This window comes from Haemaphysalis longicornis, unplaced genomic scaffold (genome assembly GCF_048455015.1).
Source record: "Haemaphysalis longicornis isolate Haplotype H1 unplaced genomic scaffold, Haemaphysalis longicornis Haplotype H1 scaffold_4, whole genome shotgun sequence".
NCBI classification, from domain to species: Eukaryota; Metazoa; Arthropoda; class Arachnida; order Ixodida; family Ixodidae; genus Haemaphysalis; species Haemaphysalis longicornis.
The window spans coordinates 41836513-41980298 of NW_027526361.1; the positions used below are offsets into that span (position 1 = coordinate 41836513).

At 46.5% G+C, this 143786-nt stretch overlaps 4 protein-coding genes across 6 annotated transcripts in view; 2 read left to right on the top strand and 2 right to left on the bottom strand.

Annotated features, from left to right (window-relative positions):
- Positions 1-1376: 1376 nt before the first annotated feature.
- LOC144178577 (mitochondrial import receptor subunit TOM70-like) lies at positions 1377-11766 on the top strand. The gene is made up of 11 exons (XM_077706516.1): positions 1377-1649; positions 1894-2067; positions 2149-2275; positions 3974-4083; positions 4166-4305; positions 5484-5691; positions 5928-6101; positions 6483-6668; positions 8413-8510; positions 8818-8940; positions 10719-11766. The coding sequence occupies exons 1-11, from the start codon at positions 1407-1409 to the stop codon at positions 10876-10878; spliced, it is 1743 nt and encodes a 580-aa protein (XP_077562642.1). The 5' UTR covers positions 1377-1406; the 3' UTR covers positions 10879-11766.
- Positions 11767-17983: 6217 nt separating this feature from the next.
- Esyt2 (extended synaptotagmin-like protein 2) lies at positions 17984-64321 on the bottom strand. The gene is made up of 16 exons (XM_077706520.1): positions 64254-64321; positions 63368-63438; positions 63186-63275; positions 59209-59257; positions 52773-52862; positions 50727-50816; positions 44373-44432; positions 41064-41225; positions 37959-38131; positions 34836-34965; positions 34296-34408; positions 29666-29761; positions 26781-26876; positions 25366-25500; positions 24433-24591; positions 17984-23844 (listed from the first exon to the last, which is right to left on the bottom strand). The coding sequence occupies exons 3-16, from the start codon at positions 63224-63226 to the stop codon at positions 23820-23822; spliced, it is 1419 nt and encodes a 472-aa protein (XP_077562646.1). The 5' UTR covers positions 63227-63275; positions 63368-63438; positions 64254-64321; the 3' UTR covers positions 17984-23819.
- A 1294-nt stretch (positions 64322-65615) lies between these two features.
- Positions 65616-120238, bottom strand: LOC144178578 (ubiquitin carboxyl-terminal hydrolase 25-like). 3 transcript variants are annotated; one of them, XM_077706519.1, is made up of 23 exons: positions 119819-120238; positions 115550-115741; positions 110488-110643; positions 108182-108351; positions 104690-104954; positions 97085-97221; positions 96485-96561; positions 92416-92564; positions 91520-91647; positions 91145-91240; positions 89752-89889; positions 88217-88383; positions 85250-85320; positions 83988-84216; positions 83733-83908; positions 77404-77604; positions 76463-76702; positions 74226-74525; positions 73208-73403; positions 71276-71413; positions 68933-69009; positions 67958-68024; positions 65616-65709 (listed from the first exon to the last, which is right to left on the bottom strand). In XM_077706519.1, the coding sequence occupies exons 1-22, from the start codon at positions 119858-119860 to the stop codon at positions 68001-68003; spliced, it is 3369 nt and encodes a 1122-aa protein (XP_077562645.1). In that variant the 5' UTR covers positions 119861-120238; the 3' UTR covers positions 65616-65709; positions 67958-68000. The 3 variants fall into 3 exon arrangements, with proteins under 3 accessions (XP_077562645.1, XP_077562644.1, XP_077562643.1); XM_077706518.1 differs by having other exon boundaries at positions 115550-115744; XM_077706517.1 differs by having other exon boundaries at positions 115550-115747.
- A 15183-nt stretch (positions 120239-135421) lies between these two features.
- LOC144179732 (uncharacterized) overlaps positions 135422-143786 on the top strand; it is a 14771-nt gene continuing 6406 nt past the window's right edge. The window contains exons 1-6 of the mRNA XM_077708175.1: positions 135422-135475; positions 135825-136234; positions 136720-136987; positions 141074-141347; positions 142330-142520; positions 142702-142867. Coding sequence (XP_077564301.1) covers positions 135422-135475; positions 135825-136234; positions 136720-136987; positions 141074-141347; positions 142330-142520; positions 142702-142867 — 1363 coding nt within the window. The remainder of the gene's footprint in view (positions 135476-135824; positions 136235-136719; positions 136988-141073; positions 141348-142329; positions 142521-142701; positions 142868-143786) is intronic.

Sequence of the window (143786 nt, forward strand, 5' to 3'; positions counted from 1 at the left end):
TACCCAGCATGTGTTGTTTTGAAGCCACCATATCCTTCTTCTCTCCGAATGGGGCTCCTTCTCCTATGAGACAACTGTCATCACTGTCACAAAGGTTCAAGTGAGTTTACCGGCTTAACTGCCACACAGCTGCAGTGGCAGCCAATCTGAGGCCTCAGGGGAGCCTCGGCAGCCAATCTTTATCGGAGTCCCGTACAATCTAAAGCCCTTTAGCACAACCAAGCGCTGGCTGCCTCCACATTTGTATGTTAACGATTACTATAGGATACGCGATAATGAAACATGGAACATATACAGGTGAAGGGAGTTATCTAAAAAGTTCAGTGCAGCTGGTCCCGCATCTCTATACCACACCCAGTCTTTGAATTTGCCAATCCTCCTGGCATCGATTGGCAAAGAGATGCGTAGCTCGGGGGCTTGGATAAAGAGGGAGGAGGACGCACTAGTGGTGCGTGCGCTGCTCAAGTCTCAGTGGGTCCTGTCTTGCCCACCGCAGGTAACCTTTCGGGATGGGATGGTCGCCATGTAGAAACTTGCTTAGGATTTACCATTGGCCAGCTACCAATGGGCCTATGACGAAGCGTTATGTGACGAATGGTCTTCACAGGCTACACAGGCCTACAAAAAAACATGGCGCATTTGCTCTAGTGGAGCAAGGCTGGAGAAACAGCTGAGCTGGTGGCCCCTCTCCCTTAGTCGGAGGCCCGGCTGTTCCACATGGATTTCCGAACTTGCCACTGAAAGTAGTCCATGACTGGCAGGCCCGGATAGTTTTGTCCACAGGCTTTCACATCTTTCCAAAAGTGGACCGCGTTAGCACGCGCTAGAATTCGCGGCAACCGGCTTCGCGAACTCGGAGTCTGTAGCGCGAACTTGGCGTCTGTGGTCCCCACTTCAGGTGCGAACGCATGCGAACTGGCGAGTAGAGAGCACGCGAGCGATCACGCCACGAGCGCTGGCAGAGGGCATGGAGGAAGAAAAATGGCAGAGGGTTCTCAAAGGTCGAGCTGGCCGAATCCGGGCGCTCCTCACGAGGCGCACGCTAGCCGTGCGCTCGTTTTTTTTTCTGGGTATTTCTTTCTGGTAACGCTATAAAACGGAACTAAAAGCTTTAACAGCTCTGCTGCTAAAGTACACGGCACCGGCTGTACGATGTAACAGCCATCGGAGGCGATGCAAGAGCACGTGGCCCACCGCTGCTGGTGTTTTCGTTGCCAGTCCTGATGGTAAAGTATAAATCTCTTCATATATTTTATAAAAAACAGCAAAAATTGGTACATTACATTCTTTGTCATTTTTTTTTTCATTGGTTCATTTCTTGCTGCGCCACCAAGTACTCATGGCTGTCTTTATCGGGAAGTTTCACTCCCGCTTGGCAACCATTTGAAGGTCCGTTCCAAATCAACATGGCTCCCAGCGCGATGGCCCGGAGTGCCGGCAGCGAGGCTGCTTCAGAAACGGGCCTCAGCAAGTGGCATTATGCATTGATTGCAGCTACGCCTGTCGCTGCCGGCTTAGCCTTCTGGTACTACAAGAACTACCGCGATAAAAGTAAAAAGCCACCGGGACCCACAGCCGGCGACGAAAAAGACATCAAGGCTGTGGAGAAATCTCACGCGAACCACGCACGCAATGCTGCCGATGTCAGGGTGAGTGTCCGATCAAAACAACGCTACGGGTGCTCATTACCTCGCCTGATGTCTACAAGGGCCGCTGTGTTTTACCGATGAACAGCGTCATGGGTCTATGTGCCGGTATGGGGCGGGAGACAGCTTACACGATGCTCGTGCTTGTAGCAGTCGAGCCATATCAGTTCAGAATGGTTGTTTACGCTTTTTGCGCTGCTTTTGCACTTCGCCTCGATAATTTCCCTCGGGCGTGATGTACGTGCAGGACCCCTTGGAAAAGGCCAAGGCCTTCAAGAACCAGGGAAACAAGTACTTCAAGGAGGGCAAATTCGATAAAGCTATCGAGTGCTACTCGGAAGCTATCGCGATCTGTCCGAAAGAAAGCACCAACGAACTGGCAACTTTCTACCAAAATCGTGCCGCAGCGTTCGAAAACTTGGTAAGCTGGCGTCTCGAGATTTCGTTGACACCTTTCCCGTACACTTTGCTGATATGTTAACGTCGCCACTGTGACACGCAGAAAAATTACACCGAGGTTATCGCCGACTGCACCAAGGCGATAGAGCTGAACAACACCTACATCAAAGCACTTCACCGAAGAGCAAAGGCGTACGAAGTTGTTGAGGAGCATAAAAAATGCCTGGAAGGTGGGTAATACAATTTCCTGTGAACTCCTTGCTGAAAAACGGTGCATCAAGTTTCGGCCCCTGCGTTGTGTAAGAACATAGTGAGGGCACCTGGGGTGTTACCCCCTAACTGCTACTTGTTGTCGGGGATTTCTTTTGGAGAATTCAGGAGCGCAAAATGCTTGGGGGATGTTACTGACTCTGCAGTTTAGTTTACATAACTTGTTACTTTAACACAACAATGAGGAAAAAGACCCTTGCATTGTGTGATATGGAATAGTAATCGTGTAGCCTTAAACGGGCCATAAAATACAAGTTTGTTGTATTAAAAGAAATTGGTGTTTTATAGTATCCACAGTGCTTGTTTGCCAGCAAACAATGCTATATTCACTGAGAAATTAAATACGTTAAGCCAAAATTTTGATTACCGCTGCATCGTATTTTTCATGACATCAGTGCTGACTTATTTTGGACAGGTGCCTAAAACGAAAGTTAGACGGAGATTGCCGCCTTGTGTAACACATGCCTTTGGTTACCTTGATTACCATCCACCTTCCTAGATGGCAGAGTGATACCACTCAAGGACCGCTGTCCACACTTGATTTGCTTGTGACTGGTATTGCACCTGCCCTACTTTTGTTACGTTTGATAGTAACCATTTCGTGAATCATTGGATATAACTCGGCTAAGTGGTAGTGTCGCTTACACCAGTTAGCCACTCGTATCACAGCCCGCGCCCGATGGCTGTGTTAGCAAGTGTCGGCAGGTATAGCGCCTTAAGCACTGCTCCTGTGTTTGTGTTTGTAACTTCCATTGTTTACCAAACTACCCTTACTGCTATAAAAAGAGTATGCACTGAATTCAGTTGCAAATAGCTTGTTCTGCAATCTTATAACGCCAGTTTAGTTTGTGTTAGATTTTGTCAGCCTCAGCCAATTGCAACAAGTAGCCTATGATACATCGTTATGTTCAGTGCAGGAAAGCAGCTGGTGAGTCGAAACTGAAAACCAGTGAAAACAGGCTTTTAGGAAGATGGCAAAGATCGAGTAAAATCCAGTTTAGTTCGCTCTGGGTTCTTCGTGGCATGCTCTGAAATGTCATGAAAAATGTAAAAGGGCAACAGCAGAGAGAAATGCCAGTTTGAATTATTGAAGCGAAGCTTTTTCTGCCTCACTGATGGCATTTGATGTCGCACCGAAATGCACTGCAGGAAAACCAACTTTACACAATGAGTTTCAGAAAACGATGATGATGATAACCGAAGGCACATTAATTAAGCATCTCGAGAAAGAAGTGGTTCCCTTGGTCATAATCGAATCTGGGTTCCTCGCATTATGAAACCGATGTCTGTCCGATTGCACCATTCCGACACAGTCTAAGCAGTTTGGATTTTGAACTTCAACTTCGACTCAGGTTGCATGGGAGGAAGCTTCATGTTTTAACCATCTATTTCTTAAGAAAGAAACAAAGGCTCTGACTTTTTATTTTCTAGCAAATAAGGCATTGTTGGCTGTTGAGCAAAAGCCGAGAGAGCTTCAAAACGTGTCATCTCTTAGTTAAAACAAGATTGCAACAAAAAGCTATTCAGCCTTTAGTGTCCCTTCTAACACCTAGTTCTGCATTCTAATCAGATTACTGAAAGTCTGGTTTATAACTCCCGTACAATGCGCACGCATTCGTTCCACTTGTGTCTGATATAATGTGCCATATTTTTCACAGATATCACAGCTGTGTGTATATTGGAGGGTTTCCAGAACCAAAACTCCCTTCTTGTGACCGACCGTGTGCTAAAGAAGCTAGGAAAGGCAACTGCAAAAGAAGTCATCAAGGTGAGATTTTAAACCAATTTCACGTGTTGCCAAAGGCTAGTTTTCGCCAGTGTTGTACTGAAACCAGAATGCCCTCTTTCAGACACGAAAGACAGTGCTGCCATCGAGGCACTTCATTAAGAATTACTTTGTGTCATTCTGTGAAGACCCCATCATCCAAGCTGTTGAAGCCTGTCGTGAAGGCCGACCTTTCCCCAAAGATGGAGGCACAGACAAGCCAAGGCAAGTCTTGCATGCTAGGGAATGTGCCTTTTTTGTTTTGTCACTTGAATATAAAAAAGTGGCTCAAGTGTGGACTGCTCCTAGTTTTATACCTAGCAACTGCACAAATTGTGCATGGTGAAATGGGGAATTATGAGAGCTGTGGTAAATGCAAATATTAGTGACATTCTTTTATGGGTTCCCACAAGGCATTCAAGCACGAAAAAATTAGGCAGCGTGCAGAACTTTAGCACTTGCATATGAATGTTTGTGTGCTAATCCTATGTTTCGACAAGTTTTATTATGGTCAGTATTTATGTGGGATGATTTATTTTACCCCATCGCCAAGTTTAAATAGAAAAATGTGATACTAGTGCAAAAGCCTTGTCTGCAGGTTAGTTTTAGGTTAACCTGCCAACCAGGTCAACCAGGTTAGGCCGACCAGGTCAACATTATTTGCCATTGGTTGTATAAGTCCCAACTGATTCATTAAAGAAAAATAAAGGAACATTTTAATTACTACCCTTTGGCCACATTAGGAAAATCTCTTGTTTGTAATCTAAGGTTTGTAATCTCTTAAGGGGGTTACCTAGCAAGAAAATACCTTAATTTCCTATATTTCATACATCGTCGCAAATTGTGCGCCTAATGGCTGCACATTTGTTCATATCAGCATGTGCCATCTGTCCAATCTTTTTTCATGCTGCCAAATGCAAATCTGGCACGCCTCATACGCAAGTTTCACCAAAACTGCGTGTGTTTGGTTAGGCATAAAAAAAAATAGTAAAAGGCCACACTGTCCAGCTGCTCTAGCTACAAAGTGTTTTTTTTTTTTTTGTATGCAGTGCCCACCAACATTAAAATTACAAATAAAGCACATTGTAGTCCTCTGCTTAAAAGCCGATAAAACACGCACATTTTCACCGTTTCTCATGTAAAGAACACAATAGCCATGTTACATTAAGGTTTATAAAGTTTACTGTGTATACAGTGAGCTTCAGTGTGTTTTACTGCGTATACAGTGAAATTCCTTTTATATTGCTGTAAGTCTATGAAGCGCATGATGGAGCCTGAGTGCCTTGTGACTGAGGGTAACATGCAGGCTCCTTGAAGATTCCTTGGATGAAGCACTGAAAGCCGCTACTTGCCGTGCGATTCGTTGCATAATCTGCTCATCAATGTGCTCTGCTGACTTTCAGGAGCGGCTATGCGCTGGCCGTGGAGTGCCTGGCTCGCGAGCAGTACGAGAACGTGGTGCAGCACTGCAGCGAGGAGGTGGACGCCAAGGGGGAGGCGTGGGCGGAGGCCCTCCTGCTGCGAGGCACCTTCAACCTACTGCAGGGGCGCTCACAGGCCACACTCGACGACCTCAACCAGCTGCTCACCATGGACGGCGTGGATGTCAAGGTGTGCCTGGGAGGGGGTGGCCGCATGTTGAACTAGCGTGGGGCTCCAAGTGGTTGCCTCGTGCTCAGCTGCTGACACGATTACCAGAATACTGACTTGCATTAACTGTTTTGCAGTATGACTGGTGAGAACTTAGAGGAGTGCTTTGCTGTGCTTCTGAAAAGAAAACCGTTGCAATCAGGGCTAGTCCAGCAGATTCTCCTGCATCTGAGCGGAGCGTTGGGGCCCTGGTGCAGGTGAAGGTGAACGCCCTGATCAAGCTGGGGACATTGAAGGTCCACGCTGAGCAACTGGAGGAAGCACTTCAGGACTTTGAGCAGGCCACCCGGCTGGAGCCGGGCAATGCGGACATCTACCTGCACAGGGGACAGGTGCACATGCTGCTCGACCGGCTGGAGGACACGCTCAAGGTACGCACCCTCCCTTTGTCGCAAGCCGAGTGTGGTGGTTAACTGCATTCTGCGACGACTTACAGGGCACGCAGTTGTTTTTAGCAGTGTGCACAGTGTACATACGGCAGGATTATGTGGCATGCTTGCATTCAAAATTCACTGCATAATTGTGGTGTGCGACTGTGGTCAAGTCAAACCACAAGTTCTACTTAATTATAGTCACGTACCATGATTATGCGGTGAATGCAGTCTTGTTCCAAGACTGCACTCACTGTGTTGGGGCAGGCATGGTAGGTGCCCTGCGAGGGATGACCGTGGTGAGTAATCTTCACGGTCGCCTCACCCAAGCGTGTGGAAGAAGATGTGCTGCGAGCTCTGGTGTTGTTGCCCCGATTGCAGGACATGGAGCGGAGCGTGCTGCTGCGGCCCGACTTCCCGTCGGCGGCGGCCCAGCGCTGCTTTGTCCAGTACCGGTGCGGGATGCGCGTGGGGGACACGCGCCAGCAGCAGGAGGCCCTGGAGAACTTCAAGGAGGTGCAGAGGCAGTTCCCCAAATGCCCTGAATGCTACTTCCTTCTTGCTCAGGTGAGGGGCACCCCCTTCCGGTGGGGGCCAGCCACCCGCTGCTTTCTTCTTCGCTTTGGGCCGCACTGGAGAGTACACGCGGTAGAGGCGATCGACCGGTTCTTCTCGCCGAGATGCCGCAGTCACCTGGGCTACATCTGCATCATCTTGATTCCTTAGTTAAGCCAGTTATGGGTAAAGTGGAAAGGAGTACTTAGATTCAAAGAATGTACACGTTAAAATGTTGAGTTTTTACGGCGACAGATATAAATAGAGGGGGGCACCTGTTTACGATATAAATAGAAGTGGGGGCACCTGCTTCCCAGCATGCCAGGGGCTTGTTACAGCTGTCTAAGGGGATCAGAATGGTCGACATAAGCTCACGAAGTACTCACCACAAGACACTGTGGTGCAAAGCAACTGCCTTCAAAGAAATTCCTGTAGGGAGATGGGACACATCAAGGCAGCTCGCAGGCTCTCTAGGTTAACGCAATGCAATGGTCAAAGCAGTAGGTCGCCACATTAGGCAGTGCAGTGGGAAACCTAGTGGCTCTCCTCAAACTATTGATAGGGTCGTTCATTTTCGGGTAAAACACGATTGTACCCAATTTTCGCACCCCGAACATGTTCAGGAGAATTGGGTTAAACCCGATTTCTCCCTGAATGGACCTTTTGAAGTATTGATCTGCACAATCATGCACTTACGGTATGCCATTTTCAACCAGTGCTTGCTAGAAGCAAGCCCCACAAACCAAGCTTTTGAACTCATTGGGTTCTGGCATGACTGCCACTCGTTGCCCCAGGCTGGGAAACGTTGACATTGTTGTGCCTAGCTAACGGAAGCTGTGATGTCGAAAGAACACTCTCCCGGCTGAGATACTACATTCAACGATCGGACAGGGCTCGAATGAAGACCGACATGTTGCGCATGCAGATAATAGAAGTATATCTAAAAATTAATGACCATCTTTTTGTGAATAAAATGTTTTATAAAGTTCTTTGAAGTTATCAATGCTGTGTACTGTCATCATTACTGATTCATTTCCAAAGAAACACCAAATTTTGGAGAGTATTTGCTAGAAAACCCTAATGTCTCCCCGATTACCAGCTTGCAACAAACACCAATTTTAACGCATTAAAATTAAGAAGCTCATGATACCTTCTGATAGAAACAAAACTTAGTGTATTATATCTGTAGATTTAACCCAAAAAAATCCGAATTTCTGAATGGTTTTATAAAAAAAACTTGATTTCTCCCCGATTATTAGTTTAAAAAATAGCACGCAATTTTTACCCCCCCCCCCCCCCGCCCCCCCGATTCTAATAAAATATAAAACCCGAAAATTAACAACCGAAAACGAATGAATTGATGAGGTTTGGATGGGTTGCCAGAGTGGCTTGATAGCTGTCGCTGCGCTTGAATTACTGTAACAGGTTGCTGTAACTCTCTAGAGAGATTTCTCTCTTTTTTTTTTAACATTGTCTTGTCTTCAGCCAAAGTGGGGGAAGGTGTTTCGAATCAAGAAAGTTTGGTAACTTTGTCACTGAGTGTGTTATATTTGTGAGCACACCTTCATCAGATGTGGTGGCTTTTTTCTGTGGTTCCGATTAAATGCTGATTCAGGTCAAGGATCGAATTATTATTATTTTTTTAAGATGCATGTCTGAGTGTCGGAGGCTGCTGTCCATGTTTTAGTGACTTAGTGTACTGCTGCGCTCATCTGTGTCTGATGTGTTTGTTCGTTATTTTATCCCGCATGCACAGCTTCTCTCAGAGACGCAAGAATTTGAAAAGGCCGAGGAGTACTTCCGCAAGGCCGAAGCTGCGGACCCTACGGACCCCAATGTCTTCGTCCACCTTGGGTATGGACTTGTTGTAGATGCAACCCTCCTCACAATTGTAGTTTTTTTTCCCCTGCCTGCCTAACCAAGTAGATCAGACAGAGCTATAGCCGAGACATAGAAAAGTGGTGCTAAGTTCAGATTTCAGAACTTCACAAGGCAGTGTAAACTCCGCTGTTTATGTGCATTTCTTACTCTTTACTGTGATCGCATGAGTACTTGTATTTCGCTTTGTTGATGTATTGTTGAAACTGTCTATAGTATTATGCAAACAATTCATCATATGGAGGTGCTCTTGCTAAAAGACTCGTGCCACTTTCACCTTCAGCATTCTACAGCTGCAGTGGAAGCAGGACTTCGAGAAGGCAGTGGAGTACATGAACAAAGCCATCAAGATGGACGACAAGTGCCAGTTTGCCTACGAGACACTTGGCTCCATTCAAGTCCAGAGGTGAGCACTCAGAGGCACACGCAGCATAGCGATCTCTTGCAAGGATGGGCCACCTGGTCATCTTTAAGATGGTCACAGCGGACCTCAAAGGGGCCATGCAGAAAAAAATGCAAGTTTCTTTCATTCGAGAGATTGCCTGTTAGAATAACACTGACACCGCTTTTAACGCGAACTTCACTCAAATAACCTAATATAATTAGGAACAAAGAGAATGGCCATATGACCCACTAGCTCGTTTCCCGCACTAGAACCTATGCCGTAATATGCACAGCTGTTTGATTGGCTGAGGCTGGCAAGAGCAAGCGCATATTGAACAGGGATTATAAGGTTGCAGAACGAGCTATTTGTGTTTAAATTTGAGGCATGTTCTATTTATAGCAGTAAGAATGGTGGGGTGAACAATTGAAGTTTCAAATGAGCACATAAACATCGAAGCAGTTAGTGTGGCACTTTGCCGGCTGACACTGCATTGCACAGCCGTTGGACGCGTTGGACTTCTCTGACACAACACTGCCCAACTGACATAAGCGGCACGGTCACTTACATGACCATGTTTGTCCGAGTCACAGCTTATGTTTTAGGAAACGATTAGTATCAACCCTAATAAAAATACGGCAGGTATAGAAGTCCAACCAGAAGCAAAGTGCGAACACTGGCACTTCAGCGGTATTGCAGCAGCATCTATAAAAGCGGGTGATAAATACGATAAATCAAATGGCCGTCTGTGAGACGGTAGCGGCCCTGGTCAGCGGACTATCTTTAGTTTAAAGTACCTGCCATGGATGTATCATCGCTGACATCACAAAGCTCACGATTTAGCGGAAGAATTGAAATTTTGTTATAATGTTTAGTTTCTCAGTGAATAAAGCACCTTTACTGTCGGACAAGTGCTGAGGGTACCAGAAAACACCAAATCTTTGGAATCAAACAAACTTGTATTTTGCCTGCTTGGAAGTACTGCATTGAATAGCTTGGCTAGTCGGTTACAAAGCTAGTGTGCTGCACTACAAAGTGCGAGGCAGCATTTCAGTCTGCTGTGAGCGTGTTCAGACTCAATAATGGTTCCAAGTGGTGGCCTAGACATGCAGTGTTGGAATGAATCTAGGGTTTTGTATGGTTGTGAATGTCATCGGTTGACATGTGACTCGTAATACCCAGCACAAAACAGAAGTGTTCGAATCTCTGCTACAAGTTCTGCATATAGTTCGAAGTGTCGTGTTTGCAGTACAAAGCAACTGCAGCTTTATGCACATGTGAGCCCAGTCAAATTTATTCTGAAGGTGCTTTTAGTCTAGTGATAGCACAACCCTTTGTGAAGGCACGACCAATGCATAATACCTGCGATAACTTATAAGACGGAAACTTCAGGTATCGCTGAGGGCCTTACAAGGAAACTTCAGTCAATCCAAAAAGCAATGGAAAGGAAGGTGACAAGTGGAACACTTCAGCGTAGGAAGACAGTGTCACGGAATGGGGAACTCGCTCATCTGCAAAACATCCTAGTTCAGATTACAGGAAAAGGGAGTTAAAAACGTTTGCGAATTTTGAACGCTTACGACTATATAAACCACTTGGCTTTCGAAGCCTCTGGGTTACGCTGCGACGACAGCCGCTACGACGAAACGCCGTGTGGCTCTACTTGGGTACAGCGAGCGAGGTGGGACGACAAGGCGAGCCCCTAAACTGCTCTGCACTTAAAATGAATTGGAGGGACAATAATGGTGCTCTGGAGTGTACATTGACGAGCTGACGGTGATGTGTCGACTGCCTGCCTGCAGGGGCTACCTGAAGGAAGGCCTGGAGCTCTTCGAGAAGGCCATAGTCCTCGCCCAGACCGAGGCTGAGCTGGCCCACCTGCTGGCCTTGCGGGATGCCGCAGCCGCTCAGGGCGAGGTGGCCAAGCGCCTAGGGTTCGCTGTCACGCCTGGACTTCCCTAGATCTCCCTAGGCACGAGGGACGAGGAGAAAGTGGCACTCCCTGCTCCCCTCTCACGAAGAACCCGGTTGCCCCACTCACTGTCCCACCTCTTCCGTCACAGACTGTATCGACACCTGTGCACAGCCGGACGGGTAGGCCACCGCAGTTCAACTGGGAGGGGTGTGTGGACTGTGCAATGAATGATCCTGCTGTCGGGAACGACGGGCCTAGGCAGTGGGCGCTTGTTGGGGCAACAATGTGTTCGCCTTTTCTCTTCTTTTTCCGTGTTCACTCGATTGTAGTTGGGGACCAGTGATCACCCGCAGGGAGCTAGGCTTAACAAGCGTTTTTGGAAGTGGGGGAGGATTCTATGGCCAACACAGAAATGTGCGAGAAAGGTATGTGGAAACCGAGTATGCAGAATTTACCAGTTTGGAGAGTACTTATGGGAGCACCGCTCCATCGACATTGGGATGCACAGTTGTGGAAGACACGGGCATGGGCACTGATGGTTGGAAGAACTGTAAAGGTTTAGACAAAAAAAAAAAGAGCTTGTCTGCGTTGTGTGTGCCTTCATTTTGTTTGTCTTCATGCAGGTTATTGCTTATTCGGTGTAGCAGAATGGTGCATGCTGCACTGCTCGAGTTTCTTGTAGATAAAAAGGCGCTAGATACGTAGAGTGCCAGGACATTAGGAAGGTAGACAACCTGGGTGAGAAAATTGAAGACAGTGTTGGACCCTATGAACAAAGGTTAAAACTGCTTCAAACTACGTTCACCTTCTCCCTGTTTTTTTGTTGTTGTTTGTTTCTTTCCCTTTCCTTTAGTTACACGATGTCAGTTTTGTTGATACATTCTGTAATACCTCTAGTCCGTGAAACAAAATAAACAATTGTGTTTTGACACCTTTCCCTGCATTTTCCCCATTTCTGGTATAATGTGTAATTATTGCTAGCAACAATGGGAGATTGGCTGGTTGTAAACTTTAATGGTGGCAGACTTCACACTGTAAAGAGAGCAAGTCAGTTTCCTGAACCTGAATAGGTCCGGGCACTGTGACTGTGCATATAGCTTGGTTCTTTTTCTTGGGCCGAATCAGGATTTTGCTTTTGATGTGCTCCTAATAAAACTTCCAGTGCCGTGATGCAATATATTTTTTTCTCGCAAGCAAACTTGGAAATGCACATTTTCAGGAACCTTAGTGCAACAAGCTATATTGGATGATCTTCTTACGACTTGTAAGAATGTGCTGCCAGGATTTGTCTGTACTCTACTTATAAGCGCACATGTAAAAATGCTCTATTTTCAGGCTTGTAAACCTCTGCAGGCTTCCTTACCAGTGCTGCCCCTTTGACATTCCCTCTGTCCTCAAAAATAATAAAAAAATTGCTTGTGGGACAAAATTGTGTTGTGTCCCCTACCAACCTCAAATGATGTCTGCGTCACAGCACCGAGTGCGTGAAGGACCTCGAGAGCTCGGTGGAAACTAGACATTGTTGATAGCACGCAATGCCAAATGCGAAATAACGTTTACATTTGGCGCTGCAGTCAAGCTCCACCTTTTTTTTTTTTTTTCAAATGTGGCAATTTGATCGTTCAAACACACAGGCAGAGCTCCTAAAATCAGTTCAATGCAGTGAACTCGATTCAACCCTGGCAAGGCTGCTTACATTTGTTTACATTAGGTGCAAAATTATAGCCAAAACCTGAACTTGTTTTTTTTTTTTTTGGAATGTGAAAAAATAAAATTTCAAATAATTTAAAGGTACTTGTATATCTGTACTCAATTTGGGAAATGTATGTCCTGTATATTCGAATATTCAGGTCTACTATAAATATGCTTGCATCAACTGCTAGACATGTAGAAAACTGTTGAACGCGAAAGTCAGCAAAAAGCCGAGAGTAACTCATTGTAAATGTGGAAACAGGTTAGCGTTCTAGACTATTTTTTTTTGCTTGCACTTGTTAAATATCAAAAGCACCTATGCTTGCAAAGGTTGCACATGCTGAAATATGCAATACCTATCCATATTAAGTGTTTGATATCCAAAGCCAGTTCTTTATAGAAAATTGATTATATCTGGTTAGAAAATTTTACTTTAGCAGTAAAATCGAATTGCCAGAAGTGTAATGTAAAGATGCTGGCATCTGTGAATATATGGGTGCTTTAAATGGGAAAGGGGTCTTCCAACCTATTAAGCGAGTGGAGACTGGTCCAAAGTGGCCCCTTGGTGAACTTGGAGGGGGGTGGGGATAGTACATAATGCAGTTGTGGTACTGTTACGTTCGGAGGCGATCGCTAGAATTTGCCAAATATTAATGCAACAAGCCACACTGGATGATCTCCTCACCACTTGTACTAATGCGTTGCCCAAAATGTCTGTACTCTACCTACGAGCGTGCATTTAAAAATGCTTTATTTTCAGGATTGTAAACTTGTGCTGTAGTGCTACTTTCAGGTTAACACCTGTCATAGTGCTGCTAAACCTACAGTATGTGTCATGCCCTCCTTTGCCCCCCCTTTGATTGATTGATTGTGGGGTTTAAAACATGCCGACGCAATGCAGGCGACGAGGTGTGCTGCAGTGGAGGGCTACGGATTAATTTTGACCACTAGGGGATCTTTAACGTGCGCTGAAATCTCGAATACACGGGCATTTTTACTTTTCGCCTCCATCAGGAAAGCGGCCGCCACGGCCGGGAATTGAACCTGCGTCCTCGTCTTTGCCCCCCTTTGCCCGTGCTTCAAAGTATCTAGCAACTGGCCATGCACCACACACCCTCTAGATTTGCCACTAAGCAATAGTGTCGCCAAAAGTGCACACCAAGAGACCTCTTGGAAGGGTCAGAGCCTATGTCCACCTTGAAGCAAGATATCCCAGAAAAAAATTACTCAGAGGGGTTAAGAACTGTAATAACACGGATAGGCGGGATAGTTGGTTTGACATCTTAACGGTAACTTTTGCGCACTCGATACAGGGACACGGAAAAAGATGACAGGAAAGATGATACTGCGCTTGTCTTCGTGTCATCTTTTTCTGTGTCCCCGTATCGAGTGTGCAAAAGTTACCGTTAAGGGTTAAGAACTCCCTGAAGGCAAAGTATAACATTGTTTATTAGAGCATCTCTGTTGTTGTTCTTCCTTGCTGCTTGTTGTTTTTAGTGCCTTTTCATGATTTTTAACTCGCATTTCGGCCCCCAAGGACATTGCTTGCACCAAAACAGATCCTAAAAATAATTACAAACTTTAAAATTTCATGTTGCACAATTTTAGCAGTAATGCAGTAGGGCTAAAACTAAAAACAGTTATCCGTCTAAACCTGTCAGCATTCAGGTGACACAACGAGACAGAACCAGAAGCAGAATAACAGCACAGTCACGTTTCTTAGCGGTGGCTTTTGTCACGGCCACCAATCATGCCTGTGATGCCATAAGGGCTGTGCGAGAAATTGGCTGGTGAGTTACCCGTGCTTCATCTGTTTTCCTTAATATCTAGATTAAGTGTTTGAAGCTTGTTCCAAGACTGGTGTCATTTTTACAGAGACCAAGCAATTATTTTAATGAACCGAACTTGTGTTTTGTCTCCATGCCCCCTTTACAACCACCAAACAGTTATGGACTTGAATCAAAGTACTCTGTTTAGGGCAACATCTTTTTAAGTGGTCTGCTTTTCTCCGATTCTGCTTAACATAAATTGGCTGTTTCACTTGTAACGAAGTGATGTAAAAGCAGACACTATTGTAGCAACACCATTCATTTCACCCGTAGTGCACCAGTGCACAAGGTATTTGAGAACAGAATGTTGGCTTTGTGCACAACAGAATATCTCCAGCATAATCAGACATTTGTACCAAACTTTGCGAAATATTTCTCTTGTGGTTTAATTCAGTAACTACTTGATGAAACCGCCATCGGCAGCAATAAGCGATTTGATGCAGCTTCGGAAACGGCTGCATGCACGAATCAGGTGCTCCTTGGAGATGTTGGCCATTGAGTGAGCAATGGCGACCTTCAGCGAGTCTTTTGTAATATGCGGCTCTTTGTTGGCCTCTCTGTCAACGATGCTCCAGACAGGAGAATTCGGAGGCCACAAGTTGGAAGTGACGTGGTCGTAGAAGTTGTCAGCCAGCCACTCTTGGGTGATGCAAGTGGTGTAGGAAGAAGCCCAATCTTGCTGAAAGACATAAGGTCTTCTTTTCGAACACTCACTATCTATGGGTTTACAACGTTGGCAAGCACAATCCACGTACAAGGCAGTATTAACGTGGGGTCTGAGCGGATGACGTCACCCTTTCTGCTGAAGATGGATGACACCATCACAGACAGACAATGGAAGTTTTGTGCGCATCACTGCAGGCACATCACTAGTGCTTGTTCAAAGCCACCTGTCACTACGGCGGTTAACTTTTTGGTTTGGTCAGTTTTTTTCATCTGAAAAAATAAAAAAATAACAGCATTTCAGGCTCCCCAGGTCCTTTCAGCTTGTTCAGCAAGCGCTTGGACCAGGGGCGGTATTCTCGCAACTGTTCCTTTTGAAAACGTCCCTTTTGAGTCCCTTTCATCGTGACGTACTTCCGGTTAAGCAGTGAGCGTTGGCAGTAGGTTTGTTGCGCTTGCGTTACGTCACTTCCGGTTGTTTGCTTTTAGCCAATCAGGGCTCGCCAAAAGGGACACTTTTGAAAGGGACGCAAAAGGGACAAAACTTGAGAATACCGCCCCAGAGCAGACCATTCTCCTGAGTTTTATCAGACATGAATTGACCCCTCTTTATGACAGAGGAATGGTACGTCAAGTCCTTGTGCACAGCCAGCCCGACAGTCGACTCTGCGACATAGAGTTCCTTTGCAATGGCCCGCATTTAACTTCCCTTGGTTGTCCCTCACGACGACTTGCAGCCGCCAGAGAAAATCAGGGGTTCTGACGACGTCTTGACTGCAGACTGGGCTTTTTCCCTTTCTTCACAGATGCCACGTCACCACAACACATCAGCTCAATCTGCACACTGTGAAAGACAAACTTCGCTACGTTCAGAGTCGCTGTGGTGCGCGGCCAGTGCGATGAGGTCTGCATGGCGTTTCATTTCCTGCTTCAGCTTGTACACTGCCATCTTTGAACAAACTGCGCGGTAAGATTTATAAGGAGTCGACGAACAAGAAGCTGTATGTGTAGATATATATGACGAGGCTGCTGGTGTGTATGGCGATAAGGAATAGCGTTCTCAAATATCTCGAGCACCTGGTATGTTCCTGCTTGAATTAGGCAGACACCTTTGCCGATATTGGAAGCGTGGCATGCTTGGCAGTCCATTTTAAGTCTCCACATTTGAAAAATCTGCCTTCCAGAACTTTTCTGGCTCGATAATTTGCATGCTCAAGGCTGTTTCAATAAGAAAAATTCCTTTTCACTACAGCCTGCTTATAACGAACACATCGGGAAACAGGAATCGGTTCGTTAAATTCGTTTTTAACTATATCTGAACATAAAATATACATACACAAATAGCAACAGGAAACGAAGATTTGCTCTTTGCAGTCGGGATTTTGTTAAAACCAGGTTCGCTATACGTGGGATACGCTGTATGCAACATGCACTCCCCTGTACTGCCTCAGTGCACAGACAAGTAAAGAAATCCTGGCTCCCCGTCTTGCTTTTTTTATGTATTAAGGCAGGACATGCTTCTGTGGCACCAAACCCAATTCAAGATAAACCAGACGTCGAACCTACACCCAGTGTTCGTGAAGGGGGAATTACACCCACAATGCCCAATACACTTACTTTGCTCCAACGGCGAGACAATCGTCAAGTACTGCAGGAGGTAAAATAATTCACCACGGTTTCTAGCGTTTGCCTCAACTGCTTCAATGGAATGCTTTTCCACATATTTCAAAGGCAGAGAGGGGAGAGCACTGCTTGTTTGCTATGGAGAGTAGGCAGGTGCAACGGGAAAAAAAAGTACATCCACATAAGATTCGGAGTATGTCACAGATATTTTTTGTGGTCAACCCTAGCCCCAACCCCCAACACCGTGTGCTTGTACTCCAACTGATTCGTTGATTGCTTGGTGATAAACCAGCATACACGAAGCTTATAAAACTTGTTCCAGTACACCACTGCTGCCAGTAGGTGTCATCCTGTGGGTGTGTACCACTTCGCTAGACTAACAGACATCAACTGCTGGCTGTGTGCCAGCTAGGCCTAATGTTTACCTTTGAGGTCTCGCATCAATTGGCACCCACAGTTTGATGTACGAGTACTTTTTCTAGTCTAATGAGATATGTTCATGCTTGACGTCAGGTAATTAGAATTATGAAGTTGAGCCTTACAATGTCTTGAGTTCTGGCTGTGGGCCAGCTAGGCCTAATGTTTAGCTTTGAGGTCTCGCATCAATTGGCACCCAGAGTTTGATGTACGAGTACTTTTTCTAGTCTAATGAGATATGTTCAGGCTTGACGTCAGGTAATTATAATTATGAAGTTGAGCCTTACAATGTCTTGAGTTCTGGCTGTGTGCCAGCTAGGCCTAATGTTTAGCTTTGATGTCTCGCATCAATTGGCACCCACAGTTTGATGTACGAGTACTTTTTCTAGTCTAATGAGATATGTTCAGGCTTGACGTCAGGTAATTATAATTATGAAGTTGAGCCTTACAATGTCTTGAGTTGCAGGTAGTGGTTAACAGCTCACATCAGAGCATGAAGTTAGACTTAGCACCATGCTATCACCTGCCAACGCACCCTCCCTCTGCTGCACATCAACATTTACGCAAACTACTATGCTCCATGTGCAGCAGACACTGCCTGCAGATACACCCTAGCATCAAGGCTGATATGGCCAAGCATCAACCTTGCCATATCAGCCAAGTGGCATCATCAAGTGTGCTTGAGACTAGCTGCTTCAGTGTGCTTTGAATATTACATTGCAGTGTTGCCTCGATGACAATCTGGGCAACCACTCACTTGAGTGTCAGCTTCGTGAATGCTTGCTGGCTCACTTGGAAGGTGTTTTTGCAGTCCATGTGCTTGACAGCTGTGTAAGGGAAAGTCCGACTGCTCTTTTTTTCGACTGAATGTGTCCAGACATGTTACATGTACACTCCTAACATGAGCTGAATGAAAAATGATGAGGGAGAAATTTCATAATCCTGTCTTTATTGGAAAGCCCTGAGGCAGAAGTACAAGTAAAGGCTGATCGAAAAAGAATCTGGCATGCGCAATGTTTGCGACAAAAAAAAAAGAAAGCTGCAGTAGCAACAATGGTTGGTGCTCAGCCATTCCCAAACTTGGCTGCTAAAATTCCCTTGTCGTGATTGTGCAACAGCTTTTCCTTCTTCGTTTTTCTATGCTAAATGTGGCTACTCTCTCGCTGCATGCAAGCAGCATAACAATGGCATTCTAGCTTTGTAACCTGTGGCAATGGGAGGAAACAACGTTAAAACAGACAGGCTTTGTTTGCGTAGGCTGCAGAAACTTGCAGCCCACTCAGGCAACTGGTATGGCACAAAAGGGGCATATAGGCCCAAAACATAGTTAAAACTCTGAAAACATCAACATTTAAAACGCACTTTGGTTAGTGTATACACTTACACTTCAAACAATTAGGTCCACAACAATGGAAAAATTCAGAAGCACCAGAAGTGTTATGCAGGGTGACTGAATTGTGGGTACCTAAATTTTTCAAGTTTCATAAAATGTGCGTCGCTGCACTGTACGTGGGATTTACTGCAGCTTTTTCTAGAGCAGTGCGTACAACACTGCATTATTTCTAACATTTGCAGTAAAACCAGCAAAATAACATCAGGCAATACATAGGAAACCTGGCTGATTTGTTTTTGACAACTAAAGCACCGAAGAGCACCATCAAAAGGTTTCTTTCGTGGCTTTCAGATCTGGGTGCATTCTGAATTGATCCGCAGGTTAAACTGTTAGAAAGACGGCAAAACAACATCAGGAAGTTAGAGCAGCTGCAACAAGCATGCGCTTTGCACGTGACGTACGTAGACACCAGTTCACAACTTGTAGTTCAAAGATTAGACAAAAAGCTCGAGGAAAGCATCCCATCACTCCAGCGCCATTCCACTTGGCAAACATTTTGGGACACTTCACAACACCTGCGATTATAGTGCGTGTTGTGCGACTTCTTGTGCAACTACGCATACGTAACCACGGCCTCAAAAAGCTCATTCGCCTGTTATTCCTGGGGGCGTCTTTCTAAAAGTGCATGCACACCGCAAACCTACAGCAGAACTAGGTTCCCGCGTCACTCCCAAACGTTAACAGACTGTGCATTTCAGGTGTAAGTGCATAAAATAGTCCACCCATTTAAAACTGACGAGGCAGCAAATATTTAGCTGTGGCAGTACCTACATTTGTATAGGAGCGTGGCATGGCTCAAAGCAAAGACTGTCATAACACTACAAAACACAATACACAACCAGCTTCAGGAAAGCACATGATGTCTACAAGGTCATCTACTCTAATGTTAACGATGCGTGTTACAGGCGTGGACTGCACTAGGCTACGAGGGTAGACATGGGACATTACATTTGTGACACTCTCGGTTGACGACTGCCACAGCACATGCACACATTAACACCGTTTAATCAATTCCAGGACAGAAAAATCGGAGCGCTCTGCCAAGACAGTCATTGTACCATCAGTCACATCACAGGTTTTGAAAGGTTCTCACAAAGTTCTCACAAGATGTCTGCAGCCCATAGATCATTCACATGAGGCGGGAGACCTACTGAAGGTGTGCGCAATATTGACCCACTGAATGGGGTGTGTGTCTGTGGATGTGCCACCAAGATGACCATGCCAGGAGAGCACGTCTACAGAGGCGCGGCTGTCTTGTCGATTGGGGGGCGTTTAACGCGCCGAAACAACACCTGGACTATGACCACCAGGGGATCTTCAACGTGTGCCAAAATCTCCAAAAACGGGCATTTCGCTTTTCGCCTCCATCAGGAAAGCATCCACCATGGCCAGAATGAAACCTGAGTCCTTTAGCTTAGCAGACGGCTGTCTTGTCGGATGAAAAAGTGCGATTCACAGCAAACAACTTTTTTTTTTTTATCAAGCACAGTGTATGTGGCCATCTCACAGGAAAAAAAATAGTGAATAGTGGTGGTAAGCTCGTTTCCTAGAAGGTGCCACTTCTCTTTTGTCGACCAGGGAGTGATGAGCACATCCTTTTAGGGACCTTACAGATGCGCGAATTTCTGGGTGGATTGTGCCCACATTGTGAACATGGACTCACGGCGTAAAAAAGGAAAAATATTCGACAGGCAGCAAAATTGTTTTTCTTACATTTAGAATAAAATTTGAAGAATCTACCCAAGGTGTGATTGTATTTGAGCAAAGAATTTCTCAGTCAAGAAAAGGGTTAACAAAACAAACGAATTTTTCAATTCCTTTTTACCTGTGTGGCAAACACACCTTCCACTCTTTTAGAACAGTTCTTAATCATGAGAATAGGGCGATGAGTGTTCAGAGCCAATCCCTAGGCTGTGGCAACACATAGGCGCTCTCTTTTCGGGAAAAACAAAAACAGCAAGAATACAAGAAGGCAGTTTCTTTTAGGTGAGCAAAAGCAGATGTTTCGGTAACATGGTTAAAAATAAACTCCATTTTGTTACGTGCTGTACACACCAGCTGCAAGCAGGCTCCATTAGTAAAAAAGCAAGCACCACATCAACATGAGGATGAAAATGTAAATAAATGACTAGAAAAACAAACATTTGCACGCAAAGAAAAACGGCAAAGGCAGGTTTTTTAAAAAGCAAAATAAAAAAGAGGGTCGTGCGTCAGCAGTGCATTCAGCAAATAAAGCACAAAAGCTCACTGCACAAAGTAATAAAAACTGCTGGCTTCAGTTTACACGTGTTGTTGCGGTGTACAGGTGACAACATCTAAATTTTCTTCGCAAAAACACAGCAACAGAGCACTTCAGTTCAGCAAATCACCGTTTTGCAAATGTGCACACTTGTTTGAGGTTGCCGTGTAGTACACTGTACAACAAACGCTGTGGTGTGGCGCTATGGCAGCACCTCATCAATGCTCCACAAGCAAGACATTTTCAAATTAAAAATTTTGGCAGAGATGTGCGTTCAATTTCACCAAGCAGCTTGTTGAACTGCGAGACTGTTTAACAAGCATGATACTAAAGGGAGGCTATAAGAAAAACAATGCGCACAAGACAAAACGAGCTTCAAACACGTGGAATGCATTAATTTTTTTCTGCAACTCCAGTGTGAGTTTGCAACTCTGACTTTTTTGTAGTTACGTTGTAAATGTATAGATGTTTTTGTAAACGTATAAAAACTACGTTCCCAACCATAGTTCTAACATCCATAGTTTTAAGTACAAGGAAAAAAAGAAAAACCAAAAAGGCCAGAACCAACACTGCGCAGCGCAGTGCAATCAATGTAAGGCTCACTTCAAAAATGAAATTTCAGCGTTTCTAACTACCATCATAATTACAGATAAACCATTTCCAGACGTATTCCTAAGTAGCTGGGCAATTAAAAATATATGCATTCAGGTGATTGCAACCAGCATTCAAATCTCACAATATACAAAGCTTTTTAAAAACACGCCACCAGGGGATAAAAACAGTAAACAGTGACAACAAAAACCACAAAAAGGCACCCACATAAATGTCGTGTGTTCTCTTTTCGAAGTTACAAAAACAGGGCGCACAATTCCGACAGGCATAACCACCTGATTCGGTGGGAGCCATTGCCCACATATGCATGAAGGTTGCATAAAGGTTGCAGAATCAACAATTCTTACATGAAGAATTGAGCTCTAAGCACCAGATGCGTATAGCTGTTATTATCTGATCTTCAACAATAATTTCCGAGGTATTAAGGACAGACCCTGGTCTTTTTTTACTGCGAAGCACTATACCTTTAACCAGTCAAGGAAATTTTCATGTCCGCATCAGCAGAAAACTCTCAGGCTACTACTGGCTACGGAAAAATGTATCCCAGGCTACTACTGGCTACATTCTACAAATAAATTGCTGGCTCCACCAGGGATCGAACCAGGGCCCGGGTAGAGAAGTGGAGCGAGAGCCCGTCGCCTTGCCGACTAAGCTATGCCCAGACGTGGAGAATGAGGAGACTGGGGGTTGTTTGGATTCAGCATCTAGGGAGGGGGAGGGCGCTCTTTGGCGGCGACGCATGAAACAAGATTGAGAGGAAGGCGTGAGAGAGATGACGCCACAGACACGGTGTCGCCCTCCTCCTCACCATTCGAAAGACACTAAAAGTGGTCGCAAGAAACGCCGCGTTCCAAACTGCGCAGTAAGGTGCCGGCACGTGCGACATTAAAGCAAGCAAAAAAAGAACACAACTCCCGCTCGCGCTGTTCAGGCAGGGGGTGCGCAAGCACTGCGAAGGTGGGAAATTCGAATTGCATTGGACAAACCTTTGTTCAATTCATCAAGAGTGGAGTGTGACAGGGAGGCGAAGAGCGTGATGGGTGGTAGCAGCGAGCGGATGCAACGTGTGAATTCAAGTTACGCCGCACGGGCAATCGTTGTGGGTGTCATTTACAGCTTCACAGTCCAACCGTTACCTCCACAGCGTGGATTGGAGCCAGTTTTTTCGCAATCTTTTGACCCATGCACTTGACATTTTCCCTGAGAACAAACATGCAATCAGTTTTTGTCAATGCAGTGCAAGTTTGAAGTTGTGTAATATGGCACGATACACCATCCTTTCCAAATGTTTTATTAACCCTGGCTTTCTGGCTCACTTTACACGTCCATGTTTTACAAGTATCAGAGAAAGAAACTATTTTACAGCTGCAATTTTAGCTTTCCCATTGCAATATGACCGTGTGAAATTTCATGTAGTCACACATTAACGCTTCAGTGAAATACAGTAGAGAATATTTTATACCTGTACAAGCAAGTGTTTTACCTTTATAGCTCTGTTTCTCCATCCAATTGACAAACTTTCAACTTCAGCAAGCATTGTGAAAATCTGACCTGTGATATCCATGATACGGTGAGTGACAGTTGGTCCCAATAAAAAAAAAAAAGTTGGCTTTGCGAGAACAAGAGAAATTTAAAAATGTAGGCTAAAACGTTCATTTTGAGGACTTTGGAGTGTTACATCTGGAAAAACATTTATGGTAAAGACTTCAATGTTATTGCACAAGCATTAAATGGCCCATGGAGTGAAAAATGCAGCACCGGCATTGGTGTCTGTACCAGAGAAACAGCTCCTAAGCTTGGAGTGTGCAGCGTCTTTAAAGCGTTTAATAGCATGGCGCGTTCCGCAGCAAGTGCTAAACTCGGCAGTAGCAAAAGGTAGCCATCCACACAAGCGCGCCACAGATAAAGTAAAGGAGCGAAAGAATGCAGCCAGGTGAGTGAACAGACAGGCAGCGAGATTCGAAAGCAAGCTGATCACGCGTGTAGATCGTCTCAAGCACAAGAGGACGAATCCCTTCAAGAATGCGGGGTAGAAGAAAGTGCTCACGTGCATTCAATTTCGCATCGATATTTCTGCATTCAAAGCCCTTGCTTAGGTGCCCTCGAATCTCTTTTTGGTGAGTTGCTCTTTCTAAAACTTGCGCATTATAAATAAATAGTACAAATAAGTGATTTTTTGGGGGGCGACTTTACTTCAAAGACCAGGGTCTACCCTTAAAAGAGGTCCCCACATTCCAAAGCAGACCAAGTTTCGGAGTGCTACTCCTTGGCAGGCCCAGCTGTGCCCACAAGACGCCACACATTATCTCTTCTCTCAGTCAAAAAAAAAAAAAATTCAGAAAACTTCTCTGCTCAAAAACCCTGGCAGAAATTCAAGCATGTCACATGACAAGGTGTTAGGAACAAACGCAATGAGGATGGCAAAGTTCCCTTCACAACAGCTTCCAAGTGTGCAGGGGAAGCTGCAGACGACATCCCGAGGTCAAAACTGGGATTGCTGCGATTTGGAAAACTTGCAGCTCAGGCATCCGGTTCCAGCTCATACCTGCCAGAGATGCGATGGGAAAGAACAATTTGGCATGCAGTAAGAGGGGCTTCATAAACATGTGCACAAGTAGAGCAGCTTAAACAAAATGTACACATCACCACCCCTAGTTGCAGCATCATTCAAAACAATCCCCGACAGGGGGCTTTCGATGGAAAAATAAATTTCAATGATGATGGTATTTTATGCTGTTGCACAGCTTTGCAGAGTGGCCCCCAAATTCGAGCAGCGGAGTTGACACTTGGTAAAGCAATGGTAAGGGTTGAAATAAAAGACTGTTATGCAGCCCCAAAGAAAGTGTAAAGTTGGGCGTGTTGGTGATGCATTCTTGTAGGCAAAGCGCGAGGCAGACACAGGACGAGATAAGAGATGAGACGCTCGTCCTCGTCCTATCTCTTGTCTCGTCCTGTGTCTGCCTCGCGCTTTGCCTACAAAAGCCCAAAGAAAGGTCAGGCTTGCAAAGTTTCCTGCGTTAAAACATTGAAGAGGCCCTTGCTCCCTTGACCATCATCTAGGCTTCGCCGAAGAAATACTGTGCCAAGCGCGGTGGGAGGACTGAATGCACAGTGGCACTAGCAAAGCACGCACCAGTCCGTGAGTGCTTTGGCGAGGTCCAGGTTGGCCAGGCTGACCTGGGTCCGCCCCAGAGTCTTGCCACGTGAGAACATGGAGGAGCCGCTTTTGGAGTTGACCAGCACTTGCAGTGTGCTGCCTTCCAGGTCTGACATCTGGGCCTCGTACTCCATCCTGGACATGCAGGCAGGCAGAAAAGGCAGAAGGAGGCGGAGATTAAGGCCGCCATTTTGACTGTGTCACTCCTGAATCGAGCTCGTTTTTCGGGCTTTACGACTGGAAAAAATTTTAGGAACCCTTCAAGCATTTTTGAGGTGCCAAAGGAATGTTTAAGGACTTTCCTGTAATCTGTCATGGGCAAAAACAAAAGTTGCCGTTTTTTTGTGTGTGTGTGTTCTTAGAAACCGTTGGCCCTGGTACAACAAGTGCTCTGCACTGCCAGTATCGATGCTCCCTGTATCCAATTCAGGAATACAGGAATTTGCAATCCAACCAGAAGTGCAAGCATATCAGAAAGCTAGGTAAGTACACATATGCTGACTTGAGAAAATCTACAAAAAATGCGACCACACAATGGCATAGCTCACCATGAAGACTAGTGCGCTTCAAACCTCAAAAGAACTGTTCCTTCTTAATGGCAGATGCAGCACTGCAATTTTCCTCCCCCAATGCTGTTCTGTGCGAGGGTATTCAAGCTGCAGTGTCCCTTGCAAAGCTCACTTGGCTTTAATTATTATCCAAACAAGTTTCGACAGAATTTGCTGGGGAATGCAAACTCCAAGACTTCAGATATTTCAAGAGCCTTTGAAGCGGTACGCAAGGATTTCAACACACTGTACAAACTTTGTGGATGGTGTATTCAATGCAGTGTCTTTGAATTGAACGCATTTTTTCACACTCGCAAAAAAGAAGCCTGGCACCCGGGTAGTTGCGCCTGGATTCACTCACGATTCGTCAAAAACTGGGTTGCAGGTGTTCCTGCAAACTTGCGTCTTGCGCTTGTTCTCCTTGCTCCGATCTGGCAGCAGCTGTAGCTTAACGTATGGGTCAGGCAGGTCTTCCCCTTCCTTGTGTGGCAAGTTCCTGAAAACACGCACAGTGGGGAATCGCTCAACGATCACACATCACAGAGAAATTTGACACACACATGTTGCGTCCCTGTCTCAATAAAAAAAAGCAGCTTCAAGTGCATCACGTCGTGTTCAGCCTTCGTTTCACACCGCAGGCAAGTACTGTGACATAAACATTGGTTATTGCAACACATGCACACATAAGTTACCAAGTTTCACGAATCCGCACGAATCTTTCTAAGCCTTCCTTTTTCAGGTGCACGCGCAGGTATGTGCGAGGACTTGACAATCGCCTGCATGTCGACTGTTTTCATCAATTTCCAGAAAACGTGAAAGCTGGTAGGACTTCTTATTCAGCCCGATGATGGTACACAACCGGGTACACAGCATAAGAGAAGAAAAAAAAAAGAAAATGATAGATTAATGAATAAAATAAGCATTTACCGTAAAGTTCCGAGAGGACGCCCTGTCCTGAAACCGCGCCCACTCTCCTTTAAGGGTGAAATATTCAATTTACCAAAAGACCCCAAACATCGCTCACCCCCTAAAATCAATGGCTTTAGCGCCAATGAGTGAACAAAATAAATGCCATTTATCTATTCATGCGTTGATGTGGTCACTTATTTATCCTTTCCGCACTTCCCCCGAACATTTGCCAATCTTGTATATTCTTTCTTGATATCTCCACAGTTTTGGTTGGCGGTGTGGCCCCTTTTTTGTAGATTCTCGCACCTGGCCCGAAAGTTCGCCCACCCCGTATTTATCACTTGACATTGCTATACTTAGGGTGGGCGTTCTTTCGGAACTTTACGGTAATTACTTTCACATCCTCTGAATTTGGTCCACAGTAGACTGAGGCTACGTATCAAGTCCCAAAGAAAGCAAGGTGCAACAAAACAAACAGCTGCAACAGCCTGGAAAAGGAACAAAATAAAGCGTGCACAATTCCCAGGATTTGCGGCAACTAGTATGTAAGCATGCCGTCTGCCCCCTTTTTGACAAAGGATTCCAACTTCTAGCAGAGATAATCATACAGGCTTGTCCTATATCTTTCAAATGGCTTACTCTCTTGCTATTCTTCCCCCACCACCCTTTTTTTTTTTTAATTTTTATGGGCTGCATGTTTTCTCACTGTACTGCTAATGTTTCCTCGGTGTTCATGTGGAACAGGATCAACATAAACCTGAAGCTGAACAGCCACTGCCGTGTTGCCTCTCAATGTTCCCCTTCTGCAGTATTCATTGACTGGTGTCGCCTCCCATGCAGGCTCTGCGATGAGAATGGCATACTCACACTGCCCTGTGAACCACGACAACCATGCGGCTCCTCTGTGCACTGTAGCGGAGAGTAAGCTGCAGTTTCCCAGCTCCGGGGTCCCCGAGCACCTCCCTGCGTAGAGGACACGCAAACGCACACATTTGTACACCTGGGAATAGCGCACACATCTCTCCAATCGTGTGTACACGACTCATACAACTTGACATGCTAACAGAAGGGTGTTCAGAACTGGCAACGCGCTATTTCATCAACACAGGCTTGCGACTGAGAATTTGCAAGAACTTTTCAACCTGTACATTCTTTGGCAGCTAACGTAGGGTTCACCTTTTCGAACCAGCTTTTCATCCGTGCTTTTCGTGTTGCATAGTCTTTTGTGGTTTGACAAATCACTACATGCCTCGCTAAGTGCCTTTCATACTAGCAAGCCAGATGACGGGTATGTATAGGCAGCCCCTTTTTAGCCTACTACCACTGTTGGCATGGCCTGTACGTGTCAATAATGCAAGCACACAGGTAGCCCTGGGCAGATTTAAGGCAAAACAGAAATATGTAAACAAAAATTACAGCACACCTATTATTTATTAAAATTCAGCTGCAATTGGCTTTTTGTGAAAATAATTAAATTTGAGTTAAAGAACGATGTCAAACAGAGTTGAGGTAAAATCATAACTAAAACAAAAAGTAAAGAAATGGACTAGGTCTTGTGCTGCCACGAGTAGAGCTAAGCACGACAAAAACAAAATAAAAAAGACACTTCTGAGTTTAAAAACAGCATCGAAGAGAGGCAAGATAATAGTAGAGCAAAAGCAAAACGTTAAGAAAAAAATTTTGCCGTATGCTGTCACAAGCGGTGCCATACACAACAAAAACAAAACAAGGAAGGTCGACTCGACTGGCACCAAAAACTGCATTTGACCAATTTAAACCACACGAATCCTGTAAACTTTGCCTGGACACCTAAAAAAAAAAAAAAAAAAAAATGCAGGATGAAGTTTATTCAACTAAGAATGTGGCGCACTTGGGGGGTTTCGGCACAAACTTTCCCACTCTTTCAAAGATGGCACTGAGCTGAAATTTTTTAACAGTGAACACTGTCTACGTGAAGGAGAATTTTTGCAACTCTGTGCATGACTGTTTAACAAAAAAAAAAAAAAGAGAGAGAGAGAGAGCTGCACAGCAGCAAAGCCAACTTTATAGCAAAAGCTAGCTTCAAAGCAAAGCGAGCAATATTTACTACTGTACAGCCGGTAAAAGGCTTGTCTATAACACAGCTTTCGTACTCTCAGCCCTGTCCTGCCCCGCCGGAGCGGGATTTGAATAAAACTACTGCGGAATTCTGAAGTCTTAGCCCTTCGCTTTTGCCTCCGACATGTTTGGAACGAGTATGTTTCGGCAGTTTTCGGATGTACCTGGTTGAAGTTGAAATCGCTGTTATAGACAAGCGTTTTACCAGCTGTACATGACAGTGTAATTGACTGGTCCCTGTGCATGTACCCACAACCAACATAAACCTGCTCGTCACCTGCCCCTACTCAGTTGCACAAGAGGCCCTATCAAGGCCACCACAAGGACAGGACAGTGCAACGTTACCGCCTCAAAAACTTTTCATCATGGTCACGGGAGGGCTGACACAAATCTCTAACAGCCCACATGGCAACACAACCGCATATGATGATAGTCAAGCAAGCGATGTCCCTTCCTGTGGCATTGCCACACATGATGGCAGTGTGGTGCAGAGAAGCAGCAGCAAATGCAGAACCAGTTGATACCGTGGCCAAACGAGGAAATCAGCAGAGAAGGCACATAGGTAAGCGGCATGACGAGAGGGCAAGCAGCACGGTAAGGTGACTGCATATGGCAAAACAGTGTGCCATACTGTCATGGGCGAGATCTCACTGGAGTGATATCCAGTGCCATCATCATGCATGCCGGTGTAACCACACAGACACAGTGCACAGATCTCAGGGATTTCGAAACGAACTTGGCAACATTTGCCGGTTATTTTAGGTTCCTTTTGAACATGTTCACTTGCACAAATCTTGCAAGCATACTGAAGATGGAGGCATGCATGATTTGCAAAAAGTTCTTAATGCGCAAAAGGTGTCTTGGCCCCTCAATGCTCATTCGTAGTTTGTGTACTGCGTAATAGGTTAGTGCAGTGGTTCTCAGCCATGAATGCCCCGGGAACCTCTTTTGGGCTTGCAAAAGTGATGGGAGACCCCCCTATGGCGCATATGTTGATCAGTGTCATAATGTCAAACAATTTGTACTTATATCTATAAGTCTTCTAAACACCTGTATGCTGCCTTTTGTGGGTCTGTTTTTTTCTTCTTCTCATAGCTGGCGTAATGTGCAAAAAGCAGATGTTAAAATATGTGCTACGGAAAGAAAATAAACACACATGTAATGCAGCGAAGCCACCTTTTTGCATTGCAAGAAAGTACTAACGAAATCAAGAAAAAAAAATGTCGGGGAAAAAGTTTTGAGGGAGGCGTTGCGGACCCCTGAAATGCTCTCGCATGCCCCCTGGGGTCCGCAGACCCCATTTGAGAACCACTGAGTTAGTGTAACAGGTCGAATGTGCCCACTGCCGTTTGCGATGGACCCTGGCCAGACAAACTGACTCAACCGTAATCAAAACACCATAGCGTCTGCCTGGCTGCTAAATGGGCTACGGCAGTACCAAAAACCCCACGAAACTGTATCCGCTTTGAAGTTTTCAGAGTCCCCGATGACAAAGAAAGATGCAAGGTTTGATAAAAAGAGCCGACAGGCCACATGGACAGGTCTCTCTAATCGACCAACCCAGACGGTTGTGAGCCGCACACCTCAAAGCAGCCTAGCGTAGCGTGTACTGAGAGATTGTGCCTGCACTTTAATTGGCAGGGAGGTGCGTTTACCGCAGCATGGGAAGCCTCCGCTTTCGTGGGATGCCATGCCGACGATTTTTCCAAACCTGCCAAAATACCTTTTTAAGCACCTGCTGCTTGGACTGCCTGCGAGAAAGAGAAGACGGCCAGAGACAGTGCGGGGAACAGGGCACGTGCTGTCCACGGCACGTACCGTCTTAACTGGCCCGATTGCCAGTAAAGACAGTACTTGGAACCAGGGGTGTGCGAACAGCAATTCTTGCTTTTAAAGCGAACACGAAGAAGCGATTAAAGATTTTGTTCAAACAGTTTTGAGCTGAAGGGATTATTTAGTGACTTTCATAAAAAAACTGAAACGTACATCTTCTGAAGAAGTGCTCATCTAAGAGGGTTTGCAAAAAATGTTCTACTGCATTCAACAAACATACGAGATATCTCGCCGCTTTTAGCTTTATTGATTACTTACACTTTAAATGGGCGCGACTTTCACCTCTTGGTGACTCCAACCGCAAACGTTGTAGTAATAATGTTCTGGCAAGCAATGATTAGGGAGTGTAATAATGCTAACATCATCATTCTATTTGTGTTAGAAAAAAAGTATCAACCACTTAAAATTTAGGCTTGACGGACAAAAACAGCTATCGTAACTGCCACTTTTCAAGGCTGAAATTCTAACTTTGGCTCCAACACAAACACTATTAGCTTAGTTGCACTCCTTGGCTTGAGCAGCACAGTTTACTGGTATTTTGCTCAGCTGCATCTTTCCAGCATTTTTTTTTAAAGCTGTCACAAAATTTAAATATCTGAATAAATTCAGCAATAGTTGTTTTATACAAAAAAAATATAGATCTACAATTAGAACAAGAAACTACATATGCCCCCAATTTTCATTACCATAACTGTAATAATAAAGTTTAATAGTTTTTTAGTTTCAGACCAGCTTTATTCTTACAGTTATAAGCTGGGGCACACTGGTATTAGAAGCTTTTTTTTTCCCCAGCCAATTTTGATGAAACGTCATGAGCTTGTTCAGTTGTTCTAGCTGATTTCAAATATCCAATTAGTTTTGATGTAAGGTTATTAGTTTCCAAGGTAATTTAAAATCTTTCTTGATTGTTCCTGAGAACAACAGAAAACGATTCAACAAAAAAATAGCAGCAAGGCATGAATAGATACTAGAGGTTGTGGAAAATGCAATGATGGAAGCAGTTTTTTTTGTTTAGATCAATTCTAACTTCTAGGTTTAAAGTACTCCTGCTACTAAACAAACAATTATAAATAACACAAATTAATTATTGAAAACATGAAATAAAAAATCTGTTCCCATAATTGCACGGTTTACACATTTGGCTTTAGTCTGCAAAAAAAATTACCTTCCTAGCTGCACTACATGCTGAGATGTACCTTTAGAGAATTTCTTATTCCTGCGATAGCGTTCATGGTGAAGTGGGGAATTACGAAAAAATTGATATTTTTTTGTTGAAATCCGGTCTGTATGGCATTTATAAGTACTACCCGGTCTGTTTCAAGTACCAAATTTTCGGAGAAAAATCTGCAAACCAAGAAAAAAGTGATACCTAAAAAAAATGATTTTTTGGGCAATTTTTCGGTACCAAAGACCCACGTGCTTCCCTTCAAAGAAAAAAAAAAAAACCCATAAATGGCAGTTACATGAACATTCTTGTCACTTCTAGGCAAGAAACTTGACAATGCACAGCATAAAAAACCAGCTTAATTTATAAATCCTCAGACAGACCCTCATGGCATGGCAGTATCATCCCCACCTTGCTATAGCAACCATTTTCTCATAGGTCCACTTCCCTGTACTTACAAAGCATGAATCTTATTTTCGAAAAAAACTTGCGCCCCGAATGTCCCTGCATGCGCTAGAATCTTAAGGGGGCAGATGGGCCTTGGAGCTATTTTTTTATTTACCAACCAATTTTAAATAAACTGCACAGAATTATAGAGCTTTTTGTGCTCATTTCAAATCTGCAATTAGCTATTTTTGGTCGTTTTACAAGACCCTGAACTTCCTTTCTCCCACGCTCGGCCAGAAATGGCTCATCGAACACAGTAACAATTTTCCAAAGCCTCCACCTGAAAATTTGTTTCCTACATTGTATGGTGCACACATTTAAGTATCAGAAGAAAAACAATTATAGTCGTACCTGCTGCAAGAAAAGTGCCGTTTTACCATCAACGTCTGTGCAAACTGAGCTGTAGAGCGCACTTCAAAATGCTATTTACAATAAAATACTGTGCCTTTTGATTAGAAAATTTGCAGACTGATAGAAAAATTGCACTGGATGCCGAAAATTCTATTTTTCAGAAAACGATTTTTTGACCATTTTTCAACCCCTAAGGCCCACCTGACTACTTAACTATGAGTTTCACGAAAGTCATTTCATGCCTTATATCACCGCATAAGCAAGAAGAAAAAAAAAAAAGGGAAGTGTGTAAAATAAAAGAAAAATTGGCGCAAGTGAGCAATAATAAACGTGTACGGTCGATAAACTAGCTTTGCCAGAGCTGTGGTTTCAACACCTTCATGTTAACAAGCTTCATATCAATAACTAGGAGCTAAAGAAGAAAACAGTCAAATTTAAGAAAAAAAGAAGCTGGTATCAGTGTGCAGCTAGTCTTCATTAGAGAAAAAATGACCATGTTATCGGAATGTGAAAAGAGAAGCAAGACGGTAGAATCAGTTTAATGCCAAGGAGATAAAAGCGCTCCAGAAAGCACCTTCCTCTTGCTTTTTAGCTGCGCATCACCTGGCGCATTGTGGGAAAGCTTTTCACTGCTAGTGGAAGAAGTTGGTGAATGCTTGCGCCAGTCCATCGCTAGCGCTCGAAGTGCCATACATCCGGTGCCATATTAGACCTAACATATTGCAAAGACTACATTTTCCATGTGCAATTAGCAAAGAATTTCTTGTTTTCAATGAGGCATAATTACATGCCTCAGAGCTCATTTAAAAATGACTGGTTCTTTTGCATCTTCGAACTTCAAGATACTTCGAAAATATTTGAAGTTTTTCAATAATGCTATTCGATTTGAAGTGAACCTGAATATCCAATCACTTGATTCAATATCCAAGAGTTTCGAATATTCGCACACCCCTACTTGGAACCCTTAGAAGAGAGGATACCCTCTTGGAGTTGTAATCCAGACTAGTGGGTTTAGTGTGAAAGCCTTATCAAAGGTAGTTCCTTGTGCTGATGAACTGTCTGCCTTTTTATAACCTCGCATGGAGTGCTGACAGTGCCAATGCCACGCTGGATGCAATAAGTGGAAGCAAAATTTGGCTGCGAGTCTAAAAAGAATAGACAAGCTGCTTTGTTATCCCTTTTAAGTGGGACACACAATAAAATGCTCTCTGAGGACAATTTCTGTCGCCGAACACATACTTTTAGTTGCGAAGTAGAGCAATGCTTGACTAGCTACGTATATGGACAGGAAGTGCTAATCTAGCCAAAATGCCCTTTACGCAAGGACACGCTGCTCACACAGTCAACCAAGGAGGCCACTGACCACCTCTTTTAGATGGGCTTCCATCACCCGTATAAACATTTTAGGTTTATTTCTCACTTATTTATTTCTCATAGGTACATTTGCAGAATGTTTCTGGTCCAGACAGGTGGAAGTATTTGTGATATTTTGTTGTGTGAGAAAAAACCAACATCTTGAGGAGTGTCAAATGGTGTTCGTTGCACCTGGCATGTGGAACTAGTTACTGTCACAACAGCATTGTTTTACATGCTGGCATGCCTGCACTTCTTACCGAAAGGGGGTGAACAGCTTGTTAGAAAAAAAGGGGGGGGGGGGGGGGGGCAAAACATTTCAACTTGAACAGAACCCTTTCATTCCGCATTCACTGCAAACAGAAATTCTTTTTTACTTTCATGCACAGATTTTTGCAGGTATGTTTATAAATAGCTTCTTGTAAATAAGTGTCCATATTACCTGCTTGCCATACCTGAGAAGCAACATGCAGTTTTCTTACTAGTGTTTATTCTCTGCTAATCTACTTGCTTTCAGAGAGTGCTGTGAATGAATCATGCAGGGGAAAGTTCTCTCTACAGCCCTGCTCAGGAAAAGCACACCCATTCTACGCTACACGGCTGCGTACAATAACTGACCATGCATGATGGCTGTGTCTGCCCGAAAGAAGGACCCTGCAGCATCATCTGCCCATTTTCTACGAAAACAGCCAGAGAATTAAAAACAGCCCTTGCTCCACTCCTTCTGATATAGCAAACTATATGGCATCCTAGATTGGGCACAAACCAATTTCCAACAAAAGCATGCATAATACATTACCCGCTATGTTTTTAAAAGTTTTTTCCATTGTATTTTTACTTGCAAATTTTTTTTAGGTCATCATTCATTTTTGTTGCCCTTTCGGTAGCCACAACAACACTTGTCTCACCCACCCGTGGTCCACCCTTTGAAGTGCATGTTCTGCTAGCACGTTTATGTTCTCAAATGTACTCAGGTGATGCCAGGTTTTTTGCATTTGATTTCATTTTCCCAAGAGAACGTGTGAAGAGTGCTACCACAGCTGTGCCCAAAATGCGTGGCAACGTAAGTGCTCCTAGGTAGTGGTAGCACTACCAGGTCTTGGAGAAGGGAGGAGCGGAGGCAGTGTTCAACTCACCTCTGCGGGTCTCTGTTGGTGGCCTCCAGGGGCCCTTCCCCCATGGCCATGCTGTCCAGGATGGGCGACACTGTCGAGTGCACCACTTCATCCAGGGATGGCACCTGCGCCTGCTGTGAGCCAAGACGGGGCAACCAGTCACAACGGGGCCACTTGTTTCAGCCTACACCGGCTACACTGAGTGCAGGCCTGTTACGGTGGGGCCAAGCACATGACGCTACACCAGCTGCACCAGTGCAGCAGTCAGTGTAGGCTATAAAAATTGCCCTCAAGTTTAAGCCACAAACCAAGTGCTCTCACTTTGGCCCTGTGCTCAGCCAACATACCACATTTCTACCCTCCACACAAAACTTTAGATTGCCCACCCATCTCTGTGGAAACTGTCCACTATTGAGGCATTGAAAGCCAGCATTAGATTTTAAATTCCTCGTCAAGTGCTTTTTCAGCAGCCATTTAGCGTAAGCTAGCACTTTCAGATACACAACCAAAGAAGCAGCCTGTCTAAAATGTGAAGTAACGGCCACAGCGGGCGAATTCCACCTTGGGCGAGGACGGTGGGCTACTTGGTTCCTTCAAGGAGGCCCTGTGCGCAGGGGGCAACTCTTCGTGGTCCGAAACTCGCACGCTGCCTCGACTTGGCCTGGGCAGTGGCTCCACAACGGACGACGACCTGTGGGACGGCACCACGCGGGCAACACGCTCAGTTTCAGGCTTCCACTGTAAGACAGCACCGCAGTAAATGCGTGTCTGCCCATACATTTCATCAGACGTTCATCAACCACACACAATCGAACAGATATGAAGGTTTGACACACAAGCATGCTTGCAATAAACACAAGCCCATATGTATGCGCACACAGACAGCAATCAACGTACGTACACCCATAACCACAAAATATATATTGTATATCGTCAACTTAACAGTACCAAAGTTGTCTGCCTGCAGTTACACCTAGTAACCACAAAAAGAACTCTGCGCTATATGCTTAGGCTGTGGCACACGTCCTAGTGCAATCACTTGCGAACTGATAGACCAAAAAGGCCTACAAGTACTACACCACACAATAACATTAACGCAGCATACGCACACACACACACACACACAGAGGAAAAAAGAAACAGACGTTCAGTAATAGCTCTAGCACTCCACGAAAATATTAATTTCACGTTAAAGCAGACCATAGCACCATGAAACATGTGAAGCTAACCAGTGTTTTACCGAGGACAAATCAAGAACACACTTTTCCTGCTAGCTGCAGCTCATTCCTCATACTTTATTTACACATTTCTGTTGCATTCTGTCAGCGAAAAGCTGTCAAATGAGCTGGATTCACCGAGATCGAATAAGCAGGGAGACCTGCAAAAGACATCCACAGGGGTGAGAACGACAACTATGAAAACAATAAAACAGGAACGATCTCAATCAGTGAAAATTTGCACCAATGTGCTGGTATGTCTCAATCAGTGAAAATTTGCACCAATGTGCTGGTATGTGGCTTAAGGGGGGACACTGGTCTTGAGGACAGAAAATTTGCAAGAAATCTATTTTCTGTAACAATTATATTTGCAATCTACACGTTTCAAAGAATGTACCTGCGAAATGTTATAGCTGTACCATAAGTATTTACAAAGCTGCTGCCTTCTGAAGTTGCGTAAATGACTAGTTTCCAAACTTCGTGCCTTGTATTCTCAGGACCAGCTTTTTTCCTGTGAGGTCACAATTGTTGGGTACAATAGCTTGGGATGTACTGGTCAGATTTGTAGCATTTTTGCTGCATTCGAAAGTTTACGAACTGAACAGTGCAATAAAACTACAAAAATATAGAATATCTTTTTGCTAGCACAATTTTTTATGCAGTTTGTTTTACAAAAACTTTGGTAATTGATGACCTGGCATTTAATAAGCTTACAGTAATTGCGGAAACAATGCTAAAACTCCTGCAGCCGTATAGGTTCATTCCCAGGTCCTTCTAGAAAACAATGGGATAAAAAGTATCTGAGTATTTCATAGGTAGATAATGAAAAAATTGCCCGAAATGGAATGGCATAACATGTTGCCAAACTGTGAACTTACACCACATAGATGAAAACTGAACGCACATTTGTGCTCATGATGTTAAAATACATGTAATGGGTAAACCCCCACGCGTACAGGGTAAAAAATAACAGAAATGTCCTAAAGACCAGTGTCCCCCCCAGTGATGGCTTGTGTAAAAAATTAACCCCTCCCCAAAGAAAACGCATCAAAATGCAGCATCGTGCTTACGGCAGTTGCTGAGGGCAGCACCTGGATGACTTAATTCTCAAAAAATTAACATCAGCATGAATGCTTAGTCTCATTCACACCATGTGCGAAGCATGCATTCCTGGTTCACTCAACATTGGATATGCAGCATAAGCTAACACGTTAGTGTGTAACTAATTGCGACATCAGTTTATTATCTCACGGTTAGCACAAGATGCTGAATGAACACTGTGCATCAAAAATTGAGAGGCCAATGAAGCAAAGTTCTCAAACACTTATCTTAGGCTGTACTGTTCAGGGGCGGTATTCCCGTGTTTTGTCCCTTTTGTGTCCCTTTCAAAAGTGTCCCTTTCGAGTGAGCCCTGATTGGCTAAAAGCGAACACCCGGATGTGACGCCATGCAAGCACGGCGGAGCTATGAGCCGTGGCTACTCGGAGCAGACGATTCGGAGCAGACGATTTTTCGTCGCCTTATTGTTGGTTCGCTCGCGGAACAATAAACACATAAAAGATACTCTGATACGGTTTCAGTTCTTTAAAATGCGTTTGCAAGAACAGTTACGGTATTTGAATCAAAGGCCCCTGCTTAACTGGAAGTAGGTCACGATGAAAGGGACGCAAAAGGGACGTTTTCAAAAGGGACAGTTACGAGAATACCGCTCCAGTTCAACTTACATAATCCTTCGGCTAGAGGACATCATGCGCCCATTGCAGCCACATTACACACTACTGCAATGATGCTGCGCTGGTTTGCAATCCCAGGTCTCATTTCTCACCCAGTTTGGAGTTAATACTGGCTCTTACCTGTTCTCTGTTCACGCAGAGTTTAAACAGGCTAAACATGCTCCCACTCTACTGAGATCTGCCTATTAGACCTGCCAGTGTGTCGTGACATCGTGACAATTGACATCACACCTCAATGCTGAGAAGGATGCGGCGCAAATGGAATGCATTTTTAGCACACTTTTCATCAGGAAAAAAAAAAAAATAAAGTAAAGCTGAACAAGAACTACCTGGGAAAAAAAAAAAAAGAAAGAAGAAAAGGCCAGTGGGGGGCCCGTACATTCTAGAATGGCGCAAGGGGAATGGCATTTCTGAACACGCTTGTCATGTGAACAAGTTGCACATAAACTGCCCGGGGGAATAAAAGAAGGGGGAAAACAGTAGATGGCCTGTACGTTCCAGATTTCAGGCTGATGATGTAATTGCACAATAATGACTCCCTCCAGGGTTCCCTCTTTCAGAACGAATACAAGATGCAGGGTCAAACGATAGGGAACAGGTCGTAGCTGGATGGGACCTAGCATGCCGTCAAGACACAGGCTCTTCTTGTCCAGAGGTGTCGAGGGATGGGGAGAGGGAGGAGGAAAGAGGTGCACGTGGGCACGTGCAGTGTGCAGCAGCGCAACACGTAGTACCTGCGCTTGATGCTGGAGAGCAGGCGCAGCTGCAGAGTCATCTGCAGCTTGGCCTGGTGTCCCGTGCCCAGGAGCACCAGGGGCTCGTCCACCTTCAGCCCTTCCTCCTTGAGCAGGCGCGACAGACGGAAGCTCAAGTGGCCCAACACCTGGCCGCACTTGTTGTCCACCACCTGGTGTGGTACAGGGGCAGGATGGGGGGAGGAGGGGGAGGGAGGGGAACAAGAAACTTTAGAGAGTTATAGCAGATCGGGAAAACGGTTCCGGTACGGTACACGGTACCCGTTACCGGACCGTACCGGGAAGGCTCGTTTTAAGAGTTATAGCAGACCGTAACTACCGTCCATGCTACCGTGACTGGGAGCGACTTATGTTGTACGTCGTATGGCAATTTTTCGTGAGTCTGTGGCGTTTCCTGTGCTGAAGTAATAGTTTTCAGTTCTCAAAAGCGCTAAAAACAGTATTAGAAAAAAAAAAAAGCATCCAACGCCCCTACGGAGATTCGAACTGCGACTGCGTGAACATGAAGCGGGCATTTTACCTCTACGACATTTCAATAGATGGCGCCAGCAGGTCAAGCTGGGCTCTCAGTACATACTTTTTTTTTTTTAGTGGGGCTCTCAGTACATACGGCTGGCTGTTTCTCGTTGTATTTGAGAGTCCCTCGCCCTGACACCGCCTGTTCCTCACTCGTCGATTTGTAGACGGGCCCCATGTGGCTGTCAATACAAATTATGTAGCAGTATCGCCTTTATTTAATCTAAAAGAAGCTATCGGATATGCGTCGCTCGACGACACAAGCCACGGCAGTTGGGCCGGGACTGTGTTTCGCTTGCTGCTTGAGCTGTCAGAATCTCGCGGATTTAACTTGTTGCAACCTCATTTTTCTTAGCGATCTCATATTTACAATCCGTTCGATTAGGCGTGAGCCAATCGTACGTCTCCCAAACTCTTCCAAAGCGGCCGCCCGCTTTCGAACGACGGACCGTCTCGGTACCGTGCGGCCAAGTCGCTCCGGTATACGGTAAGGTTCTGCGCATGCGCGGTGGCGTCCAGACGGTAGACGTTACCGTACCGGAACCGTTTTTCCGATCTGCTATAACTCTCTTTTATTTTCCCAGCACCAACAAACCTCAACAGACTGCTCGAACAACAGGTTACAGTAAAAGAGCTTGGGCAGTTTTTTACTACCCCCGTACACTGCTTTCAGTGCAATCAGAATGCAGAAAAAAAAAAGTCTAAAACAGGAGCAGGTTCAACACTGAGGAGATCTTAGTGTTGGAGCAATAACTATGCAATGTTGGTTGTTCTTTCTTTGCTTCCCTTTAAACATGTGACGGTTACAAAAATGTCACTTGCATGTATTTGGGGGATTCATCGCAAGCTGTTATGTTTGCCCTAAAGAAAGACTTGTACCACATCCACTAGGCCCAGTTCAAGCCCTGTGCAACACTCACTGTACTGGTTTTAGCTTGGGTTTGAGTGCTGACTTGCGCTTGGTGTATGAAGACTTGTTTTTAAAACATTCCAATATTCAAACAATTGGGTGGCTCATACCTCACTACAACTTTGTTTGACACAGCGAGTTGGTGCAATCACCGAGAAACCAGCATTTTAAGGTGCAGACTTCAAATCACCGCTTGCTCCACTACTATAACATGACATAAAAAGCACTATGTGACGTACACAGTGAGGGCTATGTGACACACTGGGCACTCACAGCATTCACCTTAAAATCATGTTAACTCTTAGAATGTTTTTACTCCGTAGCGACTTCTTACTCACTTCATCACAGCAAAATAACATTATTTTGAATTCAAATTCTACCGAGTATAAGGTGCAACACACAATACTTTTTTAGCTTAGAGTTGCTTTTTCTCAGCTACCTCCAATTATGTAAATTAAAATTAGTCATATGGTGTCACAAGTCATGTGCACGAAAGTCGCTGGTGGGTCATCAAGCTCCTCCGTTGCATGAAAACTAGTAGAAGTGTTGCTCCACTGAGGCAATACCTCAATGGAGCAAGTCATATGCAGTTTTCATGCTCCTTTTAAGCACTTGCCGCCACCACTGTTGCAAAATGCTCACTTCACACTGTCAAGAGTTTGTGGAGTTTGTAAGCCCATACACCTTGGACCTTACCTGAGGATGCCATTCTGCCCTAACACCACCATTAATATGGTTTCCCCTCTTCCATGGGGTAAGAAACAAAACAGAAGGGGAAGCTTCATTTCCTGGGGTGGCTAAATAACGACACAATCAAAGCTGGCAAAAGCTGATGGGAGAAGAAAGTACACAGATGCCCCAATTGACATTCCACCGGGCCGCTGAAACACAGTGTGGCCATAGAATGAATACGGCCGCTATCTTCTCATTCGCTGTTGCAGCTGCAAAGCTAGCTTCGTAGCCCATGTTAGCATTCATTGTGAGAATATCTGATCGATTGCTCCTATACCTGCCGCAATGAGCGTTTCACTTCCCAAATACATTCTTGCTCCACGACCTCTGCACCTCCTGTAAAGGCAGGGCTGGTACACAACTGGCAAGGAGGTATAAAAAATTAAAGCCGTTCCACTCAACGTGAAAGCTGTCGGAAGTGCAGAGCAGTGATTCGCCATAATGGGCTGTAGCGTCATTATCCACTCACTGCTACCACCCAATGCAATTCAAATTTCCCGCTTCCACTGTGCTCGCGTGCCCGCTGCCTGAAACTCCGCCACTGGGAGTTCTGTTCTTGCTTGCTTTTTCCTCCCGCAAGTGCTGGCGTTGCACTGCCACTTTTTTCCGCTTACTATCGTAAAAACCAGCCCCACGAGCGTTGCTAACTAAATGAACGTGGGCGCTGCTGGTTAATTGCATATATTTTGCCTCAAATGTACCTACAGGTGGCTTTTGGTGCTAAACAACGGTGAGACGTATGACAAGCGCCAGCAGTTTAAGAGTTTCGAACGCTTATGACTATATAAACCTCTTGGCTTTCGAAGCTACTGGGTTACGCTGCGACGCCAGGACGCCGTGTGGATCTAATTGGGTCCAGCGAGTGAGCTACGATGACAAGGCGAGCCGCTAAAGTGCTCTGCACTTAAAGGGGCCGCCACCCTGACCTTGATGTCCAGCTCCTGGACCTCCGGGTTGCTGAGCAGCAGGTAGAAGATCTCCTCCCAGACAGGGTCATTGGTGCTGTGCTTGATGGAGCTCCAGCGCTCCTGCTGGCCTACCACCAGTTGCACCTGGGGGCTGGGCTCGCCGGCCGCTTTGCTCGCATTCTGTTGGTGATGCACACGGGGGCAGAAGAAGACACGGTCACGCCTCATACGACACCCCAATCCCACACTTGATGGCTCCTACAGTCATCACTCGAAAGAACACCAGGGCGGGCCGCACGCTTACAGGGACAAACGAACACTAGAGGGCAGCACCTCTGTCTAGCTCATTCCTTCCAGGCATACACTCATGGCGACATGTCTTCCTTGTTGTTGTGGCTATTGTGGTTATTAGTGTGTTAATTAAAAGCTTGCGTTACCTTCAGATGAAGCCTTATAAGCCGGTTAACGGTTAGCCAAAGCTTGCTGCCAATCTTCGACAGCATGGCAATGCTGTCCAAGGACTTTTTAGAAAAACTGGTCACGGCAAAGTTGTTAAGGCAATGCTTATTTTTCCAAAACTAATGCAATCTCATTACATGCGCTTGCTCGAACCACAAGTAAAGTTCCTGTGACGATAGCTGCACCAAACATGCAGTAACCGGCCGAAATACCCTCTACCGGTGACCCGCATTGCTCAGGAGATTTCTTTTTTTCTCCTTGTAGCTGACTACAAACTTGGGGAGTATTTAAGGGAAGTATTTTTGGTGGTCAAGATCACGGTGCAAAAAAAACAGCCAATACAACCTAGCAAACCATAAAAACATAACAGCAAACAATAATAAGACAGACTGCTACATTTAAATTGTCCAGAAAAAAAAAAATCTTTCGCTCTGAATTGTTCTAAGTCTGCCAAAAAGATTGGTGCATCAGTAAATTCACTGCCTGCTCAAGGTTAGAAGAATGAAGGTCCGCAGACACTCTATCTAGTTCAGGGGTCTATGACTCTGACCTATAATGAGTGAGCTGTGCAAGTATGTCATGCAGGACAAAGAAGATTTATCCGTTACGCAAATTACACTTTCACTGTTATTTTTCATGCAACATTTGATGTCAAATGCTCCCACTGGTCCGAATGCAGTCGAAAACGCCCCTGCATGCACTTCTCCATTCGAGCTGAGAAACTTCAGACATAACGGCATAGAAACAGCACCATCAGCAATAATCCTGAGCTTCCAAACCGATTCATTTCTCCAGACTTGTTGCTATGTGGCCCAGCCTTTAACTAGGTTCACTTTAACTATGCGTTACAGCCCAGCCTGTCAGTCAACCAAACACAAAATAACTACTAACCCTACACATAAAATACGCTGCCAAAAAATAAATGCAGATAGCATGCACAAGCACTCAGTGAGAAGGGTCAGCAACTAAACAGTGTATCTACAGCAATTTAGTTTACAAAGCCCCTTCTGCCACTCTCCACCACACTCCTACTATTTCATGACTTTTTGTAATACAGTGAAACCCCGATAATACGACTTTCAAGGGACCGCAAGGAAGCATCGTATGACGGGGTGTTGTACGATCGGGGTGTGGGTAAATGCTGGCCTACTAGACGGTCTCCCGTGACAGGTGGGCTAACAACTTATTTAAACTACTATATTTAGCGCGTTCTTGCGTGATTTGTGGACCTTTACCTGGAATCCCAAGTTTTATAAAAAAATTTGTGCCCCCCTCCCCTTCACGGCGTCTGAGCTAGCCCGCCAGCCAAGCACCCCACGCTACGAAAAACCCGTGCCGTCCGGCGCAAGCCCCGTGCCTTGTGCAAACGAGATAAGGCCGACGTGGTGAGCAAATTGAGTAGGCAAAAGCGAGTGTGAAACTGCCAAGGCTAAGTGAAACGAACGATAGTACATGGCGGAGATGGAAAAAAAGAACAGCTCCCGTACAGGGTGGCGACGCCCTTTGAACAGTCCCATGCCATCGCTATTATGTCAAAGTGCTCAACACATAGCTGCTTTCGCTTCCAACAAGGACCAGCAACGCTAAATAGATAAGATGATTCAAACTTCACGAGCAAATTGCTTTGCGGCGAAAATTATAGCACGGTCTTGCTACAGTGACTTGCTGCGGCAGCCAGTGAGCGACCCAAAATGGCGGCACCAACGTATACGTGTCTCCACCCTTGCGGCAGACATGGGTGAATTGAGACACCCTAGCAACGAAAGGAGTGGAGTGACAACGTGGCTTTGAAAGACAACGATAAGCAGAGAGCAGGGATATATGTGAGAGAGCGTCGTGAAAAGAAGAAACTTGGATCGAGCGTGCGGAAAAAGCGGGTGTTCGGTCATCACCACAGGGTTGCGTCGTATGTGTTTTTCGCATTCGTCGGCTTCTCGCGGTTGGTGCATTGGAGCACTGCTGCCGCATAAGGCCGTCGAAAGTTAACTCTTGCTCACGAGTACCCACCTGCTTGCTTGCGTCTGTTGAGCAAGTGGTCTGGCGTGCGTGTGGACTTTTGTACCTCACCCAGCGTCAAACGGGGTTTAAAAGTAAAGAAAGGGCGGGACAAGGCGGTGAAGCGCTGTAAAATGCGAGAAAAACGCCGGTATATCGGTGCCAGGGTCCGTCGAATGAAGCGGACCGCCCACACCCCAGCATCATTCTATCGGGGTTTTTAATGCATTGTTTTTATGGGGAGTTTGTTGGGACTGCGTGATCCATCGTAAGAAGCGGGTCGTTGTAAGTCCGGGGACGTATCAGCGGGGTTCCACTGTATGACTATTGGAGGAGTAAATCTCCCTCCACCCAAGTGGCTCCCATCATGTTATGGAGAGTCACGAAATTGTTGCACAAGATATTCCCCACACCGTGTCATGCCCTACCCCAGCTGCAGCCATTCCACCATGCGTGCCGATTCTACCACACCTAAGACTGCCAAGCAGCAAAGCCAACCTTCTGTTAGTATACAGAGTTGGTGAGAATGCCATGCTCAGCCAGCTCATAGCTGCATGTGCGTAAAATAAACTATAAAAATAGACACGTATCAACGGATAAGAGATAGGCCAGCTGAAGGCTGACAGATGCCAATCGACACACGAAAGTAAAAGAAATAAAGGACACTGTTTTTTCACTGGTGCGTTACGCCACTGGCAGCAGACATGACAAAGCACTCAACTTCAGGCACGAAAGGCAGCACAGTCATGTTTCCACTGCAGAACAGCAGCCGCTCCCACACTCACACACACAAGCCCTGCAACGGTGATGACACGAAGCACACATTCTGTATCACGTGGCGACCTTTACTCACTTCCCGGCCTATGCACTTACGCGGATCTTGGCAAACCGATTCCTCGGGTAAGTAGGGTTGGGAGGGATCATATTGACACGCTGCAGAGCCAAGACAGTTAAGCACAAGCACTGCTGTTACGGCCAAAATCTTGGCTGACACATTCAGGCAAACAAAAAGAGAAAAGAAGAACGCACGATTGAACTCAACAGACACAAAGTAAAACGAGAATGCTCCTACAGAAAATGGCAGTAGAACGTCGTTGATACTTCTGCAGTTCACACAATCCTTCAGTTAATATGTGTACATTCGAGAAAATGGACTATGCTTCAGGAAGTTACAGTGGCTTCGTCATTTGTTTTGCAGCTAAGACAATCCTGTATAGCACAATTTCCTCATATGCACATTTGACCTATCAGAAGATTGATTCACTTATTTATGAAGTGCTGCAATGCTCACTTGAATATTGAGGTTGAATGAGAAGTGTTTTGCTACCAATGCACGGGCTAATACATAAGTGGGCTGGGCCTCAGTACGTGTAGCACAAAATTAAGTAGCTGAGTGGCAACCAGGCCACTGCGGTGGCTTTCTCCAAGTGCTCCAGTAGCCTAATTCATGTGGAAGCACCAAAGCACACTTGATTAGCTTCTGTAATTTTCGGCTACAGAACTTTTGGTTTCCTGAATGACATGCCCTTTCTGTTTTCCCTGCATTTTTTTTAAATCCCGTCAACGAGGTTCTACTCCAACACAGGCAACTAAAACAAGTATGATTACAAGAACTTGTTTCAACTTAAAGAACAAGTGTGGCAGTCAAACAGTGCACTTTCACCGATGCTTGCAAAGGCGATGACAAAACAGCTTGAGCATAAGCTCGTCTCCTACTGCGTGGCTGCTACAACTTGCAGTCGAACCTCAACATCTCAATGTCCGCAAATTCAAAATACTAGATATTTCATCATTTTCAATGTCCCGTAGTTTTCCCTGGAAAAATTTCCAGTATAGTTCGACCTCATTGTGCACCCAACCTGATAATTTGAAGCCCTCGCCACTCGTGGCACAAGCGATCGGTGGGCACTGAGAAGTGATTGCAGAAGCTATACATTGCGATGACAGGAAGCTTTAATTCTAGAACTTTTTCCCCCTACTAACCCACTTGATTTACTGTGGAAAATACAGAACGCTGAATATTTCACAGAAAACCAAGTGATAGAGCGGTGCTCTTGTAGTGGCACTGCATTTTGAGTTAATGAGTTTCGAGTCAACGAGGTTCGACGGCAGTGATGAAGGCATTCTGTGCTGTTTCATCTCTATGTACACCATAAAATGAACAAAGAGGTGGTTCTAGTAATTGCGGGCGCATGCAGTGCAAAAGTCAGTCAGTGTTAGTGCAACTGCTGTGTGGGTGCAAAGATGCAGGTCAAAGGTATGAAACCAGCACTCCACGGCTATGAATGCACACAGAGGGTTCAGAGTAAATTTAGGACAAGCCACAAAAATGAAAAATCTGAATTTCAGTAGAGTAAAACACGAGATATTCGTTCGATATGGCTTGCAGCATCTAACGCTCCCGTAAAAAGACTTCATTAATTCAGAGAGAGAAAAAAAAAGGCATCAGGGTGATCACATTTTCAAGGGTTTCTCAAGTCATCGCAAGGCCTGCTGGGTGTAGTGGCATGCACCCTATGCACTGACGAGAAGTCATGATATTCTTGACAAAAAGCTTTTGGAACAGGGGAAGTGGGTAAGCATGTACAGTAACCCCGAACCTGTCTTTTTCTGTGCTACAATGTGACTTCCATTTCATAACTTACAGCTCTCGCCTACACTGAACTTTTGGGCTCTGAGATGGGGTGTGTAGCCCTTACATGAGTAGAGTAAAGCTTCACTTGAAGTGATTCTGTTTTTGTTGTTGTTGTTGTTGTTGCATAGTTAGCGCAGCAAGACCTTGCTGATATGTTTTTCAAGGGCCTGTGAAATATAGGCAAATGTTTGACCTGAACAGTTTGTACAACTAAACAGAAAAGGTTTTAGTGGGGCCAAGTTTTTGGAATGCAACTGCCAGGAAAATGCTGTAAACGTGAAAACATCAATGAGGTGTAACTGTATTTTGTTGCAACTGTATTCGCCTTGCACTAGAGGTGTTAATCCTGCAGTGGACCTAGTGGACTGTTGATGATGATGACACAAGCCGAAGGGCTTATAACAGCACTTTTTAGCAGCAGCTAAACCTGCAACAATCTCTAAATCTCATTAAAGCTCGTACTGCCAATGTATAGCTTGTATTCACTGGCGAGGCATGCACGCAGGCAACCATGTGAGTGTGTCGCCACTGGTTACTTCGGGCTCCGCGGGATGGCGGTACTTGTCCGTCCTAAGCACATGATGTGTGTTGGACGTTCCAAACTCTACCCCACCAAACGCAAAGTAATGCCTCGACTCCAATGTGAGTGCGATTAATAACCTATCTGTTGATGCCACCGTGGAGAATTGGGTTTAAATGGAGAAGACGATGCACAGGGTTATTTATTTTTTTTCTTTGGTGTGCGGGCGCAGTGGCACAAGCCGCGCCATGTCCATGGCCGTTTCCAGTGTTGCCAAGCGAAGAGATTGACAGCTAAACTTTTCAGTGAATACCACCTATAAGCTTAAAGTTTGCAGCAAGGCAGTGCAGTTGGTGGGGATGTCACAAAGCAGTGCTAGACAAGTGCTGCAGGAATAAAAGAAATCTGTACAGCGTACCAACTAGCCCAACAGTTCTTTTGTGATGGAGATGGCACTGCGGAAGTTTGAACGTGGCATTTCGTGCATGATTCCTCGTTGCTGCAGTGTCGCGGAAGAAATAAGAGATAGGCCCTACCTTCTGAAATTCACGTTTCATGATAATAATACTACTTTCTTTCATTTTGGAAAAAAAAAAGAAGGCTGCGTCAATAGCCAATTTCCAGCCGATTTTATATACATAAAATGTAGGGGCATGCAAATATTCAGAAGTTTTGAATTTAAGGGAACAAGAAATTATTCGATTCAGGTTAAAACTGAATAGCAGCGTTCAAGAACTTAAACTCAAGAAATTAAATCCGTGCACATTATTGGCTAAGGGCCAATAACGTGCCCTGAAAATGGGGTCAAATGCAAGCAGTACCAGTCATTACCTGGATAAGAATGTCTATTGCACTGTGCTCCCCAAAACCACATTTCTTGTCAAATGACAAACAATTTTTGTTGTACTTTAGCACTAATCCCCTCTTTCTGTATCAAGGCCATTTAGAGCAAAGGTTACAGGCGTATTATGCACTGGTTTCAACAACTTAGACGCTTTTACCGAAAGCTGTATTGAAATTTAGGCATAAAACCATTTGAACAAAATTTTTATTTACTTCATGTTTGCTTCAAAAGCAAAAAATCACCACTTGCACGGCCACAGTAAAATGCAGTCCTTAATATAAGACATATTTTTGGGAAGCATTATGGTTATATTTTTAACGCACTACATGAAAAGCTACAACTGCTAATATTATAACCGTTCTTTCAATACAGACTGTTCCAATATGAGGAGGTTCCTTTCGTGAGCCGCACGTTAGTTGCCAAAGAAGAGTTCATGTATTTGTAAAATTCTGCTCCGTAAATGTTCTGTGTGTCAAAAAAATTCAATCTCTGGGGTTTCTATTTTGCTTACATGTGCTTCCACAACAACTTTTACGACAAAAGATAGTGTTATATATGAAACCACAATTTTGCAGCAGCATTAGATATGCTCAGGTGTTATTTTCCCCTGATATCGCAGCTGTTGAGGGGAAATGGAGGTTTAAAAAAGTGCATAGTACACAAACGTACACAAGAATCACCAAGCCTGACCCCTGCAGGCCAGTAACAAGAAACATGACAACACACTCATGGAGTGCTTCAAGTTATCTTAGACATTTGAACTGTAAAGAAACTATTACAGGAGCCACGAATGCTGTTTTTGTTGGTGGCTCATACAACCAGGCAGAAAAAAATTTAATGCTTTACTAGTTAACCAAGAACTATTGCTAACTTCAATCTGCTGGTTTAGGGGAGGATACCTAGATATCAAAATTGGAGCCAGCTAATGAATACTAAAGCTAGCCTACCTTACAGAAATTACTATCCGGCTTATGACCCGAGATATGTGTCCACAAAGTAAACCTCAGGCACGGAGCAAGAATAAGATAGGAGGCGAAACTAGGCTTCCTAGCGCGGCCAGATAATGTCACAAGCACTAGTCATACATTAAGCCAGTGGCATCTGCCGCGGGTGAAGAAACTGCGCGGCCGCCGCAATCAGCATTTCACTGCTCAGCCCCGGAATACCGTAAGTGCGGCCGCTATCACTTTGTCCATCAGGTGCCGCTACCCTCTCCTTCGCCGTCGCAGCGATGAAGCTTCGCAGTCCGCCTTGGTTTTCATTGTGACATTATCTGGTCGTTCGCATGCACTTGCCGCAATGGGCCGTTTCGCCTCCCATATATTCTTGCTCCATGACCTCCGGATACATTAGCGTTCTACTTCACATCACGCACCTGGATTCCAGGTGTGCTTAATCTAGGGGTCAAACTTTGAGAACGTGTACCTTTAGCCACGAGCAAGATCCTAATTTCTGTAAAGTAGGCTAGCTTTACTTATCAGGTGGTGCCAATTTCCTAATTTTGTGCACAAGTTCTTTAAAGCCAGCATTTAAAACATCGAGGAATGGGTTTTTGTTAATTAGTGGAGTAGATATGTGATTTCTTGAATTTAACATCTGCCTGGTTGCGCACACCAGCGGCAGGAGCGGCACTCGGGTTTCTCGTAGTTTCCTTATGTCTAAAGTAACTTGAAACCCTATGTACCATAAGTTCCGAAATAATGCCCACCCAAATTTCAGAGATGGTGAAAAATAAGGGGTTGACGATCTTTTGGGTCTGGTGCGAAAAACTACAAATAGTGGCCACACCTCCAAGCAAAACTGCGGAGATATCAAGAAAACATTCCAGATGGGCGAACTGTCGGCTCAAGTGCAGAAAGGACAAATAAGTGGCCGCATTAATACACGAATAGATGATTTGAGTTTAATTTGTTCACTCATCGGCGCTAAAGCCATCGATTTTAGGGGGTGGGCAATGTTTGGGTTCTTTTAGTAAACTGAATATTGCACCCCTAAAGGGGGAAGGGTGATGTTTTGGGGGTGGGTGTTTGCTCGGAACTTTATGGTAAACAATCCAGACAACTCACTCCAACACACCCACACCTGCACACACACACAAACACACGTGTTACACAACTTATTCCTGTTGCACAACCAGTCCCCGAATCAGCATGGCCTGAAGCAGCACTCAGTGCTTGACAGCTTTAATAACTTTTTAGATATTGATAAAACAATTATTATCAAATCAAGTTAACAGGGAATTTTGCCGAGAAAAGAAAATGAAAAATAAGCACGAAATGCTATCCCAATCTGGCTACAAAAACAAATTAGCACAAAAAATGCCACAAGCACTGCAATTGCATTATACACCGACATAAATGCATGCTGCCCTTACACTGCAGCTAGACAGCTCCGACAAAGGTCACGTCAACGTAAGAGTCAAACAAAGGTAGCTCAACCAACGCCGCCTGTATAAACAGTGCCTAACGCGTGAGCGAAAAATGGCCAAACAGCCACTCTCCTGTTGCTCTCTCCTACCCTTTCCCGCTCCGTAGCCTTCCTGCGTGCTTTCATGTCCGCCAGCTAGCGCCGCTTCTCGGAAACTATGCAAAATAGTTGAGTTTGTCTAGCATTCCCCAGGCGGCGCTGCAACGCTTTCGAGGCAAGCTGACAGACACACGCTGTAGAAATGGGTGCAGTGTTCGCGACTCGCGAGCAGTGACGTAAGGCAGGGTTGTCCGCCGGCGCGCGCCACACAGCGGTGGAGTGGCTGAACTAAGTGTCCCTACCCTTCCCATTGGAAAGCAGGCAACGCGTCAGGCAATGTTTATACAGGCGGCGTTGGCTCAACATATTGCATGCTTTTGAGAGACCTAAAGCTGTAAGTATGCTATCTTGCACAGAAATAAACAAACGTATGCTCTTATAAAAGCTTAGCCAGTGGTAAATTAAATGTTAATAAGAAAAATATTAACCTGCCCATGCAATTTTCCCTTATTTTGTGCATGAAGAGAACATGGTGGCAGAGTTTAGGTAGACGTACAAAACCATGTTAACTGTAATCTCTCATTAGAAGGACCCATACTGCAGTTCATAGTATATGTAACATTACCCCAAAATTTGCCCGTTAATGTTCATATCTCATTTGTCACTGAACCCCCAAGACGATACTCAATTTTCCTGATTTCACAGCTATGATCATTGCAAGTTAACACAAAAATAACACAGGGCATTTTAAATTGTACTCACCGGAAGATGCTTTGCTGAATCGAGGAATACAATGAGCACAGCTGCTGACAGGGGTGTTTTAGTTGAGATGGCCCTGACTTCTTCCATTTGCTGGAAAGAGATCAAAGCATGATAATACAATGAACAGAGAAGGCAATGCACTCCCCTACATAAAAGCAAATCTTCAGTTAAGGCTGATATAAAGCCAAACCTTTGTTACAATGTTCTGCTTTTATTAGCAAGGGCTTTCAATTTGTTTAACCGCACAAAAATAGATGGAACAACAGAAATCGCAGCAGTCAACATCCGCACATTAATGCAATAATGTTAGCAATGGTTAGCACTCACTTAGGTAATTAGGCAGGCCTTGATATTATGTTTGGTTGGCTCAAAAAACATCGCAGAAATAAAGCAAGGCCTTCAACTGCCTGTGTAAAGTACCATATAATCTCGAGTGAGGGCTGCGCCCGTGTACGGGCAGCATCCGCCTTCTTCGAACTAATATTTTGCAAAAAAAGGGTTGTCCATGCGTTAGCTCCACTTGCTTTTCAAAGCACCCACCTAAACAGCTGCATTGAGTCGTCACCCGCAATCTCCCAAGGTAACGCGTGAACGCCCCAGATAAGGGCATCGTGCCTGCCCTGCCACGCCACAAGTTCTCTCTCCTCTTTTAAGGCAGCACCACCCCATACGCGGCGTTGACTACTGTATAATACTGAGCAAGCACTCCCCCTCGACGTGGGGATAGTATAAGAAATTTCGAGGAGGGGGCCCTTGTTCGGAACAGCCCCATAATTCAAAATGGCGGCGTGAAAATGGAGAAGAAATTTTACCTTCCTCAGAAAAATAGTCATCGTAGCCAGGAACCAAACCTAGGTTCTCTAATGTGTGGAGTTGCAAAGCTACCCAGCGAGTCCATGTACCACAAAGTGGCCCCTTATTGGGCCCCTAGTTTTGAGAATTATAAATTAGCCTGCCATCTCTTGAAAGGAAGTTTAATTAACAAACGGAAGCTTTACTGCGATATTTAGCACTAACCTAACACACATAAAACTGTTAAACTAATCAAGCTAGCCTGCTGTTCCCTGCTAAAAAAATCCCGGGCCATCTCCACTGATGTGAAACCTGGGGAGGGGCGAAGCATGCAGTGTACAAGTGTATTCGTGGCGCCTTGGCGTTTTTGTCAACGGAGGTGAAACTGCTGGGAGGTAAACGTACAGTGTAGACCGCTTATAACGTATGTCGCAGGAGCCTCAAAAATCTGCACTATAAGCGGTACCACGCACTATAAACAAAACATGCGCGAACCCAACCAGTTTACCATCTACCTTTCAGTCATTCCTTGTTTATCATCACTCAAACGAAGACCTCTTAATAAAAATAGCAGTGCGGTCTTTATTTCTTTATTTCTTTCTTAAGAGGAAGGGCTCGCTATATTCCGAGGTGCTGCAAGCCATGACGGTTGTGGCTATCACGTTCATGCAAATGGAACACGTGAACTAAAGGGTGCCTATTTTTTTTCTGTTCTATGTCAAAATTAGAGAAGATCACGGAGTGCGCACTGCGTGGGATAGCCGAATATGTCTTTTTTCTTTCTCGCAACCCTAAAACGATGCCTAAGCTGCGCCGGTCGATCAGCGGACCCGCCAAAAAACCACCCTATAAGTGGTATTGCACTTCGGGCAACCGCATTATATAAGCGGTAAGCTTATGCGTTGACTTCTATGGGAGGCCTACCGGTGGCCAGGAAAACCCACGTTAAATCCGGTCCCACACTATAAGTAGTTACGTTATAAATGGTCTACACTGTATACAGCTTTGCTTAAAAGTCTCTTGTCTTTGAAGCACAAAGCTCTCTAGCATGAAACGTAAACGAGTGTCCCGGTGTTTTTTTAGTACGCGTTACGAAGCACTCCAGTGTGAGGCGTAAACGAGTTTCCCGGTGTTTTAGTACCGTGACTACATGAGACGAATGATGATTATGACAACGACAGGAGGCGCCAACAGCCCCAGCCCCTAAGGGGCTTCGCCCCCTAAAAAAAGAAGAAGTCCGGTGGGGGAGCTCACCAAAGCCAGGTCATCTGTGTTGCAGGAGAGATTGAGCCAGAAGGTTCGCAGGCGGATCTTGCCTGACTTCGTGTCATCCAGGGTCAGCCACTGTGCATCATCCCCCCCAAACGAAGACCATTTTCATACACGATCAAAACTGGTTCATGCGTGTAAAACTTTTGGCTTGGCAGCCCCTCTGCAGAGTTAGTACTGTCACTGAGAAAAGAAAAGAGGCCTGCATGGTATCCCCAAGCAACATTTTGCCCTCAATCTGAAAGACTTGAAAGACTCACAAGTGCACATCTGTGCACGAAATTTATGTAGGCCTGCTGTCCCATTTGCACATGGCACTCTTTCAATATCCAAATATAACACACACGTCATTTCAGAATAATGCACTTGATGGCCAACAGTGCTTTTGAAGTTCTTAATAAAAAAAAAAGTAACACCTGCCAAGCACAACTCATAGAAAACACCAGAATTATACTGCTCACTCCTAAGTAGCTGCCCTCCCTCTACTTACTTTGTGCCCCTGTAGGAAGGAAGGGAACTGCGTAACAGACCTAGGCAATAAATTTTTGTGATGCTCAAGATAATCTATAGAGTTAAGAAGGAAAAAATACTACATATTAATTAAAATAAATTTATTTGTTTTGTAAATGTGTGGGTACTCAAATTCGATAAGTGCAGTAATCTAATACATTTTGAATGTAGGTAAGACAGAAACTCTCTCTCTCTCTCTCTCTCTCTCTCTCTCTCTCTCTCTCTCTCTCTCTCTCTCTCTCTCTCTCTCTCTCTCTCTCTCTCTCTCTCTCTCTCTCTCTCTCTCTCTCTCTCTCTCTCTCTCTCTCTCTCTCTCTCTCTCACACACACACACACACACACACACAAATCGAAATCATCCCTTATTCACAACCACAAAGTAAGATAACGAGGAGCGCCGACTGTGGCCCAGAAAAAAATCATTTGCGCAAGCCGATAATGTCCCCGCGCCACCGGCCGCCCAGCTTTCCCTTCGCTCTCTTCCTCTGTTGCAACGCCCTCGTCGTTGCGGCTTTGTACGTTGCTCTCCCTTTGCTCGCTCTCCCCAGGGGCTTGTTTCCTTCCGCTGCGACATCTGCCTTCTAACATGTCAAACTGCGCGCGCTATCGAGATGCGCGTGGAATCCAAATCACGGGGCGCTGCCGCAATTAGCGGTAGGGTAATCGCACACCGCCACATGTGTGACAATCGCTTATTCTTTATCACGGAACGTTTAAGCCCGTTCTACATGGCGCGTTTTTTGTCTGCGAATTTGGTGGAACGAACATTCGCATTTGCGAAGTTCACAATGCCTGGAAATGTCGTCTACATGGCCTGCGAATGTCGCGATTTTCTCATTTCAGAGGCAGGTTGTTTGCAAACCGCCCGAGAGCAGATCTTGTTGTGATTTCAAAAAAAAAAAAAAAAAAAAAAAAAAAAAGGTTTTAGTTTACTTTCTGGGTACATTTCTTTAGACTGCATTGCAGTAAATACGAGTTTATTTGCGGTTTCGTACAATCGCCAATTATTTAGGAATATACGCACACATAGCAGAGAAGGCAAACACAGCAAGCCATCCTGGGTTCGCTTTTTGTGTGTGCCTAGCACACCTCGGTTTACCTCGAACAGTTCTTCTGTACTTCGTTCCTGCTGTGATGTCCGCCACTTGCATGGACACCGATCAAGCATTCATAAAAAAGGGCGCACGACATCGCGTTGTGAACGCACGTGTGTGTGTTTTGGTCACTTTTGTGCGCCCACGCTTATGCCGCACTTGGACAAGCAACGCCATCTGGTTGCTAAGCGTGCAACCAGAGATGCCATGACGTTCACCTAGCTGTGTTCTTATTGGCCACAGGTTCGGCTCCTCTACGCCGCACGAGCGGCATTCGCGGGAGACGCTCAACCATTCTAAACATTTGGCACTTTGCCGCAGCAATGAAAAAAGGTCATTTTGCCGCACGAGCGGCGCTGCATCTGCGAATTCGCAGGGAAAATCGCACCATGTAGAACCAGCTTTAGTCAAAAATAATCAAGACGAGCTGAAAAATACCGATTTAACCCAGTAAATCTAAGATGCAATCGTTTGACGACGATTTCTGGAAAAAAAAAAGAAAAAAAAAAAGAAAACAAGAAATGAGCTAGAGCAATATCGCACCCTACAACATGCACACTAGCTTTATTCGGCTTATGGTAACGCGATGAAGTGCGAAAATCGCCTTTCTTTACCTTGCCCGCTATCCTGCCGCACGCTTAACGATTTATGCTTCTTCTGCGCACAAACAACGTCAATGAAGGTCGCCCACAATCTATAGGTGTGCGCCAATGATGCATACATTTCCACACAAGAAATTTACGGCTGCTGCCTTGCAATGAATATGGAAAGGCGCTGTCAGCATGATTAGGTGACAAAGAATTCCGAACGCTATCTTTATTTTAACCGGTGTCATTATTAGGGCCCGATGTTCACTGTCGCTGTGCGTTCGTGTAATTTTGTCAATGCAGCTTGCGGATAACGCCAGATGCATTGCTGACCAATGTGTTCTGATGACCTGGTTTGTGAAAATAGTTTTTCTAGAATGAAGAACCAAGCTGGATGATGACCTATATTCCATCATAAGAAGTGCTCGCGTTTTTTTTTTAAATTTAATTTAATTTAATTAAGAAAAAAAACAAATTAAATTTTCAGCATGTGCTTACATCTACACCTCTCGCTATCTTATTAACGTTGGCATCGACGGGCGTCTGCCACCTGCATGTCGTATCTGTGTGTCGTAATTAACATTTGGACAGCCTGTTAAAGGGACACTGAAGTGATATGTAAACATTGCGGGATTACTTGCGCAAATTGTAGTCCGGAGTCCCCAGGCCATGTTACGACCACTCTGGGCGCGTTTACGCGATTTTATTTAGTAGAAAAATTAATTCGAAAATGCTGTCCTCCTCTCTTTACGCTCGCCCATTTTCTGCGGCGTTTTCGTGTGACGTCGAGAGGAGCCGAGCTCGCAATTGGCTACGCTACTGCACGGCTCCCCGGCCTTCAGACAGAGTCAGTCGGCCCAGCGTTTCGTCCGCCGGCCGCCGACGGGTCGTCGCAATTCGTTCGCTCAGTTGAAACGAAGCCAGGACACGTTTGGGAATGGAAGAATCTGCCTTTCTTTACTTGGTTAGTTTGTACACTGTATCTAGCTCCAAGTCAAGGTCGCTTCACACAAGCGCTGCACAAGCGCACATGCGACGCTTCGCTGACTGGTACGCCAATACGAAAATACAAGGCCTCTTGAAGGCGGGAGAAGAGTCAGCGAAGTCAATATAGGTACTAAGGAAATAAAATCAACTGATATTTTACCGTACAGCGTAAAAATAGGGTGCGGGAAGCACTTTTTTGCGCTGGGCGAACAAGCACAGCGGTCAGCAGCACGACTACGCATCTGCGAAGGCTTTTCCGTCTACGAAATGCAATTGCTAGACGTGAGCTATTTGGAAACTCGGGGGACGCTTACTGCACGAGCGCAATACAACAAATAGTCACCTAAGCTGCTTGAAAGGCCATAACTAAATAAAAGTGTAAACTTGTTGTACAATATATACCTTATATTACCAAGGTCGGCGGAGCTGTTCCGTGGCCGAGTGCTCTGAGGCGCTAGGTATGTTGCCGCAAGTGTTTTGCAAGTCACGAGTTCGAGTCCCCGCGGGTACGTGCTTTTTGTTTTTTGTAAGTTAACTTTTTCGTTTTCTGCCGATGTTTTCTACATTGACTTCACCTTTTTTTGGGCCGCAACGTTCATGGTTTTTTTGTAAGTTAACTTTTTCGTTTTCTGCCGATGTTTTCTACATTGAGTTCACCTTTTTTTGGGCCGCAACGTTCATGGTTTTTTTGTAAGTTAACTTTTTCGTTTTCTGCCGATGTTTTCTACATTGAGTTCACCTTTTTTTGGGCCGCAACGTTCATGGTTCCACGAACTAGTTCACAGAAAGCGCGCAGGCTGGCACTGGCGCGCTAGCGAGTTCTCGTTGGCGTGCTGTTGCCATAAGCACCGACTGCTTGCGGGCAGTGGGCACAGGCCAGAATGAACAGACCCTTGGCCTGTGCGATTTTTGTAAGTTAACTTTTTCGTTTTCTGCCGATGTTTTCTACATTGAGTTCACCTTTTTTGGGCCGCAACGTTCATGGTTCCACGAACTAGTTCACAGAACGCGCGCAGGCTGGCACTGGCGCGCTAGCGAGTTCTCGTTGGCGTGCTGTTGCCATAAGCAGCGACTGCTTGCGGGCAGTGGGCACAGGCCAGAATGAACAGACCCTTGGCCTGGTGCGAACAGGCTTTTTACGGTACAGGCATGAGTGAGGCAAGCTCCAAATATGGGGGAAAAGCGCATGACATTTGGGCGTCTGCGGGTACGCGGAGGGCGTCCATGCACTGCGTAGGCCTCGGCTAGTGAATGCTACGATTCCAAGCCGTCCTGGGAGGCTTATCTTTATGCATTTTTACAGGTGACAACATGGCAGAAGCGCGGTACGATGATTACTGAGTTATTGAGAATGCCCATCCAACAACGCCACCGGTTGTGTTTTACAGAACCGAAACCGAAACCGAAACTTGTTTGGTTGCTCACCTTGGGCATCGTCCAATCACGGTGCGGCTCCTCCTAACGTCACAGCTTTAGTTGGTGCGGCCGCCGCAAACCGCGCATGGTAGTTTTTCTTCTTTCGCGCTTTGTAAAATAATTACCGATTTGTCAACCGGATAAACGATGAAAAGTGTGCTAATTTGAGCCAGTCTACGCAGTGCAAGCAAAAACGGGAGCTTGACAAATTCACTTCAGTGTCCCTTTAAGGGGTCGCAAGTGTTCACATGCTGGACAGGGGGGGAAAGTGCTGTGGAGCCAGCCATGATACGGAAGTATTTCTCGAAGGGTCCGCCAGCGTGCCCAGCCGTGGTTGTTTCGGAAATACTCTCAACTAGTCTGATCTTATGAAAGGAGTAGCTGTTCATGCAATTCAAATAGTTAAGGTGATTTGAAACGTATTGTTGCCTTCTGAAGCACCTAGCGCCAGTCATCATTGTTCAAGCAGCACTCTTGTGTTTTTCGTGCGTTCTATAGCAAGGAGCAAGCTGCTTTCGACTATTTGGATGTAGTTCTCAGAGGAGTGCAGTGCACTATTCAGTAGTGTGGGGCGCACTATGCATAATGCAATGCGCACTGTCGTATGCAGTTCAAAAAACAGAAGAAAAGAAGCTCGGCGCTACACCCCCCCACAACACGAGCAGAGATACTGAAGCAATTCGGCATGCCAGCTGACTGGCTAGCATTCATACCGAGCTTGAGCCAGTAAGCATAGTTTAGAAATGGCGAAAAAGTAGCGGGCACTTTTAAAATTGTTTGTTGTTAGAACTAGTTGGCTTCCGTCAGCTTTTGTAATAAATGTAGAACACAATCAAATTAGTATTCCCCAATTTATGGGACGTACTCCCATTTGTGGCACGCAGTGCGGAATCGGTAGCATTTCTCCAGTGGCCAGATGTCTGTATGCGATTTCTACATTTTGTTTTCCCACCCTGAAAAGCAATCCTTGCGGTATCTTTACTGTACGACAACTTCATTCCGTGAGGTAGTGGTTATCTAGGAGGTGCTGTCAAACAAGCTCATCAACCCGTGCGAAGGAAGCACGCAACGGACGCGAAGCTGCACAAAGCAGGCCCAGAACAAGCGTCGCTGAAGCAGACGACAAAGCTGGCGGAATGGGTCCTGCCGTCGCGCCCGCCTGGCTGAGCGGGCTCCGGCAGATGGGGAACGCCGATTAACAGCGCCTGTTTATCGGCGCTCCTGTTTATCTCACTTGTGTTCACAACTAAATTCAAGGATATACATTCCAACCGGTAGCAATGTTTAATGGATCCAACGGCTGGTTTGAGAAGTTCCTTGAACACCCTCTGCTGACGCTTTGGAGATGTTGCACATTACAGTTCAACCGGCCAACAAGAATTTTGTTAATGCAGACAGCATTAATGGAGTTAAAACGTATCAATCAGAGCACCTGCTTCATTTTGCTCTTCCCCTATGTCATTTGTAATACTGTGGGAAAAGTTCCGGTGCACTGGTCAGGGACAAGCGAGGCTTTAATTCTGATTTGTACCTCCAGTTCAAAGACGTTTTTGACTACAGCTCCTCAGGATGGTGCTGCAATCCGTAGCGCATGCAACAAAGTTCTCAAATTAATGAGGCCGACGCTCATGAGCCGCTGTCATCGTGGTTTTTCTAGACCTACGTACGAATTCACAACCAAATGCCGTGAAAAAAAATCTGAATATGATCCTAATTATTTTGTCAACAGTGCCCACTCATAATTCATTATTTTTACTATTCTGTCATGACGCACGACCACAAGCCACGAAAAAGGCTAAAAAAAAACAAGAAGAAGCAACTGCTTGCCATGTCTGCCTGCCCTTGGCTCTCCAAGTCGCTCACAGCAACAGACACCCTGGAAAAAGAAAAACAGAACAGAAAGGTTACCTTCACCTGAAAGAAGAACTCACACACATTAGTTTCCCACTGGTGCCACTTCGTTTCACACAACACCACTCGCACAAGTCTCGCATCAATTCTTCGGATATATGTAGTACCTAAATTTTAGAGCCAGAGGCATGTCCTCTTCAAAAGACATTGCAGTGATTTGTAAACACTGCGGGATTACTTTCACAAATTGTAGTTCGGAGTTCCTAGGCCACGTTTCGACCAACCTCGCTGCATTTACGTGACTTTATATATTAGAAAAAGCAATTTGAAAGTGCTGTTCTCCTCTCTCCATTCTCCTTGCCGATTTCCTATGACGTTTCGTATGACGTCAAAACGAGATGGCTTGGCTTGACTGCGCTACTGCACGGCTCGTCACCCTCTGACAGAATCAATCGGCCCAGTATTTAGTCGGCCAGCCACCAGCGGGTCATTGCAATTCGTTCGCTCAGTTGAAACTAAGCCACGACACGTTTGTGCCTGGAAGAATGGGCCCTTGGCTTGTTTGTTTGTACACTGTATGAAAGTTTAATTCTAAGTCGCTCCACACAAGTGCACGTGCGACGCTTCGCTGATTGGTACGCTAGTAAAAGAAATTTAAGGCCAATTGAAGGCAAAAGAAAAGTCAGCGAAGTTAATATGGTACTAAGGAATTAAAACCAACCGAAACTTTTATTGTACAGCGTAAAACCAAGGTGCAGAAAGCATTTTTTGCGCTGGGTGAACGATTGCTTTTCTGCCCAAGGAATGCAGTTGCTAGAGGTTAGATGTTTGTGGGAATTTGGGGGACGCTTACTGCATGAGCGTTATTTAAGAAATAGTCATCTAAGCTACTTGGAATGCTAAAACTAAATAAAAATGTAAACAGGCTATACAATATATACACTATATTTTTGTTCCTTACAAAGCTGGTTAGTGGCCAAGCGATCTGGAGCATTCGATGCATTGTTTTGCAATTTTCAAGTTTGAATCCCCGATAGCGGATGTGTTCTTTTTTTCATTTTGAAGTTGATTTATTCGTTTTTGGGTAGGGTTTACTATAGTCAACTCGCATTTTTTTCCACTGTAACGTTCACTGCACCGCAAGCAAGTTTGGAGAACGCGTGCAGACTGACACTGACGTGCTGGCGAGTTCTCATTGGCGTGGTGTTGCCATCAGCACCACTTGCTTGCAGACGCACTGCCGAATCTACCAACCCTTGGCCTGGTGCGAACACGCCTTTTATTATATAGGCACGAGGCAGGCAAGCTCCAAAGATGGGGGGCAAAATGCATTGCATTTGAGAGTCTCCATGGCCGCAGAGGGCGTTCATCCACTGCGTACGCATTGGCTAGCGATTGCAGCGATTCCAAGCCGTGCTGGCAGGCCTATCTGATGCATTTTATAGCAGACGACAAGGCAGAAGCGCAGCATGCCAATTACTGAGATATCGAGAATGCCCAGCCAATAATAACGTCGGATGCCAAGCATGTTGTTGTACAGAACTGAAACAGAACCTGGTTTGAATTTTATCTTGGTACATCATTGGAAGAATGGACAACCCCGCCCCCTCACTTGGGCGCCGGGAGCACGATCCTTTCCTTGTGGAGTTCGTGCGAGCGGCAGACCTGACCGGATGACTCTGACGGCCACCCCACTCCCTTTCCCTTCTTCCCTCTTCCCCAACTAGGCTAAGAAGGCCCCCGTATCATTAATATATAATTAATAAAGTTTCATTCATTCATCTTGGCCATACATACTGTCTTCATGCTGTTGGTGCACGATATCTTCATGCTGTTTATCTTCATGCTGATTATCTTCATGCTGTTGGTGCACAAAAGTGATGGAAGGTATCCAGTGCGGTGCTTTGTTGTGCTCACAGGGGGCAAGCTGAGTCCTCATTTTGATTGTAGTTTTTAGGTATTTGTGTTGAGTTACGCATGCGTAGCGTTGCACAACTCGGTTTATACGTGTGTATACCTTCCCAATAATATTTAGTCGGGAGTCGGCATTTGTGGTGTCCATTACTTACTAGTGTACCGTCCTTTTACGCTGTGCAAGGTGAACGTATTCCGACTCGCCCAAATTTCCACCTGAATTCAATCGTTTCTGGCCCCCAAACTTATTATCTCAGTACTTCTGTTTCATTACCTCTTCTATCATGAAAAAAAGAAAAAAAAAAAACTTTGCATAAATTTCTTTGGGTCACGCAGCCAGTTCCCCCCGTTAAAAAAAGACTTAGGGCTTGTTATGTCGCATGTTATGCTGCACAGTAAAATAAAAACACACACAAAAAAAGACCGACCACTCGCACCTAGGAACATTTTTTACTATCAGGTGCACCTTTGATGCCAGCAGCATATGTTTCACTGACATGCTAATCGCATTCCTACGTGGATGCATTGGCCTGTACTGCTGCATTTTGCTCTTTTGGTTGGTTGAATAACAGCACAGGTACAATACATTCCCCCTTGTTTATTTCTGTTGTGTATGTAGTATTCTATGTAAAACATGCAGATACGTCAGAATTATGCTCGTCCATGTTTTTGCTGTGCCTAACATAAAAAAGAAAGGCCAGTCCAACCTCGTTAATTTAAACTAAAAAATCAAATTATTACGCTAGTCCCAAACGTGAAATTTGCGTGCAGCTGTTAGGAGAAGCATCTGCATGACCAGCATTGTTGACTTGGTAATGAGGAATGCAAGCAGTACAGCAACCCTGATACAGTAACGCAAAGCAATTCAGCTGTGAAATCAACTCAGGCACATGCTTGTATAATGATTAAGAGAACACTGCGAATATCGTGGCTGGTACAGACAATGCGCTGTGCAGCCCGTTGCAAACAGAGTGGAGTACGGTGCAAGGGTGCATTTCACAGCAGCCACCACAGACGGACCTCTGCTCGGCAAATGGACAACGGCACGCTGCTCTGCCGCCATCTTTTCTCCTTGTGCTCTCTTCACTACGACCGTCATTCAGTCACTACGGAGCTCTGCGCTCGCCTTCTTTCATCCTCCCCAGTGCCGATAGACTGTTCACTTCGCTCAGCTACACCGACAACGATGTCCCTCAACCACAGTAACAGGCGCTTATAATTAGGGGGGGACACTGGTCTTAAAAAACAACTTCTAATTTTCAAGTAAACTCTGTGAAACTTGTTAGTCTTGCTGCTTTTTTCTCCACTGATTTCAAATATGCCACTATTTTTTCAGTTGGTTGATCAGTTCCCAAGACAATTAGAGATAATTAGCCATTTTTGGTCAAACAGTAGACAAAGCAGTGTTGGCCATAAAACTGTAATCTTTATATTTTCTAATAGTACTAAGCACCCTGGTGAATGCAATAATCAAAGCAGTTTTTTTATGCATCGCTTGGAACTAATTTTACAGCTAATTAAACTTTGGTGGCACCAGTGGAAAAGAACCATTTTGAGTGACCATTTCAAACACCGAAGTTGAATGAACTGTAAAATTAGTTCCAAGCGATGTTTTTTGACCAACACTGTTTTGTCTATTGTTTGACCAAAAATGGCTAACTATCTCTAATTGTCTTGGGAACTAATTGACGAACTGAAAAAATTGTGGCATATTTGAAATCAGTGGGGAAAAAGCAGCACGACACAAGTTTCACAGAGTTTACTTGAAAATTAAACATGGTTGTTTTAAGACCAGTGTCCCCCCTTAATTAAGCTGCACTTTTGATATTGCTGCTGCTATTGCCGTGCCATAGTTTTATTCCTGGCATTGCAGTCCACCAATATACGGCCACTTCTTTTCCCACTTCAGTGCTTCTATGTCATCTTCATTAGCTACTACTTCAGTATATGTCCAGAATGCAATGCAGCTTGAGTCAGAAACCCACTCGTAGCAGTTCTGTGGTGCAACAAAGAAAAAGAAAAGGTGGACCCCAGCTTGCCTGCCCAGAAAGTCGTCCTTGCTGCTCTGGTCCTCATCCATCCATCACTTCGATATCCAAGGTGGTTCCAGGGATCTGGTAGACAACAGCCTGCAAGCGCAAAGCATGTTGCAACGAATGGAAATCATGACAACAAAATAAAAGTGGAACATGGAACGTCCAGCCTGGCACAGTCAACTTGCCTCGCAGTAGTAGTTCCACTTGGGGTTCACGGTATTGGGAATAACCTGCGTGCGGAACTCCTGGGCACCAACTGAAATCAGACGTCAATGCCAAGCAAGGATAAAATGGTCCGAGTTAAGCTAACCATAAAAAATATTTTAAAAGAAAACCTTCCTTTTTAATTTCAACCAAGAGCACTAAATGTGCAAACATTCATCAACTGTTTGAAGAGGCAGTGACACTAAATTACAAAAAACACAACGTGATAATTGAAATACGTTTTAAACATTTCGTGACCACTGCGCGAAATACTGACAGTGTCCTGTGAATGAGTTATGAAGCGCTGAGGCAAGATGGCCCTATTCCCCATTTCTGACGTCACAGCTCATTCAGGCTCATCATTGCCACATAGCCTCTGCTGTGCCCTATTAACTTCTCCTTCCAGTAACTAGAGATTTCTATTTCAATTCTTTACCCAACCGTTTGTGTAAATTTTTAAGGCACAATGCATTGTACACCATCCCGATGCATACTCCACATTGTGTTGAACAATGCCGTCACACGTGGTAGTCCAAAATTCCGGTCACTATACGTTGGCAGAGGGTAAACTCGGCAAATATGATCTACGACAGCGAGGTAATAAAATATCTAAGATTTTTCGTTTTTCTTTACCTTGTCAGATAGCATCATCACTCGCTATAAGCCTGCGTGAAAAGCAGCAACACTGCCTAACACACACCACAATTCTCCAAGCCATGACAGCTTGCAATCACAACAAAGAGCTCGTAAGAGAATACAGGCTACAAGCGAGAGATAGCAGGGGTAAGAGCTATATTTTCTAAATAGTACCAGCACGACAGCCAAGGGAGAATAGCCTGAAATAAACTCGGAAGACTATTCACGAACTTGTGATGATGGCGTAAGGGTCCGATTTCCCCAAGCCCAGCATGCCGATGTCTGCCTTGATCAAGTCCTTTGCCGCCACAACTTCAATCCGCAGGACACCCTGCATGCACAACAACAAAAAAAAAATCCACACTAACATGAGCCTACATAGAAGCTAATTAGAATGTACCCTAGCTATATTTACCCATTGCTTATTCTAGATTTCACAGCACTCCAATGCCAAACACTTTACGCTGTTAAGAAACAAATTTGCAGTAAAAGTTTGCACAGCCCTTTTTTTACACTACTTTCATTCCCAGCCATGCAAGACCAAATAATTTTTCCCAAAGCATAAGCTCTCCTCGAAGTAAGAGGGCGAGTTCATCTGAGTGCCAGCACTTTAATAGCGCTTTCTTTTTCTTCTTTTTTTGCACGAGTCAGCATAAAATTCAGGCTTCGGTCAAAGTACGACAGCAAGCAAACCAGTTGAAAATTTTATACCAGACTGAATAACAAAAGCAAATCTGCGTTGGTGGCAAGCGGGGTAGCTGGCAGGCCCAAAACGAAATGTGTAAATGCAACTACGAGTGGCCATTTAGGAAGAATCAATGTGATAGCAGAAGAGGGAGAGCTAAATATAATAGCGACAACAGAACTGAACTGTACAACAAACAGTCATACAGTAAGGCCCACAGACGGGGATATCAAAACTGTTTGCGAGATGAGGGGGCAATGAACGGAAGAACATAACACTTGGGAGGCTTCCAACATTTAAAAAAGAAGATCCAAGCCATGGTAACAGGCACTACTGCCGCTTTCCTATTCACCCTCCCACACTGTATGGGCTCCCAAGTGCATCAATATTTACAGGCAAGTGAAAGACAAAAGACAAGGGGGGAGGGAGGCTTTGCATTTCTATCAAGAGTAGAAGCTATGCAGAAGCAGCAGCTCTCGTAGGTTGCTTACACAGGGCAGAGAGTAGCGCAGTGTCTGGGTGGAGACGTGCTCCTGAAGTTTCATGGAGAACTTGTTTGGCAGCACCATCATGGCTGCCACTTGGTCAGAGACCGCCTTCTTCAGCAGGTCACTGGAACGAAGAAAACGAAACATGAGTACTACTAGTAAACATTGCAGGCAAGGCAAGGTGTTATGGGCAGCTGCGTTGTAAAACGAACAAGAAAAACGGAAGATCACTCACTTGAGACCGGGGACCTCCAAAACCTGTCCCAGGTTTGTCAGGGTGAAATCGATAGCCTGTGCCACACACAAGGAAGGACACGAAAAACAATTTAACAAGCACAGTAGAGATCTAGTTGAAGCTAGTGAGTGAGCACCGTCTCCTTCTTCAAAAGAGAACAGGAAACAAGTTCATCTATGCGTTACTCACGGGAGGCCTGAGGAAAAACACGGTGACGCCGCCAACCAATGGGATCTGCTTAGTCAGGGGCCTCATCACCACTCGCATATGGCCGTGTATCTGGAGGGAATAGGAAAAATTTAATATATTTGGAAGTCTAAAAGGCGCTGACCAGATATGTGCACTCAGAAGCATCCCACAAGTAGAAGGCTAATTATTTCGCAGTGCACAAGGCTTCTAAAAATGCACTAAAATCTCATACCACAGCTGCCTTAGTGTGTTTCACCCCCATAAAAAAATAACAACGTGGCTGGGAATTAAGATTGACCCAAACCCAGCCACTCAGCAAGAAGAAGTTTCCCACTATTTTTTAGCTATAAAATCGGTGTCCCAGGTCTTCATTGAAACAATTGTTTTAGTAGTTGGCGCAAAATGATAGATTATAAATAAATAAATAAATAAATCTGCATCTCTTTCACTTCAATTTTCTGATGGTATAGGCAGATGAAAGGAATATTACTATGAATGTCATTCGCCACGCTTAACGAACAGTTTGTAAGGTCACTAAGATTGCAAATCAGTTTTAAATAATGTAATCACTGGTACCGTATTTACTCGCGTAATGATCGCACTTTTTTTTCCAAAAATATGATGCCAAGTTAGGGGTGCGATCATTACGCGAGGTAAATTTTCCAGGAAAAGGTTTCAGCGCAGAAAACGCAAGTTGCAGCTCAGAATGTTTACGATGAGTCTCATGAACATCATAAACATAACAAATAAAAACAATAAAACTCCACTGACCCCCGAATGATGCAAAATGCAGTGTTTTCATTGCGGAACGCGCCGGAATTACCGAATTACGGAACGCGCCGGAACGAGTTTGCTGTTAGGTGAGAACAGGTCAAGCAATAAGTGGCTGCTGCTGTCAGTGTGGGCATCAAGACACGGCTGCCGACACAGCAAGCCGAGCGCGTTTTTTTTTTATGTTTTGTGGGTACATTATCTGCATTTAGTGAGAGTTTCTTCCGCACCAATAATGAACTCAAGCGTGCCGATATCGCTAATATCATCAAGTCCGCGGCAATAACGTAAGCCATGTCCGCTTTGAAAGAGGAGGAAACCAACGTAAGCACGACCATCGCCGTGTAGACTTAGCACACATACGACATATGGCTGCGGCAAGTTCAGGGTGCGATCATTGCGCGGGAAATAAAAAAGTCACATTTTGCCAAAGAACTTCAGGGGTGCGATCATTACGCGAGTGCAATCCTTATGCGAGTAAATACGGTAATTGTGAAACTTTATTTAACCACATTAAGGACATTGAGGATCCCGAGTGCCTTGTGCTGCTTTTGTGTCTCACTCACTTTATCAATAGTAGCCATGTCTCTTAATTAAGTAAAAACATTATTTCGGACTAAAGAGTGGATGAGAAAGCTATGAAAGGCTAGTCCTTTTACTAAAAGGAGGACAAGGTGCTCTAGGAAAGATACGCTCACATTTAAAGTAATTTGTGTTTCAATCAAGGAGAAGGCCAATTCATGGCTGTGGTCACAGCTTTCAGCCCCTGACTGTAGGTTGCATCAGTGGATTTGTAAGAAAATGGCCTTCGTACTAGATTCAGACTTCAGGAGTCCACACACACGGAGGACAATATGAAAAGGTGACAGATTCCATCTGTGTGTTTTGTATACACTATTTATGTAATGTGATATGATATTGAAATTGATATGATTTTAAAGCCTTGCAATAAGGAGGCAAAGACTGTCTCAGGTTCGTTCATGCGCAAAAAAAAAAAAAAAAAAAAATCAGAACCCCAGCCATTTCTACTAACGTGAAACCTAGGGAGGGGCGAAGAATGCAGTGTATAATTGTATTCTCAGCGTCTTGGCGTCTTTGCCAGCGGAGATGAAATTGTTGGAGGGTAGAGGTATACAGCTTTGCTGTAAAAGTCTCTTGTCTTTGAATCATGAAGCTCTCTAGCGCGAGGCGTAAACGAGTGTCCTGGTATTTTTTTAGTACGTGTTACATTGTAGCATGAGACGTAAACGAGTTTCCTGGTGTTTTAGCACTGTGACTACATGAGCCGGCGATTACGACGATGATAGGAGATGCCAACAGCCTCGGCCCCTAGAGGGGCTTCGCCCCCAAGATAGTTAACGCAAAAAATTTTTTTTTTTAAATTACTACAGTTTATGCACTGGTCATAATAAAAACTGAAAGAAATAACAAGTAGGGGTTCTTTAAAGCAGATGTAACATATCAGCCTGCCCAACAGTTCGGTTAGTTTACGACGTCATGCATAGAAGGGAGAGTATACCCGTAATGCTTTACAATGCGGCTATTCCAGACCTGCATGCAAGCTTACCTGAAGGTCGCGAATTCCAGCCTTGAAGCCTTTCACCTTGATGCTAAATTTGCAGTCGCCAGAATAGCTGTCAACAGAGCACAAAACTTTTATTTGCACAGGCTCATAAATATACACACGGCATCAACCTGCCATCAAACTGCCAGTAACAGCTTCCCAGTTAGCTACCACCAACACTTTTTTGTATCACAAATTTGACATATAATCCACATTGAATTGAATTACACAGTGAATTGTGCTACAAATTAAACAAAAAATGAAAACATGGAGAAATAGATGTTTTAAAAAAAATGTTCCCCTCTCTTGCTGACCACCAGCCACTCGCCGCACACACCACCATTATGCGTGTACTGAAGTGAACACATTGTCTTTGGTTTGCACAACTGTGGCGGCTTCTGACAGCATTAGCACAAATTCATCTGCTACATCCTCACTGAGTTTGTACTCCTCTTGTGGGCAAATACCATGATCAAATCCTGGACAAATCTTTGCTTTGAAGTTTTCCTTAAGTTTTACAATGATATGGAGTGATACTGTCGCAGCAGCAACCCCTAGCATGACTTTATGGGGTCACGTGATGTTCATGTTGGTTACAGACATGCTGTAACATACAGACAGCAGCATGTAGACTACACCATTATTTACATAAGCAACCAGGCCAGCTTTGCCTCAGAGTCCACTTTCACTGTAAAGCTGGGTTTGCCACAATGGCCCGCCGCACAGCTGTGTGCGGTAACATGAAAAACTCATCCACCTTGGCAATCATGAACACATCAATAGGGACACGTTAGTTGCACCATCATCTGCATCAGTGGGCATTGATGGTATTGCTCTAACAAGACTGGCCTTCATAATAAAGCCGACTTCGCTGCAATGCATTTCTGGTGCATGCCACGCTCAAAGTGAAATCTCTACGCTCAAAGTGAAAACTGGTTCCTACATGCAGCTTTTGGTGCAAAATGGTTTGAGACTTACAAAAGCTCCAGGTCCATGATGACCTCGCTCCTGGACACATTCTCCTTGTAGACCTTCACACCTCCAATTCTGGGAGGCTGCAGGGTAGCGAGAGAGTGAGGCAGTGATCCGAAGGATGCCAGTGATAACAGCATAGTCACTTCACAAATATTTACAGCACATTAAGTGTTCTTATGGCTACATGGTGGAATGCCGTTACACCTTACTGACGATGACAATGCACCTTGCTCCCACAAAAGGATATGAGGGTCTGCTAACTGGGCGACCATTGACACTGAAGTGTGGCACATCTCAAATAATCAAACAGCATCCGTGAAGTGTTTGACAAAGAAGGAATAAGCTAGCTAGCTTGCAGCTTCTTGATGCAAGTGCATCCAACTGCAGCAAGACGAGGCACAAAGACAGCCGGCCCCCCAGAGGTGAATTTCCAGCACAGTGTCTAAATATCATCACAGCATTCCTTTCTGGGCATCATGAGGAACCTGCAGATTTTTATACTATGGAGTGATAAGAAGTGGTTTACCCAGAGCTAAAAATAATGTAGGCACTGTGGTCAGCACGTGTCTTGGCCTGATCCATACTGCCCCCTCAAGATCTTACCACTGCATCTAATTCTCCGTACCTATGGCATTGTCCCATGTTTGTCAGTGTCGACGATATTCCTTGCGTAGTTATTTGAGATGCTTTGCCAGCTCCATCTCCTTTATTTTAGTAAGAGTGAACTTCACTTGTGTTTGTTTGATTTGATTTTCATTTGACTGCAGGGTTTACACGCCGACGCAACACTGGCGATGAGGTGTGCCGTAGTGGAGGGCTCCGGATTAATTTTGACTGCCTGGGAATCTTAAATGTGTGCCAAAATCTCGGACACGTGGGCGTTTTTGATTTCTGCCTTCGTCAGAAAAGCGGCTGCCACGGCCGGGAATCGAACCCACACCCTCGTGCTCACTTGTGTTTGTTGCTCCTCTATTGAGCTTTGCTCTTATAATCTCCCAGTGCGTATGTGCTTTGCGCACACAGCACTACCCTTTCATTTTATCGCATACCTGTCCAGCACATAATGTTCCTATTGGGGAAGGGTTAACAATACTTAAATGGGACCTTACCACAAAAACAATCTTACAGAAAGTTTTGTACTCAGCAGTGCAACCGTGACACAATGTAGCCTGAAGGCCTATCACAAATGTATTGCCTGCACATAATCTTTCCTGAGCAAAGAACGCAGGAACAGCAACGTACGTTCGAGTGGGCGGTATCATTTATGCTGCCACAATACAATGGAAAGAGGCTGGCCCTCAAGAACAGCTGCGCTTCGGAAAAGGCCATAAGAAACTAGCACAACTAACAGCCCAGCAGTTTATATATCAAAACAAGCAGGGCCAATTCTTGTGAAACTAGAGTGCGTGTGTGATGACAATGACAGTCACGCAAATGCATTTTGTATGTGTGCACATTCATTTCTTTAATTTTACTCAGTGCTCACTCTGCAGCAGACAGCTAAGTTTCGATGCCTACACAACCAACCACTTGTGAACTTCTCGAACATAAGCAAGCAGCACTGCCTCTAAGACACAAAAATGTACGAGAGTGCCTTAGGGCAGGAGGCACAGTGAACACAATTTCCTTTTGCAAGGCATGTCAGTAGGATGTACAGGTTAAGTGTATGCACGTGACCTTTCAAGAATGTCAACAGCTTAACCACAGCGATAAACCCTATTTGGAATGTGCTGTAGTAGATAACAATCAACAGACACTTCTCCATATGCCTCCCGAATACTTCAAATTTAACACGCCACAAGACTAATTTAAATCTTCAATAGAAAACACCCCAACTTCTACAGGAAAGGTACTGCCAAAGATCACACCTTAGGTTCTGATTAAATATAAGGACGCAAAACAAGATACCCTTGTGAATAACTTTTTCTTGACGATAGCAAGAAACAAGCTTTTTTTATCTCCTTCCGTTATACCCAATTTGAACTAATATTTTCGTCCTCCTGCTACGATTAAGCTGAAGCATTTGGACACATGGTGGCACTACTAGACTTACTTGATGAGACACTAGCCTTTGGCTATCGGCCTAAACATTTGTTGCAGTAATTCCCAGAGGCATTAAAAAAAGTTTCGTTATGATGATGACTGAGGGCGACACAAATGGTAAATCGTTTCAGCTGATCAGGCCTCTTCGCTTTCCTCTGCAAGCTTGAAATTTTAAGCGTAAGAAAGAAGAGTCTTGTTTGTCAAGATCACGCATTTCAAAGATGGTTTTTCCAGGGCAGGGTGCCTTGTTATGGCGCAGGTGCGATTCTAATCACTGGGAAAGATTTCCCCGTTGGGCCTCACCGTGTCCCCCAGGTCGATCTGCTCGAACTTGAAGCTGCTCAGGTAGGCAGGCAGGGAAGAGCGCACACTCGGCTCTATGGTCTCCAGGATGAGGTCCTTCACATAGTCGCCCACAAAGGGCCAGAACTGGCACAGGATCTGCGAAGAGGAACAAGGCGTCCCGAACTTGGCCGTGTTTGTTCTGGCTCTCTACTGACCAAACGTCATTCGTGTTCGTAACAAATAATAACACTGCTTACTAACAAAATTTTGCATTGCAAATTTACCAATGTCACAAATTACTTCTGACTATATATAACATCCTTTTCAAACTGAAATATTCTACATGGGTAGAATTTAATTTTACCGCAACCCAACAAAGTGCGTTGTGGCATTACAAACTGCATTGCAACTGGGTTCAAAGCTCTAAAACTGGCCTTAACTAAAGGTACTTATCCAATGGCTATAGCCCTAATAATGCCAAATGGATGCAGCCAGTCCAAAGTGCTCATTATGCAAACGCACTCATGATTTTCTCTCAGGGGAGCAATCTAACATTTCAGCATCAAATTATGTGGCAGAAGCAAGGGGCAGATTTAGTTATTGCATGAGCAACGGATGGCAAAATGTCGAAATTTTCATGGCACTCTTCATTCTCACGCTGCTCTGTAATCAGAAGGGATGATAGAGAGAATGCCAGAGTGAAAATAATGCGTGGAGAGCCTTCGGAATGCTGGCCCTATTGCCATGAAGACAAGAAGTGCAAAGGGCCAGCTGCGCTGCTTTGACAGGTCCAAAACCTACTGCGACCACTTCTGAAGACAAAGTGACGCGTGTGCTTCAGCCGAGCGTCAAGCTTGCAAAAGATAAAGACGAGATGGATTCTAAAGATCTACCAATGTTCCCATGAGGCAATGGAATGATTTTCACACTCTGATGAACTAGGCGTGGCATGACCGCGACACCTACATTAAGCCCCCTTTGGCGGTCAGTTCAATTGTTGGGGGTTGGGGGGCACTCAGTTGACTTCTGCTGATGGCAACCCATGCACCACTGGCTTATTAATTCAAATGTGTTTAGACGTTCAGATATGACAGACTGCAATTTTTGTTTTGTTTGGCCCCAAGTGCACAGGACGCCACTTGAAACCAAATTAAATTAAACGGACTACTGCATAGAAAAGTCCATAATAAGGTCAAACTACGGTAGGGTATCAGCTGTTCAATGTTACGCTGCCACAGGTGACTACTACCATAAATCTAGTGGCATTCATTTGTACATAATCAAATTTCAATGCTTGAGACTAAAAATTAAGATTCTCTAAACCCATCAGTGCTGTTGGGCATGGCAAGAAAAGAAAAAAAAAAGAACTTTACATGTACATTTTGTGGCCACCAGGCCTTGCTAACCTACCAGACAATAGGGCAAAACACATGCATTTCCAGAAAGCAGGGAGGACTTTTCGAAATCCCGAAACCACCTCCGAGCCCCAAGTTATTAATTACATTGATATCCATCACCACTACCAACATTATCGCCTTATCTACGCCTCCCCTCATCCAACCTTCAAAACATTAACGATGCACGCCTTAGGCGATGGCTACAAACTCAGACATACAACACAAGAGTTCTACGCAGTATATCACCAACCATGCACCCCTACAAATGCCCATACTGTAAAACCTCCAACACCACATACCACCTAGTATAGGCTTGCCCCTACCACACCAACCCAACCTCTTCCCCCTCGGAACAGTGGGAGTGCGAGCTGACCAGCTAGATGCTGCCAGAGATGCCGGTTAATCTTGTGTCTCGAGCAAGGGCGGCTGCTACGGCTTTCCGGAAGTTAACAATTGTTTTTTTTTCTTCTTTTTTTTTTTTTTGAGGCTGGGTTTGCTGTCACTTGCAAGTGAGAGCACACCACTTTTTGGAGACCCCAGCCTGCTCACCCACCTGGCATGGTCATTCCCAGCATGGCACACCAGCGATTGCGCACTTCCTCGACCGCACGCACGTCCCTCGGGCTTGCCTGCGGACTGAGCAGGGGCAACAGGTGAGGCAGCAGGGTGTGCGTCATGAGCTGCAAGGCCTCAAAGGCCTCCCGCAGACTGCCTTCCTCAAACAGCTGCGCACAGTGCTCGTTCAACGCCTGCGGCACAGAGGACCAGAAGGGAGGAGCCCCTTCAGCGGCTGCGGAACTGGCCACTGGCTCCCTTGGGAACAAACAGTTTCACACCCTGAAGGAGTATGGTCGCGAAGGTCAAGGAGTGGCTCTCCGCATACTGGAGTTCAGTAGGAGAGCTACGATGAGACGTGTTTTTGGAACTCTGAAATAATTACAACCCAGGGCACTTGTAACAACCGCAGTCACAGCAAACCGTCGGTTATAACAAACAAACAAGCCCTTGACTACCACAGTATGCTCTAAGGCTATGGCATTATGTTTTTAAATACATGTACAGCAAACGCCTGCAAGAGGACATACTGTGCCAAGCGTTCGCAGCTACCACTTCGACCGGCTTTCCGCGCACGCAGAGTAGCATACAGTAAAACCCCGATTACACGACTTTACCGGGACAGTGAAAAAGCGTCGTAAAATGTGGGTGATGTAAAATCGGGACAACAACAATTATGCCTATTAATGCAGTTTCGCGCGACGCATTTGCAAGAAACTCCAACGTAAATTACCAACTAATGCTTTGCTAGGCTTGGAAACCTAAATCACCAAAAAAAAAAAAAAGTAAATGCGAAGAGAATATTGCAGTGCAGGTGTCAATCCCGCTTTAATTAACGAGCCTTGTTAACAAGCCTAACAAATAAGACTACACTGCCGATAAGCGTGTTTGTTCGACCAAGTGGGCCCTGGTCTCTCACCCGTGCCAGCCGCAATGGGTGCTCCACCTCCTCTGTAATGTTATTGTTTCTCCGTGCCTAAGGCTTACACACGAGCTCCGACAACCACAACACGCACCAGCAGAGCGCTCCGCCGACAGTAGGCCAGCACCCGGGGGTCGAAACCCAGGTGCTGGGCATGGGGCTCGGCCGGAGGGGGCTTGGCGAGCAGGGCCTCGTTGAGGGCGCACGCACCACCCAGGAGGTGCACGGCTGGGCGCAGCCGCCCATTCCACAGGTTCTCCAGGCCCAGGGTGAGTGCGGTGGCCAGGCGCCGGAAGCGGCTGTACAGCTGGTGCCAGCCCCGGTACACGGCCTCCGTCTCCACGTCCCCGGCCGCACCCACGGGGGACAGCTCCGACAGCCACCGCAGGGCCTCCTGCTCAGGTGCGCGACAAGAGAGAGGTCAGCTGCTCTTTTGGAGCACTACAAAACGGGATACCAGCCTGCAAGGGCGCACAACCACTCCTCAACATGGCACCCCATTCAGTGACAGCCCTTGCTGAAGCGGGGAGTCGTGGTTCGGCTCCCCAGTACACTAGATAACGCATCACCATTCCTAGTTATCATCATCATTATGTCCACGGAAAAATGAAAGCCCCTCCCAGAGATTTCCAACCCCTCCTGTCCTTGAGATGACCACAACCCCTACTGAAGGGAAGGATTACGAGTCAAGTGCTCAGACATGACAGGAGCGCATCACAATACTTCATTGTCCATTCATTCGTCGCCATTTCTCGCAAAAGAGGTGGGAGAGTACTTCTGGTTAGCGCCACAGCCTCTGATGAGCGTGATAATTCGCATCCTGCCAACTAGTGAACAGCAGGTCATCTCTCACGATGAAACAGATGGCCTGCATGATGTGAGCGGCATGTTTCCGTTTCACCTAACATTCGTCGATAGTTGAGACTCTGCTAAAGTGAACTCTCATTTGGCTTCATAGTGTAAAGCTACAGTCATGGGTTTTCCATGCTGACAACCTAAGTTAAAGTTTGAGTAATTTTTTTTTTCTTTTTAACTGCGGGTACAATTACTTTTGCCCTGCATTTTCTCAGATTATGCCTCTTGCCCAGAAACCAACTTTCCCTCGCTACAATCCTCTTTTCTTTGGCAAGAGCTGCTATACTTGCTTTATTTTTTTTTGTTAAATTTGGCATATCCGAGAATTTCAAAGCAATGTACAGACCTACAGAAGCACCCGTATTCCCCGTCTTCAAGCTGCAATAAGTGCAATGGTATCGTGTTAAATGGCACCCAAAGAGTCCAGAACATCTGGACAAATCCACCCGGGATTTTGTTATTGCCGGGTTCCATCACCCAAGGGCCCCATTCCCTGAACTAAACAACTGCTTTGTCCAAGTGGCACTCCTGCTTGAGTGACACGACGGGTGGAACTCAGACGTGACCGTTTCAAAAATGTCCACTTTGCATCTGTTTCAAGACCTAATGTAGTTGCATTTGCGAGCCCTTTAACCCGCGCCATAGCACGGAACGCCTTGGTTTTCTTGTGTCACATGCATGCTGTCTACTCTAAACCAATCGGAGCTCGCTTGAAAGGGGTTTAAGACGAAAAACAAGTTTGGATCACTAAGAACACTGTTTTGTCCAAATAACAATGATAACAATTTTATTGCAAACATCAAACAAGTAATCAACATATAAAAAAAAAAAGCACATAAAGCAGTGGCGACTCCCCAGCCACTTTCCAACAATTTTTTTATGTTGTCACAGAATCTTGTTTGTGCGATTGGTGGCCACTGACCAAAGCCACCACCAAGAAGCATTACAGGGCGGCTGCAATGGGGCCTCTAGCTCCATTCAATCACATCACTTGAATGCTAATGTGCCGTTAAAACAATGACAACTATATTTCTAGTGCAAGCAAATATTACATCACTCCTGCCCACTGTAGTTCGAAATTTGAAAATTTTTCAATATTCCTTGCGTTTCTCCAGTCAAGTCTTTTGTGGCTGGAATGGAGCTCAGTGAGTTAAAAGGATGTAAAATGGGGCTAAATGGTATTGCTTCATCTTGAATTGTGCTGTGTTTACTACGACAGATTGGACGACAAGGGGATGAGGATTACTGCGCTTAATCCCCTTGTCGTCCAATGTGTTGTAGTAAACCCAGCACAATTAAAGATGACTAAATCAGTTACCAAAAGTTAGCTCTTTCCAAGAGAACAAAGCTGTATTCCGTCTTCATGGCCTCTTGAAGTGGACACTTTGAAATGGGCGTGAAGTGAACAAAACTCCAAATTCCCCCCCAAGGGTGTTATCCCCCACGAATCCTGGTACTAGTAGTCCCCGGTAATACCTGGCGCAGGGGTGCCCCAATGGGGTCCTTGTCCAGCTCGGGCTGAGCAAACTGCTCCAGGAGGACCCTGTGCAAGTGGGGCTGCACTGGGGCACCGTTGAGCAGCAGGAAGAGGCCCATGTGCTGCAGCCGCGGGTCCTCCTCCTCGCCCCCGCCCGCTGGCCGGCGGGGCAGCGGGGACGAAGACGTGCTGTACTGCTGTGCCGCCACCCGTGCCAGCCGTTGAAGTCGCGCCAGCTCCTGCGCATGAGCCCCAGTCAATGACGCGGCCTCCTACTTGAACAACACAGCACGGCATTTCCTTCTTCAACAATATAAGCATAGGACCTAGCGTAGAGCCCTGCAGTGTACACTTCCCCCCGTACACCAAAATAAAATTCTGGAAAGCAGTGTTCAGTGTTACTCAGGGGATTTCTTTACTTCAAATGTGTACGGCCACCGAGTGACGTCATTACAGCAGCCACCACAAGAGGTGCCAGCACTCTCAAGAACTTTTTTGGTCTCCTTTATTCGCCTTTTTGGACTGCTCAAAACTGTTCTGGGCAGGCAAACAAAAGTGACCACTTAATACTGACTAGGGCAGAGAGCTACACCATCAGAAGATTGGCGCTCGCTGTGCGAGCACATGTATGTACTTTGTTGATTCAGTATGTTGAGCAGTTCACTTTGTTGACTGCTGCTTCGCCGCCTGGGTATTTTTTGAGTAGTTAGGGGAGCACAAGTTCGCTCCAATAAACTTGTTTTTTCTTCAAGACAACTGCGTCGTCTTTGGCTACGTGACATTCGTAGAACCTACAAACAAGCCACAAGTGAGAGGCCTCTGGCTTAGCTTCAAAAGCGCACAATCTGAACCCTGGGCTGGTTGTGTAAGGTTGCTGTTATCTAAAAATGGATGGAAATGCACAAAGAGGGAAAAAAGGTCGATCCCCCCTGCTTCAAACCTGGTCCAGGGCCTTGGCCAGAGCTCCCCTCGGTCCCTCGGAGCCCAGTGTGGAGCCGAGCTGAGCCAGCCGGCCCTGGGTCCAGCCCTGAGCCAACTGGGCATGCTCCTGCTGCAGGGAGGGCCACGACTGGCTGGCACTGACCATGCCGCCGCCACCGCCACCGCCAGGGGACTCCTGCTCCACAAACACCAGGCACTCCTGCAGCCAATGGAGCATTGCCAGCACAGGGGTGATGGGAGAAAAAAAAAAACAACCAAAGAGCTAGTTAGAAAAAACAGCGCCAAAAAAGTGATACGACAGGGAGTAAAGACAAACACTGCACTGTCGTATCGTTGTACTGTGTCGTACTGCGCTGTCGTATCGCTTTTTGGCGCTGTTTTTTCTAAGTGGCATCATGCACCAAATAGCCCGTCTCGGTTCACTTGTGCAACCAGCTAGGGCAACCACAAACAGAACAAAGCACCCACCTCCATCCAACACGAGTCCACTTCAAGGTCCAGGGGGGGGGGGAACTTTTTGGGGTACAACAGGGAACTCGACTCGCTCAGGCACTGCTTTACGGCAGCACAAAGTAAAACCATGGTACCCCCCTCCTGCTGGTTCTGTATGTCAATAATTCTTATGCTGAATCAGGGTTGCCCACCAGCCCTGTTTTGGACCAGCCCCGGACCGGCCCCGCTTTTTAAAAATGGGCCGGTTGCCGGTCCGTCATTGGTCGGTTTTTTGGCCATCATGCCACGATTATTTCCCTTTTGGCGTTTTATAAGCGCCAATGCCGCAACTACGACAATAAATGTGTTGACAAGCTGCGCACAGACATGCGAGCAGAGAAAATACACGGGTGAGTGTGCTCCGTGAGATGGAGGGGGACCAAAGGGAAAAAACAACACAACAAAGTGCCACTGCCGCAGTCAGCAAGTTACTTTTCAGCAAGACCCATTTCATAGTTCCTCCACTAGTATTTCTCCATCCTGGTCCACTGCTCAGCAACTTCTCCCCACTCACTATTTCTGTACATTGACAACTGACAACCTGTAGCAACAGGCTCACTTACTCTTTACTCAGCTGACACAACCTTCTATAGAGATAGCAATCAATCGCAAGTGTTTAAGATTGAAGTGGTCTCCCTTTAAACAATATTTGTGACAAAAATAGGTAAAGGTATAGCCAAACAAGCAGAGCACTTATTTATTCTATGACCACATTGAAAGGGGACAAAATAGAAAAGAAAAGAGATGAGTCCAGGGTGCTGAATTTTATTGGCAACAAAGGCATGAGAGCATAAGGGCCCTGTGGACATCGACAGCTATGAACTTTTAGCATAACTCAACAATGCTTCCTGGCTACAAAACAGAGCAGCCGAACACTACCTATTCCATTGTCATAATTTTGCTGTACATTCTTAATTATCATCATCATCATCATAACACTACCGCCCATCTGTGCTTGTACACCATGAATGTTGAAAATAATTTAACTGCTTTCTAGCCATAAAATAGTGTGAAAGCACTAGCTATTGTTTGTGCGCTGCTGTGTATTCTCTGGTAACATTTTCACTATCATCATCATTATAACAAAACCTGCTGTCCACTCCAGGAGTAAGACCTCTGCCACTGACTTCCAATGACTCCCATTTTGCACCAGGTCCAATATATTTTTGTCCACATTCATATCTTTTCACCAGGTCTTTCAGCATCCATTCTGTTACTTCAGTGGTCCATTTGATGCCTGCTCTCCATCTCACATGGCTTAGACTTCACTTTTCTTGAGCTAGAACATTGTCAACAAGAACTATTTTCATGAAGTGCAAGGTTCACTTCTGACACCTAAGCATGACACCTGCCATTCCTCTTTTTATGATACTTGACAATGATCTCATTTGAGGTGCTTCACAAAACTCAAAGTCTCTGTTTAGTAACAGAGATTTCTTTTTCAAAGGCTAACTGCAGCAAGCCTCTATTCTTGTGGAAAGACTGTCTCCTCGTAAAATTCCAATGCAGAAGTACAAACACCATTAAGGGCATTAAAGAACCTGTGTGGGTAGAAACACGACTCCCGAAAGTCTTCACTTTAACTGCCACAACCGAAACGGTGACCCCACTACCAATGGCCCAGAATCCTAACCCCTGGGCTGAAACTGTTTCAGTGGTAGTCACAGATTGCCTGAAGTGTTCACAACGTAGAATGTTTGTATTTGTTGTCAGATTTTGCTTCAAAACAGTTACGCATGCGTGTGAACTGTTTGTTGGCTTCCAAGTCGTCGGCATCACTAATGTGTGATGTAAGACAATGCTTACAACTCACTTCAGAGTGCCTTTAAAACTGGGAGTAGCATGAAAAAATAGTGCGGAGGGCAAAGGAATTCCCCTCATCATAGATTTTATTTAGCTGTGGTATTATATTGTCACGCAAGGCTAGCAGTGATTTTATTATGCCCATCCATACAAAGATCTTTGGCAAAGCGAGACATATGAAACACTGTGATCAAATATTTACAATGTAATAAAGTATCCTCCTCCCCCACCTGCCCCCATTAACTACCTTTTAACTTTGTCACTTGAATAGAATTGGCACTTGATTCTATGGCTATTACAAGCTGCTATTGCATCTCAATGCACTTTCTACGCTGCACTGCAGCAACGATGAGCTAACGCTCTCCCTTTTAAAAGAAGCCCACTAGTAAGAGACAGACCGTGACAAGCGCAAATCGTGACCTTTTCCGTGCCATTGTCCAACCCACTATCCCAAGCTATCACTTGATTGACTGATTGATTGATTGTAGGTTAATGTGCTGACGCAACGCAGGCAATGAGTAGAGGAGGGCTCCGGATTAATTTTGACCACCTGGGGATCTTTAACGTGCACCGCCCAGCTATCTATCACTTGAAGTCAAGGGGTAACCAAGTAATGAAATGGAGGAGGTCATAAAAACATTGATGCCACCCACCTATGTGGGTGCAGGCATTTGCAATCTGTGCAGCTGTATATGCTGACAGTATTGCAGGTGGAAGAGCATGCTCCTACCTCATCATGGGCTCTCTGGGAGGCAATGCATCACACTCAACTGGGCCACAGAGCGAATTATGCACTCCTACGTATGCACTACATCTGCAGTATGTATGCAGTGCGTATGCAGTGCGTATGCAGTATGTATGCAGTGCGTATGCAGTGCGTATGCAGTATGTATGCAGTGCGTATGCAGTGCGTATGCAGTATGTATGCAGTGCGTATGCAGTAAGTATGCAGTACGTATGCAGTACGTATGCAGTACGTATGCAGTACGTATGCAGTATGTATGCAGTATGTATGCACTTCATTCCTCCACATGCAAGGGAGTTGTGCTGTGTCGGCACACTCATTCTTCAGCAAGCCTTGAGTCTTCTGGCAGCCACATGATGTGCAGCACAGACAACATTCAACGAGGGATGGTAGCAGCAGAGTAAGGTGCGAAGGCAGGTCACTTTGCATGGCAGCATGCTTGCCGAACATCAGCAGCTAGGACTTGGCTGAGCGCAACATTCCACACTGCTGCAGGCTGTTTCGGTTGTGCGTAGGCAAAGCAGGCAGCTAGCAAATGCTCTCACATGCTTCATCTCACTCAGTCAAAAAGAGGCAGATTTTTTCTTTAAGCCACAAATTTTTTGTGAAGCTGTTCAATACTACCTCTGCAAAAGCTACCCACTTTTTCACCTTGGCAAAAGAGAGGCCACTCTGTGAGTGTGTGTATGTTTTGCTTAAGTGGCTCTTCAATGGCTAAGGTGATATTTCAGCACATTTTTCATGCTACACTCACTATTCCAGGGCCCTCTGCTTTCATCAAAATGATATATTATGCAACAGGAACCCTATATTCCTGGCAAATTCCTTTTATTGACAGCATCTAGCCCATTTTTGTCTAGCAGTCTATTCAGGAGATGCCTTAGGTGCCCCACATAGGCACTGTCACAGCACCGACCACAAACGAACACTGTATTAAACACATGCAATTTCCTGCCACTGATTAGCGCTTATGTCTGTCACATAGCTACCCTACCCTGCTACGTTTTCTTTCTTTCAAGGTTTTTGCCAACCCATTTCAGTGCTGTACAGAGCCCTAAATTGCTGGCACACCTTGTCCAGGTGCGGCAACGCAAACTGCGCCGTGCGTGCCACTCAAGGAGACGTTCCAGATTGTGCGGCTTTTCGCAACACATTTATTCAAAAAAATTTGCCTCCTGTCGTGCTGCCCCCCGCGTGCAGTACTCCAGCTTCGCGCTCACTGAAAGAGAAGGGAGAAGAAAAGCAAGGTTCACCGCATGAGCCACAGCCGCCACCCCCGGAGTAGTCATGCAGTGTTACGCCCTGCCGGGTGGGTGCAGCAGTACTTGCCGATACGGACAGCCGAAACCATGCGTCAGGGCAGAACCGCCCAAAGCCTGTACGTCGACAACCCCAACAACAGGTAGCAAACGGTGTAGGTTAAAGAAGGGACGACACAAGGAGGTACTTGGGATGTTAAGACAGGGAGTAGAGCCTGGTGGACAAGGTGTTAAGCCAAACAAGGTAGCGTATAGTCCAAATTGGTGTTGGTTGGTCTCAACCTTTGTTTTCCCTACACTGTTTGCTACATGATGAACAGTTACCAACGTTCCCAATACACTACCTTACACTTTTACCTCAACTGCACTGATCTAATGGTCAGGGGTTGAAAGTGTTTCGGTGGTTTTCAAGTTTGAGCTGTTCTTAATGTCGATGCTTTGGATTTGTTGTCACACACTGCTTTAGAACAGCTATGCATGCATATAAAAACCCTTGAGATCAGGCACAAGAAATGAACGAAAATAATTCAGTGCCAAACAAAAAACTTAGGGACCCAAAACACTGCTAAGGGAGGAAAGTGTGCACTTCAAGAACTGAAATAATGCTACAATTACAAAAAAGAAAAAAAAAAAAGAAAGATCTGAACTACAGAGTATATAGTAGTAGTCATAAAAAATTATCAAGCTTCTCGAATTTCTTTAATAAGGTATGTTGTTGGGCTAGTTGGTCAACCCTACTTAAGGGGATGTACAGCGCAAAAAAAGACAATGGACTGAAAGGATGCACAAGGACAAAGCGCTATGTCCTTGTGCATAACGCTTTGTCTTCGTGCATCCTTTTGGTCTCTCTCTCTCTCTCTCTCTCTCTCTCTCTCTCTCTCTCTCTCTCTCTCTCTCTCTCTCTCTCTCTCTCTCTCTCTCTCTCTCTCTCTCTCTCTCTCTCTCTCTCTCTCTCTCTCTCTCTCTCTCTCTCTCTCTCTCTCTCTCTCTCTCTCTCTCTCTCTCTCTCTCTCTCTCTCTCTCTCTTTTTTTGAGCTGTACATCTAAGTTGAATATCTCAAACTGCAGTAATCTGTCTTTGTTTTGTGGCTGTAAATTCGATGTCTTTTCAATGCTGTCATTTTTTTCATTCGTCTACACCTTTTTTAGAAACTTATTGATAAAATTCTACCGTATTCTTCAATGAAGATACAGTAAAGCCTCGTTACAGAGACACTGTTACAAGGGGCAGTTGGTTATGATACACTTGAATGAAAATGGCTAGGTTGGTTTTCCTATGTTTGCCTAGAAACTTCATGTACAAGAGACCTTGGTTACATGTTTTCCAGGTCCCTTGAGTGTCTCTTGTAATGAGTTTTACTGTACATGTAGTTCATCTTGATTCAGCATATTTTTTGTATCTAGTGATACAGAGTCAAGTAGTTTTTGTATCTAGTGATACAGAGTCAAGTAGTTTTTGTACCTCTCAGAAATCAATATAACCAGGTTTTACTGTGCATATCCTACAAGGCTCCTATGTAGGTCTTCCCAATTTCATGACTCTGCACTGCTTTCATGATGGCGTTCTCCACTGAGTGAAATTCCTTTTCTGTAATCCAAGATCCCAAGCAGATATTTGCCGTACCTCGTGGGCTTGTTGATTTTATTGTTAGGGGTTGAATAACCCTTCTGGAACCCTACCTGTGCTCTTGACTGCTTGAAATCTACAATTTCCCCTACCTGGCTTATGGTTCTTTTGGCAAGCATCAAAATACACAAATTACATGCGAGCTGACAAGTCCACAACATTTTCAACGCTTCAGTGTCCCTCTATGCATGGGCCCAAATTATGTAGGTATTTTATTTTGCCAGGCCATGCTCGAAGTGTAAGTTCGCAAGCACGCATCTACCTCCACCAGTGCTCCTCATAGCAAATGCAGCAAGCAGCGGCAGCACAAGCCAAAGCCACAAGCCAAGCAGCTGCAAGCAGCGATGCCTCATGCAGGAGGAGTGGTTGCCAGGCGGCGGAGGCGGCCCCCCCCCGCTCACCTTCTGCGGCCGCAGGGGCGTGACCACAATGTCGTTCCCGCTGGTGGCCGCATCGACGGTGGCCTTGTCCTGGTGGCTGAGGTCCCACTGCTCGAGCTCCTTGCGGAAGGCCTTGTTGTCTGCCTCCACGTGCTGGGCGAGGTCGGCCGGAAGCTCCAGCTCCGAGTCCTTGGCTCCTAGAGGCACACGGGAAACACCCGCTCAACTCTGTGCCCCCAAGCCGCGACAGTCCCCACTCGGGTGCCCGGGGCTCACCCTGGAAGAGGTCTCGGTTGTTGCGGTCCACGTAGAGCAGGCAGTAGGCCGAGGTGCAGTGGTGTCCCCCGACCGAGTCCCGGAGCAGCTCGGCCCATGAGGCCTCGGTGACGGTGACGTCGTTGAACTTGAGCCAGGCCGACCGCCTGGGGCAGTACACAAAGGCCCAGTAGTGGCCCGACACCGCCTGGCCCTCGTGCACCAGCACCGCGTGCAGCCGGTACGGCGTCTAGAAGGGGAAGACACGGCGCAAGCAGGGCTGAGAGCACACCAAGATAGCACATAGAGGTAGCTCTGGCAATGACCACGCAGTGCTCACACGATGCTTGACAATGAGGAGTAAAGCAGCCTAGGAACGAAATGGGGGCTAAGGCCCACTTGCAACTATTTTCCGTTCTTAAGCAGAAACACAATCGCTGATGATTTCCACTGTGACCCAGATTTCCAAGCGGGTGAGAGGATCCATCTCACTTTATTTTTTTAGTTTTTTAGTTTTAGCATTATTTTTTTAGTTGGTCAATTAGTTCCCGAGATAATTAGAGGTAATTAACCATTTTTGGAGGAACAATACACAAAACAGTGTTGGTCATAGAACTGTAATCTTTACATTTTCCAACACTATGAACCCTGGTGAGTGCAATAAGACAATCAGTTTTTTGATGCACCGCTTGGAACTAATTTTACAGCTCATTAAACTTCAGTGTTTGAAATGGGCACTCAAAATCGTTCCTTGCCACTGGTACCACCAAGGTTTAATGAGCTGTAAAATTAGTTCCGAGCGATGCATCAAAAAACTTATTGTCTTATTGCACTCACCAGGGTTCATAGTGTTGGAAAATGTAAAGATTACAGTTTTATGACCAACACAGTTTTGTCTATTGTTCTTCCAAAAATGGGTAATTACCTCTAATTATCTCGGGAACTAATTGACCAACTAAAAAAATAATGCCATATATAAAATCAGTGGGGGAAAAGCAGCAAGCTGAAAAGTTTCACAGAGTTTACATAAAAATTAAAGAAGTTTTTTTAAGAGCAGTGTCCCCCTTAAGAAGGCACCAAAGAAGTTCTGTATCGCTCCCTTTTTGGCTTTGTGCTTTTGTCAGTTTTGCACTGTTTTGAAGATGAATTCCAAAAAGCTAGCACAGTTTTCTGTTCTTCCAAAATTGAGAACACAATACCAGGAGGTTCACCTGGGTTGCAAACACAATGTCAAAGCGTTGAAGGATGCTCGAAGGCAAAGCACGATGAAAGAGAAGTTTTACCTTAAGTAACGATGGCTCATTGTAGATGTCTCGAATGGCTGTATCGATACGATTCATGCTGTCCTGGAGCTCTGCAAAAAAGACAGCAAGAATTGAAAGCCAGTCATTTGTGTCCTAAAAAACACTGTGTGGCCCAGAATTCAAATTGAGAAATCAGCCTACTTCATCAGATTTTACCTATTTTACCTGGAATTGAGGGAAAATGGAGTATGTGGCATGTGGCATGAAAGTGTTTTTTAATCAGTACTGTGTTCCAAAATTACTATTTTATAAAAAATATCCTATTTGCAAAGTTTTGCTTTATTACTGTATTTACTCGAGGAATAAACCCACTCGCGTACTGAACCCTCCCCCCACTTTTCTTCGAGAATCTACTTTCTTGTCAATTTGAATAAAAAATGCAGTGAGAAAATGTTTTTATCTCAGCATGGTTGCCCATGCTGTAGACGATCGCAGTAACTTGAGATCACGCCACAGTACGCGCAGAAATGCTAAAAACGCGTTCGAACAAAATAAATCTCAACACTATCCGGAGACCTGACCACGAATGCCGTAACATACAATTTAAAAATTGTGTGCTTGCAGAGCATGACCTGCTGAACGCCAAAACAATCCTTGCACCATAAAAACATTGCAGCGTGCGAACAAAGCACAAAACATACTGCGCACTCCTTCCCTGCTCTTTGCTAGGTATTTGCTGTTCCGACTAGTTCCGGCGTCGTGCGAACAAAGCACTAAACGTACTCCGCACTCTTCTGCTCCTGTTTCGCGACTTCGCCATTACGCTCCGTGGTTTTGTTGTTCAGCTGCGTTCCAACCTTTTTTTCGTGCTCTTGATGTGCGCCCCGTACGATGGGCCAATACATGGGCTACACAGCCAATTTTAAACTGAAGGTGGTGGAGCAAGCGTTTATGCACGTGGAAACCGCGCGGCTGGGCAGCACTTCAGTGTTGACCCAGTGCATGTACGCTACGGGCAAAAAACTAGAGGTCTTTGGGTGGTGAACAGAGATCGCCGCATGTTTCGTGGGTTCAAAGATGGGAAATTTCCCGCTGTCAGAACAGAAATTTGGAGTGCCTTGACGGCACAGAAGAGTGCTCGCTGTAAGCCGACAACAAAAGTGAAGCCGCAAGCGACTTCAGTGAGGAGGACAGCTCCATAGCGAGTGGGGGCCCACTAGCACATTGGAAATAAAAAAGAAGTTTACCTACGTGTTTTTACGAAAATGGTAAGGCTCTGACAGCACTTCTCTTAGCAAATTTATTGTATAAAATTTCAACTTTTAAAATCTGTTCCAATTTTTTCTCGCAAAATGAACCCTCCCCCCAAATTCATGCCGAATTTTCCAGGAAAAAGGTGGGTTTATTACGTGATAATTACAGTATACCCCAGAAAACAGTAGAAACCCAAACTTATACGCAACTGTTATCACTGACTGAACAACTTCTTCGACTTTCTAGTGGAAACAAGACTGTTTTGGAAATTGCAGGGGGTTGACACCACGTTGCATGACCAACAGAGATGATGCGATTGCCTGTCAGCCTTGGTAGAGACCTCCGCAAAAATGAGTGCAATCCGTCTAATACTTAACCCCTCTATGTTGAGATCTGAAAGCTTGAACACTCTTGCAAACCATGTTTGGCATAAACAGACTTCTGAAAACCGCAGCGCCTGATGCAGAGATGGGTTGTTAGTTTGCTACTGTCGTAGCTACACACATCGCAGTAACGTTGTAAGGCCATAAGTGCACTGATAGCGTGTTTTTGTGTACAGACAACCGTGAAGCATAGCGGTTCTTCAATTACCAGTTCTAGACTAATCATTTTGTCTGGAATGAAATCTGATGATATTTCACATATGGCAAGGAGTATCCCCAGACTACTCGTGGACTATTCACGGCAATTACAGGACTGCCAAAGGGGCCCATTAATGTTCCGCCTGCTATGCACATCCCTTCAACAAGTGCCATGCACAGAAGCTGATTGATTGATTGTGGGGTTTAACGCGCCAACGCAACGCAGGCGATGAGGCGCGCCGTAGTGGAGGGCTCCGGATTAATTTTGACCACCTGGGGATCTTTAACGTGCGAAGAAATCTCGAACACAGGGGCGTTTTTGCTTTTAGCCGCCATCAGAAAAGCGGCCGCCGCGGCCGGGAATCGAACCCGCGACCTCGTGCTCAGCAGCGCAACGCCTTAGCCACTGAGCCACCGCGGCGGGTACCATGCACAGAAGCACCTGTTTTCTCGGCAGCATGAACTTCCTTGCAACACGTACTTGCACGAAGCAGGATCCTTGCTCAATCTCATAGTGGCTGCGTTTCGGCAGCTATTAATGTACCACAAGATACAGGCACCCCTTGTACTGCACCTCCCACAAATTTTGATGAATTTGGGAGGCGGAAAGGCACATTTTGTTCACCAACTTCCAAAGTGAACTCAAATTGCACTGCAGGTATACAAAATAAGGACAGGAAAGCTTGTTAGAGGGCGGCAATGCTGCACAGCACCCTGTGACAAGCGCATGCACGCCACAGTAGTAGCCGCAGTTCATCTACGTCAATGCTTTCTCAATTAGAGAGATTCGCATAGCATTGCATTTGACATAACAGTTCATAAACCTGGATGGAAACAGACAGGTTTCATATTTCTCAGAGTTAAGCGGAAGATAAAAAATAAATGGGAAGCGAGAGGTAAGTTGCACAGACACAAGTGATCAAAAATTCCAGAAGCACGAGGTTAAGGGGCTTGAAAACAATTTTTGAGAACCTCCTAACAAAAGCTGGCATACAATGTACCGCTCATTAACAAGGCTGATGAGATTTGCACGCAGCTAAATGGCACATGTCAAAGTGAAGCTGCTCCCAGCCCGTAACTGGGTGACAAATCCTCCCAAAGCGAGGCACATGTGAAACACGACCAGCAACGCAGCAGACAAGAGAGAACTGTACCACGACGGCTCGCTCACCCTTGACGTCGTGCTCCACCTCGGCCCGCCACCGCCGCAGGCAGTTCTGCAGTATCCTCAGCTCTGGCTCAGCCACATGTCGGGGACAGGGCCCCTCGCTGTGCGGGCTCTCGCCCCGCGAGTGGTCGTCGTCGTGCGGGGAGCCGACCGGTGAACCCTGGCCCAGGCTGCACACGGCACGAGGTTCATTTGTAACGGCCCCCCACAGGAGCAATACGGCTAAACATTAAGCCATATTATGCACTAGGAGTGCTGTACCTATTTGAAGTAAATAGTGAACGAAAGAGCATCTTGCCACATTGCAGTTCCCAATATACCCAATTCCATTCCTCGCTTACCTTGCACGCCTGAGAAAAAAATTAAAGCCGTTCCACTCAACGTGAAAGCTGACGGAAGTGCAGAGAAAGTGATTCGCCATAATGGGCTCTAGCGCCATTATCCGCTCACTGCTACCACCAAAAGCAATCCAAATTTGCCGCCTCCATAGTGCTCACGCGCCCCCTGCCTGAAACAGCGCCAGCGGGAGTTCTGTTCTTTTTGTGCTTGTTTTTCCTCCCGCACGTGCCGGCGTTGCACTGCCACTTTTTTTCGCTTAATACCACAAAAACAAACCCAACGAGCTTTCCAAACTAAATTAACGCGGGTGTTGCCGGTTAATTACGTATATCTTGCGTCAAATGTACCTGCAGTTCCCCCCCTTTTTTTTTTTTGCACTAAACAGCGGGAAGATGTATGACAAGCACCAGCGTTTCACAAGTTTCGAACGGTTATGACTATTTAAACCACTAGGTTTTCGAAGCCTCCACCGGGATGCCCTACGACAGAACGCCGGGCTCTCCTTGGGTCCCTTATCTTGCAGCACTGCTTGATGCCAGCAGTCGTTTGACATCGACCGTTACAGCGAGCTACGACAACAAGGCGAGGCCCTAAAGAGCTCTGCACTTACAAAAAAACAGAAAACTGGAAAGGTGAGCGCTACTTCATTGCACAAACAAACCAACTTGTCTTTCAGGCAGGCTTTGCTGGGTGAACAACCAGGTTTACCAGGTACCAGGGTGGGTTTACCAGGTGAACATCGATGAGCTTTTATCATAATGCTTTTCCTTTGCCCGTAACAGCACGGGTGATCTATCGAACACAGCGCAAGTTCTGTTCTTGTCTTGGACACAACCCAAAAACAACTTTTCTGCATCTCGTACTGTTTTACGAGTTGCTGCTTGAGTACAAAAAAGTGTCTGTAGGCCCCCAAAATTATCATTCTTGGAAATGCGAGGCAACAAAGGCACTGCTAGTCCAGCACTTCTTACAACAACAAACCAGTTTACAAACTTCCGTCCAACTTTGTAAAATCTTGTCAAACTTTGGTCGGACTGAACTGAAAATGGGCACTCCACACCCCATTTTCAGCATAGTCGCACCAAGGTTTGACACAATGCAACCACTTTGGCTGAACTGTGTTGAGACTGATCCAATTGTTGTGGTCGGGTCCCCTGCAAGCAAGCATAACGAACATACTGGAAGGAGAAGTTTCCCACCTCGATGACGGTGAGCCCATTTCAGCTTCCTCGAGGAGGTTCTTCTGCAGGGCTGCTTTGCTCTCAACAAACTCGAGTGTGTACTGCAGAACATCTTGCAGGGGAACCCTCTTGGGTCCAGAGCCATACTGCACATACCTGCCACACAGACAGAAAAAGAAACAGCAGAGGTGCATTAAGGAGCTGAACAGCACTGTGTCACACCCCACACAAAAGTAGAATCATGGCTGTGTACCAGTTGCGCTCTCTGGTCTTTCTAGATGCAAGGATGCATAATGAAACCACATATTCTAGTGCAAACATCAATCAACATTTTCAGCGTAAAGATCTGGAATTTTATTTTACTACCTTGAAATTTGCGTGGGAAAGACAAACTAATTTCATGTCTGTCCTCAGTCAGATAGAATGCACCGAGAACAAAATACTGCAGACAAAAAAGGTGCCCTACTGGCTCAAACTAGGCTCAATCAACCACAGTGCTGAAACCGGTTTCCGCGGGACCCTGCCATTCACACAGAGGCTACTGACCACAAACTTTTGTCTGCCCTCACAGTTACACCATGAAATGTGACAAAAAAGGCAAGTAACTTGACATGCGTTCTTTCAACTGAAAATTGCTCTCCAATGACAGGATTAAAGTGAAGCACGTTGTCTTTTTATGTAGTCCCTTTCGAGACACCACAAACACCACATGTGGCCTTGCCTTATTCAAAAGATAGCCATGGTAGAACAAGAAACGTGTCAAGTTTACCATGAACTGCATTTAAGACAGCTAGATAATCGGGAAAGACAAATATGAGGTGGCAGAGTTTTCTGCACTTGCCGATTGACATGACCAAGTGATGTCACAGGTCCAGATGTATGGATTGGATTGGCTGCTGCTGTTACAAACAAACACAGATTTAACCATCCTGCTAAAGATGCTGTGCCACCTCTATGCCACCCTACGTGGCCGTTGTAGCAGAGAGACACACAAAGGCGCTGCTCATAATATTTCGGCTGTGTGCTGTCAGATTTTAAAAAATATAAACTCGGTGTGGCTCCAAAGCACGTCAGAAGAGCTTCTGGTATGCAACAGGCCCATTTAATTAACAACAGGGTAGTTGTTGAACATAACCTTCCCCATAATAAAAATGCCATTCCTCACCAAACACAACTGCAGTGAGTTATGACTGGCCCAGTCTTTGCAAAGCTGTATGTTTTCATTGAAAGATACGGAGGAACAGGCAGGATAGGGTTTGTTTAGCCGACACACTTTAAGCATGTGCTAGAACTGAGAGCACACTTCAGTGTCGATTGAAGGGTGCATTATCACAAGACTGGTCCATTCTATAAGCTTCTTTAGAAAGACTTGGGAGAAGGGACAAAAGGAAGATGCAGCACAGAACCTTACTTGTCAAGTTTCCTCTTAAGCCTCTCCCGTTCCGATTTGAGCCGACAAACTTCTTCTCTCTTGCTACGGGTAATGTTCTTGTTGTACTCCATATACCTGCGGCGAGAAAGTAGCCAGAACAGATCGCCCACTTGAGCAATGTGACACGCTTACATTCATACCCGAAATGCATGGGCAATCACAAAAGGAGAGACAAAAACTAGTCTAAGCCATTGACAGGCTCGTGCAAGTTTTACTTTGCCCAATTCATGCTTCAGGCATCGGGAATTCACTTGGCGCTGGCGTGGACCAGCCACATGAACATAGACTAACAACTGAAGTTATAGAAAGTCATAGCTTTGTAAATGCAAGATGAGAAATTCAAAATAGGCAAACCTGTCCATATAGAGCAGCTCGGGAAAGTCTAACCGGTGATGGATCTTTTCGGGCTTGTTGAGATGCTGGTTGAAACGAAACCTAGAGAGCTCAAATACCAACACAGGTGGGAGCCTCGTGAACCAGGTCTGCAGCACAAGAGGAAGAAAAGACAACACGTTAGCACAGGAATTTAATTATGTTACTTACAGCAGAAAAATCAACATTTACTGCCCAACTGTTCAGTACACTCATTCATCGCCCCTGCAAGGCATGCTGACTCTTCAAGCAATCATCAATGCAGGGTGAAAACAAAAGAAGTGGCTGAAACACACTGTTCCATTTCTGTCAGCTGACAGTGAGTGTGCGTTAAATCAAATATGATGAATGATCTACCTCGTACAACCCAACAGCTGCGAGAAGACTCCTCTATCTGCTGCATTGATTAAAAATGGCTGCGTATTTATACCCAGCATAAAGGTAAACCCAATTGCAAAGTGTTGCAAAGCATTTTTCTTTCTCCCTGTCAGTCTCAGTCACATGTTACAATCATGAACCCATTTTTTGCTCGTTCTGAAGTAAAAACGCTTCCTGTACTAGTCGTGATACTTGATTTTGATTTATTGATTGATTGTAGGGTTTAACGCGCCGACGCAACGCAGGCGATGAGGCGCGCCGTAGTGGAGGGCTCCGGATTAATTTTGACCACCTGGGGATCTTTAACGTGCGCTGAAATCTCGTACACACGGGCGTTTTTGCTTTTCGCCTCCATCAGAAAAGCGGCCGCCGCGGCCGGGAATCGAACCCGCGACCTCGTGCTCAGCAGCACAACGCCCTAGCCACTGAGCCACCGCGGCGGGTTAGTCGTGATACTTCATTGACACCGTTCACAAAACGTACAGGACTGCCTAGCTCACCTCTCGGCCAAGCCTCCGCGAAGATGGCGTTGACGCACTCTCTGGTTCCAGGTTGGTGGTGGCTGCCTCTAGGCTCTCGTGGATGTCGCTGAAGCCGCTCACCTGAAGTGGGTACTGGCCAAACGCTTCCTCTCGCGAGAAATGTCGACCTGTTCCCCGAAGCCGGAGGAGCAAGCCACTCTCAGTGTGCTCAATGCGGAAGGAATTTCGTTTCCCAGCATTAAGCTTTTCAGCATCATTTATGTACTAGCATTCCCACCCAGCATTGTCACCCACATGTCTTGCACTCTCCACTTAAAAATATGCATCGAAACACAAAGCAGGCGGGCTGGGGAGGGTCCCGCCACCTACAGCATCTTCCTGAATAGCTTTTGTATTACATTCGGGTTACCTGATGATGATGATAATGGTTGGAGTTTTTTGCCGCAAGGCCCCCTGGGGCAAAGAGCGCCAAACAAAAGTATCTAAAAGAAAATAGTGGCTACTAAAGCCAGAATAACAATAAAATCAATTAACGGCAATGGTGATGGCTGGTGTATAGGGCCAGATTTGATTATGCGTGATAGGAAATGAGGTTTAAAAACTTGACGTCTGTCAAGTACTCAAACACACGTTTCACGGAAAACATGGCATCGTCACCCAGAAACAGCGATGGATGTAGGGGAATATGTTGTCTGTAGAGTTCTCTGAAGTGTTTGTGTCGTGTTGTGTGAAGTGCCTTGCATGTGATTAGTATGCGCACTACGGATAGGACATTCGGGTTACCTAATTTCCATGCTGACGAAATCAGTCTGTTTTAAGGGCATGGTCACTGTGCACACAAAAGGATGTTTAGGGCAATGACAACAAAGACGCTGAACAGGTGGGACAGGCACCTGTCCCATCCATCCAGTTTTTTACTTCACTGCCCCAAACCTCCTGTTGTCATGAACCAACTAGCCCAACAACACATCCCTGCGTGCTAGACCTTTGGTAAGAATGCGGCTTGTAGATTTAAATGACCTCTACACTGGTTATTGCCTACCCCTGCACCTAGCCTCTGTCTTCGGGGCAGTGCAGCCACCTCTTCCATTCTTCGCAGAGACTTTCTCCTATCTCTTGATGTCTTTTCTATGTGGGGCCAAGTTTCCTGCTTCGAAGCCACCTCTCCGGTAAAGTTTATTTCTCAATCTGTAGCCCCTCTCCCTCCTCCATCTGTTACCGTACTTGATTCAGACCATAGAGAGAGAAGTGGAAATGCTCCATCCATGGGTACAACTGTTTTAAAATAGCAGGTCAACAACTTCGACAGCAGACTGGAGTAGCAGCTTTTATGGTTCTGAATACAATTCAGAATGGATTCAGAACACGGTTGGCTATTAAAACAGAACGCGTCCAACATCTTGGATTCTGACCTTGACACAACAGTGCTATTGCACAATTGTATGCATCATCAGAGCAGAAGATCCTTTATGGGCCATCCGCAAGCACAGTTCTTAGAGGCCATGCAGGCAAAATGCAAGTTGGTTTTATTCGAAAGATTTGGTGTTTTATAGTGCCTTCAGCACTTGCCCAATGGCAAACTGTGCTTTATTCACTGAGAAATTAAACATTTTAAAACAAAATTTCAATTCTCTTGCTAAATCGTGTCTTTTGCGATGTCGTCAATGACAGATCCAGAGCATGGCCTTAAAACTAAAGAGGGTCTGCTGACCAGGGCTGCTACCATCTCACAGACGGCCGTTTGGATTGCTAGTTCATCGCCCACTTTCACAGATAACGCTGCAATACCGCTGAAGTGCCAGCGTTCGCCGTTCTATACCAGCCGTATTTTCATTAGGGTTGATACTAACCATTTCCTAGAACATAAGCTACGACTCGAAAAACATGGTCATGTAAGTGGCCCTGTCGCTTATGTCAGTTGGTCAGTGTTGTGACAGACAGTCAAACGTGTCCAACGGTTGTGTTAGGCAGTGTCAACCAGCAAAGTACCACACTAACTGCTTTGATGTTTACGTGTCAGTTCATAACTTTCATTGTTCACCCCAGCATTCTTACCAATATAAAAAAAATGAGCCCTAAATTTAAGCGCGGATAGCTTGGTCTGCAACTTTATAACGCCTGTTCAATATAAGTTTGCTTTTGCCGGCCTCAGCCAATCGTACAGCTGTCCATAATACGTCATAGGTTCTAGTGCGAGAAATGAGCTAGTGGGTCGCATGGCCATTCACTTTTTTCTTTATTATGTAGCATTTAACTGACGTTCACATTAAATGTGGTGGCAGTGTTATCCTAACGAGGCAATCTATCGGATGAAAGAAACTTTCAATTTGTCTGCATGGCCCCTTTAAGCCGGCTGTACAAGAAATTGATCACTTCAAGGTCCTTTTTCCAAAACATTGTTTTGCACATTTTGCACATCTTGCAAATCTGCATTCAAAGATGAGTGCACCGGATGAGTGCATGCCACAACTGAAAGTTTGGGCAGATGTGCAAGTACCACAAAGGGCAAACGTAATACTGCATTTTCAATAGTCTACATCACCATTTTAAAGCAAAACTTTATAGGCCTCACTGATGGCATTTGATGTTGCGCCAAAATGCACTGCAGAAAAGCCAACTTCACACGATGGGTTTCCCTAATTGATGATGATGATAAGTGGAGGCACATCAAGCGCCCCAAGGGAAAAAAAAGCTTCCCATGGTCGAAGTCGAATCCGGGTCCCTTGCGCTTTAAAGCTGACGTCTATCCAATTGCGGAATTTCGACATGGTCAAAGCAGCTTCATGTTTTAACAATCCTTCTCTTAAAAAAAGATGACCAATTTTTTCATGCCCCCCCCCCCCCAAAAAAAAAAAAAACGATTGTGTTCGTTCTTTCATTTTCTACAGAAAAAAAAAAACAATGCAGTGGGCGCACCAGAAAAAAACATGACACTGAAAGCTCTAGCTCAGTCGCAAGAATTATAAGCCACATTGTTACATGCACCAGATCAATTCACACCAAATTTATTTTTTTATTGTAGCTGCAATGCAAAAAAAAGTAATTTCTGATCAGCAACTTTTGGTGAGCCAAACAAGTTCTTACCACCAATTAGGGCCTGTCTAAGGGACCACAGCACTGCTCAGCTCTTGTGACCCCCTGAAAAGCTCTTCTACATCAATCTGAAAATTAGGGTCTGAACAACAGCTCATTGCGATGACCTTGCTCTTTCACCCCTTTCTGCGAAGCTGCCCTTGCTTCAGAGCTGAGTAACCAGGCTATTATACCCATACAGCCCCAAATCTGGCTTCAGTGAAAATTTGCACACATATGAGATGTGTTCCCCAATTATGTGCTTCAAAAGCAGCTGGCAAAGATGGAGACATAGGGGGAGCTAGCTTCCCTAGCATGCTTGCATACAGCAAACCCTTTATGTGTCAGTTTTTTTTAAGCTCAAATTCTACTGCCATTCCCCATTCTACTGCCATTCCACCACATTTCCTGTCCTTTGCCTCCTAGATGGAAACGAGGCATTGCGGGCCTCTCGGGAACTTCGAGAAACAGGCTGTTCTGTGCACAGTGCACTCAAGTAAGCTGGTTTGAATATGTGTGCACCGAAAAAAATTTTACACTTAGACGCACCAAGAGTGTGTCCTATTAATTTGTGATGGAGGCATGACCTTGGCCTAACTAGAAGCATCCTGTATGGAGCTGCTAAACTTCAAGGTGCCAAGCCAACTAGCCCAAGCTAGCCTTTTGGCAGGTACACAGGCATGCAGCTCTAGGTTAGGTGGGACATCATTGACGAAGAAAAAAAGAGAAATGGAGAAACCTTTGTTACAAATTTTTTGGGCACGCGTTAGTAAAGCAAGAGATTTTTCGCGCAGTATTAACTATATCACTCAGCACAAGAATGTTGTGGCCCACACTTCCTCCTCCTTTCTTGCCCCAGGACACCTGTCACCAGTGTGAGTTTATGGGAGGCCCTCCTGACACACTCGCAGTTGACAAGCACTGCTGTTGACACTACCCAAAGGGTGCAATGGATAGCTGCAAACACTGCTGGCTGTTGCATAACATTTGAAAATTGCGCAGCATGTCCGCTTACCTTCGTTTTCACCCTCGCTGCGAAAGCAGCCATAGAATAGGTCCAGCATAGGGTTGGTTTGTTCCATGCGGGGGATGCTGCAAACAGACGATGAGCAGGGTTGTGAGAGAACATCCAGAACTTTCACAAATCAATGCAAATAGTGCGATACTTGAATGGCGCTATCAAAATTGACAGAGAGAGAACTTGATTGATTTGATCGTAGGGTTTAACGCGCCGACGCAACGCAGGCGATGAGGCGCGCCGTAGTGGATGGCTCCGGATTAATTTTGACCACCTGGGGATCTTTAACGTGCGCCGAAATCTCGTACACACGGGCGTTTTTGCTTTTCGCCTCCATCAGAAAAGCGGCCGCCGCGGCCGGGAATCGAACCCACGACCTTGTGCTCAGCAGCGCAACGCCTTAGCCACTGAGCCACCGCGGCGGGTCAGAGAGAGAACTTCAAGACGTGCCAGGTCTCTCCACTGAGGGCTTTAAATACCGTACTGTAGCCAAGATCCTGTTGCCTCATGCAATATCAAGTGCTTTTGGGAGTAAAAGTGGGGGGTGAGGATGGACGAGGAGGAGGATGTCGAGAGTGAGGAGTGCTCACTACTCACGATCCAGAGCCGCCGTTGCGGGACAGCTGGAAGGCGTCCTCCAGCCACTCGAGCAGCTTGTGCGTGAACTCCGACACGTCCTGCTGCTGCTGCTGGGATGCATGCTGCGGCTGCTGCTGCTGCTGCAGGCTGGGGCCCTGGGTGGTGGGCACACACATGCTGCAGTGTATCAATCAGCAAACCCCAGGATGCGGTCACTCCCTCACTCCAAGCAGCCACACAAGCCCCGGGGTGTGGTAGCTTATCATGTGTCTCAGCTGCTAAAACAACTTGACACGCACTCAGCTTCCTTGATGACCGATTGCCAAATATGCGCGAGCACAACTCTGCAACTGTTCAAACATTTTCATGGCAAGCGCTGCATTACAACATGTCTTGGAGGCCCAGTGCAGCGAGATGTTCTTTCTGGAGCTGTTGCGACAACTACGAAACTACTAGAGACAAAAGCAATTTGTTCAAAATATGCAAGCATGAGGCCCAAATAACAGGCTATACACAAAGCTGGTTTTTGTGCATTTTTATTGGGGGTGTGAGGATACTCAAATACGAATTGAACAGTACTTCTGCGAAAATTCGATTTGCGATTCGAATATCTACTAAAGTCTACGCCCGTTACAACGGAACCTCTTAATCTGGAAAAAAATTGTCCGCTGTAGCCGAAGTACGCAGCATCCGACTGGCACCTAGAAAAGGCCTAGCGCATGCGGTCAAGTGTGTAAAGACGCACGATAAGCTGAGAAAATAAAACAAGAATATAACAAGAAGCAATTATTAACCAGCTACAAAAATCAGGCGTGGCCATAAGAATTAGCTAGGCTCTTAAATCCCTTCGTGATGAGGCAGAATTCCCTGAAACCGTTCGTCAAACAAATCAGATCGCTGCCTGACGTTCCCCCAAGGCAGCCGCCACATTTTTTATGATTTCAGTCTGGTCATTACAACAGCTGATACAAAATCATCTGATGAAGGACAGCTGTGAAATCGAAACTTATACCAGTTGGACTGCGCATGGACACTGGCAGATTGCACACAATGGATGGGAACCAATCCCCCTACTTGAGGCATTTCTTACCTTTTTCACCCAGCGGAACGGGAACAATACATGCGTGGCAATAATAAAGACCAAACTTCACTGAGCCCAACTTCTTTATTACATAAAAAAAAAAACTGTGACGAGAGCAGACTCGACTCCGGCTGGACCGCTTCGCGTATTCGATAGTGCTGTTGTTCAACCTCACCGTAGTCGCGTTTATCAGCAGCGGCCTTGTCCTTGACACCCACACGGACCGTCTGCTTAGGCAGGCCTGTACTTCTGGTGATGTCTGCCTGTTTTTCCGCATGTTCGACCGCGTTAATTATGCTTAATTTATATGACAGTGAAATAAGCTACCCTGTTGCTCATGACGCTGGTCGCGCACACACAGAAAAAAAAACCCACTGGCACTGGCTTGGCTACGCCAACGACCTGGCTGCTAATAATGTTGCCAGATGTAACAGTTTTCTTGACAAACTAAACAAAGAAAAGGCGTATCGGATGCCAGCCTTGTGGAAGACCGCTATAAACATTCAGTTGAAACAATTTTCACCTAAAATTTAGTCTGTTGTAGCCAATAGTCTGCTCTAGCCGGGTCCCTTATGAGCAGAGTGGACTATATTTAAAATGCATGGGGACCAAACAAACCAACAGAAATGGTCTGTCGTAACCGAAAGTCCATTGTTGCCAGATCCGCTGTAACGAGCGTAGACTGTATTCAAATTTTTGAATATTCAAGTGGATTTTCCTAATGCGCCCGGTTCTCTAAAAGCGAAAGTTATCAGCCCACGCAGACGCACTGCTGGCGCACCATCTGCTCGGCAAGTTTCATCCAAATCGTGCTTTCGACGAGCGCGCCTTGCAGAGACCGCAAATTTTATCTTGCTACACAGAGTAATCTGCGATTGCGTCGATGTGATCTTTTTGTCGAGCAGTCACCACCAACCGTGGCCGCCATTTTGAATTCTTCGACCGGATGTTTGCGTGTTAGGGCAGCTTCCGGAAACGACCGCCGCCACTTTGACAGTGCTTCCGTTAATTTAAAATCAAGAGTGGTTCTAGCTGTTTTTAATGCAGTTGGTGTATGGTAACTGCAAGTTTACTGGTTTTTTTTTACCACAGTGGTTAGCGCGGGCTTGTCCACAGCGACTGTAGTGCGAGCTTTCCTTCCGCTACGTATTATTCACACTTCCCGCTGCCCATGTGCTTCCGAAGAGGTGCCTCATTATGGCCCATGATTGTGGTTGTGCCGTGTCATCGCGTACTATTGCTCATGCCTGAAAAGTGTTAGCTTCTGAGTTACGAGGCACTGTAGAGTTGTTGCCTATGACTGCAGTAAGCAACTCCAGTGCAAGTCCTTTTTTCTTTTAAGGGGGGACGCGGTATTCAGCTTCTATGTTTCCTATTCTATGCGTCTGCAAAGTTTTTCCGCTGAAAAGCGTCGCAAAGTGGCATAAAAAATAGTTTTGCCAGGCGCGGTGACAAACTATCAGCGCAAAAGAACGAAAAAACAGCAATTTTTGGGGCGCTCTATCTCCGCAACGGTGCCACCGGGCGCGGCCATTTTGATATGGTTAGATCGGCCGAGCAACCTTTTTTCCGGTTCCGCTCATCTTATCTTCATTCATTCACAAACGCACAAACAGCAGAAAAGCATGGAGGAAAGTGCAGAAAAGAAACGACGCACAAACGAAGCTAGAAATAGATGCTGAAGTGCTATTGGTCCTCCGGTCGGGGCGCACTACAACGACCCTCCTGATTGGATGTCGCAGGCGCAACGCAAGATGGCGGCCGCCTGAGCTGCGTCGCGTGGGCAGTTTGAGTTCATTTTCGCTGCTTCGCTCAGCCAAGTTTCTGTTCAGTCTGTGGTATTCAACACCGACATTATCGCGATGGGAAGGCCTGAGATCACGAGCCAGATTACGGGAACTTGTGTGGCTCGAAAGGTGGAGGTCATCGAACGCTTCGTAGTGCGCGTGACTCTACCGTCGCCAGACCCCGGAGGGTGACGCGGTGTGCGCGCTTGCGATAGCAGTTCGTGAAGTGAACTTTTAGTTGGATTTGCGATGTTTACACGCTTAGTTATTGCTGTGTTTTGACTGTGGGCTCGCTAGCCTGGAGAAAGAAACGGTCGACGCGTCAAACGCTACGGCGCGCACAGCATAGCCGACGCGCATTGGAGCATCACATGACTGGGCAACCGGTTACGATTGAACACCAGTAGTTGTAATTAATGCCTGCGACGTTAGATTTAATCTTAAAAGCGACCTGACCAGCCATATCAGGGATAATCAAAGTACGATATGTCCCGGTAAGCGTGTGCTGCAATGCACACGAGCCATGTCACCTTTCTTGCGCAACGTTTCCCGTGCACTTGTAATAATCATGCAAACAGGTTTGAGTTAGTAATATAGGAATAAAAATACGCTCTCTGCGCATAAAATTTACGTTACTGTCGCAGCATTTAACAATGATGTTTTTAGGGAAATTATTGATACCATTGTTTAGGGCATACTGGCTGTGCTGCGAGAAATATTGGATGCCTTGAATGTCAAAAGTAGTAAAAAATAATGCTCTTGCATTGAAGTTGGGCGTTATGCAGAATATTCTACCAAGCTTCAAAGTAGCTCATTTTCATCCTTTTGGTATGCAAACTTTTGGCAATGAACACCTGCACGTATGAGTACTAAGTTGCAGTGCCAGCTAGGCAAGATGATAAAACATAAAAAAGAGCCAAAAATGTTCAAATTTAACTCTTTCACGACGGCGCCATAGGCAATCGGAAGCCGGCGTCCGATGATTTTAAATCTCCCGCAAAATCTGAAAACTGCGCTCCACAGACAACTATCACCATCTGGTGTGTTCATTGGCAACTTCTCTTTCAATTTCGGTTTCGTTTGTTTATGTGTCTCGTGTGGTGGCGGTGAGCAAGAGAAATTTGAACCGACGGTAGAGGGGAGGAGGAGGAAAAATGGCGTCGGGTTCGCGTTGCGCTCCGCACAGTCGGACTGCTGTAGCAAGCACTTCGGCAGCTCCTGCTGTCGATTTTTCTGATTCCAGCAGCAGTGAGGGGTCAAGCAATGATGTGGGATCTTCAGATTTCAGCTAGGACGACGAAGCTCCGGTTCAGGTGCCTCGCACTTCAACAAGCGCTCGCAGGTAATTTCGTTGTGGCTCCGTGCTGTATTTATAAACAAAGTGTGCTTCTTATCTGACGACTGCGGTTTTGATTTTGTGTTTAGGGTCTCAAGAACGTACGGCCGGGATATTTTGCCAAATGCACCGCGCCGTATCGCGCTATCACCTTCAAGATAACCTGGCGCTCGTGTCAGATTAGCGCTGCAGGGTTCAGGTGCGACGCTTGTCGAGAGCGCTCGATTTTTTTTTATTGTTTTTTACCACCGAACTGATAAGGATTTTGTGCAAGGACACAATAGAGTATACCGTAATTACCCGATTCTAACACGCACCCGATTTTCCTGACAAAAAAACGAAAAAACTTGCACCTCAGATTGTAACGCGCACGCAACTGTGTGAGCAAGAAAAACGAATGCGAGAGAAACGGGTGATTTATTTTTTGAAGTAATCTCACTCATCTCACTCCTCGTCGCTCTCTGCTGACCACAACATCTCGTCCTCGGTGCCGTCAAGCACGTTTGCGATGCCACACTTCTGAACTAACGTTCAACCATGGTCGATGGGATCGTGGCCCGTGCCTCACATGCCCATCCCGCAAGCTTCTCCAGAGGCGCACGCTTCAGCTGACCGCTCGTTTTGAACACGTGAGAGCCGCTGCTGCCATTGCTGTTATCAAGCGCGCAAGTGGAACGATTTGATGATTTGTGTGAACACCGACAAAAAGCCTAGGAGTAGGCGCCTATGCTTCCTGCATCCGAAAAATCATTGCTAAAACCTTTAGTGCCATCTTGACATGGCGATGGCGATGGGTGGGACGAAATTTTCGCTGTTTCAGTTTCGGTTTCGTATCTGATTCTAACGCGCATACAATTTTTCGACCTATTTTTCCGGAAAAAAGTGTGCGTTAGAATCGGGTAAGTACGGTACTTGGATGCACATTTTACAGAGACTCACTCACCCTTGAGTGCCCTCGCGGCGTGGCACAGCCGTCAGTTGCGCTAGGTTGACGGGCCCTCAAAAATACAAAACTTGGTGTACACTGCTGATTTATATATTGAATCATAGCCAAGGAACGTAGGAACAATTTGTATATCTTAAAATACCTGAAATAATTTTCAGTCTCGGTAAAAGTGCCGATTTGTGTTTTTCGTATACTTTTCTTGGGGGCTTTTTTCTGTTTACTTGACAAATAAACTGTAAGTAATTGTACCTTTAACAAAACTGCTTCTTTGTGTTTGGAAGAGCAATCTATAACCTACAATTTCATGCATAGCAAGGCTACGTGTGTCCAGTAGCTCAAGAGAAAAAAAAAAAAAACGTTTTGTGGAAGCACTTAAAATCGGCCGTTTTTCCGCCGTAACGATAGAGTTAAGTAAAAAAAAAAGGCTTAACTTGCTGCCATGGTGACAACACTGCAAAAGGAGATTGTCCAGTGCGATACAGCCAACCAGCTAACCTACTTTGCATGGAAAGCCCATTGAAACCCATCTCCCCCTCCGTTTGGTCTGCAAACTGGGGTATGTACTCTTCACAGAGGAGCTGAAAATGATGTTTTGTGGAAAGAGAAAGGCTGTAAAAGGCACTCCGATTTCAAGGCATGGCCTTCCAGAAGCCCCATGTTCAAAAGGACACGAAAGGCTACAACCCTGACGACTTTTGATAAGTGAAACCTATGTTGCAACTTCGGAAGCAGTTTTCTCAAAACATTTTTTTTTGTCGCCTGTGTCGCTTGTTTCAGGGATTTCTTCGTGACCGCTGGGTCTATTTTGATTCCGTTTCCTGCATTACATTCCTTGATAAACAGTTCAGGTCATGACATTCTTGGTTTTCAAGATTTGTTTTTTGTGACTTTTTTATTCAAATAATCGTTCACAGTTGAAATGCCTGTTGCACATTGACCTCTAAAAAAAATGAAAACTAAAAAACATTGTATTGTAAAAAAAAATTCTAAAACTGTCACGACCTCATCCATTCATTTGGGAATGCAAAGCACTTTGAACAAGTTTTCTGTCGTGTTTTATAAGTCGCTCATGCTCGGTACAAACGGAACAGAAAGAAAATTTAATACATAAAAAAGTTTTCAAAATATTAGATGCGACGCTCAGAGCATCTCTTGTCGGCGGCCCTGTCCTTCCTGCGTGCGTCCGTTGTTGTCCGCGTGCGTCCGTTGCTGTCGGCAGCCACTCTCCCCCTTTCCTCTCCGATAGCGAACGCTCTCTCGCGAGGGGCATTGGATTGGATTGACTTGGATTGGATTGGATTAAAAGGGATTGTGTTGGATTGTGTTGCGTCATAGCCGCGGCACTCACTCTCTCCACGGTCTCCTCTCCTTCGGGCGAGCTGCACATATAACCGGTGTGCCGCTCTCTGGCGGCCTTTCGGTCGACGGTTGCTCTCCGTTGCGCTTGAACCCCCCTCAGCGTCGCATCACACCAGGGTTCCCACGAGGGAAGGTGGGCGTAATTTTTACTTTGAAATTTTTATGGTGTTATCACATAAGTATTTCCAGTTGCTGTGCCAATTTCCATCAAAATCCACAAAGAAATAAAAAAGTTGATTTTGAAAGCCACGTGCCCTTTTAATTCATATTGTGCTTGCTCTGGATTCCTGGAGTACTGCCGATGCGAGTTGAAAAGTGCATTCTCCGGGTTGAAAAAGAACGTCAAGTCCCCTGAACATGCGAAGTAGCTTCTGCTTTTGCACAAAAACCTATGACAAAGTGACGCCTGTGAAAAAAATTGATATTCGATTTGATATTCGGCTTTTTTACATATTCGATTCGATATTCGTTTTGAAAGTTACTACTCAGCAATCACACACCCCTAATTTTTATGTACCTTGTAGAAGCATTAAAATCTGACCTTGCAAAAACAGTTAACAAAAGGAACAGTGCAGTAGACTCACTCATGCAAATGAGACTAGGACTGAAAGCCTTATGCTGCAAATTTAATTCTCTGTGCACAAGTGGAACGCACATTCAGAAGCGTTGGTTTGTTTTATATCAATGAAAAACGTGTGAAGCACTTCAGTGAGACTCCACCGCACCGCCCTTGCGTCTCATCACCGCAACCGGCTGCTCCTCAATACAGTGCATAGAATGCGCTGCTGCAAGTATTTCGAACGTAACCCGAGGTGTTCTCGCGATTTTGTACACTTAATCTGCTTACAAATTACTGCAGCGATGACAAACTAAAGTAGGTGAGAAAAAGCAGACAACGTCCCGCATTAAGCACAATGTCCTTCCAAAACGCGCACGCACGTTGACATCACAAGTCTGCCACTTTGGTGGAGTGATACACTACACGAGCTATGGGCATTCTTAACTTATGCCCGAGTATAGCCTTCCTGATGTGCGAGGGCAAGGGTACTTTTCACTGGTACGAAGTACACCAGGCAAACATGCTCCCCTTCCCCCTGGTGGAGGAGAGACTGACCTGTGATCCCCCTGCGCCCCCCGTGCTGCCGGCGGTGCCGATGAAGGCGTCCCTGAGGAGCTCCAGGGCCCTGCCTGGGTCCACGTACTTGCGTCGCGAGGCGCACAGCAGTGCAAACAGGGGCCTCAGCTCCAGCATGAGCCCCAGGCCCCGGCACTCCTGCAGGGGCTGGCCGTCCCGCAGGGAGACCCCGTGCGCCTCAAAGGCCAGCACCAGCCGCCGGAACATGGGCAGGTGGAAGAGCGACTGGATTACTGCCGAGAACCTGCACGCCAGGGGGCAGGCAAGTGGGGCTTGGGTGGGACACAGAAGTGGTGCGCTCCTCACAAGATACGGGACACTGTGGCGGAGAACCCGAGCGCGAGAGAGCTCCCCTTCACCTAAGCCTCACTGCGAAAATTTGTCTCTACAGACTACGCTCGACTAAAGTTTCTCTCTGGTCAGGCACTCACAATCCAGGCTCTCCTACTGGAATCACCTTAAATAGCCGAAACTTTTGAATACCAAGGCAAATAATGTGACACTCCATTCGGCTTTGGATGTAAACCTCTATTTGAAAAGTTTGAATATATTCGGGGTATTTCAAAGTTAAAAAATGTGACGGGACAGTTGTTTCAATGAACTTGGATGCCCTGTTAAAAACGAGAAATGGCTCGCTAACAACACATGCAAAATACATTATTTGTAACAAGTTTGAGCTAGCTGGGCATTGGATGTACTATGGCACTGTGAGCCCATGCGGTTGACCACCACAAACATGCACCAGCCTCAGCTAGTGATGACAAGCTTTCCCGCACTGCACCGGGGACATGTGGCTAAAGGGCAAGAGGAACATTCTTATGAAGCCTCTCGTATCTCTTTTGCATAGGGCTAACTGGACCGTTGTGCTCCTCTTTTCACATCTTAATACGTAGTACACAGCTGCAAACCTAGTTGTGTACTGAAAAAGCCTCGAAATCCCCAGTTCTCTGATCAAATGAAGCACAAAGTTGAACAGTGAACTTGACTAGCTTCGAAGTTCTGGACAATGAGATAAAGGTTTCTTGACAAGAAAGCAATGGCAACGCAGCACTCGTGAAGTTAGTTTACAACCACAACATTTGTTGCCCCGCACTTGTGCCAATTTCGGTCACAATAAGAATGAAAAGCACTTTGTGGAACCTTCCATATTCGAGCGCGGGGACATTCGAGGTGTAAGTGTTCCTCAAAAATAAAATACATGCGTTAGTACCACGAAAGGAACCTGTGGTAAGTGGCTTTTCGTATTTTCTGCATTAATAATCAACTGTTGCTGGTGCTCTGAGTAGTGTATTTGAATTCATATCCCTGTAATGTTCCGATATAGGTCAGCTCGTTTTTTACATTTTAGTGTTTTTTAAAGGTGAAGCGAAACTCCTTGTAGTGCACACATTGTGTTACTTTCAAACCACAGAATGAAAGCATAAACTAAAAGCTTAAAGAAACATTAGCCATGTTTTTCCCTGTGCAATTATGCCTTATCCACAAAGCACTTGTCTAGACACCGTTTAGTTGACTGCAGGTACTGTAAGAGAGGTGGCGATTGCCGTATTTACTCGAATCTAACGCATACCTTTTTTTCAGGAAAGATGGGTTCCAAAATCACATGCGCGTTACAATCGACTACGACTCAAAACTGCAGCGCCGTATCGCCATCGACGTTTCAAGATGGCTGCTTGACTACTGAACGCGTAGCCAGCGCTTCGTAGTACAGTATAATCCCGCTACAACGAAGTCCGCTTCAACGAAATTTCCGCTTCAACGAAATATTTCCAAGTCCCCGTCAGCTAGCCATAGAAGTCAATGCAACAAAGTCCTCGCCACAACGAACCATTTGTCTGGCTTGCTTTCGCTTCAACGAAATTTTTGATGAGTTGGGGTGGGTTTGAACAATTATTTTACAATAAAATAAGCATAGCGCCAGCTATCTGTAACTTTTTGAACATTCAGGACACTTAGTTTCACCGAAAACATGCGCGGTGCGCCCACACCGCCACCCAAAACAAAACAAAAAAAATAAACTCATAGGCGGACGCCATTGTTTGATGGTGATAACGATGTGGCTGGCCGTCTTTACATGAGGCACAGGCCCGGTTCGCCAAGCCAGAGCTAGAGCCAATCTGTATCCAATTGAAATCGCACGAATGTGCTCCGCTGCTGGCGCGGCGCCGTCATGTATGCGTTGTGACTCGTGAGCAGCTGTCCTTGCCGTTTTCCTTCTACCATTCTTCATAGCCAAGAGCAAAAATCATGTTCGCGTGTTTGGTCTTGAAGCCAAGTCATCCTATCTTAGTGGCGAGCGCGCGGTCATGTTTAATGCAAGCACGCGCGTTTTGCCTGCCAAGGTCAGTAGCTGCGGTGCCCTGTCAGAGGATAAGATAACGGCACTGCTCCTGCCACAAGCGAGCGGGGGGCTTCCGACGGCCTAGCCGCTATCTGCAAGTAATCAGCTCGGTGGGCGCGCCTTGTTGTGCAGCAATACGTTTTGCGCCTGCATTTCTTCACCCCCCTCCGTAACGCGTTCTTTTCGTGCAGTGAACACAGATAACCATTGGTATGTTTGTTATCCGAATAAACATGACGTTATTGCGCGTCACTCCTTTTTCTAAACATTGTTTTCTTTTGCTGCCAATGATGCGGAAACATACGAGGCTATTTTTCGGGCCTTTCCATGGTGTGCTGGGGCGGATTTCGCCTCAACGAATTTTCGCTTCAACGAAAGTTTTCGCGTGTACCGTCAATTTCGTTGTAGCGGGATTCGACTGTATGCGCATGTTTGCCTTTGTTGTCGGCATAATCTTTTTTTTGCATTCCTCTGTTCTTTCCGCCATGGAATTTCCCACTGCAAAGACACGGGGGGTTCACCACAATGCTGTGTTCAAGAAGAAAGTCATCATGTGCGCGGAAAGCGATGGAAATCAGGAAGCGTCCGTGTGTTCAGTACCCCGGACGCTTGTGTGCGGGACTGGCGCAAACAGAAAGAAAAAATTTTCGCAAGCAAGGAGACACAGAAAGGGTTCAGCGGACCAAAGAGGGGGCGATATCCCCAAACAGAAGACCCTCTGGCGGAGTCCGTGCAGCAGCAGCGAGCGGCTCAGAGACCCGTAACGACAGAGCTGACGGGGCAGCGACGGCGCTGCCCCGAACCGTCATTGTGGTGACTGTCTTGCTGGCAATAACTGGCACATCACATTTCGTGCCACCTTTGGAATAAACCTTGCTTGTCCCAAGTGAGAAAAAATTACATTTTTGTATTTAATGAAAGTCTAGAGCGCGTTACAACTTAGTGTTTTTTTTTCTTCTTCGGAACGCGAAAAACGGGTGCGGGGCGCATTAGATTCGAGTAAATGCGGTACTAACTGAAGTTCTCTGAAGTTCTCTCAGTACTGCATCTCCACGATGTGCTGCAGACAACTTAATCGGCCAAAGACACTGACCCAGTGGCGCCTACCGCAGCCTGCCAGAAGCACGTACCAGCAGGTGTTCCCAACGTTTTTGATGCCCACGGGCCAGTCTCCCTGACGCCGGCGTTCATACGGGTTGGCTGGGTCGAGCCAGGCATCTGCACCGCGCTTCCGCTTCCCGCCAAGGCTCTGCTCCAAGGCTCGGCTGATATCCTGCTCCTCTGCTGAAACACCAGCCACCTGGGGAGAGGTCGCAAGGCCACAGACCTGACACACGGCCACACTCTTCCCAGCCCCCTATCAGGTAGTTAGTCAACCTAGCAAAAAAAAAAAAAAGGTTGCGAGGCATGATGCATGTTGATGTTGTGAAGTGCCCATTGATGCGTGTAGGTGTCTACTGGCGTCACACACCACTTGCAAAAGTATAAATGCCCCGTAAAACTAGAACAGCTCTCGTGGATTGTCCCTAAATCCATCCACTAAACAGTGCCACGAAGCGTGTGCATACTACTGTAAAGTCGATTCTGTCATGTAAGGTTACTGAAGAGGCAAAACATACAGTGCGGAAGGCAAAGTAAATCTGTTCAATAAGCGGCAGAGAAGCAGGAATAGAAAACATGTACCTACAGGACACACAGGAAATCAGTGGAATACCAGCCTGAAGGCAACATTTTCTGCTGCATATCAGTGCACCTTTGGATGCCACAAGTCCAGTCTGTAAGGCTGCCATTTAAACTATCGGCACCAAATCCCTCATTACTGTTAGAAGGCACCACAGGATCATAGCAAAACTTGGAACCTAATGCACTGAATTGGACCAAAGCCTTCCTGACAAATCCTTCTAAATTCTTGCACGTGAACAACCAATCTCCTGACTCTCTCGAAGTAACGTCAAGCGTACATCAAGGTTACCTTGACATCCACCTCAATGCAGCCATATGGCTACAAAGGAAAGCTGTACAGCTTTCTCAGAAACTTCGTAGTTGAAAAAAAATTCGTACTGGTTCAGGATTCGAACCCGGGACCACCGTGAAACCGGAGCAGTCGCTCTACCAACTGAGCTAACCAGAAAGCTAGCAGATCGTAGCGCGAAAGCGAATTGACGAACACAACAACTCAAAGTGATAGCGTGAGAGCAAATTGACCGGAGTGATAGACACAACTGAAGTGATGAACTCGACGTGACTAACAGACCTGTCTATCACTTAGAGTTGCTGGTCGATTCGCTCTCGCACTAAAACGACTAGCCTACAGGTTAGCTCAGTTGGTAGAGCGACTGCTCCAGTTAAGCGGTGGCCCCGGGTTCGAATCCTGGATCAGGACGAATTTTTCTTCAACTGCGAAGTTTCTGAGAAAGCTGTACAGCTTTCCTTTATAGCTGTACGGCTGCATTGAGGTGGATGTCAAACTTTCCTTCGAACATCAAGGTTACGTTCTCGACCCTCCACTGTTTCTAATCTAAGTTAATGACCTATTACTAAGTGCGCCTTGCAAAATCTTACCCGTTTGCTGATGGTAATGTAATCTACTGTACAATCACTAAAGCTTTTGACCAAGTAAGCCTGCAAATATCTTGATAAGATGAAAAAGTGATATGACAGGTAGCTTTTGGACGCTGACCCCAACAAATGCAAGCTCGGTGTTTGCAATCACCGTGAACGTGAACCCCTTTCTTTTGTCACACAAAATCTTTCACATACCAGTAGAACAGTTACGTTGTATGCCCCGCTATGTGCCGATTTAACTTTTAATGTGCATTTTTCTATTGTTATCTCATCAGCAAACAAAGCCCTAGCCATCTTTAAGCGTTACCTACGCTGTGAACCCCAGCGTGTAAAGTTGCTCGCCTACACATCTGTCAGACCAAAACTGAAATATGCCTCAGCCTATTGAAGTGCCTCAAAACGGCTCAATTCAAAATTGCTCTGCCCAATTGACTCTGTTATACTCTTACAACATCAGCGTTTCATTCTTGACAACCCCGTCTGGATTATCACCACGTTTTTCTCTTCCTCTCTGTAGAAATGCTGCTTCTGTCGCCAGTTTTAGTTTTCCCTACTGCTAAAATGTGCCAAGATGGGGTCAAGTCTTGGACGCCATGAGCCACAAGATAGTTTTTTAGCCTCCGTAGTTTTCCCTCACTCTCGTGGCAGATGTGCGACAATGCGCCGCGTGCAAAACAACAGCTTCACTGGTCGTGCCTATCGCATCTCAGGCGCAGTCATGTAATCCTGGCCTTCCATATTTCAAAGCTCCTTGCTAGAACTCGCTGCGCAAATGCAGGCAGACAACACTCGTCACGCACGGTGGTAGGTGGCAACTGCCAACACCACCACCCCATCCCCTCCCTCCTGCCCTCCAAAACAGTGCCCCCACCTGCTGTTCCTGTAGGGACAGGGCAATTGCCTTCTGGAGGTCATCGCCCTCGCCCGTGAGGTCGATGACCTTGGCCGGCCGCTTCTGGGGGGACGTGGCCGCGCACGTGACGCCGCAGGGGGCGCCGTCACCCACCGCCGCAGGCCTCACGCCCACCTACGCAGCCATCACAAAGAGACGCACAGACAGGCAGGACGAACACGTCAGGCACGGCCCCACCCCCACTCCCACTCGGCCAACAGGATGCTTTCAAACAACAGTCATGTCAAACAGTCATGTCAAAGCAGCCAGCTTTTGCTACAGCCTTGTCAGGGGTAGCCCTTTGTAGGCAGGAGCCTAGGCTAGAAGCACGTGCTAGCTTCCTCAGATTTAGATGCCTGTTCCCTTGGCGAAGTGCGCAAGCGCTGACCGACACCAGTAGATCATCATTTCAAGCTTTCATTGCAATTTGGGAAATCATGAGGCAAACTTCTCACCCACTTATGGCAAGAGAGTGCAAGCAGGCCGTCTGGCTGTGGCAAGCAAATACGCAGGAAAACCGGAGCACTTTCACTTTTGCTTTACTTATTATAGCAGCTTTCACACACAGCTCTTCCTCTTATACAAGAAAAAACGTGGAAAGAAATAGAAGGGGCTACGGCAAAAATTTTGTTCACAGTTATGATTTCTAATTATTCTAATAAATTATATTGGGATGCTTAAGGAAATGTGTCAGGGTGTGCGAGGGTGGTGCTTTTGCACTTCCTGTCAGCCCACAGCCCTGCACATACCCACGAGGGACCAGCATCGCTGGAAAACAATACCTGCTCATCCAACAATTAAACTAAAGGAGAGGCACAGTTGACAGTGCAGAAATGAAAACATACGAGAAAACCGTCATTCAAACATCTGCACTGGCCATGAAACTTTCATCACAGCTAGGTGCCATCATGGCCATCTTCCAGCTGCCACTGAAGGAAAACTGCCCAGGCGGGAATTGTGGCTACAGCTCCATAAAAGCAGCCACAAAGTCTTAGACAGCTACAGCTATCCCAATGAGCAGCTGCTCATGCCATCCAGTTCTGAGTTTCAGATTAACTAATTGCCAAGGCATGCATTTTAAGATTTCAACGCTGGACTATTTTCTAACAGATGTCCATTTCAAATCTAAGCATCGACTGCCTGACACAGCTGATTTATTTAAAAATCATAGCCAAGCTGCAATGTGCTTCCACTAAAGTATATAACTTTGTAGTGGGTGACTATGGTCCCAGCTAACGATAACAAAAGCATGAATGAAAAAAAGAGAGGCTCTACTTATACAATATACAAGTGCACGCTTTTGTTTTTTAAAACATCGGTGCCCTGACTACTCAATGTACACAGATGACTTCTTTGAACATGCATCATTAAAGAAGACTTCAACTAATGCTACTAGAACTTCACTTGTGAGTTTACATTCCTGAGTGTCCAAGAATCCCCGAGCTTCAAAAAGCACAAACTGTTTCTGTGCTAAAACTACCCTATTTTTAAAATAGCCCCTGGCTCACAAAATTTTTCTGTACAAGAAAAATTGGCAGCTACAGCGTTGGCTCATGGTGTCGAATGTAGGCATAACAAGAACACAAAGACACAGCATAACACACTTTGCAATTGACCTCAACACAATAGCATTTATTCAGTGTTAGTGCAGAAAGTATGCACACTTTAATGGGTGAGCCTTTGAGCAAGAGGGGTGTTTCAGTATACTAACTCAGTCACATTTTGTTACCAAGAAATCACCCTCAATGTAATATTCCCCTTAGGAGGAGCATTAAACGTTATTTTACAGTGAAAGAACCAAGTGCACCAACGCCAAAAATGATATTTCCCAAGCGATTGCAAAATGCTCCTTTATTAAAAACCTTCTTCGTAGCACAGTGAAACTTCATTTTGGCATTATGGAAAAGTTAGCTAGTTTACAGCAACTGTTTCTTAGTTTAAAGGCAATGGTAAAGCAAATGCAGTATGTGTCTTGAACATATTTCTTAGCTAACATAACCCGACCCCTTTATATACATGGTGTAAAATCGCCTTTCCAATGCTGAAACTACACCTCTTTGCTCAGAAGCGGCCATTTCAACAGAAATTCACAGTTATTCTATTTTTTGCTTTAAAAGAAAGGTGCAATGTGCATGCTTACAACATAGGTCGCTCCACAACAAATATAGAATAATAGTTTTCCAATATCTGGGCACCAGTCAACTCCACTATTTTTTAAAATACAACTTAACTTACACTGCCTTAGTGAATGAAGCCTGTGTTGTGTTCATCAGTTTATCAACATGCGCTAAAAGTGGAGTGCTAAGAGCAGCGACTATGTTGGAAGCTGGGCTAGCTTTTTGTGCTGTTCACTCGTCCATGCCAAGGGCTTATTCTCTCTCATTGCCAATGCCTGTTATGCCCTTGCTTTTGAAAATATTTTGTTTGGGTGTGTTGACATACTGAAGCTACAAGTGGGCAATAGAATTCACTTTACTAGAGGGCTATGAAATGATTTAAACCGCTTGGGAATGTTAAATGTGCACCGAAATCTTGATACACAGGTGTTTCTGTTCAGGCCGTTGCTTTCATATGCAACAGGGCCCATCCAAGAAACAAAAAATGCAATTGTTTACTAGGCTTACTTATGAGTGGGGAGGGAACCAACCGACGGCACAAAACTAGACGCCATGCTTGAGAGAGTAACATTACAAAGTTTGCCATAAATGCTGTCTTGACTGAAACAAAACGAAAAGAAACGACAAATTCTCTGCTTCAAAACAAAACCCAAAAGAGGGAAAACAGCTTTCCCAATTTGGGAAGAATCACGCAGCAGAAGCTGATGTTGAAATAAACACCATCTGCCATGAAAGACTCGAAATTACCATTATCTGTGTTTATTAGTGGAGCGCATTTAGTAATGGTAAATAAAGAATGCTTAAAATGTAGGTTGTGCAAGTGGCCTTGGTTTCTGCATGTTTTGGTTATTTATACCCCTGTCACACGGGCACTTTCGATCGCGATTGAAGTGAATCGCAATCGAGTTTGAGCGCGCTCGACGCACTGCCGCTGCTACACGGCCAGTTTCCATCGCGATCGAGAAGTTGCACCGGTTGCACTCGTGTACACCAGATGGCGCTAACAATGTACTTGCGGCCGGCGTCTGGTAACTTCGCACGGTCATAGGTATACGTAACTATGTAAATGTTACCCCACGCCTATTTGGGTCAAGTTATTTGGCACAATTTGTGGCGTTAGTTGAAGTTGTCACCTTGTGTGCCATTACTGAGCAGGGACGAAAGTATCGCCGCTTTCGTTTGATCGTGCTTGGAAGCCTCAATCGCACTTGAGAAATCAGGATTGAGTTCGAGCGAGATCGAGCTCGATTGCGATTGAAACTGCCGTGTAGCAGCGCCCGATCCGGATTGAGCTCATCCGGATAGACTCAATAGCGATAGAAAGTGCCCGTATGAAAGGGGTATTATACTGCGGATTTTTGAGCTCCCAGGATATATGCCATAAGCAGTCTACACTCCTTGTATTCAGCAATGCAGTTAGAATTCATGGCTGCAAGCTTTACTAGTTAAGAAAGATTAAATACCTAGGGCAAGAAATGCTATTTGTAGCACTACAATTTTTTCGTACCACGTTCTATGGTCTATAGTATCCAATTTACTTTTATAGGTGCCATATTCCCTTATCTGTTTTTTACAGAATGTTGCATGAGGCACTTAAAGGCAATGTGGAGTAATCTGGTCCCTCACTTGCACTCAAACTTTGCACAAGGTTGAGCTTTATGGCCTAATTTGTTTTACACAACTGCCTGGTTACTTTGAAATCGAATGAAAACAATTTTTTCCCATGTGAGACGAGGTCACAATTGTCAGATAATAAATGCATGGAACAGCACAGCCATGTGTCTCTGCCAAAACAAAACAATGTTCGAGTCTTGCTCCAGCGACAATAGATGGCCCCCCTCTTCCCAGGCGGCTGCCGTTTATAGGCCATAAAATGTCACCTTTACGCAGAATCTGAGCGCAAATGAGCGAGCGGTTCACTGAAATTTTGAAGTGGCTCAGAATGCTGCAGAACCCCGTATAATCCCTTTGCCCTTTATGTCTTTCACTGCTGTTACCTATGGCTAATATTGCCACTACGGGTCGGGATTGATCCCAGCCATCCCAAAACGACAAAAGGTCTACTAAGGCAACAAACGTTTGTAACAGCATCGAATTGTGGCTCTGTGTTGGTAATATTTTAATTAGGATAGCAACATCAAGCCTCTCCAAGGCCAACTCACCAAGCCAAGAAGTCTTTTTTATGCAAAAATGAGTTTCTGGTAAAATGTAAAATCTCTCATTCATACCTCGAAGTCACAGAAGTGTACAGCTGTCGCAAACACTCAAACAACACCTCAGGATTAACAGTTGTGAACAGAAGGCGTGCAAGTTTTTTCTTTACCCTATTTCCCCTCATGGGACACACTAAGGTCAGTGCACTGTCTCATAGGGGCTCAAAGAGGGAACAGGAACTGCCATAAATGATGAGGCAAGTAGTGGACAGGTGGTCATAGTGCCATCTTCGTTACACTAGGCTTCTTTGATTATAAGTCCTGGATCGTCTGCGGGCTACCCAAGACACGATCCGGTGCTCAATTTGTATTCCTATGGGGCTTCTGATTTGAGGGCAGTCGTCAGACTGCTCGCGGACCGTCCAGGGCCGGTAAATCGAGGAGGCCCACTACTACTAGAATGACTTGCTGCAATAACAAGGTCCGCTTCAAATCACTGCGGTGGCTCAGCGGCTAATGCCTTGTGCTGCTGAGCCCAAAGACATGGGTTTCATTCCCATCCCAAGCGGCTACTTTTCAGGAGGAGGCAAAAAGCAACAACACCCCTGTGTCAAGATTTCAACGCACATTAATAATCCCCAGGTGGTCAAGATTATTCCGGAGCCCTCCACTGCAGCGCGTCTCATAGACTGGGCGTAGCTTTGGCGTGTAAAACACCCAAAATTTGAATTTGAACAAGATGAGCTTCCGAGACGGGAGCTACTGGCTCACCTGGGACATGGGCGGCGCCCCTGGCAGGTCTTCGTCAACAAGCATGCTGACAGCATGAGCAATGTCGTAGCTCCCGGGGCCTGTCCGACTGGCCTCCAAGGCCTGTCCCAAGATGGCCACATCTTCGACACCCGTGATCTCCTTCAGTTGGTTCAGCACCAGCCGGGCTGCCTCTTCCTGTTGCTGCTGCTGCTGCTGCTGCCATCACCACCGAGTTGAGAGGGAAGAACGCACCACATTAGCAACGCATCCCATTCGCAACATATCGCGTCAACATTGTATCATGCTGACCCAGTCTTCTAGGCTGCTTGTTTTGGTTTACACAATGAACATTAAGTACGCAGGATTCGTCTCTGAGCCAATGTACAAATTACTAGCACACCACAAGGAATAGAAGTGGTCTGCTGCTGCTGCTGCTGCCAGCCCGTATACACCACCATGGCTCACAGCAAGCTTACAGGGCCACAAGTTCGAAAGCACTTTGGCTTGCTGCCTCTCAGGTTGGGTTGTGGAAGGGAAAAATTTGAGTTATCTATCTGCAAGTTTTCTAGCCACAAATTTCGACAGTTAGTTGCTGCCACAGTCTTCACATTAAGAAGAAAATTTCATGCTAGTTCAGTACATGACAAACCTTGCAAGAGAACCAAAGTCTCAACCTAGCATTCTTTGCTCCCTACCTTCATTCTAGTGAGATCACTACAGGAAGATTGAGAGCCCAGAAGTACACGCAATGAGAGAGAAAGGGACTGGAAGTAATATGTTCGGGCTGGATCAACGCTTTGAAATCAAAGTGTGCCTGGCTTGAACTTGAACCTAAAACATAAAAATGGGAGAATGCAGTATGTAAGGCAGTACCTCTCTAACCAGCCTAATTGTATCTGTCAGCTAATTTTTGTCACTCTAATCCTGCTGGGCATGACTGACGTTGTAAGAGCACGCAGATTCTTAGATTGTGCTTGGAGGTGGCAAAAAAAAAAAAAAAAAAGGCCAACACAGACTGCCCTACAAACTCAGGCATGTAGGACACATCAGGTGATGAGTCAATCTATTCACTGGAGCCAGCACAGTGCGACAAAAGAGTGAAAACACATATTTACACCCTATACACTTTTCCACCCCATGAACTGCAACATCACAAATTGTGAATGGTGAAACAGAATTGGTAGAGTTTGTGCAGGCATTTTTAAATGAACAGTGAGATAAGAATGTGTAAATGTAAAACAAGCATCGTCATCATCACCATCATCAGCCTACTCAGGTACACTTCACGAAGAAGGCCTCTCCCAAGAAGCGAACCTGTAAGCTTCTGTTTAATGCATGTGTAATAAAAGAGACAAACTTTTTCTAGTAAATGTTTACAAACAAGGTGCCTCACTGCCACAGGCTGTGTTTTAACCTCATTTAAATGTTTTGTCTTGGTATGCAAGCACAGCCAAATGATTTATGAACATTGGAGGTGAACACAAGAGCCATACTCACTATTAGTTGATTGACTTGATTGATTGTGGGGTTTAACGTGCCAATGCTTCACAGGCAATGAGGTGCGCAGTAGTAGAGGGCTCCGGGTTAACTTTGACGTGCGCCAAAATCTACTGTCTATTAGTGCCAGCACATGAAATAGCCAGCAGCAATAGTCTGAGATTAGTAGTGCCACAGACTACAGGCTCAAGCTGGCCATCAGCATTTCTGCTTGTCAACTGAGCTATTTTCTACATCATCCATGTCCTAGTGCTCCCTCAGCTCCACAAAGGAAAGGTGGCAGATTTTGTGGCATACCAACTAATGTCACGAAAATATCTGAGGGGAGCAAGAGGGAAATAGCAGCTCTTAATTTATGTTTTTTTCAATAAAAACCTGTTTCTCATAAAGCAAAAGCCAGGAGGGCTACGAAAAATGTGAGCTTTCAATTAAAACCATAGGTTAGTCAAATATTAAATGTAGTCTATTACAGCCTTATCAGCATTCAGGCGTAACCATTTACAACTCAGTACGGAAACATTACCATCCATAGGCTTCAAGGGACAGCATTTGTACAACAAGCAAACAACGAAAGAACAATTGTTTAGCTTTTGTAGTGTGCAAACATTCTGGCCAAACGGATACAAAAGGCTGAATGACTTCGTTTGAACTAAAAGATCACACTATTCAAAGTGTTTTGGCTTTTGTTCAATGGCATATGATGCTTGGTTTGCTTTCTCCTATTTATTTTCTTATTTTTATGTGACGCCAAAGATTACAGCACACATCATGAAGAAGTACCACCTATAAAGTCATTCAAGGCCCTTTTTGCAAGGGAGGTGCTGCCACCTAGAAGAAGCAGTAGAAATTGTCTAATTTAGCCCCCGCGGTGGCTCAGTGGCTAAGGTGTGCTGCTGAGCACGAGGTCGCGGGTTCGATTCCCCGCCGCTTTTCTGATGGTGGCGAAAAGTAAAAACGCCCATGTGTACGAGATTTCGGCACACGTTAAAGATCACCAGGTGGTCAAAATTAATCCGGAGCCCTCCACTAAGGCGCGCCTCATCGCGCAAGTAGTGTCGGCGCGTTAAACCTTACAAACAATAACAACAGAAATTGTCAAACCTTTTCCAGCACGACGGCTAACAGTTGAACACGTTGTTTGCCTGATTGCACCAGTAATTTTGGAGCGGTCGCTATTCGTCATGTGTAAATAAATACAGACAGGAAGGACAACAGCTCTCAAGTGCACTCGCACAAGTTTTCTGACGATACTTGCGACTATGAGAAACATTGGACCTAAATTGAAACTAAAGCAAACTTAACCATCAGTTGTAGTAAATAAGCCTACTTAACAATGTTTAACCGCCAGAGTTCATGCTTTGTTGAAAAGTGTGCTTAGCAGAAGTTCCTCCATAAATTGATTTTTGATTTACACATAACTGATTTCATGTTGGTTTCAAAAAACTGCTCAGACAAGCTTCCCCAATTTTATTTCACCATTCACAATTTACATCACAAATTGTATGCGAGAAAGCCTATGTGGGGCTGTGATCCCTGTTTCATTCTAGTAAGCAACTGCTGTTGCCGCGAGTGGTATATTTGCATTCACAGTAATGTAATCTACCAAACGAGGCCAGCTTGTAGTCACACTTTACTGTTCCTTTTAGGCAGCAACTAGACGAGGCAAGCAGTCAAACATGCCACAAGACGGCCCTATCAGAAACCTTATCAGAAGTACCAGTAAAAGCAAGAGCGGCAATAAATAAATGCAACGAAACGGGATTAGAGTAACGCACCCATAAAACTTATTATACAGGTGTGCGAAAACAATGAGCTGCTGTTTTTATCCAATTATTTGTGTTCGCGCACTATGTATATGCAAACACGGTACACTGGCGAAGCAGAATTACATTCCAGTAGGGGTTCTCCAATTAACATTTCGGAAGGGGATCACTGCTATCTCATGCAAATTTGTACGCATGCGTGTACGCTTGTAAGCCTTTACAAAATGGTTTCGATTCCCCCCCCCCCCTCCTTCCCGAAACACACCCCCGCCCACGCCCACAAAATGAAAAAAAAATAATAAAAAGGGCAAGGTTTAGGGTAGCGAAGCTAACGCACCTTGACTCAATCATACTGCAAAGCAACGACCAATAAATTCAACTTCAAAGCAAGCAATTTAGAGCGGACGGCGCGCTAGCCGTGTACACCCTAAATCCTACAATTCTTTTTTAATTCCGGTCGGAAAGGCGTAATATTCCCAGTTTGTAAGGCTACTTGCGTTTTCACCAGCACCCAATAACCTTGCATCAAACGTGTCAGCGGTATAACAGTAACACTGAGAGCAACACACTGTTGGATGAAAAAAGTGTTACACGCGACGTCCACGTTTCAAACAAAAACGCCGAGTAACGGCCGCAAATCCCGAGGAATGTGTTGTTTGACAGGCATTACTAGAAGCTGCATGGGGCATTATTCACGCAAACGGTGGCTGTCAGTTCGAAAATGGGCCACAGCGACATCACCTTCGCGACTGCGGCTCATTGACGAACCGACCACCGCCTGCAGTGCTACACCAGCCCCGGTGACATTTGAGCTTCTCGCCTTTCTCTCCGGAGAATAAATAGAAAACGGCCACGAGAAAAAGAGAGCAGTAGGCAGGCAGAAAACGTGGCACGTTGCCGCACCTCCAGGTCACAGGAGCAAAAATATAACTAAAGCGTCATCGCTGAAACCGCAACGTGAAGGAAAGAGCCGCATCCCACAATCGTACGACCTTCGGCCTAGGCCTAACGGAGGCATTTTTCTCACCTTTTTGCAGTGACTATCCAAGGGGGAATGCTCGACGGTCATTGTCACTTTCGTCAGCTGGCGTGCAGAATCTTGTGTACAGGACTGCGCAATCAGCTGCCAAACACGGGGGTTCCAGTGGTCGTCGAGAATGCTTCGGCAACGACTGGCATGATCGACGCATCCGAGCCGAGCGCCGCTGACACGGCGGCGTCTGCTAGCTGCGGTCGCTACAGCAGCGCTCGCCTAGCTCACTCCCTCACCTCGTGCTTCGTCACAGCATTGCGAGACGCGGGCGGGATTTTAGAGACTATGTGGATCAAATAGGACACGACCACATAACCCAACAAGTGTACGCCGAGGTTTTCAGATTTGGATATTTCACATCGCAAGCAGCGAAAGCGGAGGTTGGGAAGGGTTGTCAACAGACGCCACGAAGCCGCCAAGCGTCGCCCGACTCGCATCGATGATTGGATGCATTTATCATTCATAAAGCAAAAAATTAATCTCCAACAATTTTTCAGATTGTTAAAAAAACGCACGAACATAAAAATCGAACTCTTGACGGAAAAAAATTCTGTTTCTTGGGGCATACAGATAGTACGATTTTTGGAGGGCGTGGTACCAGCCGTATCAGCAGTACCAGCAGTACCAGTGGTACCAGTGGTACCATATGCCAAGGGTTCTCTCTCACCCGCCGAAATGCTCGCTGCATTCCTCCAATTTTTCTGTGGTACCATTACCATAACGCAAGTGTGCGGCGTAATAGCGTTTGTTTTTTTGCTGCTAGGCTACGGTTGTAATGGTACCGGTACAGTTAGGGAGCATGTTCTTCTCCGCTTTCTTTCTTTATAACGCCAAGTGAGGCATAGGGGAGGAAAGCGAAGTAAAACAAATGCTTCTTTTTTTAACCTTTTCAATAATAGAAAAAGAATGCCTTAGTCGCACCGCGCGCGCACTCGCGTACCCTCGTACCCGCATTGTACGGATGTCCCGGGCGGGTTGTTGTCCCGCCTGGAAAATCCTGCTCCGACGACTCAGGGTAGTCCTCACACGTATGTGACGAGGACCTAGACACCTCAGTACCATGCCCATTTCAGTCGACGTGCCCTTTACCCCCCCCCCCCCCCCCCCTCCGCTGCCCCATGGTGTTGAGGTTCAACAGCAGCTAGTAATGGGGGTGGTGATCTATTGAGAAAGGAGGAAAGATAAAAGAACTGGGAATATTTTTTGACTCAACGGGAGTTCACCCTCATACAACTAGTAGGTCCAGGAGAGGGAAGTGGTGAGGGGGCAGGGAGGGGGGGGGGGATTCAAAGGATAGGAAGATAGAAATAGGAGAGAGAGAGGAGAGTGGGGGACAGTCTATGTTACGTTCGTCTCGTCCATGGCTCGACGAACGCTGCGCTAGTCTTGTCACGACCAGGAAGTTGAGCAGGTGCTGGAAGACCTCCCATCGGATGGCGTCCGGTCCCGAGGGGAAAGAGCACTTGGTGTGGAGCATAGAGTTAATACTACTGTGTGGAGTTACCCTTTCCTGCGAAGCATACGCCTCGTGCACCTCGCCTTCTGGGGCCTGCGCCCCGGCTATTCGCCAGATTTCGTCGCGTGGATATCCACATCATGGCCTCCTGCTCCAATTTATTCAGGAATTCGAAGTGTATCTTTATATACAGTTTTTTTTTTTTGCTGATTGTAAACTAAAAAAACAGAAAAAAAGTGATGAACATCCTTTCCCTGTGCCTTCCAAAACGCAAGTTTGCAGACAAAACACAAGTTTGGTTCTTTCAAAAGATTGCCTCGCTAGAACCATACTGACACCCAAATTAACGCACACTTCGCTCAAATAAGCTATATAATTACGAAAAAAGGGAATGGCTATGCGACCCCTTAGCCTATACTTCCCGCAACAGAACCTATGATGTCATATGCACAGCTGTACGATTGGCGGCTGGCCAATGCAAACGCCTTGTAAGCTTGCCGAACGAGCTATTTGCGCTTATATGTAATGCATATTCATTTTACAGTAGTACGAATGGTGGGGTAAACATTAAAACTTACGAAAATACACGTAAACGTAGAAGTACGGAATCCGTACTTCTACGTTTACGTGTATTTTCGTAAGCATATGCGCCCAGTACCAGCAGCAGTGCGCATCCGTACTACGGATACACACTGCTGTTGGTACTGGGCGCACTATGCTTGTTTTAGCTGCACACCAGTCCGCCGCTTTGGAGTTGTCACGTAAGCGACGTACGTCGTCTTACATGACCCTGTTTGTCGAGCATACCTCATGTTTCACGAATCGAAAATTTCTACCGCAACAGAACAAGCAAGGTGCAAATACCGCCAAAAACAAAGCAACGGTGGACAACGGCTCAGTATGGCAGCGCTATTTGGGAGGGCTGACGGTAAGCAAGATTGCAGAGCCACGGCCGGGCTAGAACGGCGGCGTGCGCGTGTTTGTACGGCCTGGTGGAGCTGGTATCACCCATCCTGAAGGTGGGTAAGCCACCCCCATGGAGCCATTATCCAACCGGCCAGTGTCTCTCACGTCGGCGGCCGGCAAGCTCATGGAAAGCACCGTCCTGGCCCACCTGCAGTGGATTGCTGACCATCGTGGCGTCTTCCCGGAGCAGCAGAGTGGCTTGAGGCGGCACCGCTGCACTGCTGACTCCCTGGGGACCGTAGTCACCGTGCTGCAGCAGGCACGCCACGACAAGGAGGTGGCCTACCTCGTCTTCCTTGACATCAGCTCGGCGTTCGACTCTTTTCCGCACGCACCATATTGGAACCCTTGGACGGCATTGGCGTCGTGGAGCTATGTTCAGGAGCTATGTGCAAGTGTTTCTGGCTGGCCGGACCTTTCGGGTAAAGGTCGGCCGGGCGACCAGTAGCCCACGAGACGTCCGCTCTGGGGTGCCCCAAGGGAGCGTGCTGAGCCCTCTTCTGTTCAACTTGGTGCTAGCTTCCCGGCCAGACTGCATTCCCGCTGGGTTCCGGCATCCAGTGAAAATTGCAGTGTACGCGGACGACGTCACAATCTGGACGCACGGGCCAACAAGACAGCTGTCCAAAGTGAAGGCGTGCCTCCAGGAGGTCTTGGAGCGGTTGTAGACTTTCTGAGAAGCAGTGGCCTGCAGCTGTCCAAGGCCAAGACAAAGACCATGATGTACAACCCACGTGGCTACCAGGCACGCAGGACAACACCCCCCCTCACCCTGAGCGGCCAGCCGCTCCCGTGGTGCCTCATGGTCAAATACCTGGGGCTCCTCATTGACTGTCGGCTGACCTGGATCCCAGCGGTGAGGGCAACTCCAGCAGCGCACGGTGGAAGTCCGGCGGGACGTGCGGAGGCTGCTAGCACGAGGCCAGGGCTGCTCACACACCGTGGCCATGCGAGTGTTTGATGGGATGGCGTCCTCGGCCGTCCTGTATGCTCTGCAACTGGTACACCTGCAGCCACTGCGGTGGAAGGATCTGGAGATGGACCAGCGCCAGGTCATACGTTTCTGCCTGGGCCTCCCGAACACATCCCCGGCTGCGGCTACCTACACAGCGGCCGGCACCGGGACCATCCAGATGCGGGCCCTGCAGACGGGGCTGCACCATATCCACTGGCTCCATAGCACACCGGATGGGGCAGCGCTACCGCAGCCGCCCCTACTCGCAGATGGCGTCAATCTACGAGGGTCACTTGAGCTGCCGCAGCGTCCTCACTCGAGACACCACCACCTGGCATCAAGCGTCAGCATCAGCACCACGGTCCCGGGGATTCGTAGCAAGCGGACAACACCAACTCAGGTTATCCATCAGGAGGTTGCTGCTCTGCTGCAGGACGAGACGGCCGCCCTCCTGCAACTCTACACTGACGGCTCCGTGCAAGCGTCCATGGGAAGAGCTGGAGCCGCCTGCACGGCCATATGGAGCTTGGCACCAGTCGAGTGTGCTGCCTGCCCTTCCCCGCCTTCTCCACCCATGCAGAGCTGGCCGGTCTGCACCTTGCTGCAGACCTACTTCTGGAGAAGGGCAACCAAATTCACGGGGCCGTCATCCTCGCCGACTCCTGGCCCACTCTCTTGCAACTGCGAGCGGCGGACCAGCCATCGAGCTCCAGCGGCTACGTGGAGCGGTCGCTGGCAGCGAAGTTTCACCTAGTGGAATCCCGTGGTTGTGACCTGCGGCACCACTGGTTGCCATCTCATGTCGGCATCACCGGCAATTAGGTGGCTGACGCCCTGACCAGAGGTGCTGCTCGCCAGGAGGGTGTCCCTGCCTCCCGCGACCTTCGACGCCGCACAACCCATCCTGGCGCGGGAGGTAGAGACGATGCACCCGGACCCCAGAGTCAACAGCGGACAAGCTCCACAGGTCCTGCCTGGCCGCATCAGCAGGGACGTCCGATCCATACTCCTCCGCATGCGGCTCAACTGCTGCAACGTGGCAGCCCGCTTGCATCGACAAGGCCGCCGGTCGTCGCTCACGTGTGCTGACTGCCCAGAGCCCGAAACCCTAGAGCATCTGCTCTGTTCCTGAGAGACAGACAGACAGACAGACAGACAGACAGACAGACAGACAGACAGACAGACAGACAGACAGACAGACAGACAAATATATTTATTTAGGATGGCTCGAGGCCGTGGGGTTGAAGCAGGGGATTAATAATGTCCGGCCATGGCTGCCTCACAAACGAAGTGTCACAACGCGTCTAACGTAGCTTGGTGCCGATCACGTTGCCTGATACACTCCTCATAGGAGAGGACCCAGGAGGGGACTCTGCTCCTGCCGCCAGCACGATGCCCCGAGAGCGGAGCTTCGGGCCGCACTCCAGCGTCTCGGGCTGCCAAGCCACACCTTGATGTACCTGCTTTTCCCGACGGTCCCCAACTCCATCCGGCGGGAAGCCTTCCTAGAGGAGGCCAACCTCATACAACGGCTGTAGCCCAATGCCTGCGGCCAGCCTTACGGCCTTACGACTGCTTACGCACGCCTTATCTCTTTCTTTCTCTCCCTCTTTCTCTGTCCCCATTTGTTCTCGCCTTTCCCCTTTCATTCCCCCTCTCCCCTTCCCCCGGACTGGCTTGTATGCTGTTGAACTCACAAATAAGTTCAAAATATCCCCAGTCAACATCTTTTCCACTTTCTATTTCAATAAATCACTCACCATCACTATACCTATGACTGAGCGGGTAATATGCCGCCGCGAAAGTTGTAGCTCACGAAAAAAAGAAACCAAACGTACTTCGACGAATACAAGATACCGCAGAAAAGGGTGCCTGTTGTATCCGTCCTATCCTGTCTTCGTCCGCGGCTGTTTAACGCCACTTTTTCTTTTTTGTTCAAGTATGAACCTACTCGCGCAGCAACAAGTTCTGCTAAACTGTAGCTGCCGGTCGGTGCACCGGTTCACCACGAAGACGATGTTTTCATAGGCACGCTCAGTAGTAGGCACTACCATTCCGGCAAAAATACCCTTTACTTCCATTTTCCTTAGCTTTAAAACAGCGTGTTTTATTTTCAACTTCTATAACAACACACCATTCTTCGCGTTTTTTGTGGCACTGTGTTCGGATGTACGGCCACTAAAACGTTTCAATCCAAGCCGGTGACGAAGCTAAGGCGTGCGCACGGTATAATGGCGGCCCATGATGACACAGACAGCATAGAGTTTCATACTAACATATACATTAGTATAAAACTCTATGACAGACGGCCTTGATATGAGCCGCTAGCGCCAGATTCCTCTCTAGTGTGTATAGTAAGAAACATGTGTTTCGCAACACCGATAAATGCAAAATGGCCGCCGTTGCGGACTTGCGTGCCTCAGTGGCGGTGCCTTATCTACTGTCCCTACGGGTCGGCTTCTCTGGCGACAAATGCCGGGTCTCGCATAGCCTGACGCATGCGCTCGGCGTCTTGGGCAAGAACTGCTCTGTTTATTGACACCAGTCCTTCCTAGCCTTCAAATATAATCTGCAAACATAATCTTCACCAGGAGCACATGATGTGGGGACCCATTGTTCACAGGCGCCTAATCAATTGACCATGATGCGATTTTGATGCTGTGTTGTGGTTTTCTTAAACGAATTCTGAGCTTTATGCTGTAAGCCTGATTAGCCTGACGCATGCGCTCTGCGTCTTAGGCATTGGCGTTTTTGCCCAGGAAGATGGAACCGTTGGGAGATATAGGTATACAGCCTTAAGCTCGTGTTTTAGAAGCACAAAGCGTTCTAGCGCGAGGCATTGGGAAACGAGTGCCCCGGTGTGTTCTTTCAGTGCGCGTTTTTGCCCACGGAGATAAAATCGTTGGGAAGTAGAGGTACACAGCTTTGCTGCAAGATCCAGGGAATTCTTGCCATAAACGCTGTAACAGGTCATGTAAGTGATGAGAAAGAACGCAACTCCGGGCACTCACGCGCCCCCGGAGAGCAAGAAAACAAACGAAAAAGAGCAAGCCAATAAAGAGCGAACGCGACACAGCCACTCACGCGACGCTTCCCCCTTGGGCTGTCGGCAGGAGACCACGTGAACAGGCGTTCAGGGGGCGCGTTTAGCGTCACATCAGCACTGGGATTCTCTAACAGAGGTGTAACGCGTACATTTCGGAGAACAGGCGCGTACCCCGATAGGTGCTCTTCTCCTGTACATTTTACGCGTACAAAACCCGGTTTCCTTCCTATTCTTTTAACAAATGACATCAATTCATAATTGATTTAAAATTTTATTGCGTAATTGTGAAGTCTTTTGTTCACTTCAAATTTTACATATTCATTTTATAGTGCTATAAAGTGGGCGGATTAGCCCTAAAAAGCTATACCTGTTTATTGGTAAGAGGTCCCATGAGGGTACGTTCCATGAGTGAAGGAACGAAGCCACACCCCGAGCACGCGCACAACCATCCGCCGATCACGTGGACTTTTTCCCCAAAAAGAACTGGGTGAAAATAGGAAGGGGATGTGGGACTCTTCCTGGATTCCTCCCCCTCAGATGGCGGCCCGCAGCTCTTCGGCGCGAGCGGCACCTTAATTCGGCCAGTTGGACGACCCTGACCTGTGTTTCGGGGTCGGAGCTAAGCAAAAACGTATCTCACAGCTCCGCACTGATAATGCATAAACGTGTTTGTAGAGTTTATGGCTGAGATCAGTGACGCTGGAACTGTATATATTAAGGGCAACGCCTGAATCGACTGATAATAACGTGCTATCCAACACGGTGAATGACACTGGCGACTATAATCGGTTCGCAGACTGCTCCAACCGACCCAGTACGCTTGTAGTTTAACCTGCACAAGTAAAGAATTTTCTATTCCTTAGAGCACCCACCGGTGTATGTTTTGGCGGCAAGATGTGCGGGGTCCAGGGCCCTTCGCTGCCGTCCAACATTACTTATAAAAGTTGCGCTAAAGGCGTATTAGGCGTGTTAGCGCAAGGCGTGTTAACTTGGAGGAACTGGGTTGGTGAAGGGTTCGTACGAAGCGTACGTGGGATAGGGCACTGCGGACGGCAAAAGATGACGCGGGGGCGTCCAACACCACCTGCAAGCTACGGTTGTTGCACTGCTTCGCCCCTTCTTCAGCTATTTGCCCACTGTGTCGAGCCTGCAAGAGCGTTGTGTGCGCGCGCGCGTGCGTGCGTGCGTGCGTGCGTGCGTGCGTGTGCGTGTGTGCGTGTGCGTGTGCGTGTGCGTGTGCGTGTGCGTGTGTGTGTGTGTGTGTGTGTGTGCGTGTGCGTGTGCGTGTGCGTGTGCGTGTGCGTGTGCGTGTGCGTGTGTGTGTGTGTGTGTGTGTGTGTGTGTGTGTGTGTGTGTGTGTGTGTGCGTGTGCGTGTGCGTGTGCGTGCGTGCGTGCGCGTGCGCGTGCGCGTGCGCGTGCGTGTGCGTGTGTGTGTGTGTGTGTGTGTGTGTGTGTGAGAGAGAGAGAGAGAGAGAGAGAGAGAGATTCCGATGGGACAGCATTTCCTACACTTTTCCGATTGGACAGCATTTTATGTGGGTCCTTCCTAACGTAGGGAACACGTAGGGAACTACGAAACAACGGAAGGCCGTGCTGCGACTCGCCGAGAGTATTCTCAAGTTGACTGTAAACTCGTTATAACTTGTAAACGACCTTTAAACGACTTGTAAACGACCGGCAGACAGCTCTGGCTACTCTACCATTATTTGTTCGGTATATCATTCATGTGCTTTTTACGTTGACGCACCGCGTTCCTGGTCCACTTTCGAGAGCTAATCACCGGGTCATCCATTGCAAGAATGGTTAATTGTCTGCCGCCGCTTCTTAACATCGTTCGCTCCGTCGCCCCTTTGTTTCAGACTGGCAAAGCTCGCCGGGCTCCTTTCAGCCTCATCCAGTTACTTATGACGAGCCTTTGGTTCACCCGCCATAGCGTGACGAGGAAATCACCTTTGCTGATTTGGAGCCGCGAGCTTCCTCTGTTACTTTGTCCGGAAGGGAGAACGACCCTGCCCGGCAATTATTTACTGCGTCGCTACGCTGAGTCGCTGCAATAACTATAGTAACCCCGCGTAATAAAGGCTGCCCACAAACCTTGACAAACGGCTCCCGCGTTCCTCAAGTTGCCGCCAAGCAGACTAGCGCTGTCAGCGTGTCGGTCCGGAGATCCGTGGCTGCTTTCGCGTCTTGTTATTGTTCTCAACGTAAAATTAGCTACTATCCCGTAGTGCAAGCAGCCAAATTGATAGCAACGCGCGATCGTAATTTCCGTAATGTCAAGGAAGTAGAGAGGCCTAGCCCGTAAATAAACAAATTACTTGGAAGGGGGGGGGGGGGGGGCAGGACTCTGGAGGGTCAGACTGGTTAATTACGTGGAACGTCGCAAAGAACACCGTACCTAGACAGTGTAATCGGTGGCGTCGCGCGGCGAACATCCACCAAGGTCATGAGCGAGAAGCCGGCATGGGCTGCCGATTAATTCTCTCACGTCATGGGAGCCGAACGCATCATCGATGTGAAAGACATAAGACGAAGTTCAAAGAGATGCAGGTGTCAAGCTCTGGTGATCCGAAACTTTAATGGAGCCTACTCAAATCTCAATCGTCAATGAAACTTTTTCCAGTACCGGACCGTCTAGCGGCCGTTTGTATGAACTAAAATTGGCAGTAACCCGGCTCCCTCACGGATCCCCCGAGGCGCATGCACTGCCCGGACCGTTATTCCAAACTTTTCTTTGCTCCATGGCCATTCCTCGCAGCGCGGTTGGTGTGCACGTGTTTCTCCTTGTAGTTGACGCACACTACACGTGGTCGCCGCAGATGCGCGAGCCATTCGTCGGTTCCCATTGCGTTCCGTCGTCGTTGTAGCGGTGTAAGGCTTTAGTCCACCGCACGGAGCAAGATAAACAGGAGCGCCGACTTCGCTCTCTCCGGCGGGCTCTTAATGTCCATAACTCGCGGAGCACAATGTAGATGGCGCAGCGAAAGGGACCTTAGCCGGCGGCGGCTAAGCGGCCGGCGTTCCCCGTGCGCCGGCGGGCGAGTTGGCGAAACGCATTCCGTCGGCTCTGTCGTCTGCTTCGGCGACGGTAGTTTTGGGCACGGACTGCTTTGGGCCTGCTTTGGCGCCGCTTCGCGATCATTGCGCGCCTCCTTCGCACAGTTGATTAACTTGTTCGACAGCACCTTCCGGGTAACCCGGACCCGAAGGAATTGAGTGGCGGTACGGCAAAGATACGTTAAGGATTGGTTTGCATGGCGGGAAAACAATATATAGAGACCACATACAAACATATGGCTGCTATACAAACACTACCTTTTGCGCGGTGCTTGCCGAAAATGTGGCTCCGTTTTGTAAATTTGGGAATACCAATTTGGCTGTGTTTTAACAGGTTTTACAAAAGGCGAAAGGAGCAACTGGTTCTGATCACTGGCGATTATAAAAGTTCCCTCAGCTTTCTCGCAGTTCTGCAACTTGCGTCCAAAACAGAGTGCGCCTAGAACACGGGTCGGCACTTACACGCTCACAGAAATGCGATAACATCACCCGCGACTGCCCGCGACGTAGCAATCTGCTCAAGATCAAGTCCCTGACAGTGCGGTCTTTTCACAAGCCTTCATTTCGCGATAACTCGCCGAAAGAAAAGGTTTAACGAGCCGGTTGTTTTGCTGGTCAGCCGCTTAACGAAAAAAAAAACGCAGGGAACCCTGGTAGGCCAAAAAATTGCAGCCATACAAATCACAGCATTTTATTTGGAGACCGCGGTGTTATCGACGAGATAACACGACCGTAGAGCGACCGTGAACATCGGGCGGTAAGTTGCGGCATGAGTTAAAATGAAGTATGCGTTTGATATTCTTGGGTTCCTTATCAAGCTGGCAGTGTTTTTGTACACTTGACACAACAGGGCAGCCGTCCAATTCAGTCATTGGCACAGAAATGTGCATCATTGCCGTTTGCGGATGGAGACTCCGGGCGACCCTTGTAAGCGTTGTTCGTGCGCAGAAGCAGCATAAATAATTAAGCACGTGGCCGGAGAGCGGGATAACAACAAACGGTAACCTCTGCGCTGCATCGATTCGTCGTAAGCAGAATCACGCTACACTATGTTGTGGCGTTCCATTTTACTCTTGCTCATTCTTCGGTGCTTCTGAAGTCGTCGTCGTTCAGTTGCGTCTTACATGTGCTGGGTTAGTACAATATTTTTAGTGGATATTCAGAATGTCAGACTAAACGTTCCGGGAATAAGCGATCGCCATGTATGCGGCGGCGTGCGATTATCTGCGCCGTCTATTGCGGCCGCGCACGGGTGTTTAAATTCCGCGCGTGCACGCATGCCTCCTGCATAGTGGGACAGGCATAAGACAGACGTCGCTGCGCAAGAAAAGATGCCTCTGGGGAGAGCGAAGAAGGGAAGAGCCATGTACAGAGGCACAGCGACGAGAGGGCGAACGAAGGAGGAAGAGAGCAAAGGGAAAGCTGGGCGGCCGGCGGCGCGTGGACATTATCGGCCCGAGCAAAAGATTTTTTCTGGGCCACAGTCGGCGCTCCTCTTTAAATCTTGCTCCGTGGTCCACCGCTTTCGCCGCAGGGCGACGGGAATCTAAAGAAGCCTATGTTGGTCTCTTTACTTCGGCGATTCACGCACCCGACCGCAACACACGAGTCGGGCATGTCGAAGCGGTGCCGCTGGCGACGCCTGTTTAATTGAGCGATATGCCGGCTCCAGTAACGCGGCGTCTTTTCATCTAACAAGCGCCGCAATACAAGCTCACTAAATACTGCAACAGCTCCGCCTAAGTAGCACGATGAGGGGTTGCCGGCTCTGCCAGCATAAAGAAAAACTGGCGGCGGTTTGTTTACCTTTACTGCAAAAAATGGCGGCACGGGAGCTGGGTGCTAGAGTCGCGCATGCGCAGATCGCAACTGGAAAAAGGTCCATTCGTCAATTTATGAACAACGGATTCTGACCCGCGTGCAGTGTGTGTAACCGCTTGTAGTAGTGATCAATTGATTTGTCCAAAATCGCGAATGTGAAAAACACGCAAAAGGAGGAGGAAAAAAAGAGGTAGCTCTCTGGGTCGTAGCCAGAAATATTTTTCGGCGGGTGTCATACGCCGCCGGTATACCTATGCCAAAACAATATCTTAGTCATTTTTCTGCTTTAATAAAGCAAAAAGTTGCTTCGTTCCCAGTGATGTCCCCATAAAGATACAAGTGCACGTGACTCCGCAGGGCATGATTCGTAATGAACGCATATTCTCTCTCTCTCTCTCTCTCTCTCTCTCTCTCTCTCTCTCTCTCTCTCTCTCTCTCTCTCTCTCTCTCTCTCTCTCACACACACACACACACACGTACAGACACATGCAAACAAGCGCACGCACACTCACAACGCACACATATGCACGCACGTACGCACGCACGCACACACGCTCGAATGAAAACGAACGCAGATGCTCCAAACATCCCCGAATAATTACTAAAACACAAAAATGAGGGCAGCTGTGGTTTACGGGATACAAATGACCCACGTGCATCCGTCACTGATCGGTCACTGGTAATCAGACCGACCGACAGACAGCGCTTACTTAGCCCAGGAAATACTGTCGTCTCTTGAAAACTGCACATAGTTTCGCGAAGTCCGCTTAGCGCCAGAGTCGTCGCTCATAACGGTAACATTGCTGGTATTCTCTTTTAATGTTACCTATTAGCGTCGGTACCATCACTCATGCCGTAATGGACACTTTTTGAGCCAGCTGCAGCGTGCTTGCGGAGACATTTCTGTCTGCTTTCCCCACAGAATTGGACGCAGATACCGGGAGAGATAGAGAGAGAGAGAGACGCACGCACACGCACACATACACGCACACACACACACGCGCGCGCGCAAACACAAACACACACACGCACACACAGACACGCACGCACGCACATAAACTTCGGCGTATATAGGCACACAAACGAACGAAATCTGGCAACGATCTCTCCGCAGTTTCGCTAACACAACGAACAGAAATAACTCGCTCGCTTCTGCCGTCAGCAGGTGTTTAATAATATGCAGCCATGCGTACGAGTCGAACAACGGGGCCGCCTTGTTACGCGGATTTGATGTTCGCCTTTTTATGCGCCAACCACAGTCAGCGCTTCAGTGGAGGGGCGCGAACGTGATCTGTCGCAACTACCCGTTCCGGCGCGACAACATCCGGGGTCTGCTGCGTGATCAAGCTGTAGGATACCTGGTAACTAGTCCAGGTGTGTAAAAAAAACTATCGCAAACCATGCACGAGTGCTTTGAGGACGACTTACCATTAGGGCTGTGCATCGAATGGAAATTTTAACCCTATTATTCGGCTGTCATTAAAAGATTAATTATTCGGATGTGCTTATTTAGAGCAACAAGACCTAAAGGGCATAAAAAATCATTGCCGTTCCACATTGTGAAGAAGGCTGACAAGCGAAGCTGGGCGCAGTCCAAAGAGTGGACGAAACAAAGCACGTTTGTTGGTAATTTGCGATTGAACATACTCCCTATTTATTTAGCTCCATAAAGCTTGGAAGGGCGACAGTTTTGTTCTAGCGGACAAACGTGGGGCTGTCCGTTTCTCTCCCGGATACAAGCCTATGTACTGCAGACGGGAATCCCACAAGATTTACAACTTCACCGTGAACCACGTAATTAAGAAAAGTAGATGAATCTAGGCGCATTGTTAATGTAGTCTTGGCGGATAATGTTCATATAATTTGTTTCTGGATACAGCTTCTCTATAACAAGAGCTGCAGCCTTTATAGGTAACCATACTCCTTTTGCATACGGCCATGTACATGTTGACAGCAGACGTAATTCTCTAACCTTCACAACCTCACAGTGAACTACCTAACTACGACAAGTAAATGAAGCTCAGCGTAATCTGAGACGCTTTAGCGGTCAGTTTCAATATGACTTTTTTTTTTTTCGATATACCTACATTAAATTAGAGGTATACCGAGCAGTATACACTACCTCTGGAGAGAGCGCGTGGTTGCTGACAATTCGAAGCTGTGGCTTTGTGTACAAGGCAGAGGTCGGTGTTGGTGTGCGGAACGAAACTGCGAAAAGAAGGCAAGGTTACTTGGTTGGACGCGCCCTACAAACTTCTCCCATCAGCAGTAAAAGAAAAATGGCCGCGCATCTGCTCCTTTCGTTGCAAATGTCGACGTAAGACGCTGGTCGACTGGCGCCCCTGGCAAGTAAATGCCTCCCTTCTCTTTTCTGCTCACCTTGCATGCTGTTCCTCTCCCGTCTCGTTCCTCCCAAGATAACGCGCTAGAGGTTTGCTCAAGTAAGTTTAAATTTACCGCGTTCCACTGCTCCAAGCCGGGTGCCTCGATGCCAGCGCTGCCGTACGGCGGGGACGCGCGTGAATCGAGGCACCCTACTACAACGTTTATAGAACCAAGTTGCCCTACTCCACGAGCGTTCCAAGCGGAACGTGGCTGCTGCATGGAGGGCTGCTGTTCCCTTTCGTTGCTGTTGCCGTTTGATTTTTTAAATGCCGCCAGGTAGCACGGGCAACAGCAAGCGACGGTTTTCTGCAGTTGATGTAGCATTTCATTTGCTGTCGCAAAAACCAAGCATCCGTGAATTTTTTAATAAAGGAACACTGCAAGTATCACTCATGTATTGATTTCGTGCCTTTTATTTACGTAATGTCTTGTTCTTGTTCAATTATGTTGACAAGTACGAACATTAACACCGGACTTAGACGTTCAGATTTGGCTGTGGGTATATAAGACTACTGCGCAGTTTCTCTTTCAATTTGGCCGGGTGGCTGAATCGAGTCACAGACAGACAGACAGACAGCCCAAAATTTCTGCGTTGAAGTAGCCCAAGAAAGACCATCTTCTTTAAAAAACTACAGCACACAAGCAGGCTTACTTCTTTGGTGTGTGTGTGTGTATGTGAGGGGTGGGGAGCAAGAAACGGCGTGCAGACATGTCTTACCTGTCTTGAACTGTACAAAACAAAGAATAAAAATAAATCGCTCTTGGTTGTCCATTTTTCATCATTGGTTGTTTTCCCTTGATCGCATGGGCTTAATTAACCATGCATGAGGTCAATAGCGCCCAAAGTAGCAAAATTACGCTCCACACACAAAGAATAAACAAGAAATTACGCTATTATATTTCAACCCGAAGTGGTGCGTGACGCGCCCTGTCACGCGCCGTCACCTTAGTGAGGTAGGACCAGGCGTCCTACCTGTGACGTCAGAATGCTAGCAACGCCGCGGTTTCTTCAGTGGTGGCCCTCGCGGCCAATAGGATTCATATAGGTCCGGTAACCCACCGATACTAGACTGCAGGTACGGTAAAAAATAGGCAGGATCCTATTTACCCCGCATGATTTCGCACAGGTCTTCTATGAAAATTCTCAGCTTCCTTGGAAATGAAGGACATATTGTTGTCTAGAGCCCATCAGCACGATGATTAGGGTAATCACCCTAACCATACTAATCATTATCACCTTGTAGTCGTCTTCGTCGTCATTCACTTCTTTCGCAACAAATGCAACAGCATTAAAAAGTAAGATTCCCGGCCGCGGCGGCCGCTTTTCTGATGGAGGCGAAAAGCAAAAACGCCCGTGTGTGCGAGATTTCGGCGCACGTTAAAGATCCCCAGGCGGTCAAAATTAATCCGGAGCCCTCCACTACGGCGCGCCTCATCGCCTGCGTTGCGTCGGCGCGTTAAACCCCAACAATCAATCAATCAATTAAAAAGTAAGAGAGAGAGAGAGAGAGAGAGAGAGAGAGAGAGAGAGAGAGAGAGAGAGAGAGAGAGAGAGAGAGAGAGAGAGAGAGAGAGAGAGAGAGAGAGAGAGACTTTATTGTACAAGGCAGTTAAGAGGGCGGGGTGGCCGGTGGCATGAGCCTGACGGCGACAGCGGTGGCTCGGTTCACCAGGGAGATTTGGGTCCCCGGATCCGAGCTACACAGCGCCCCCTCCCACTGCTCGTAACACGCTATGGATACTATCGCAATTAAAAAAAGGGGGATCCCTTCCCTTCTAAAAAGGAAGAGGAAGGTGCAGTCGTGCTCACGCTCCATCGCGTGCGGTCACGCGCAAGTAGCCCGGCAGTCGCTGTCCCTGCTATTCCGGAACGAGGACACCGACACTGCCTCCCACTTTCGCCACGAACCATGCAGACTGACACTCCCAGCCACAACGACGACAACGAAACCGAGCTCGAAGTCGTGAGTTCACCACTTCACAAAAAACATCGTGTGCCGAACGCTGCTGTAACATGATTCCGGCCAGTTTGACCTATAAAATTGCGGTAATATGTTAATGCTGTAAATAGCGCCGTGTAGGCTTCTCAAACGAAACTACTTGGTTGGAAACTGCAGTTCACACGAGTTCACTGGTGTGGAAAAGGGCGCGTCTACGTACGCGTCTCCGGTTCCGGGAACCGGTTTGGATGCCGTATACGGTATCGGCCCGGTATCGGCCGCTCTCGCGCGCGTCCAATCTGCTAGATATTTTGCCGCACCGCGTCGGAAACCGGATCGCTCGGGCCCACATGTCTTCCATTTTCTGCCGCAGAATGCCGGTGGGGCTAGAGAAGCCGGCGGCGACCCAGGAGGTGCCCAGAGAGGCGCCGTGGCGGAAGACGTGCCGGACCCGGCCGAGCGCAGCCGCCTGACGCTGTGGCTGATGGTGAGCGGCGTGCTCCTGGTGCTGCTCATCCTGCTCGTGCTCAACCTGTTCATCCTGAGCAGCGTGGGCGGAGACTGGGAGCGGGCGCGGAAGGCCTCCGAGACCCCGACTACGGAGATATACGTCTCCTACGTCGCCGGCCGCCGCCAGGAGGAGCGCGTCCGCCACACGTGCCGCACCGAGGCGTGCGCGGCGGCCGCCGCCAACGTCAGCCTCGACAGGACGGCCGATCCCTGCACGGACCTTTACGGCTACGTCTGCAACCACTGGCTACGAGGTCGAGGCGCGCCAAAAGGGTACTGTAGTCGATTGATTCGGCTCAAGGTCATTGCGACGCGATGAATGACCTTTCGAAACATGGCGTAGTAGAGCTTTCGCTCTAAAATTGTGATTGTCCCGTGCTACGGTACCACTGGCGTCTCCGATTGTTGGGAAAGCAAATAGCGAGCTTAACGCGGTTCCTTTTCGGCAAGGGAGTGCGCGTTTGTCCATTAATCCTGCAAGGTCATCTGCAGACTTTTTGAACTCCGCTGACGCCGATTTGTAAAAACTATTTTTTTTATCGAGCGAAGTTACAAGTGTTTTCTCCCGCCGAGTTACTCAGTGGTGCGTATTGAAGCGCATATAAGAATGGGCTGGGAAGTTCACACTGCGCAATTAAACGTAACCCAGGTTGATTGATTGATTGATTGATTGATTGATTGATTGATTGATTGATTGATTGATTGATTGATTGATTGATTGATTGATTGATTGATTGATTGACCTTCTGCTCGTGCAGGGAGGAAGACTGGGAGGTGCGGCGCGACCGGCACACGGTGGACCACCTTCACCAGGCGGCCCTGTCCCGCGCGCTGCACCAGATCCTAGCGGGGCCCTCCGACCGGCAGTGGCTTCTCCCCGAGGCACTGCAGCGCCTCTACCGCAAGTGCCTCGAACCGGGCCCCGATGCCGGCGCCCAGTTGCGTGCCAAGCTGCTCGACAGCGCCGGTGTGGCTCCCTGGCCGCAGCCCCGGATAGACACGGCAAACTCCGAGGACGTGTCCAAGGTACCGCACACAAAGAGCGCTGGCAGCCATTTTGAAGCCATCGAATGGATATCAAGCTACGTTTTCAATCTCAACGTCGTGAAGATGGCTTTGCATCATGGCACGGCTATCAGCGGGGCTTTCCGTTTCCATCTAGAATGACAGCCAAATATGGCGACCGTGCAATGTGCTCCCCCGAGAGAAATACGTACCGGTGACATGTTACGCTTATTGTTTGTTCCTTTCGGCGTACGTTTAACGCACTGCTTATTCTGTGGACCAGACCACAGAATAATTTTCAGCTTTACTGTGTGGACCAGACCGCAGGGTAATATTCCCCTTTGAGCTATAAAACGGCCCCGCTCGTTGACTTCTGTGGTGCAGGGGTAGAGGTTACGGTTTTGACACTGACGGCTTGTGTTCGAGCCCCAGCAGTTCTGAGGTTTTTCTAACAAAAAGGGATTTTTTTTTACTGCAAAGGATTCTTTTAAGTCAATTCTACGCATTAGTTTTGTAAACAAGGGTGGTTTAATCTTATAGGTCGGTTGAGGTGAATAAGGCTCCAGTATGCCGTGGTACAATCCACAGAATAAAGCTGAATATTACCCTGTGGTCTGGTCCACATAATAATGCTGTACATTATCGTGTGGTCTGGTAATGCGATTTCCGCGGTTTTAGTCGTCGAAACAAACCATTGATCATACGGTGTTCGCTTTAATTAGAAGCGTCCGATCTGATAAAGGGTAGAAAGAGAGAAAAAACTTTATTGACTGAGGAAATGGGCCAAGGAGAAGCGAAGTCCTGATGTAGGTGCCGGGCAAGGGGCCGAAAACCCGCCCCCTCCTGGACGTCTTATCCTTGAGTTAGGGTGGTGGTCCCGTGGTGGTAAGTGATTGCTCATGGGTGTGCCGTACGCAATTTTCCTGCAACGGCACGGCAAAGATAGCTGGTGCATAATGAAACTTGTTGAAACGTAAACTACGAATTTTTCGGCAGTGTCTGAGTAATCCTGTATATTCTGAACAACTGCCAACTTTTTGTTGGCAGTCTAAACGTGTATCTTGGCGCGATGGAAGGGCCTATGTCAGAGCTCGAAGCTGGCCTTGCATACTAGCTGAAGCTACAGGCCCGCCCCGTTACTCTGGAATGGGGTATACAACAGCGCCCACTTATGTGATACCGATGCTGACGGTGTCAGTCCACAACATGAACATATCTTTTCGGTAAATAATCCCAATGTCCAGAAAATTGAGCAATATACTTTCGCATTTTAATGTCACGAGTAGAAAAATATTACGGATAAGCTCTCGCAGCAAAATTGGTCATGTGTTCTCGTTCGTTGTCGTCTAAGCTTCAGCACAAACTTTTCCACCAGGCGTTATTTTTTGTAGCAGACAATCAATATACGCCTCGAGATTCGCGATCGCTGCGCCGCCTGCCGCCGCTTCTCCGCGGCGTTTGCGGGATTAGCGCTGCGTGGCTGATAGGTGGTCATGCAGTGTTCTGGTTCTCTTTCGCTTCTCTTTGCCTTTCCGCGCTCTAAACAACTTGTTATGGTGACGTCTGTAAGCTAACTGCACGTTTAGGGCACCTAAAAAAAACAGCTGCGTCTTGGTAGAGCGCTCTAACGCCAACAAGAGCTACCCGGGGAGGCGGTTCTGCGCGCTTCTTGGCCGCTCTTGCGGGCGTCGGCGACGGCAGCAGCATATCACCGCTGCCACCTTCGAACACGTCAGCACAAGTGAATTCTATTTATTGTCGCCTCGCTTAGACCTGATATTGGCACTGTAAGTGGTTGGTTCGTTTTTCAGCGCAGACAACAAATGCGGCTTTGCTTCGAATATGTACGTCGTAGAAAAATATGTTTCGGGGACGTGATAACCCAATAGCTGACAAAAACTTGTGCCTTTTATGGGAATATAAGCCACGCGAAAATGTTAAGTAGACTCAAAGGCTATGCATTGTCAGATATGTGCCCACTCATGCCTTATAGAAAGAACCAAGGTATATGTTAATGAAGCCACGGGAAAATGAATGGTCTGCAAGTAAGGAATAAATAGAATAGTCGTACGGGAATGAAAAAAAAAAAAAACGAGTGCAGCTTCTGAAATGCTAAAGACGTTTGTTCGAGCAAGGTAGTATTCACCAGACCAACTAGATGCGAAATGCACTGATATTTTGCTAGACATGGGGGGGGGGGGGGGGGGGTTAGGAGGAGGAGGACGCTTAACTATCGTTGTTTACAAATGCGGAGCGGAATCAACGAATGAACGTTTTAGTAATCGCACACACAAGATGCGTGTTCACTTTTCGTTTGTTTTTAGCCTTGAAAAACGGCTGGTCACTCGGCGGACTCATTTTTTGAAGAATACAGGATAGGCAGTTCACAAGCGATACGAGGTGTCGTTGGAAGAGTTGATTGATTGATTGCAGGGTTTAACGCGCCGACGCAACGGAGACGATGAGGCACGCCGTAGTGGAGGGCTCCGGATTAATTTTGACCACCTGGAGAGCCTTAACGTGCGCCAAAATCTCGTATACACGGGCTCGTTGGAAGAGTGTCGTATCTGATAAGGGCCTCTGATTTCGGTTTATGCTAGATTCTGCAGTCTCCCTGTGTCATGACTCTTACGACGATGTTTCGAATAAGAGTTTGGTCACGGACGCGGATTACTCTATAAGCCCATCTTCGCGCTTCTCGTGGAGGATAAATGTAAACAGATGAATCTTTGGGAGCGCTCACCTCGGGACAAGACGACCCAGCATTAAATTTGTCGTCGTGTGCTGACTCCGGAGTGTAATTTTGCATTATCCGTCGTACTTCTTTGGTACAATGTTTGTGAAATTTATGCCGCATTGGCTTGTTCATGGTACTGATCAATATCTGATATGTGATATTGGCAGGCGTAACTTGCGTGCTGTCAGGTATGAGTGCTCCGCTAGATTTTGTAAGTGCACAAAGTCGATTTACATCATAGTGTGTATGGCCGCAACATGACCATCGGAGGAAACACTGCTTACGGAGACACTGTCACTAAATTTCAGTGCAGCGGAATTGCAATCAGCTGCATGCAAATGCTGGCTTCGGGACGCCGGACTGTGACACACGCCCGGCGCTCATATAGATCTCACTAAGATCGCGTCATAAACGCTTATACTCTCGTGAACATGCCACGCTTGCAAACAGAGTGCCTGCCCCACGTTATTCGGTATTTCGAACGCGGACAAACGATAAATCGCTGTCTTGAACGAGCCCCAAAAGCAACGGCGACAGGGGGGAGCGGGCCGGGGACTCCCGTGCCTGCTTTCGAAACGGGCCGCTAGGGGGATTTCAGTGGCGCCCCTACAGGCCGCGCTCGAGGCGTATAGCTTTCAATCAATCTAGTTTTTGGTGTTCTAATCGTTCAGCCGAAACTTGGGAAAGAAAGACTGTCCCAAAATTTCTTTTTAGCGGGCGCAGGGGTGGGGGGAGGGAAGTTACTTTTACACCCCAAACATTCCCCCTGAAGCATAGGGGCTTATAAGTACCTCAGAAAAGATGTATCAAGGGTGATGCAGATGCCAATCGGACTATTCCGCATTGTCTTCCCTCAAAAATTCACGGGCTCTCGCTAACAACGCATACGTTTGAAGTCTTTAATGCAGCCTTCGCAAGCCACTTTAAGTGCGCAGTCGTGTGTTTAAAAAAGACGAAGCTGTAAGAGCTTGTGTTGGCGCCTGCTTTACTCGTCTGGGGGGCGACAACGATCTTTGTATGAGACGGTGGTCGTTTCGCGTCCCCAATCCTTGTTTCTGCTCGGTTCGCGTCCCTCAAGAAATTGACACTCATGACACCATCAACCGAACGTTATGCGATTATCCAGCGCTAGATTACCTTGCAGCTTCTTCCTCTTCTCATATAAGTTATCATAAATTGTCATTGTAATTCTCAGCCAACGCAGTAATAGCATCCTCGTTGGCGCGCCTGCGCTTTAGTTTCACCGCAGTAATAATGTACTTGTGGTGAAGCACGCTTTAAAGGCGAGCCTCAATTATAACGATTTTAGCGCGGGCATGTGAACAGCCGACGCCTTCCCTGGGCCATCCCGCGCTTCAAAATACGCGCAGGTTCTGGGAAACGCGTACTACTTCACGAACGAGCCGACGCTGCTGCGCATGGGCGTGGGCTCCGACGGGCGGGTCTTCCTGGCCGAGCCACGCCTGCTCCTCGACGCCCCAGCGGCGGGGCCCAACGACATGGCGCTGGCCGCCGCGGCCGCCTTCGTGGCCGCCGGGAGCAAGCTCCCGCCGCCCGTCGACGTCAACCGGATAGAGAAGCTCCTGGACGCGGCGCGCAGGGGCGATGACCCTCCCCCGTGGAACCACACGATGCGCCTGTCGGGTGCGCGCGCCTTAGATCTCTCAGCGCCGTCATTGCCCCTCAATAAGACGAGTTATATACGGAAGCGAAGATTTATTGTCCTCACTAATGTCGCCTGTAACGCGAAAATGCCCTGCAGGAAAGCCAACTTTCTCTGACGATGATGATGAATAGTCGTGGGTGAGGTGAAAGAAAAGAACGCTTGCGGTGGCCGGAATCAAACCTGGGTCCCTTGAGTTATGAAGCCGGCGTCTATCCGCTTGCTCCATTTTGACAAGGTCGAAGCGGTTCGGAAAACTCAGATGACAACCAAAGAAGCCGTCATGAGAAAGTTTCGCGTTCAATCACCATCGTTGTTAGACGGAGGGGTGCATGATTTTGAGTTCATGAATGTACGGTCGGTAAAACGCGTGTTTATAACACAGCTTTCGTACTTTCCCTGAGCTCGACATCAAGAAAACTGCGGCGTTCTGGAGTCTAAGCCCACCCCTGTTGTCTCCAACGTGTTTAGAAAGAGTATGTTTCGGCAGTTTTCAGATGTAACTAGTTGAAATTAAACTTGCTGCCATAGACAAGCGTTTTACCGACTGTATAGTAATATAGTCACGGGCAAGCCTAACTCTTCAGTAGGCTTGTGTGGTGACGCCCTACAGCAGCGATAGCTTCACAGAGTTCCTTTGATTTGATCACGCGTGGACTGGACATTTGCATCTGAGTGACGTGGTTGTGCTGATAAAATAACCTGTTTATGACGCCCTCTAACTTCTCCTAACTTGGAGCCATGTGGAAACAAATAGTTAATTTTCAATGTATATTTTTAAATACACAATTCTCTTTTAAAAGGCGACACGTGAACCAGAGAATTTATTAATTGGCCGAACTGCTATGCGACTATGACTGACGTACTTCGGATAAAGAGCGCTAGACATTATCGCCGGCAAGCGTCCTTTGCTGAATGGCTTAACTGCTAGCGGTGAAGCCAACTTTTTGGTACACCTCGCAGATGCGGAATTGAGTGGCGGGCGTCAGCGCGTCGCGAGTTATCCTCAGAGCGCTGCGAAGATTTCGCAGAGCGCGTGGGCCTCTTGGAACCTGCGCACAGTGGTCGAGGAGGCCTTCGAGCCCCACCAGGCTCTCGACGACGTCGTGGTTCGGGCGCCAGGCTACATGAACGCGCTGCCGGACGTGCTCAAGGTACGGGGACGACGAAATTAGACGCTTTAGATGCACGTCTTCGATCGCTACGCAGACATTCATTGTTAGCTGGTCGTCAATACAACCGAAATACGGGCCAAGTGGGGACACGTGGCCCCCTAAATGAGACCTGACTGAAGGGCCCAGAGCGCCAATCGTCTCGGGGTGGTCTCCTTCGCAGGAGATCAGGCAGCACGAGCTGCTCAACTACCTGGGCATGCGCACGGCGCTCCTGGCGTCTCGGCTGCTGCCCCCCGGTCCCGAGAAGCAGCTTCTGTGCAGGCTCATCGACGAGGACGATGCCGCGCCCGCCCAGACCGACGTCGACCACTGCGTCCGCATGATTGGTGAGCGCCCGACCAGCCATTCAAAGCTTGTACATAAAAATCCTCCGCGGGAAAGCGTGTGCTATTGAGAAAAGCTTGCTCCCACTCCAGATTTCCGATATTCTTGTCCGACTTTCTGCAATTGTTCGACATTTTTTTTTCGCATTGTAGTTTCAGTGTGTCAAGAAAAACTAGCAGTGGCTTAGCTCGGCTATGTCAGGATATACGTAGCGTGAGCTAAGGTTCAGCTGGTTATTCTTAAGTTTCCTGATTGTCTAGGATTAGCTGATTATCATGCTTACTGCTGCTAAAACAATTTTCAATCCAATCCAATTCAATCCAATCCAGTTGCGGCGGCGGCAGCTCCGGCGCGCCAGCTGTGCGCCGTGAGACGTCCCTGCTACTCGCGCATGCGCAGCACGACTCTCCAGGAGCCACGCGAAACTGCTCAACCTCGGCCAGTGTAGCTCACGCTACAAAATGCTAAATCAATGTAGAAATTTAATTTACGCTTGAATCTCGTGTACTCACCTCGATGCAAGGTGTCCTCGACGGCAAACGTTGTTCACTGGGATGCACAACTGCTAACGGTGACGCCAACTTTACAACAACCTGTTGGCAAATTGCACGGGGGCGGAGCCGGGAAGTGCGGGGTAGCGCAAAGCGAAACCCCGCTCACTACGTATATCTTATGTTGTCCCACAGACCTCACGTTTCTTATCAAAGCATGCAATGCTCATATCGCGTACTCCAGCGGCACTTCGGCGCTGGCGGATTTAGTCCAAGATGGCGCCAATAAGGCGAAATTCCCCGATGACCATGGCCTCTTTCTTGACAGCAGACTGGAAGAGACCTTGGGAACGGGGCCCTCCGCGAAGTCTTTATGATAAGACCACCGGCAGCACTACGCCGGACGCTCTCGATAGCTGAAGGCGGGCAC

Coding starts and splice junctions, on each gene's coding strand:
- LOC144178578 (XM_077706517.1), bottom strand. CDS start 119,860: ATGACCGTCGAGCATTCCCCCTTGGATAGTCACTGCAAAAAG. Junction 85,321..88,216: donor GGTGGAGCACGACGTCAAGG/GTGAGCGAGCCG, acceptor TCTTTTTTGCAG/AGCTCCAGGACAGCATGAAT. Junction 69,010..71,275: donor AGATCGACCTGGGGGACACG/GTGAGGCCCAAC, acceptor GCTACCCTGCAG/CCTCCCAGAATTGGAGGTGT.
- Esyt2 (XM_077706520.1), bottom strand. CDS start 63,226: ATGGATGAGGACCAGAGCAGCAAGGACGACTTTCTGGGCAG. Junction 50,817..52,772: donor ACACAGATGACCTGGCTTTG/GTGAGCTCCCCC, acceptor ATCTCTTTCCAG/CAAATGGAAGAAGTCAGGGC. Junction 44,433..50,726: donor ATTCAGCAAAGCATCTTCCG/GTGAGTACAATT, acceptor TTGGCTCTGCAG/CGTGTCAATATGATCCCTCC.
- LOC144178577 (XM_077706516.1), top strand. CDS start 1,407: ATGGCTCCCAGCGCGATGGCCCGGAGTGCCGGCAGCGAGGCTGCTTCA. Junction 6,102..6,482: donor GGCTGGAGGACACGCTCAAG/GTACGCACCCTC, acceptor CCCCGATTGCAG/GACATGGAGCGGAGCGTGCT. Junction 8,941..10,718: donor GGCTCCATTCAAGTCCAGAG/GTGAGCACTCAG, acceptor GCCTGCCTGCAG/GGGCTACCTGAAGGAAGGCC.